This window comes from Pantherophis guttatus, chromosome 1 (assembly GCF_059756535.1).
Source record: "Pantherophis guttatus breed Tessera chromosome 1, ASM5975653v1, whole genome shotgun sequence".
Lineage (NCBI taxonomy): Eukaryota > Metazoa > Chordata > Lepidosauria > Squamata > Colubridae > Pantherophis > Pantherophis guttatus.
Genome location: NC_142063.1, coordinates 190,619,671 through 190,763,849, shown reverse-complemented (window position 1 = coordinate 190,763,849; position 144,179 = coordinate 190,619,671). Strand labels below are relative to the sequence as shown.

General features: G+C 40.1%; 2 protein-coding genes and 1 long non-coding RNA gene across 27 annotated transcripts; 2 read left to right on the top strand and 1 right to left on the bottom strand.

Annotated features, from left to right (window-relative positions):
- Positions 1-15,381: 15,381 nt before the first annotated feature.
- Positions 15,382-59,184, top strand: TFAP2D (transcription factor AP-2 delta). The gene is made up of 7 exons (XM_034432553.2): positions 15,382-15,861; positions 19,072-19,132; positions 36,102-36,267; positions 36,520-36,638; positions 43,318-43,459; positions 48,306-48,419; positions 55,404-59,184. Exons 1-7 carry the CDS (start codon positions 15,397-15,399, stop codon positions 55,621-55,623), a joined length of 1,287 nt encoding a protein of 428 aa, XP_034288444.2. The 5' UTR covers positions 15,382-15,396; the 3' UTR covers positions 55,624-59,184.
- An 11,717-nt stretch (positions 59,185-70,901) lies between these two features.
- On the bottom strand, positions 70,902-76,674 carry LOC117674475 (uncharacterized). Its single transcript, XR_004593873.3, has 3 exons — positions 76,461-76,674; positions 73,576-73,679; positions 70,902-71,665 (listed from the first exon to the last, which is right to left on the bottom strand). It is a non-coding gene; the product is annotated as an uncharacterized LOC117674475 (long non-coding RNA).
- Positions 74,185-138,607, top strand: TFAP2B (transcription factor AP-2 beta). 25 transcript variants are annotated; one of them, XR_015731230.1, is made up of 11 exons: positions 74,959-75,094; positions 76,270-76,531; positions 80,906-81,364; positions 89,137-89,197; positions 105,787-106,006; positions 109,868-109,986; positions 115,503-115,644; positions 129,250-129,509; positions 131,287-131,349; positions 134,161-134,307; positions 138,407-138,607. XR_015731230.1 is itself a non-coding variant. In XM_087882263.1 (10 exons), exons 2-9 carry the CDS (start codon positions 76,451-76,453, stop codon positions 131,325-131,327), a joined length of 1,383 nt encoding a protein of 460 aa, XP_087738389.1. In that variant the 5' UTR covers positions 74,185-74,530; positions 76,395-76,450; the 3' UTR covers positions 131,328-131,349; positions 138,407-138,607. The 25 variants fall into 25 exon arrangements, 13 of the variants coding, with proteins under 13 accessions (XP_087738389.1, XP_087738391.1, XP_087738390.1 ...); XR_015731226.1 differs by lacking the exon at positions 138,407-138,607 and adding an exon at positions 131,973-132,083 and having other exon boundaries at positions 134,161-137,614; XM_087882263.1 differs by lacking the exons at positions 74,959-75,094; positions 134,161-134,307 and adding an exon at positions 74,185-74,530 and having other exon boundaries at positions 76,395-76,531.
- The last annotated feature ends 5,572 nt before the right edge of the window (positions 138,608-144,179 follow it).

Below are 144,179 nucleotides of genomic sequence, written 5' to 3'. Positions count from 1 at the left end.
CTAATCCTTTTAAGTAGTTTAATGCCCAAATGAAGATTTCTTGGGGGTGGATGGGTGGGGGGAGAGAGAAAGCATATGTGGTTTCCGTTAGAGCTTGCCTCCAGGCATAGAATTGAACAGATTGCTTCTCTCTTTCTTTAGCTCTCTTAATTAATATTTCACTGCTTTTGTTTTTTCGCGGGCAAGCACCACGTGGTTGTCTGGTTCTGAATGGACAGCTCCCTGCTGAAGTGGGGCTGACAAACAAGAGGCCATGTGCTGCAGGGCTAGGAGGTTCAATAAAGGAATTGCTCCTGCAGAAGCCCAATGGGGAAGTGGCCTTGTGAGAGGGAGGCGACAAAGGCGTCTTCCAACCACAAGATTTAAAGGCAAATACACCAAGCGGATTTCCATCTCTCTGCCTACCAACCAATTTACTTCTCCATAATCCTCAACCAGGTGTTTTTTTGGAGACAATAAAAGGGGGCAATACTTTCCACACTTCTTGAAATGTTCTCCAAGAAATGAAGTGACTTGATAGTGTCTCAAAAGAAGGCAAGGATGAGCAGATTGAAAAACAAAACAAAACAAAAAAAAAAAAACGGGGGAAAAACCCAGAAGGTTTTGCACACTGACCGTTTGTTTTGCACTAGTAAATTAGAAGTAAAGTTACTTTTCCCTAACCATACCTAATCAACAAAGCAGGAGAAAGTAAAGAGATTGGAGGAAGCTGGTTGTCAAATTAAATTATCCACAGCTTGACTGTTGCAGCATGCTCTGTCTGGGGCTTCTCTTGAAAAGTGCCTGAAAGTTGCAATTGGGGGGAAAGTGCCATATGGCAGTTTGGCTGCTAATTTCTGCAAGGTAAATTGTCTCATGAAGTCTGTTCCAAAAGATACACACTAGTTATCAAAGGTTTGTCAGGCACAATTTAAGGTTATTCATTGGGAAGGTGGGATAGAAATCCAATTCATAATAACAGTTTATTCTCCTGGGAGTTCCTTTTCTCCTTCTCTCTTTGCCCTCTTCCCTTCCTTTCCACAATTCTTTTCTCAAGCTTTGTATTGTTATACAATTCAGCTAGCGGTTTTGTCTTAATTTTAGTGTGTGGGTGTGTATTTGATAGTTCCTTTGAGCAGCTGCAAGAGCAGAATTGTGGTTTATGAATTAAATACATAAATAAAGGAAAATACATACACTCTCTCTCACACACACACATAACAGAAGCATGTGGTTTCATCACTTATCTCCCAGTTCATTAAGTAAACCAAATTTTATATTTGCAAGTACACAAACTTGTGAGCAGTTTTATACTTGCTCTGAATAATTCACAATGACTTACTCCTGAGGAAAGTGTCACAACATTTCCATGGAATGAATGTAGACAAAAATAACACCTGGGTTTCAAGTGCTATGCTGTTGTTTTTGTTTCAAAGTGGGAAACTATGAACAATTTGCATAAGAAAGCATTTGTGTTGGTTGAAATATGAATTGAAACAATCATCTTGAAAATGATCGTGGAGCTTTCTTTAATTTTCATCAATTAGCATAAGCTATTTTTTAAAAATATTTCCTTCATTCTAATTCTGAGCTGTAAGACCACATTCCCATGCACGTTGGACACACCGTGTAAATAAAACATAGTCGTCTGAATAGATACTTCATGCTTATGATAATTTTAGGACTGCACATGTTTATCTAAATTTCCAAGCTTTATTAAAAAGCTGGAGTTATTATTTTAGTGATAAAGCTACAGATTTCCAAATCTGTATTAGATATAGAAATTATTAAAACTGCATGTTACTTTTGTTCTTAAGATATGATCTGAAAGTAATTCTATTGAACCTTAGAATCAAATTGACTTTCCAAAGCAGATCAGTGAATCAAATTGAACACACTCAGATCAATATAATGATTCAGAGTGGTTTTGTGCATATGCAAAAGATCCTTGTTAAAATCTATTTGGAAAATCAAATCACTGCTTCAAATTGACTCAATTTCTAAATCAATCCAAATCAAGTCAACAGTTATGACTAATCCACACATCCTTAAAATTATAAAATCTTCCAAAATATTTACCCAAACTGATTCTTTTTTCCCCTTGGTGGTCACTTCAAGAGGTAGATGAATTGGAATGTCCAAATTAGGAGGCTGGTAAAAACTTTAATGCTGATTATTTGGGTAGGAACTATAGCTGTCTCTAGTTTATAGCTCAGGATTGTAATATATGCAAAATAGATACCCATTTTCCATTTGCCTTCTTTTTTAATTACAAGAAAAGCATTTCTTAATGTCCTATTTCTCTGTGAAATTCCATCTCTATCAGTAATGTAATTTTTTCTCCTATGAAAATATTATACTATATTCCAGGCAAACTACTTCTCTAAGATGGAAGGATGCAACTGCATTCTCAGTTGCCATCTCAAGAGATACCTTTTTAAATGTACCTATAGCAAAGGAATTAGAGATCAAATATTTCTGTTTGTGCGTACGATGTAGCCTGTTCTCACCAGATGGCATGTCCAAGTTTAACTGTCATGTAAAATTACTTCCAAATGATGTGCCTGATCTCCTTAAAAATCAATTCTCAGATATTTATTTTCTATTTCTTCCTTCATTCTAGCACAGAATCTCAAAGACATGTTTGGGACCTCATCTTGATCCCATCTCAAATCAATGGAAAGAATTCTATTTAATATGAGCTTTGGCCAAATCCTTCAAGACTGAGATTTCTAAAGTTTTAAGGTTTTGATCATTCAGCCTTCATTCATGAGAATCCACCAATTGTCAACAAGACTTAAGGCTTAAGGTTATGTACTGATGTTACCTAACTGACTCCATAGTTTGTATTGTCAGCACACCCAATGAGATATTAGTTATTACCAAAGAAAAGTTATTTTTGAAATCCCTCCTTTCTTCCTGTTAAAACAAAAACTCACATTCAGTAATGATCACTTGCTGATTAAAAATGAAATTTCACTACTTATTTTATTGCTGGGTTGCTGAAGATGTGTTTTTTTCCATATCATATTTAATTCTTAATTTTAAGTGGTAATTCTCAGGGAATATCTTGATTTTATTCATGAGTTATGATCAATGGGGAAATTAAAATATGTTTTAAAAACATAAATACATATCCCCTGATGGATTCCACTATCTCTGAAGTAGCTGGTTTCAGTCTGGGGAATGCAGCATATGCATTTTAATAGCAAAAACTCAAGGAAAATATGTGCAATATATCTTGAATTCTTGAGTCAATAAAAGCCTCATGTTTCAAACCATGAATAAATATGTATTCAAATTTTGACAAAAACACCACCTTAATCATAGATTTATTCAAGCTGCTCATACCCATGGGAGAATAATAGCTTAAAAATATTAATAGCATTGCCCTTCATGTAGTGAGCATTTACTGACAAATCCTAGATGTAGAGCAAAGCTACAAAATATGGCAAAATACATCCTTGTATGAAATATTGCAAATGAGTCCTATCAAAATGCAACTATTTATCTGAAAGGAAGACAACCCTGAATTTAAGGTGATCCTCCAAATAAAAGATTGGATAGGAAACATTATAAATACAGACAAACGTTGTATACAATGCCTATCAATTTTATCAATTTAGCTTGGCCAACTTATGTCATACTTGTGTGATCATGTGTCTATTGGACCTATCTACTGTATATACTGTACTTGTTAGAAACCACAGTCCAAAGAGAAGGGAGATGAGGAAGGAGAAGGGAAAGAAGGGAGGGAGGGAGGGAGGGAGGGAGGGAGGAAGGAAGGAAGGAAGGAAGGAAGGAAGGAAGGAAGGAAGGAAGGAAGGAAGGAAGGAAAAATTGACTTTAAAATAAGATAGCTAATTGATAAAATAATTGATCCCCATCTGCATTTGCCAATCAGTCTCTTTCACAAATCCAGATTACTCTTACATATAGAAATACACCAAGACATTATATTCCTTTCTTCCAAGAGAAACAGGAAAAACTACAAAAAAGTGGGAGGAGGGTGGGAACCCAGAGGGAAGGAAGGAGCAGCTGCAATGAGAAAGAAAATAAAGAGAAAGGGGAGAGCAAAACTGGATGGAAATGAGGAGAGAGGAAAAGGTAGTGAGATGGAAAAGGAAAGACAAGAGAGAGAAGCCCTCTCTTTAGGGATTACAAAAAGGGTTAAAATTCGCTAGGAAAGCAACCCTTCCCAAGCAAGGGCTAATCTTCAAGCTAATCTTCAAAGGCATCTAGGCTTTTCATCAACTTTGCACTTATAGCCCAATCCTTTGTTTTAAATAGTTTATCTCTTCTTATCAAGTAATGTAAGATGAGCCCTCCCCCCAAATCCAATTTACAGGTGATTGGGAGGAAAAAAATTACTTATATCAGTTAATATGGCAATATCAAAATGTTCCACATTTATGGGTGACTGTTAATCTCAGACAAATTTGGAAATCATAGCATTCTTTCACCTGTGTACTCCTTCCCTAACTGGATCTTAGCTAATAGATTTATATTTAGGTGAATCTCATTATTCACTGAGGTTCCTTTGACTCCTACCTGCAGTTGCCAACATTTGTGAGTGCCAATGCTGAGCCTTGTCTTCAAATGAATTATTTTAAAGTGATGCCATAATTTTGATGGTGTATAGGCATACCATAGTGCTATGAATTTAATAGGTATAAGGTTTGTTATTACTGGTAGGCATAATTCTCAATAATCTAAAGAATCTGATGTTAATCACAGTTCACAGATGTTTTCTTTCTCAACTACCACAGAGAAATGTAAAAAATGGATCCTTAAAATGCATCTGGAAAATGACATAAGTCTAGATTTTTTTAATGGAACAACAGCTTGTCATCTGGTCTGATATTTTTTAACAGATAAATTTATTATGAAAAGTATGACCAGGTTCTACCTGAGAACTTGGAAGAGTCTGTGTGGAATCTTTTGTTATGACCCTAAGTCAGTTTTTCATTTTTGAGTAACTGGGACATTCTTTCTTTCTTTCTTAGTGAATATTAAATAAGTCAAGATAAAAGCAGGTTCTCCCAAAGGAATTGAAGACCTTTCTAGATGAAGGTCTTTGAGAATTTAAGGACAATGAATCAGCACATCAGCATTCACAGATCAGTTTCCTCTGCTCTTTTTTTTCCTAGGTAAGTATGGATAATGTCAAATTCTTTTATTAGTTGATAATCTTGAATGACACTTTCTCTTCTATAATTGCTTGGTATAATGGATGAAACAGTCATCCATTACTGTGCTTCTTAGAGCATGCCTATGTGATAATTCTGAAAAAGGCTTCCACATTTGATGTATATGGACCAGGGGTGGGTTCTATTTACCTTTACTACCAGTTCACAACGGGAAGTTTCTGCACATGCGCAGATCACTGATGATGACATCAGGGGCGGTGGGCGGGGCGTCCTGCCGGTTTTACTATCAGTTCTTGTGAACCGGTCCGAACCGGGGGCAACCCACCACTGATATGGACCTTCACAAACCTATCTTGAGCAGATCCTTTGCCATTCTTCACTATTCCAAGCCTCAGCTACTGGATAACATCAATCTGTTATCCAAACTGGGCAATGTCAAACTCTTTTATGACTTGATAATTTTGAGTGACACTTCCTTTTCTACAATTGCTTATGGCTTGGCATAATGGCTTTGCTATTCCAAGTCTCATCTTGCAAATTCTGGACTAACCAGAACATTTAACACTGTCATAGAAAAGGCTATATTATGAATTCAAAGGAGTATGATTTAGATTCTGTGAACAGATTATCAGTAGTTTCTTAGAACTGACAATTTAGAATCTTAGGAAAGATTTGGATATTTTTTAAAAAAATCTTATGCTGAAGAAATGGAGTCCTTGGACAACCTAGGCAAAAGATGCCAAGAATCACATGTAAGATGAACCATGAAGATATGTGCACCAATATTTGCTGCAGAAGAAAACAGTTCAGGACCATTAAAAGTGAAGTAATTTGTCGGTAGTTCTAATCGGCTGAAGGAAGGACCTTAAATAATACAGGTTAAGCAAAGCAGTGACATAAGCAAGCAAGTTAAACCAACAATTGCTGTAGATGGAAAGATGAACAAATGCAGTTTTCCCCTCTGGAGCATCAATGTAGCTGCTGTAAAAACATGACAACAGTCCTAACACACTGAGAAGGCAAGGGAAGGTTGAGCAAATGTATACAGGAAGATTTTTGTTTACTTTTCTAACATTATTATACCTGAAAACTATTTCCATCAATCGAATCTGCTATTGCTTTAATGTTGATTCGTATTCAGGAAGAGAGTTGTACTTTAATTGCTATCAATGAACTTTGCTTATGTCAAACCTGCAAGGTAGAGAAGATGCTAACTACAGCCAGCATCAGGCCATACATTCTGGATCGCTCAATATTCCTAAGAACAGCTTTGCTGAGGAGCACTCTAGAAATTCCAGAAGAAGAAGAAGAACTATAACCAGCAGAGTAACAGATGGAGAGATACAGGTTAACTGTTTATTTTTTCACTGATATATTCAGTGTTTTAGAAGCTTAAAATGTATCTTCTTTGACTCATTGCAGTTCCATTCCTCTCAACTACTTTCTTTTTTTCTATATTGCATGGATCTTCTCTGTACACCATGCATAGTCCAGTGCAAAAGGGTCACCTGACAGTGTTCTGCCCCAGCTATGGACCCCAAAGAATACAGCACACACAGTTTGTACAAAACTTAATTTACTAAAATAACTCAGTCTTTATCAAAACAAAGGCTGTTAATAAACTTTCTTAACAGCCTACAAGAAACCAAAGATAAAGTAATCACAATCTTACTAAAGTTGGCAGAAAGCCCAGAAGCAATTTTGCAGAGAATCCAGATGCGAAGTACAGTGAACTAAAGTTGTTCCCTACAAATTGCTTCAGTTGGCGTTCCTCCTTAAATAGGCTAAGGGAGTGGCCAATTAGCCCCAAGCCTTACTCTCGAGGAGACCTCCTCAGGAGCCACTCCTGCCTTTTGGCCGCTCTGCGCGCCCATGCATCAAGAAGTGGCTCCTCCTCTTCGTCCTCTTCACTTAAAGGAGCTTCTGGAGGTTCTGAAGGCCCTGGCTGAATCCCTGCCTCTGGCACCACATCTTCTCCAGCCTCCTCATTGTCTGACTCGAGTGCCAACATCACAGGCTGCTGGTGCAACACCACACCAGCCTCCTCGCTGTCAGAGTCAGCTACAATCTGCACAGGCCGCTGACGGGCCACAACAGATAGTGGATGTTTTCATTTCTATGATGGCTCTAGTTTGATTTTATATGCTGCATTGTTTTGATCTTTTTATGGTCTTACCTTGGCTTTATTGTGCACTATTGTGCAATATTTTTAAAAATATTTTCTCCAGTTATTGACTAGAGTAAGTAAGCCACAAATAGATAAATAAATACTGCCTCAATTGATGATTTGTGTTATTTTTCCCCCATTGAGCGAACTCGTGGGTTCTGTGCATTTTATTTAATTGAAGCAAGATCTTAATTTCATTGTAAAACCTATAAAGTAAATTCCAGATGTGAATAATCATCAATCTCAGCATCACATTCTCCACATCACATTCTCAAAAGAATTTTAATTTTACTGCGCATCATAAGTCATGCATGTCTTTCAGTGAAGTACTGTAATTCATACATTATTCCATTTGTTCATCATACAGCATATGATGTGACATCCCTTTGTGAACAGTCTGTGGAATACTTGACATAGGGCAGAGATGGCAATAGGTGAACCTAAAGAAAAATACTGATTTTTTTCACACACCCATCCAAAGAAGAACAAATGTTATTGCATAGCTATATCATAAATTACAACTATTACTCCTAAATAAGATATTACTGATAGTAAGAATTAGGAGAGAAAATCTCCTTTGCTTTCTTGGAAAAAGGGAGGGGAACAGTCAGCTGGGCAGGAAGAATGATTCAATTGTAAAATATAAAGTTATTTTTCTAGAGTTACAATTAATTTTATTTCTTTTCTCTACTAAACAAACCCCACTTTTTAATATAACTACGAATACATATATTTTCCCTTCCATTCAATTGTATCCTGCCTGGAAAGGATCCTGCAGTTTTCTTGGCAACGATTTTCTGAAGTGGCTTGCAATTGCTTCCTTCCTAGGGCTGAGAGAAAATGACTGGCCCAAAGACGCCCAGCTGGATTTGTGTCTAAGGTGGGACTAGAACTCATGGTCTCTCAATTTTTAGCTTGATACCTTAACCACTACACCAAACTTGCTCTCCAAGTGCATTTAATGGGACACATATTTCATCGAAGATATTTGCTTAAAGAGAGTGCTCATATGTGACAATATTATTGAAATGGTGAAATCTAGAAGGGCCTTAGCACTAGATGGAATAAGTATAGTGCAGAAAATTCAAGGAGAGAGCATATCCCTTCTAGTGCTGGAGATACATCAGGTGTCTTTTCAAAATGAAACCCTGCCAGTTTCATATTATGAAATTCATAACTTGTAATTTTGAAATAGATTGTTTAGTAGATTATCAACAGCCTTGATAAGAAAATTGCAGAACGTATTACCTAAATAATACATCTGGCATAATCTTGTTTTATGAAAGGGCATCATCAAAACTCATATAATGTAAGACTCTTGGGCTTTATAATACCTTTGCTGCTAAACATGAATCAGCAGTTCCAGCATCACAGAAAATAGGAAAAAAACTGTCATGTTGTGACAATTAACTTTTTGGATCAAAGGATGTTGGAGTTTAAATTTCCTATGTAATTTATTTCTTGGATAATAACTCCTCCAATCCCTCTACCTGAGGATTTCCTATCAAGAATATACAACTGTTAATCAAAATGCATTATGAAATGAATCAACCATACCCTTTGTCTCCTTTAATTTTCAGTTTGGCGTACCTAATAAAGCCAGTTGGTGGTATCTGGAAAATATAGGTACCTGAATTTAAACATAATTTGTTGACATACGCAGGCCACATTTTAGGTCCTCTATATCTCTGCATAAGATCTTCCAAAGATCTTTACATAACTTTATAATTCCTGTTTTTAAATGGCTGGTTTTACTTTTTCAAAGCATTGGTTGATGACGCCATTAAAAAAATATAATAGGGGGAAGTCAGTGCACTTGTTTGCCTTCTTTTATTGGAGTTATTTTCTCTTGAGCAGGGTGCTTCGATGTGCTTAGGCCATCACCCTTAGACCTAGCTTTCTTTTCCTAGATCAGGGGTCAGCAACCCGCGGCTCTGGAGCCGCATGTGGCTCTTTCATCCCTCTGCTGTGGCTCCTTGTCGCTGGTTGGCTCCACAATTGATAGGGTTTTCGGTTAGAACAGGTAGAGGAAAAAGGACGCTGCGCTAGGAGGAGACTCTATGGTGGGGGAACTGGATTTCCAGTCGGCTCCAGAATTGAACGGGGGACTTCCGGTTAGGACCTTTGTGGCTCTTTGAGTGCTTAAGATTGCCGACCCCTGTCCTAAATATTGGTCAGGAAGGCTCCCTTGAGGGAGGCTTCATATTTAATTTTTTAATGCCTCCTTCAATCAAGGGAGGGCGCTAGGTTCTCTGTTGAAGGGCATCCTTGGATCCCTCCCCTCTTGACAATTAAAAAGTGGTTTCAGTTTTATTATTCTTGGTCAAGCAGATGGTGGCTGCACTGCTCCAAGTAATTCTGAATGAAATGTCTGGAATCATATTTTAATATCCTGATTTCTGGTCAAGGTATGGTATGGAGCAACATTGATCAGGTGGACATTTTTGTTCAGAGAGTATGAAAGTGGTAGTGTTTTTCTGGCTTGTACTTCTTGATCTTTGGACAGCTTTGATACCATTGAGTATAATGTTCTCCTGAACTGTCTTGTGGAATTGGGGGATGGAGGTGTGATTTTGTAATGGTTCAGCTTCTTCCATGAGGATAGGCTTTTTGATGGAGAGGATCACTGCTCCACAGTCCCTGAACCACAGAACCATAAGATTCCATCCTGTCCCCCATGCTTTTTAATAACTCAGTGAAGCTACTGGAAGTTGTTAGTGTGGATATAGAGTTGTGTGCCATCTGTATGTAGATGACTCTTACATCTACTTCTCTATTCCATCTAAATTACAATAAGTATGGCAATTGTTAAGTGGGTCAGCATGTGACTATGCCTGGTTTTCTATAGCAGTCATTAAATGAACACAGCAGTCATTAAATGAATCCATTTTATCTATGATAAAATGCTATGCTATGATCATTAAGGAAATGCTGCAGTCATTAAATGAATTCATTTTATCCAATGGCCATTTTTGGCTGGAAACGGGAAGTAAACACTGGAAACTGGCAAAAGCACAGAAATCATTTTTAAGAATGTTCATCTAATACATTTAAGTTTGATGCGATTCAGTGTATTGTTTGATACTGCTATTATTTATGGATGGTATAATGTAGTTTGGGGTTGTAATATATTTTTGTAATTTCTGAACTTTTATAAATGTTTTTGATTTATGTTGCTAATCTTCTCAAGGAGTCCAGTGCTTATAAATTTGATGAAGAAACATAATAATCAGAAATGAAGCAATAGTAATATTTTCCCCACTTAGAACGACTACTTAGATCTTCCTTTGATTTCATGTTGATGTTTATTTATTTTATCCTATTTTTATTACTTTATAAATAATTGAAGGTGATGAATATACCTAATACGCCTTCTTCTTCCTATTTTCCACACAACAACAACCCTGTGAGGTGGATTGGGACTGAAAAAGTGACTGGCTCAAAGTCACCCAGTGAGCTTCCATGGCTAAGGTGGGGCTTGAACTCACAGTCTGCTGATTTCTGGGCCAGCACCTCCACCACTACATCAAACTGGTTCTCACATGTTGTTCTGATAAGAAAAAACACACCAATTTCCTTTCCCTCACCAACAACCAACACCTTGCCAAGGTAGCACAAGATTCATACCGGACCCTGCTGCTTCCCTCCTCATTCCTTCGAAATCCTTTCTCAGAGCCTGCCCCGATGAAAGCTGTGAAAACTTTGGGAGAGGTTGCTCTAAAGTAGGCCATTCATTTATTACCACCAATCATGTCCCAGCTTTACAGAACTGCTCCTGTAGCCAGGACAGCACAGAAGGGAATCAATTAGCTAAGTGAAAACTGTGATTCATTTCTTTAGAAAGATGGCTTTGGGGTAGCAAGTGAGAAGCCATTCTACAGTTTTTATTAATTACACTTGGATGTGGACAATTTTTGCACGGGGTGGGGGGTGGGGGAGGAGTGTATGGGTAATTTGGATGATTTCCTTGAAAGGGTACCACCAAGCACATTCAAAGCATGGCGAATGCAGCTGCCATAACAGAATCTTCCTATCCTCCTCAAGAGCCCAGATTATTTGATTCAACCCCTGGTTTCCCGGATTATGGAAAGAGGCCCCTGTTGCTGCTGTTGCTCTGCTGGACCAGAGGAGTTACATTCTCCTCTGGAGGAATCTCTCTTTTGCCAAGGAAGCAGAGGAGGAGATTGGCAAGGTCTGTGCACTTCCTCTGCCTTGTTTTGGCTGCAGGGAAGTGAAAACTGCTAACCAGCCTAAACGAAAACAAGGAAAATTAAAATGTAGCACTTTCTTACTTCCTTTCCAGTTGGCCCTTTCTTCTCCCAGCTCCCTCCGCCCTCGTTTTTCTGGGGGGACAAAGGAAAACTTTCTGTGACAGCAACGATTATTATGGGAATCAAATTGAGAGAAAACTCAACTGCAGGTTGAGGAGCAGATTCTTTTTAGAGCTGCAGAGCACTGAAGACTTTGGGGAACCAGATTTAGAACTCTTTGGTTTCATTTGGTCCAACTCCCAAACCTTTGATCTTAAGGCCATCTTTGGGTTGATCTGGCATATTTCCTTTTCAGTCTAGTTGAGAAGGAAATCGGAGTATGTCCACCTGATCCTAAGCGTTATTTTCACATTTCCATTGGGGAAAAAAGGAAGGAAGTTCCATTGAGATAGACGGGGCTTCTTTCCAAAGGGGAACGGCGAGGCGTCTGGGATTTAAATCCATATACGACAGCACCTCCATTTAGCCAAGGAAGGGTTTAGAAAACTCTATGCAAAGTTCGGAGTTTCGATAAATTCCTACTCAGAGAAAATGCTTAAAAATCCAGACTGTACAGGGACGGGGCTGGAGGAGGAGAGGAGTCATAGGACGCTGCGGTTTGAGTTGGGACCCCTTCAGGTTTCCGAATTGGACTGTTGAATCATTGTCATTATCCTAAGAGGCAGATAGCTTCTTTAAACGTCTGGGCCACCCAGATGTTTAAAAGAGATAATTTGAAACGAGTCAGCGCCAGGTAGAGAGGAGGCCGGGCTGCCGTTTGGACGGGGAGGGAGAGAGAGCGAAGGACCTTTACTCGGGAGCAAGCGGACAGAGGGATTGTCCGCTGGAGAAATGTGCAGAAGAAGGTGGCTCTGCTCGGAGAACACACAACTAGAAGCGTCCTAAAGTAATTGCACGGCAGCCTGGTCGATGCACCGATTTCATCGCCCATCTTTATTAGGCGAAACTCGAACAGCGCCCGAAGGCTGAGAAAACGATCATCGGAGTCTCATTAATAAATAGCTTTTCAAGATCAAAATGTGAGGCGGTCTCATTGTCTCATTTTCTTTCTTACGAACGACTTAAGCGAGAACTCCTTTCGCCAGGATCTTTCTTCGGAGAAGTCTGGCGAAGCTAAAGGGTTTGCTACTGAGTCCTGGAAAGGGCCCGTATGGTAACTCGCCTTGCCCGTTTCCCGACAACGCATTGCCATTCTGGTCGTGTGCCCGGGTCCATTTGTAGAAAGAAAAGCGGCTTGACTGACAGCTCCTGTTAGCCGACGCAAACAGATAGCAAGAAACCCTCCCCTACCTCGGACCTTCAAACAGAGCCCACCTGTCTCTTCGCCCGCGGCTTCTTCCGAAAAACCCTTCGCGGTTTAAATACTTAAAAGCCAAGCAAATTAAATGGCAATTAAAAACCAGTACCACCCGCTCCTTATCGCCACTGCTGGCAGTATCAGCTCGCCGGCAGCAGAAGGGAGATGCCAGGTGCCCACGCGCCTGCCTTCACCCAGGCGCGGCGACAACGCTCAGCGCAGGACCAGGCTGGCAGGCGCCTCGGCGCAGGCAGCGGGGCTGGGGTGCTTCTGCCGGGCCACCTCCCGGAAGGAACTTGGCCGATTGTAGTGAATCAATAGGGGGATTTGGAGGGGGGGCAGCTTTGATTAGCGTTCCACCAAACAATATAAAGTCTGTGGTACTGCCGGTATATTTATCCAGTGGAAAATGATCACCTTTCTCTTACAGATGTTCCACGTTCAATGTTATTTCCACTATATGTGTGAGACTGCATGTGCAGTACATAAATAAAACGCATCGCAACAGCACCCAGGTTTCAGATGAGTTCTTCCTTTGAAACGCTTTCTTAAACAAACAAAATGTGATTTCATTTAGGATGTCCCACATTAAAGAGTTAGCCTGTGGTGGGGGCCTCGTATCGATTCTGTTCTTTAAAACTAAAACAACTCGGCTAATTGGTTTTCTCTAATTTGGGGTGGAGGGGAGAAATTCAATTACATACAAAACAAATTTCCGCCCTGGTCAAAAGTGTGTGTGGGGGGGCGGGGAAGCAAATACAAAGCAAATACAGTGCGCTAAAAAAAGCAACTTACCCATTGAAAAGGATAGTTTAGCTTAAATTCATCTATATTGTTTGATGTAATATCTAGATCTTCCCAATAATATGAATTTTAAAAGGTCGGCGTGGAAGTGCTGAATGTGGGGATCCCACATTTGCCTAAGTACGGGTGAGAAAAAAGCGTTCTGAAAGAGCGAAGGGGAAAATGTATAAAAACGTTGAAAGAACCTCCAGTTCCTTATTAGGCGAAGATACAATATTTATTCCTTGTCTCCTGGGATGAAGCTGCTCTATCTATTGTCCTCCCAGTTCTCAGTGCTGATGCTTAATTTTCAAAACTTCTATATTACCAAGGGACCTACGACATCAGCCAAAGAAATACCCAGCAAGTACAAAATCTGATCCGGGGAGCCGCTTTTGTGCAGAGGGGAAAATTGTTCCTACAGGTTTTTAAAAGGCTTGTATGGCGGAAAAAGGGCTGGCGATCTCGACAAGCAGATTGGGGAACACTTTTGCATTTAGACAGAATATATATGTGTCTCTATTTTTTTCCACATTTGGGGGAAACGGGAGACGACGGCAATTTTTCTAATTTTTTTTTTTTAAAGAAATTATTCTTGGTTTGATGGTGGCTTTGGTTCTTTTCTTTCCTTTTAAATTTGGAGAAGGGATTTAATTTTACGCCTCGTTCGAAGAACGCAAAATGTCAACTACCTTTCCAGGACTCGTCCACGATGCGGAGGTATTTGGTGTGTGTGGGCGCGCGTATGTGTGCGCGTGTGAGTGTGTGTGTGCGTGTATGCTTATGCATGTGTGTGTTCGAATGAGCCTCTATGTGCGCGCGTGTGTACGGCTGGGTTTTCTTCTCTTTCTCTCGCGCACGCTTTCTTTTTTGTGTATGTATGTTAATCCACATTGGACCGTTACATTTAATTATAATCCGGCTTCAGAAAGAACTTGGGGAAGTAAAGGGCGAAAATTCGTTATGACATCTGTCGCCGGGAACAGGCAAGGGGCAAACCGCTGCCGCATCCAAACGGCTGCCCGGACCAAAACAGACTGAGCGGCACGAGAATGTGCTCTGAAATGTTGGCAACGCTGGAAAAAGTAGTCCGAGAGACAGCTGGGAACTTGGGAGCCCAGCAACCCACAACTTCCCTTCAGATTGTCGGAAGGGGAGATTTGGGTATGGGCTTGTTACGGGACGGGACGGAGATCTTTTTAAACCAGACAGGGTAAAGGCGTGTCGAGAGCCTCGATACGGAGCAGTGGAACCTGCGCTCCAAAGTAAGGGGGCCTGCGCCTTTAGCCGAGGACTCAGGATCCGAAAAGGCGCCGGTTTGCTCCTGACACCAGCGGGGAACGGAGCGGCTTTTGTGTTGGGCGATTTCGCCAAAGCAACTACGGCGAACACGGGGAAAGAGCGACTTTTTGGCCAGTCGGTGTTGATTCTCGCTTTCAGGCGCAGGTTTTACTCCCCTCCACCCACCCACCCCAAAAAAAACATATTCACGCTTTGATTTTGTCTCTCTCCTTTAAAAAAACGAAACCAAAGCAAATGGTAGCTCAGAGCTGCCCAGCATCAGCCCAAGGTGTAGGCGAGGGCCAAGGCTAAGAAAACCGGGCTGGGGGCGGGGAGAGCGTTAGACAGGACGGGGTAGTTCGGGCCGCCCCGCTTTTTCCCCATGCCCGGCCTGCCATCCCTGGGTTACCTTTTTCCACCATTCTGCCTTTACAGATACGTCACGATGGATCAAACAGTTACCGTTTGATGCAGCTGGGATGCTTGGAGTCTGTGGCCAACTCCACCGTCGCCTACTCTTCCTCGTCGCCGCTCACCTATTCCGGCACCGGCACTGAATTCGCCACCCCCTATTTCTCTGCCAACCACCAATACGCTCCCCTACACCACCAGTCCTTCCACTACGAGTTCCAACACAGCCACCCGGCGGTTAACCCCGACGCCTACTCCTTGAATTCGCTCCACCACTCTCAGCAATACTACCAGCAGATCCACCATGGAGAACCCGCCGACTTCATCAATTTACACAACGCCCGGGCGCTCAAATCCTCCTGCTTGGACGAGCAGAGGCGCGAACTTGGGTGTTTAGACGCTTACCGCCGGCACGACCTCTCTCTTATGGGCCATGGCACCCAATATGGGATGCATCCAGATCAAAGGCTCCTGCCGGGACCAAGCCTTGGGCTGTCGGCCACGGGAGCGGACGATTTGCAGGTAAACGGCATGCGCTTCCTGGGCGCGCGGAATCGCCCCGATTCTTCTTCACTAACTCTCCCCGACACCTCGCCTTTCCTGCCCTGGATATTCTAGCCCTTGCCCTGCCCACCCAGACTACTACTCCCTCGTCCGCAGCTCTCGGCCCTACAGAGAACCCAGTATAAGAGTCAGACAGGACTCGACCGAATGGCAGCCTTTCCCAGAAGGGGTGTGGGGGAAATCCGCCCTCCTCCAGGGAACGTTAAACACAGGAAAGGTGAATTTCCTACTAAGTCCCGAAATAAGGAAACCGCCAAAGGATACAGAATAAGACCAGAGGTGTTAGTAGGTGAAGTAGCTCTGAAAGTAGTACCGGGTGTGTGACTAGATCTGAACTTCCATCCACTCACGAATCCAGCCGATTTCTTTTGCTTAATCTCTTCCTGGCTTTACGGCGACGGAAATTTGTTTCTATGGGCGCCTTAGACATGTAAGCAATAAAGACCTCCCTACGTTTCGGTTTACCTCTCAGCTGTAACTATCTCGAAACACTCGACTATTTTTGCTTACACAAACCTATTTTTCCGTCGTAAAATGTTATTTCAGTACAGAGAGAGAGAGGGAGGGAGGGAGAGGGAGGGAGGGGGAGAGGGGGAGAGAGAATGAATAATTGTCCCGGCTACATCTGATAAAGTGGATTCTAGTTACCGGGCTTGACACCGTGATCGTTTAAAGTCCTACTTTTCTTGTCACTATTTCCTCCCTCAAACTATACAGATTATACTACTTTAATATTAAATTATTCCTTCTAAAAATGTTTAAAAGTGGTTTTCTATTTTCAGTGAAAAACAGAAAAGAGTTTTTAAGCCGAAAGTGGAAACCGACGGGTTAACTAAATGCTAACTAAATGAGAGCCTCTCACACTCATACACGGCGGAATCTCCAGAAGAATAAAATCCTCAGGGGCCGTAAACTCCTTAAAACCTGACTTTCTGCGCTGAAACTCACTCAATAATTTTCTACGCGTCTGTTGCCCCCTTCCCACCCACCCCCGTTCCGTTTTCAACAAGAGCTTCCCTTATGTTCCTCCTTCTCCCAAATCTGCCATTCACTGTTTAGCTTCACTAAGACCTATTTACTCCCCCTTTTTATAACCACGTCTGCTGCTGATTTTTTAGCTGTACATTTTTTTTTTCTATGCCAAAGCACAAAGCCTTGTATCTTTTTTCAAAAGAAGGGATTAGCGTCGTTTGCAAGGAAACCCACAATGCGTAAATCCTGGGCAAGAAAGCACCATAGTTTATCCAATTTTCGATTTAGTGCCATTCAACTGGTCACTTGTGCAATGTCATCCGACCAAACAACGTTCCCCCGCCAGCCCTTGACCCTCCCTCTCCCGGCTGGAGACAGCAGATTCATTTGGAAGAATCATTTCCATTTTTAAAAAAGTTTTTTTAATTGTTTCTAGCTAAGAAAGGAGGAAATAAGACCAATCTTCTCTCCTTTAAATAGGTATACTTTGTGTGTGTGTGTGTACTCATTGGGTATTTGACCTATGCAAGATTGTTAAAAAGCTCAGTTCAACAAAACGTTTCTCTGATTCTTCAATTATACTTGCAACCTGGCCAACTTTCTAATCAGGATACAGAAATGCTGGTTTCTTTTGATCACGTCATCATGACTACTTCCTTAGTTGCAAATCAGGAATAGAAGTATATAAAGAGAGACAGGACTCCTGTAACTTATTTCTGTAGTTTATAAGCTTATTGGTGCTTTGTTCATTTCACTTCCAGGTTTTATAGGAGCAAATAATCAGATTTATGACCTAAAGTGAAAGGACCACTCTAGAAGAGTGTTACTCTCAAGTCTTTCAGTCTCTTTTTCTTTTTTCATCTCCTCCCCCCTCTTCTTTTCCACTTTCCTCATCAACATATGTCTCATTTCTAATGCAACAAATGTAAATATACTTTCCCCTGCTCAGAATGTTAAGTGAAAGTCCAATAGTTTGGAAGGCTGTTTAAGTCAGCCTAACAGATGCAAGGATTCTTGAAACCACAGTGGACATCTTTCAGTCCCCTAAAAAGATTTTCCATGGGCAACAAAAGAAACTGTCACACCTTTTCCCATCATTGCTTTAATTTATGCTCAGTTGCCCAGTTTTGTCCATATTGATTTCATAATCACTTTAAGGCAGAACATTTAAACTGAAAAGAGGCCTTGGAAAAGGAGGGGTTTTTAGGCCAGCATCAAGATGGTGAAAGGGGGTGGGGGTGGGGTGAAGAAGGACCATAAAGATTGCTTTTGTAAAAGGGTTTTTCCGGGAGTGGTATTACGATTATTATGTACCAACTCTTTCTCCGCATGAACTTAATTCATCACAGACTGCTCTGTAGGTGAAACACCTTTAAAGGCTTACTCCATACTTAAAACCTAATTTGTTTGTGAAGGGAAGTGTGTGTTTTTGTTGAAATTTGCAGTACTGAAAAAGAATTGGGAGATGTAGCTGGACAGAGAATATAAGAACACGCCATGCACACACATAAGGAAAGATTTTGTTTCGGGTTTTTTTTAAAAAAAATCAGAGTTCTCCCTTGAATCTTAAGACAGGCAGTGATGCTCATTTTATGTACTTCTGTGGGCAGTACCTAACCTTTCTTGGTCATTTTCCTGTTCAGCTTAGACTAGAACTATATTGTTTAGTTAGAAGCATCCATTTTTATATGGGTACATCCCTCCAACGTAACTCCATCCTTAGATCTGTCCATTGTCTTTCTCTAATTTGATTCACTGGTGGCAATTTTGTGACACAGAGATGCTACATTTCCAGAGGCCGTGCATATTTTATATGCACAAATAGGCAGAGAGTCACTTTCATTTTTATTGTTTCTTTTTTTCCCCCATGTGCCAAATATCCCTTTGGCAAGTTCTGTCTGTGTCCATGCTACTCGTTTCCTCTTTGTCTGCCTGCCAATCAATCAGTCCGTCAAAGAACTGTCATATTTGAGAACAGAAAAAAGAAGAAGAAAAAGACAAGGCTTATTTGTTTTGGGCACAAGCTGTGCTTTTCTAAGGTGTCTCCTTCCCATCTCACAATTCCAAAGGAGAGTTATTATAGCCTTTGCAAAGACTGCAGCCTCTACTAAAATCCCAACCATTTCAGCCTTGCAGCTACTTATACATTTTACCTGTGTGGATTTTTGAATCTGGTTTTTCTCTTCTTTATTCAAGGGTTCGGTGGAGGCCCAGTGTGGGCTAGTATTGAATGGACAAGGTGGGGTGATAAGGAGAGGTAAGCACTTTTTAATAAATAAATAAATATATATATATATATAGGCATATATCTCCTCTTCCCCTCCCACTAAAAAAAAATAATCAAGTTGTTTGCCTATCACCTGAAATTTGGGGCAAGTTTTGTGGGACAAGCCATGTGTCCAAAATTTAGTTTTAAAAAGCATTTGGGGATCTCAACTGCCTTTTGTATTCCTGTAACACTCTCTCCCCCTCCGCTCCCCATCGGTGGAATCTTGTAAGAAACCTCAGAAATCATACTGAGGGAAGAAGCAGGTTTAAGTGATATGTGCTGTTTGGAGGACTTTTGAATTCAGACATGGCCATACTGAAGTGGAAAATTCAAGAACGAAAGACATGCTCTGTTTGCGACTTAATGGTGATGTTGTTTGAACGTTTTCTCGCCTGCTGGCTCCATTTCACTGTTTGGTAAGTGTCTTGTAGCCTTCCAGTCGTGTTTCTGGCTGGAACAATTTGCACCAGAAAACAGAAAGCCGGGGAAGGAACATGATGACTGTTAGCAATTAAATCAATTCTATTTAAAATCGAAGGCAGTGTTTGCAAATGAAAATACTGGCAGGTGCAGGAAAAGTGCAGCAACTGTAACCAGTTGGGGAGGTTTCACAGTCCAAATTCTATATTCCTCTCATAATGATTTAAGTGTATGGAGATGTATTTGTTTGAATAGGAGGTGCCAGTATATGCTCTTATGTCACCATTATTTTAATAGGCACAAGAGTTACTTTGTCAGGATCGGAATGAAGGTGAAGGAAAATATCATAGCAGAACCTTATTCAACCTCATCATGCTGTGAAATATAATAAATTAATGAATAGACTAAAATGAAAGTAAATGAACAGAAATATATATGTTGCTTTATCGTGTTCTCCATTTGGCTCATGTATACAAATAAGCAAATTCCAGATTTGCTTTTGTAGTCTATATGTTATACATTCAGTTTAATGTCATTGTGGAAGAAATTAGTGGATTGAATTTTAATTTCTAGGAAGAGTGGGTCACAATGAACAAGGGGATTTAATTTAGACATTTAATGTCTAGATATAGATCTACAAAATCATGATTTTCATAAAAATAATATGAACTATGTTATTCTAAAAGAAGCACAAGCTGAGGCTGGCAATGAAATCTCCTTTAAAACCGTCAAACTTCCAGCCTTAATTGGGGAAAGATAAGGGGATAGCTTTTTGGTGCTGAAATGGACAGCGCCTTGATGAGACGTTCTCTATCGAAGACAATTCGTTTGACGGCTTTGGTAACTACGCCTTCAAAGTCGAGGTTGTATGGATCTCTCAGGTCTCTCGGCTTTAGTCCTTGGAACAGTGGGAATCTACAAGGCTTATTCCTGTTATGGCTTTGCATGTTGTATTTCCCTAACTGCAGGCCAATGGAACTATCCATTCTAAATCACAATCTCAATTGTAAATTCCTTCCTTCTTTCCGGCTTTTGATCTTCTGCATCCAAGGTTTTTGTTTTTGTGTTTGGAGTTCCACAAATAATTTTATTTGTGGCGTCCTGCGGTTAAACTACATGAACATTGGAAATCAATAGGAAAAGGGAGTGGCTTAAGAATAAAATACTTTTTCCAAGGGTTAGTTGCAGTTTAGATATGAAAGAAAGGGTCATTTATCTGGCATAAGCCACTTGAAATAATTAAAAACGACTTCTTCATTCTCAGTGAAATAACTATTTCCCACCACAGGAGGGAGGGATTTTGAGTTTCTAGGAATTCAATATATCAGAGATAAACAAATGCTTTTGTCTTTTGGGCTAGATCATTACTGCCAAATGATAAAGAAGTTGTGTTGCCTTCAACTGAGGTGCTGCGCTTGTATCGCCTGACTGCACTCTAATCTCCCATTTGAAGGAGATTTTTCACGTTGAGTCCTTCGGATACTACAGATGCAATTTCTTTAAACTCTTTCCTGGTAATTACTAGAACTACTGATTGCAGGAAAGAAAAACTGTACTCCCTCTTTCTTTCCCTCTCTACTCCCTCTTCCTTTTAAAATGTAACTGAATTATTCAATGATATAAAGAATGATAATGAAGAAATCCTATCTGAAAATAGAAAGCTGTTTCTTGACTAATCTTAAAAAAACTCATGCTCTGGCTCCATGAGCCACTCATCTGCCTTCCTAAGGAAGACAGCGCTGTATGTTTTAAATGTGTGCCTAAAATGCATAATAAATACTGTATATTTTTTAAAAAAACATGATAGAAATAATCATAACATTTAGACTGATCATGAAATTTTTAGTATGGAATCATCCAGATTGTCGCCACTCTGGCCACTAATACTTTAAAACATATAGCTAGGGGGCCATCTTATATTTTGAACTCTTTGTTAGAACTCTCAAAGGCAGGTTAGGATTATTTGAAAGAAGGAAGGTACTGTAGCTTTTAGAAGGCATATGGTAGGAAAGAAAGAAAAGAAGACAACGCTTTCACTTAGAAACCAACAGGAGGAAAAGAGAGGGAGAGAAAAATCTTGTTTGGTTTAAGAAAAACAAGTAATTTGAATTCCCAATTTGGGGGGGGTGGAAGAAGGATACAAAGACTTGGCTTTAGAAACGAATAATTATTAAACAGATGGGGGAACTGACAAGAGTGAAGCATAAGCTACTCATGCGAAATAAAATGGTGGGATATGATAGTGGAGACGATTTTACTCCGGATTTATCTTGGCTCTGGGCTGCTGCACATAGGATTTTCCTGTGTTCTTGGAAACCTACTTTCCAGGGGCCCCAGCACCTCCATCCCACCCAAGAAGCTGCCTCCTGCCCGTCTCTTCCTGTGACTTGACTGGTCCCGACCCCGCAATTCCTGGGTTTTTTTGGCTTGGCCAGTTTGTTGCTTTCAGGAGAGTCGGGACTGGAGGACGTTTTCTTTTTGAAGATTGCAGTGGGGGAGGGGCGATTGGGACGGCAGGGCTTCAATGTTGGCGAGCTAATTACCAGCCAGCGCCAACAGTAGCCACTGATTAGGTGGCCCAGCTCCCACCGCTATCACTTCCAGTTAATGACGTGCAGGATTTCGCCTGGAGCTCAGCTCCTTGCACCATCGCAACCAATAATCTTTACTTTACCTGCTGCGGGCCTATCGATAGCTTCTCTAGCCGCAGGCATCAAGCTTTGATATGGTAATCTTTCTGAGGACCCAAATTCTGCAGAGATCATATTAATGTTGTACATACAGACTGGCACAGCTTTGCTTTAAAAGTTGAATATTCAGATCGGTTGTTTCAAAAGGAATCACTTGCAAAGATACGAATTTCCTATTTACAGAAGATGCCTGAGATTTTTAATCACAGTGGAGGTGTGAAGTGTGTGTGTGTTTGTGTGTGTGTCCGTGTGTGTCCCCTCCAGCCATTCCCCCCTTTCTCTTCTCTTCTCTTATTTAAAAAAAAAACACAAAAAGTAGTCTCAAGAAAGAAAGGGGGGGAGGGGGAGAAAGAAAGAAAGAGAGGGGGGGAAGAGAGAGAGAGAGAGGGGGAGAGAGAGAGAGAAAAGAAAGAAAGAAAGAAAGAAAGAAAGAAAGAAAGAAAGAAAGAAAGAAAGAAAGAAAGAAAGAAAGAAAGGAGGGGAGGGGAGGGGAAGACAGGCCAATGATGATACTTAGCCCTCCTATGTCGTTTTATGAAATGGCAATCTCCCTCCCCACCCCCTCCCTCCCCAAAAAAAGAAAGGGAAAAAAAACCCTGCCTCTTGTTTCACTTTGTGATCGTCTATCTTTCCCTGCCCCAGGCTAATTTCAGCAGCTTAAATACTGCTATCGCCTCTGGGCCAAAAAGAAAAAGAAAAAGGGGACCCGGGCTATCCACACTGTCTCTTTCCCCGATTGCCCTTGGCAACGTGAAATACAAACTACTTTGAATCAAAACATTTTGGAGAAATTAATATGATCTGAACTCTTCCCGTTTTAAGAGATCTTGAGTTTGTCAAATCGCTTAGAGGTGACTGACATGAAAAAGCGGAGGTATTAATGCAGAGCTAGGAACATTGTCAGATCTTATTTGATTAAAAAATATCTTTTAAAAAAAGGCGTAGAAAAGGGCTGCGCATTAGTCACCACAATGCAGTCTATCCAATAAAGCACCTCTTTGGACAGCCCCCTTCCCTGCCTTTGATGTGTTTACTTAAGGCTCAGCCTATTCGGTTTTGATTGTATACCTTTGATCTACAATTTTAATTTGAGGCACTTAATTATGAAAACTAAGCCTAATGGTTATTCGGGATGGCGGGGAGAGGGTGGAAGAGGGGGAGAGGAAAGGGAATTAAGGGATTTTTTTCAGCATGAGGTGGACTACAGCTCCAGGGGGCAATATCTCAGACCAAGCATTTTATCAACATTTTTTTTTTTTTGGCTTATGCGTTCATTCTGATAGGATATAGCGCGACGATGCATCCCATACGCCGTATTGGGAAAAACTCAGCTTTTCCTCTCCGCCGCCCCCTCGGGCGTGTAAAAGAAAGGGTTAAGAAAAGGACGCAAATTGGGCAGGAAGGGGCAGCAGTTCGTGGGTTTTCACTTAAAAGAAATTTGGGCGCAGTTTTCCCTCCAAATCAGGGCTGGAAAGAGAGAGAACAGCTGATGGCAGAGTTGAGGTTCGAAGTGATCCTGCACCTGTTTTCTCGAAAATCTATGCCTAGTTCCTCGCGAGTAAGGCTGGCAGGGCCAATTCGCGCAGGTACACCAACGCCGCCCCTATTGCTTTGTGCTTTTGTTTCTTTCCCCAGATTTCGGAGCCCTTTTACTCTCAAGATACTACACACAAGCTGTGCAGGCCGCCCTTTTATTGCCCGTTTTGTAAAGAATGCTCGCTCTCTCGCTCTCTCTCGCTCTCCCCTCTCTCCCTCCCTCTCTTCCTATCTCTCCCTCTCTCTCGTTGGGTTGCGCGCTTTCTCTTCTTGCCCCATCGCGACCCTTCTTTCCTCCCCTCCCAATTTAGCGCTACACTCAGCAGTTAATCTAAAAGCCACGCGGGAAACAGCTCCGATTCATGGCTGGACTTCCACTGAGGAAGCCTCCGCCACCTTTACTGACGGGGTCCGGAACTCTCTCCTCTCTTGCCGTAGGATCCAGGGCTCAAGGAGGATCGCCGCCCATCTTTTGCTGCGCTACCTGGAAGGTTTAGTTACGACTGGAGTTCGGCGCGAGGCCAGGAGAAAAACAACGCCACGCTTAAACTGTAGCCTTTGTGCCTGTCATCCCAATTCCCTCCCCTCTTTTCAGCTCTTGGCTGCCCGCATCTTGATAATCCCATAATACGTATAATTTGCCCGTACTGTATTGTCCTTAACGCGGCTGCCTCTTTTTCAAGAAGCTATTAATCTGCGTCCCATGAAAAAGCCTAATGCCCTAGGTTAATTAATAGCTCCAGTCGAGCAGATTTCAAATGGACTCACAACAAGGCAGGCGGGGGGGGGCAGAAAAAGAGGAGCGTGCTGGGGAACTGACCGGCTGGTCGGGGGAAGGACGGGGGAAGCCCCTTGCGGAGGGAACGGGTGGCCGGCCGCGACGCCGCTGCTGGGGTTTCCGAGGTGGTTGGGCTGGCAGATCAGGTCGGGTTGGTGGGCCACGTGAGCCTTCTGAGTGGAGGCGGCTGTGACTAGTATTAATTCATTGGATCCCTTGGTAAACAGCGTTTTGAGAGAGGTCTTTCACTTTCGAGCCCAAGGGTACACGGAGCTCTCAACTCTGAAACACCTTATGCATGCAAGTCCATCGGTGGAGGATGGCATCCTGAAGCGAACACAAACGTCTATCAGAATTATAGCCAAAGTGCTTTGATAAATGGCTTTCTGAACAGACAGGAACCACTTCGTTCACATTTGGTGTGAGCTGGTCAAGGAGGAAGCATACTGTATAGTGTGTGTGTGTGTGTGTGTGTGTGTGTGTGGTTATGGGTTCCATAGAAAAAATGGAAAGTAAGATGGATGTTTGTTATCTACAGTATATTCTCTTGTCTGGGAGGAATTCAGAGGAAATGTCCAGGTAAATTTCTGTTAAAATCAGTAAAATAAAATACATAGGGGGGTGGGGGGAAACATATTCAGGGAGTTCACCATGCTCTCTATTTCCACCCCAAAGTACAGGAAACTGTAATTCTAAGAGTGATTGATTTCCATAGGATTGAACCTTCTCTAAATATCGCTTAATAATGTCTTCGAAGTCAATAAAATTTAATTAATGGGAAGACTGCATTTAAAATGGAGGGGTTACAAACTTTATCAAGAGGCAAGGTATGAAGTAATTGATGACACATTCAACCTAATTTGAAGCAGGTAGGATTCACTTTGAAAAAGAAATACACAACATTAAGATAGGCAACATTAAGGTTTAACTCTATGCACCGTTATTCTGATCCAAAGTGCAACTGAGGTGGATGACCCTCTCTGTAGATCAGGTCATATTAGGTAGCAGCAAATACCTGCATATATAAATTTGTACTGTATCGTACTGAAGAGGCACGCTTCCAAAATTCTCATCTGATTTTTTTCCCCCTTCAGATGTAAAAGTTTGGAATTAGATGGAATACCTCTTGTATTTGAGAAAGCTTTTGCTTGTTCAAAAGAGCGTTCCACAATTTTTAACAGGTTCCCAGTCCTTCAGTCCCCACATATCTTTATCTTGGTATGCATTTTCATTGCACGTGTGCATATTGATGAAGCACTGCAAGAAATAATATTCATGGCATTCAACTATGTATGATGTGTACCAGCAGGTCACAGCATAAAAAGAACCTCTGTGCCATCACAAAAAGATCGTATCAAGGCTATTCCAGACAGCATTTCATTCCTGTTTGCCAGTATATAGCTGGAAGGGATATATGATATTACACCGCACAGGCTAAGTCCATTTAAGGTGATCTTTACTTTTTTTTAAAAAGAAAGAATAGGGATATCACAGGCAGAGAAGGAGTCAGAAGGAGACATTTTTTTTACTGATCAGAGCATTGAGTTCTTCCTTATAAAGGAAAATCAAGAGGTCAATCCTTTTTATTTAGAATAGAGATTAGGATTTGTGACCTTCCAGACATTGTTGAATTTGACATTGTTGAATGTTGAGTTTCCAATATCCTTCAGTATTGCCAGAGTTGGTTGAGACTGATGGGAGTTAGAGTTCATCCACCCTTCTCTCTCCCTCTCCCTCTCCCTCTCTCTCTCTCTCTCTCTCTCTCTCTCTCTCTCTCTCTCTCTCTCTCTCTCTCTCTCTCTCACACACACACACACACACACACACACACAGGAATGATCTCAGTCTTTATTGAACTGTTTTGTTATTACACTGATAACCACAATGCTCTTTTTCCTTCTGCTGTCTCTCTGTCCCCTGGACCAAAGGGAGATAACAAAGTGAGAGCAAACATTTTGCTTCTGCAAATCCTGATAACTGGGATAATGCAGGATGCATCTTTGTGCCTGATCAAGGTGATCTGGCATTGAATGGCATCTTTCCATTTCTTGGCAGCCTCCAAGAAGAAGAAACCTTTGCTGATGCTAGAGAAAATTTCAAGGGCCAGAAAATTGCGTGGATTTGAAAGTAATGCTGCTACTGCTGCCCCAGCTATGAATAAAGTTTTGTAATGTCTGTTTATCTGTTTCTGGGTATCCTTATTGGCAGAAAAGAAAGTCTGGCACACGCAATGGTGAATGTAGAAAGCAACGATATCGGAGTAACTTTAATTATAGTAATTCATTTCAAGAATTCATTAATTACAATTATTTATTAGATTTGTATGGTTGCCCAGGATTGTAATCTTAAATGGGTGGCCTTACAAATCTTTTAATTAAAATAAATTAAATGACTGTAATCACTAGGTGAGATTATGTAATTTACATAGCTTAATTTATTCATTGTTTAAGCTAATGTGAATGTGTGTCTTAGAGTCAGCGTTGATCCCTGAAACTGCCTGGACAAATCCATGCAATTTTCTTAGAAATAGTTTGCCACTGCTTCCTTCTTAGGGATGAAAGAGAGGATCTGATCCAAGATCACCCAGTTGGTTTTGTGCCTTAGGTGGGATTAGAACTCATGGACTCCTGGTTTCTAGCCTGGTGTCTTAACCACTACATCAAACTGACTCCTTCCCTTAAACTAGTGCACTAGCAATAGTAGTATCTGACTTTGTTTGCATGAAGAAGTTACCTTTTTCTTTACTTCTCCTCTCTACATATCTATGAACTGGATATAGAGCAGAAGGTAACTCTTGATAACAGAGGACTGGATCTGGGGCTGGACACTGCCTTTCCATCATTGGTACCAAGTAGTATCCAACAGGGATTAATTCTGTCTTGTGGAAGGGTGAGCTGCTCCATTGGGCAGGAGATGATGGCAAATGGTCTCAAAGAGAAAGTTGCTTCTGTCACATTAGTTGCTTAGAAGCTTCCTGCTTAATTCAGACACCTGAGAGCAGATATAATGGACTTTTGATCAAAATGTATGAAAGGGCAGAAGTGTTAGGCAATGGAGAAGGTTGTTGTTGGCTGTTAGGCATTGGTGGAGGTGTTGTGTGAATCCAATCATAGCTGGTGGAGGAATCTGTAGCTGAGCCTACTGCACAATCAAGCAGGGTTTGAAAGTGTTCCACAGAGTGGACTGCAGGATTTGGAAAGGTTAAATCAGATGTCATTGAGGCAAAAGTCCTGGAATTCTAAGAAACTCAAGAAAGAATTCTTGTTCCTTCTTTCATTCTTCTCTATAGACTCAAGGCAAGGCCAAGAAGTGAAAGTGATGAAGCTGCCTAATGGAGTGAGCATATCAAAACTGTGATAAGGAACCCCTATGTGAATCAGGGAAGTAGGGAGGAAAACAATTAAGAAGCTGTAAAAAAACCTCCCCATTGAAATATCTTTATAGAAAAGTCTGTATGCTTTCAAAATAAGGCCACTGTATATATTAGTATTATTAAGAAACTATCATTTACTGGATCTCAAAACACTGTAAGAAGTACCGTAAATGGAATTGTAATTTAGAGAACAATAAAACTATATGTCCCATTCCTTTTTCTGTTTCCTTCCCTCCAACACTTCACAATTCTTCTTGGGAATGTAGGGCTACAAGGTTTGATTAAATATGTGTAAATTTAGTTTTATTTTTGTCTTCCTCCACTGCTTTTTTTAGCATAATCTACTTTGATGAAGGTTTCTAGAGAATTCAAAAATACTACTGGCATTTAGTGATACTATAGTTGGTTATAATAAAGAATTGAATGACCTGGAACCCATGTTAATAGGAAACATCATTAGGAATTTAGAAAATTGAGTTTGGCTATTTAAGAATAGGGAATGAAACAAAAAATGTATTGCAATATAATAAACAAAAGTAGATGCATTAGGGGAAAAAATCCAAAATATTTTAGTAGACAAACAGAAAATTTACAAAATAGCTATAACCTTTTGAATTTCCAAATGGTAGTGGTTACAATTAATTGTCTTTGTCACAATTAAAATCCAGAAGGAGATCAAGAGTTTGGGGAAAAGTTTATGATGAGAATTACTCCATAGGATTGAAGGCACAACTGAATGTTTTTTCTTTCTTTTTTTTTTTTTTAGTTTCTTCCTTGCATGTCTATTTCTTATTTTCTATCTTTGTTCTTTATTTTGTATATTGTCATTTTGTATATTTATTTTGTATATTGTGTTATGTTCAAAATTTCTAATTAAAAAATAAAAAATGCCAAAGGGAAAAATGTGGCAGAAAAAAAAAATACAGCTAGAGTTCAAGCCATGAGTCAGATATGCAAAATGTGCTTATCAGGTACAAAAGTACCATTAGGATCATCAAAGGGTTTTTTTTTTTGTATGTAATATCATAAATTAATAAAAGTGCTATTAACAGAAAAAGATCGAAGTTTTCAGGAAAGAAAGAACAAACAAATAATTGGTTTTCCTATTTCTGAATATATAAAATATATAAAAAAATCATATTTTAATTGGGTGACATATTAAATCCCCATTAGACTGAAAACTATTCAGCTAGGTATTCATTATAGCAACTGCTACTTTAAGATGTGGAACTGAATAAGGCTAAAGAAAATATTAGAGCTAAATGTGAATGTTTTTAAAATGTTATCTAATTTTAGGTTCTATTTAATTGGGCCAAACTATGTTATAATAATAATTTTAATTAGCAATTTTATGATGTTTGTGTATCTATATTTTTCTTGACTGTACACCGTCTTGAGTCCTATGGGAGAAAGGCGGTATAGAAATATAATAAATAAATAAATAAATAAATAAATAAATAAGAGTTGTTTGGCAGACAGCTGGAGCTAGTAAGATTATGATGTAAGTTAGTATTTTCCACTCGTTGTCAGTTGTTGCAAATAGATTGGGCATTGTTGTAGTATTTCAAACACTATAAAATTTGCTCACTCTGCTTAATCAGACAGGAATATAGGACAAAAAAAATGACATGCCCACCTGGGGCAGTTGTGCTTTTGCTGTTAAGGGGGCGGGGAAAGGGGGGGAGAGACAGGGAAATGGTGCACTGTCAATTTTGTAGGGCTAGAACTGCACTTGGAAGCATCTCTGCTCATAACTGCAAAACAGGCCAATGCCAACATCTTCTATATCTTGACATGGAACACATGGTAGTCAAATAAAAAATGTCTGGTTAAGGAAAATGAAAGAAGAGAAACTGAGAATTGGGACTATATACAGAGGGAAAAAGCAATATTCTGAAGGCCATTATGGTAGGCGTGCTCGAAAACTGCTGGTTTTCCCTTCCAGAAGCATTCCCCCCCCTTCATTCAGTGGCTGAGCCCTTCAGATGGAACTCTGCTTGCTGAATAACAGCTGCATGGTACCAGCAATCAAAAAGGCTGCTTAGAACTTCAGATTCCAGTTTACCAACTTAACTGGAGAATTGCCTAAATGGAGAATATTTCCCCTCTATTTCAAGATGTGTCTTTATTCTCACTGGCTGAGATCCAAGGAAATGCACAGCTAGTTCTTCATGCCCAAGGCAGATTTGGCCTTGAGCTTGTCAAATAATAGCAGTAGTGGACATTCCATCAGGGAACTGATGGCTTTCAAAAGAAGTTTGGATCCTACAGCTGGGGGCTGGGGGATGTGTGTGAGAGAGAAAGAGAGAAGTGCAGAATAAGTCATGTGATAGGACAGTCCAAAAGATGACCCATAAGCCCACTAAATTCTGGAAGTGTACCTAGTACAACCTTTGCGATTTCAGCCCTTTATTTTCTTTTTAATCTTCACTACTTGTACCATTTCAAATGATACTGCTTTGTAAGCCAGTTCTGTTTTAAAACTTTGTGCAATTGGTTGTGTTTATGCCAAATAATGAAGCTTTCAATGAAAAAGGTTGGAACAGAATGAGGTTAATAAATGGTACAATTATGAATTCAGTACACATTTGTACAAATAAGGCTGGACTATAGAGAAGAAATATTAATATTTCATTGATTCGTTTCTACTTGTCTATAAAATCTGACTTAGTTTGTCTTTGACATTGCAGTATAAAGAACCATACTGCAAGTAATATTCTACTTTCATGCAAGTATACAAATAAACTGTATTGTGCCTTCAACTAAGTTCATTAAATATTTTTTGACTGAATGAAATCTAGTGTAGGCACAATATAACACTTAAATATTTATTTATTTTGTTTATTTATTAAATTTACATGCCACCTGTATCGCTGTCAAGCGAGCCTAGTTTTCTCTGAAATGCCAATTTCTATTGCAGGTGAGTCAAACACACATTGGCGAGATATGTTTGTTGCATTTACTATTTTAAAGTCATTGGAATGCTATGTTTTACTAACTTGTTGGTTTTACTGGGATATACATTCAACTAACTAGGTCTGGAATTAACATTTGTATCCCTTTGTAAATTCTTACATTTATTAAGAAAACTGGATTTCAGAAATCATTGTTTTTATTTATCACATAATGCAAGAAGTGTTCCGTTTTAGGAAATATCTTTTTGATCATTCTGTGTGGTTGTTTAAGTATCTCTTGAAAGTATATAAGAAGTTTTCTTATGCTGCTTCTCATTATAGAAATTCCTGGAATATTTACAATGACCATGAAGTGATTCTAGAGTAAAACAGGGTAGAAGTAAGTAGAAACTACATATTTATAGACTAAATACTTGAAAACAATCACTTAAGTGGAAATGATAGGGAAAATTAGGTTGGGGAAGGCCAATTCAGGAATTTTCAGGTGTAACTCCTGAAATTTGTCAAATTTGTCCTTTGGGAAAGACATTCCCAAACAAAGAAGTCCCATCTCTTTGTCATGGGCAAGTATAATAGAGAACAGAATCCTTTCCCCTAAAAAAAGACTATATCTGATTGGGAGTCTGTTCTTTAAGGTCCTTCACACTCACTATTATATCTGTTAGAGAGTGTAGCGCCATTATTGTGATAAAGCAAGTTAGGTGAGACCTATATACTAAGGACCAGAGGAGTCCTCCTAGGTATGGCCATTGTTTGGCCTAAAATAATGTCCATGCAATTTTTCAGTGGCAACTCCTATAAAAGAGAAGAGTTAAAACAGCTTCGCCCAGCATGGCCAAAAGCATGAGGAGTGTTGGGATTTGTGGTTTAGCAACCTCTGGAGGCCACCAATTCCCCAGTCCTATGATACTGGCTTGTTGTAGTGCAATAATTGAATGCCTGCTTTGTGTGGAAAAGTGTTTGGTTCCATTCCTTGCATCTTCAGGTAGATCCAAGAACAATTAGAGAATTGCTATCTTCCAGAAGTTAAAATATTGTCGTCAATAAATCAGTGAATATGCTCAGTATAAAATAATAAAAATAATTGATAGTTGATCCTAAAAGCCATCCACCAATGCAATATCTTCACAGTTAGTTTTAAGGCTGCTGGTTTGAAGTATGCCTTGAAACTGTTGAGCAGAATTCTGGAGAGTGTGCGAGCACAGCAGAGCTGAGTATGCAGAGCAGATTTTTGCTCTTCACTAAGGTTTTTGTTTTTTAAAAAAATTGATTTATATGCCGCCCTTCTCCGGAGACTTAGGGCGGCTTACAATGCGTTAAGCAATAGCCTTCATACTTTTGTATATTTATACAAAGTCAGTTTATTGCCCCCATAATCTGGGTCCTCATTTTACCTACCTTAGAAAGGATGGAAGGCTGAGTCAAGTTACATATAGTTCTCAACTTGTGAATGTAATTGGGCTCTGAATTATGGTCTTATTATATTGGGGTTGTGAAATGAGTCAATATGTGATCGGACCCAATTTTATGACATTTTTGTGGCAGTTAAGTGACAGCCACAGTCATCAACTAAATCCATTTTATCCAATGGATAGGGTGTTCTTTTGCCAGAAACCAGAAGTAAATGCCAGAAAACAACAACACAACAAATCATAGTCACATGACCGTGGGATGCTGCAAATGGCTGTAAAGATGAATCAGAGGCCAAGTATCCAAAATGCAATCATGTGACTCTGGCAGTATGACTGTCATAACTTCAAAATCGGATCATAAGTGGCTTTTCGGGGTCTGTCATTATCTTTAAACAATTGCTAAGCGATTGGTCGTAAGTCAAAAACTACCTATATTGAAAATGTGTGAAGAGAGAAAGTTTAGTTTAGATTTTTTTTTTTTATGTAAAGTGTGGGAAATAAATAATATCTTACCCTTTCCTTATGTTTCTGAAGTATATATTAACAGAACAGATGGACTGAAACAGGCAGGTGACTCTGGTGAGGAAGAAGACTGATAATAGAAACTGGATTTTTGCCTTTTTTCCTGATATAAAAAAGACATTATATGGGTACAATAAAGGACATTGTACATGTTAGAAAGTGCTAATATCAGTAAAAACAGATGGGCTTGGAACTTTTTTAAAGGCACCGGGTCAGACCATAAATCTAGCTACAAAGGTCATAGAATAATTTACATGGTTTTCTTTATTCCTGTGGAATAATGCTGAAGTATATAACCAATTACATTGGTTAGTTGGGGATTGTTTTGCATTCTATGGGCCAGGAGTTCAGTAATCATTATAGTTTTTATGCCATGTATCTCCAAACACTTTGGTTCCTTTTTTTAAAGTGAGCATTTTCCCATAACGAAATTGAATAGCTTGAATTATAAAATATTCCATTTGAATATGGAGTTGAAGGTTGGTTGCCATATGTAAAAAGAGCAGCATGTATTGGAAATATAGCATTTGTAAGAATAAGTGGAATCTTATGAAGCAGGGAGGGTGCTATGAAAGTACTATACCTCTTTGTTTGTTGAACCTATTTATGAATAAAGTATAAGGAATGTTTGTGGCGATATTAGAGGTGTGTTGTTTTGAGATATGAAGGTACATGTCACTTTGGATGGAGATGATGCCCTTTGCAGCAAACGTTAGATAGGCAGTATGATGCAATAAGACATATGGATCTGGAAGGTAATATATTGACGCCCAATATAGTTGTGTTGACAGAGAAAAAAAGTGAGCATTTGAAAGATATAGAAAAAACTGGAAAAAATAGATAAAATAACTAAAGTCATACTTCTTGATAAAATGTTTATTGGAAGAATGAAGAAATTTGAAGAGGTGACTATGTTGATAGGCAGACAGTAGAATCAATGTTTGTCAAGAGAAGCAAAAAGATCGTCTGTATAATTGTGCTTCTGCTCACTTTACTATATAACCTGGAGAACTAGACAGGGCGGTAGAAACATTGCTACCGTGTCTTATATTTTTTGAACCCCGAAATAAGCGCTTGGCCTTATTTTGGGGGAGGGCTTATTATTTTGGGGCACGTGGAACAAGATGGGGCTCCTCTTGCCGTCTTACCTGATTTCCAGCTCTGCGTTTAAATATTTTTGGGGAGGGCTTATTTTCAGGGGGAGGCTTATTTTAGCACATGCGCTCAAAAGCCCGATTGGGCTTATTATCAGGGTATGTCTTATTTTCGGGTAAATGTAAATTGAGTACAGTGGTAATGAATTGCTTAAGTATGAATGATACAAAAAGAAGAGATAGGTTGGGAATAAATGTGTGTGAATGAATGTGGTCCAGATAAAATAAATAAATTGTCAAGAGGAAGGGAAGACTGGGAAAGCCAAGAGTGGATGTTGAAGGAATTAAAAAAAAGAAGAATTAAGAAAACAAAAGACACTGTATGAATTGATCAGTTGAATGGAAAGATGGCTTACAGGAATAGAAAGCGATAGAGAGTTATGATTATATATGGAGAGGTATGATGAGTGGTGTTCATGTAGATTGGATTTAGGTAAATTTTCTCTTCTCTTTTGCCTTTAACTTTTTTATCTTATTACTTATAACACTTTTTCTCTGATTTGCATAATATTGCTTATTCCAAAAGGGAATAGCATTATGAATTTATATGAAGCAGTTCAATATCACTTCCTATTTTAAAAAAGTCTCAGATCAGGCTACAATTAAAACATTAGGTTAAAGGAATTAAGATATATATTAAAAAATTTTAAAGGACACAAAAGAAAATAAAGAAAATATATAAGGGGAGTGACATATAACAAGACCCTTTCTGTGGTGATGTCCCAAATGTGGAACTCTTTTTGTGAAGAAATACATAAGTTATTGGTTCCATTAATATGGTGCTGAACCAATCTTTGATTCAACTTTCATGATTAATTAAAAACTATGATAGCAAATGTGGTTTTGGTTTCACTGGTGCTCATTTTATTACTTTTTTTTACTATCCTTCATGGTATTTTTAGTTTTTAATTTGTTTTGTTACCTTTTAATGGAGGATGGTTACCAAATGAAATGAACAAATAAAATAATAATATAATTGCTTCTCTTCTTTTAAATCCGTGATAAGAAACATCCATCAATTGTGTGTTTCTGTGATCTTTCTCATCATATTGGTATTTTAGTATATAACTATTATTATTTACACCTAAGAATTGGGGCAAATATCTGAAGTTAATGATAACAAATTGTATTTCTTTATTTATTAGTTCTATACCCATCACAGTAAAAAAAGACTCTTAGCAGCAATGAGACAGCCCATATAATACATCAAAATAAAATAAAAAAGATAAAATTGATCTGAACAACACCACACACTTCCAAACCAATAAAAAGTGGAATCACTTCATATCTCAAAGGTTTCCTGAAATAAGACAGTTTATTAAAAATGTCAGAATGCCAACAACACTGATTGAATTTTTAAAAGGAGGCTATTCCTGAGTGCAAAGGCATGATAGATAGAGATGGCATAAATAAAGATGGACCTTTAAGCCAGTTTTGACTCCTGGCAACTTCCTGGACAAGATTTTTAGAAGTTGTTTGCCTTTGCCTTCTTCCTAGGGCTGAAAGGGAGAGGTCCCAAGGTCACGCAGGCCCAAGGTCACACAGCTGGCTAAGGCAGAACTGGGATGGATATATAGATTGGTTGTCTGTTTTTAATCTAAAGGGCCATGGATTTGTGTGCCACAACCTTTAAACAGGCATATGGAAATTTAGATCCACGGCTTATGGATCCACACGGGAAGTAAGGGGGAAGCAAATAACACAATGTAGTGACAGCATCCCACAGTTCAGGGGCTTGCACCAGACACTGGGACACAAGAATTATAATGGAATTATAATTATAATTTGGATTATGGCATTATTGTGCATATGACATTATGCAATTTATTGTGGCTATTTCAGTGTGCTAGGCATTTCTTCCCACCCAGCATTTCTACCTTCTTCTGATACCAGCAGTTGTTTTAAATGGAAGCCACATGTGTGGTTTTCCTTTGCAGGGACTCACTGTAAAAGAAATAAAGATCTCCACCACAAATCTAAATTGTATCTCTATTTATGAATTACTTTTGTACTTTTAAAACATCTCAATTCTTCTGCTTATTGAGATGTGCTTTTGAAAGTGATAAAACTGGCAAAGATTTCAGTGTCACCAGTACCATTTCAGCTGACAAACTCTTGGGCTGAACCTTTTACAATGTACTTTAATCTACATTTCAGGTGGTACGTGTGTCGTTAATCCCACGGATCTCTTTTGCTCAGTTCCCGGTCGCTTATCGTTACTCAGCTCCACTTCCAAATACAAAGTGACCATTGCAGAAGTGAAAAGGCGATTGTCTCCACCAGAATGTCTCAATGCCTCTCTTTTGGGAGGGATTTTGAGAAGGTAAGAAACAAAAAACTAAGTGCATGAGGGCATATAAAGATCAGAAGAGGGAAGAAGAGCATCCATATCCTTGCTTATTGTTTCATTTTATTTATTCTTGTAGAAATAAAGTTGTTAAGTTGCAAACTAAGAACATGCAACTCTTAAGCAGAGATCATGGATATTTGTAAATAATCAAATAATCGAAAACAAATGCCAGCAAAGCTAAAGAGAAGATTGTCTTCACCTTCCTCCACATTTCTTTCCTGATAGAGCAAAATCCAAAAATGGAGGGCGGTGTTTAAGAGAGAAATTGGACAGGCTGGGCCTCAATCTGCCTGCTGGAAGGAGAAAAGCAGCCAATGTCACCCTCTTGACATCCTTGGTGGAAGGTAAGATTTGTTCTAACTGTGATGTTAGACTTTTTGGCTTCTGCTCCTGGACTACACTTACATTTCTGAGTAAAAAAGGTAAAGGTTCCCCTCGCACATATGTGCTAGTTGTTCCTGACGCTAGGGGGCGGTGCTCATCTCCGTTTCAAAGCCAAAGAGCCAGCGCTGTCCAAAGACATCTCCGTGGTCATGTGGCCAAAGGCGCACAGAATGCTGTTACCTTTCCACCAAAGTGGTCCCTATTTTTCTACTTGCATTTTTTACATGCTTTTGACTAGAGATTCAAACCACTGAACTGCCGATCTTTCGATCGACAAGCTCAGCATCTCAGCCACTGAGCCACCGCATCCCCTACATTTCGGAGTACTCGGAAACAAATGAGAAGATCTTAAAAATCATTAGACAAAGACTGTAAAATCAGGAATTTAATATAAGTGGCATGATTCCTGAAGATTCCCATGGTAATTCACTTCTAAATTTTATATGAGGTGGAAAAATAATTGGAGAGAGAATGGAGCGGGGGGGGGGATAGAAAGAGAAATTTTAAAAAATTAATAGAGTCATGCTAATATTTATTGTAAATCCTTAGCAGGATGCACTCAATTACAAAAGTTAATTGACAAAATAATTACTGTGGCACATAAATGTTTTTGTTGACACGTCTACATTTATGGTATTAAGAAATATGTAGAAATAAACCAATGATCAGCCTCCAAAATAGGTCTTAAAACACACACAAAATTAACTCTCAGATTATGTTTTAGCAGTTTAAAGAATATTATCCACTTTTATTAGTGGGATTATCAGTTAACCTATGTATGAGAGAGACTGTTTAGGCACCAATATGTTGTTCTTACAAGAGCAATTGAGAAATAAAAAATTCAAAAATGATGTTTTGTCCTAACAATATGGCTAGCTTTTCTTTCAGTAAAATAGCATGCATTTTTTTTCAGTCCCTCACCACAGCCTCAGTTGGGTAAACTGATAAGAAATAAAGTGTTTGTAAACTAGAAATAATGTATAGCATTTTTGCTGCTTTAGTTTTGCAGGAGGATGAGTAAAGAGTAGAAAAGGGAGCTTGTATTTCTCCATCATTGTTTACATTTTCCTCAAAGAGGACAGGAGAATATGAAATACATCTATGGCTTAGGAGAAAGTGTTTTAATATTTCAGCCTTCTCCACAAATCAGATTATGGCTGATGTGGGCTTTTAGGATTTGATTTTTTAAAAAATTCAGTCCACAACTCCAGAATATTTGTAGGCAACAACAGTCTTTTTCTCTTAGCCTCACTTGATAAACTTAACTAAGCACACTGGGGTTCCATTGTGAATTTCTCCTTCCTCTCAATTCTTGATAATACAGAGATGCTATTTGCATTTTATACTGCAAAGCAAGATAATTTTTCAGGTTATTAACTGGCTTTTCTTGGGGTGATAAAATAGTTTGACTTTTATCCTTTATCTTTATCCATCTGCACAGAATAGATCATATATTGCCATCATCATCCTCTGTAGAACGCTAGCATTTTTCTCCACATCAACTATCTTCAGCAAACTTCTTCAGTTTTTCCTTGGTGTAACAAACCTTTAGCACATTGTTTTTATAACTTTAACTATAAATCAATAGCTACATTCATCTGGGTTGCCAGCCACTACTTCCATTCTGGCACAAAGTGATATGGTGGCTATGCTATGGACAAGTTTTTTTTTTTTTAATTTGATTTATATGCCACCCTTCTCCGGAGACTCAGGGTGGCTTACAATGCATTAAGCAATAGCCTTCATACTTTTGTATATTTATACAAAGCCAGCTTATTGCCCCCACAATCTGGGTCCTCATTTTACCTACCTTAGAAAGGATGGAAGGCTGAGTCAACCTTGAGCCTGGTGAGATTTGAACTTACAGTAATTGCAGACAGCTTGATGTTAATAACAGTGCTTTAGTCTGCTGCACCACCAGGCTCAGTACGATGAGCCAGCAAATAGCCATAGCAGCTAGAGGCACATCATATGACTTCCTCCTGGGGAAGATTTATTTTTCTGAGGCCTTCACAATGGTTCATTTGTAGTTCTGCTATAGATAACAATCTCTAGGTCAGTTCCCTATCTAGGCAGGAAATGAGCAATGTGGTGCTGTTTTCCTGAACAACACAAAAGAACAAATTAGTATGATTACAGTGTCAAATACCAGTTTGCCACTCCTCTATTAGGAATATTTCATTCTTTCTAACCAAAGTTGAAGTTTGTGAACTGTGATTGCTGTGAATTTTTGATCCCACATATCCTTTTTCCCTTGGTAAGAACTTTTTGAAAGATAAAAGGTTCAATATACCTCATTTTAAAATTATTGCATTAACACTGCTCTCACCCTCACATCAGAAGCATCAATGCACAGAACAAAAGAAAGGTTCCCTCTTAACACAGGATGCCTACACAAAGCTCTCTTTTAAATCTAGAAATGCCTGTTTACACTTGGGAATTTAGTGAACTTTATTGAGCTGCCTCCTGGTTACACGTAGAGAGGTTTTGCATTGCAGCAGGGATATCCAGCATCAAAATGGTGGATGCAACTGAGTGGTTGATGACCCCCCCCTCCTTTTATGGTGAATCATATGCATTATGGACACAAACATAAAAGAGGCAGGGGTTTGATCACCTAGCTGTATTCACCATTTTGATGCCATTGACTCTATACACAGAACTGAAAATATCCCTGCTTTGATTAAAAATAAGGTACTAATCAGCCATAGAATCTCATGGCTCTGGGGAAGATCTTACTTCCATCTTGGATATTGGAGGTTGTAAGACATCAGGCTAATGGTGTAACCTAAATAAGACATAGACCATCAACAGATACATACCATGTTTTCCTGAAAATAAGACCCTGTCTTATATTTTTTTGAACCTCGAAATAAGCGCTTGGCCTTATTTTCGGGGAGGTCTTATTATTTGGGGGTGCATGGTGCAAGATGGGGCTCCTCTTGCCGCCTTACCTGATTTCCAGCTCTGTGTTTAAATATTATTGGGGAGGGCTTATTTTGGGGGGGAAGCTTATTTTAGCGCATGCGCTCAAAAGCCGATTGGGCTTATTATCAGGGGATGTCTTATTTTCGGGGAAACAGAGTAGAAATAAACCATATTTGTACAGTTTCAAAAGAGGCAATCCAAAATGCTAAGAAGAAGAAAAAAGACCAGAACACATCTTTTCTAGCAACCGACATACAGATAAACAGGGATTAATATTACAAACAGAAAACAATACCCTAATCAAGGAATTGCCAAAGAGAAAACAACACTCCCATCAAAACTAGTAGGGCAAGCTATTGTATATCAAGGGGAAGCAAACCTCACATTCATTCACACCGACTATCTCAGGGGTGTCAAACTCAAGGCCCGCGAGCCGGATTCGGCCCACAGGGTGCTTAGATCTGGCCCATTGGGCCAGCCTGGAAATAGCAAAAGACCAACCCATGGTGTTTCTGCTAGCAAAAATGGTGAGGGGAGCCATGCACAGCCCTCCCAGTGCCTCTTTTTCAGCCTGGACAGCCTCCTGCAGCACCCTGCCGGCCAAAATGGGCCATGGGGAGCACAGGCATCCCCCCATGCCCCACTTTAGCTGGCAGGGTGCTGCAGGAGGCCTTCCAGGGTGCAGAGTGGCTGGCAGAGTGGCTGGCAGAGTGCTGCAGGAGGCATCCGTCCCATCTGCCGTCCGTCCCATCTCCCTCCCTCCCTCCTCCCGGCCAGCCCGCAGAGGACAACTACAATTCTGATCTGGCCCTTGAAGAAATCCAGTTTGACACGCCTGGACTATCTCAAATAATTAGGTAAAGAAACATCTGCAAGCAAGCAAGCTACCAAACAAGTTCAGAAAACACCAAGGAGTCCCAAGTAATACAGTTCAGAAAAGCCCAATTGAAATTCATCTAGATTAATAGTTACAGTAAATTGGCTACTTTAAGACTGGAAAAAATACCATCCTTCAATTGTTCCTCATGCTCTTCTGCAGTAAATAACAATATCATCCAAATATGGTTCATAGCATTTTCCCTGGCCCACAAATATTTGGTATCTGGAGAGTATGTGAAATACAGATACGGTAGTCCTTGTTTAGCAAATTCCTCAAACAGCAACAGTTTGCAATTACAATACACTGGTGATGAAAATATACCTTTGCACCAAATCCTCACATATGTAAGCTTTACTGCTCTGTAAAGCAAAGGAAAGCTGAAGTTCATATGTGCAGTCATGGATTCACATAGTAACTATTTTGCTTAATGACTAAGTTGTGGCTCCCAGTTGTGATTCCTAAATGAGGACTGCCTGTACAGAAGAAGCTTTCACTTTGGGAGAGTCAATGGAGATTCCCAGTCATCTAGGTTATGGTTGTCCCAAAGGTGTTTTTTCCAAGAGGCAACTGGACTTTCTGGTAGAAAGTCTCTTGACAACCAGAAAGTCCAGTTGCCTCTTGAAAAAAGCATCTTTGATTTTACTTTGGGAGTTTCCTTGAAAGAAATTTGTCAATATCCTTTACTTAAATCCAAAGTAAATAAGTATTTTCCATATATGTTTATTAGATTTTCTATTCTTAGGCCAGGCTAACTATCAAACAGTTGCTTGCTTAAGAAGTCTTAGGTCTACACAAAATTTAACTTCTTTTTTGTCTTAGGAACTAAAACTATGTGTGAAGACCATTTTACTAGTCAAGAACAGATTTTTTTCCCCCTTCTTTCTTCAGGGCATCTGTGTAATATGATATGTAATATGATCTCTGTTTCTGTGCTCTACTAATGTAGTAGTGCCTGGCTTATTTGTAAAAATATCAATGAAGACTTCTTAGATCTGCTTTTTGTTGTGAAGATAAGCTGAATTTTACCTATGTCTCAATGCATTCGGTATGAGTGTATGTGACAAGGAGGTTTACAATTGCTCTGCTGAATAATCCAACCTATGAGCTCACAATTCTAGACTTAGCTGTTTTCTTTCAATCCACTGGTTGACATGACAGGCTGTGGTTTCTTCACCCTCAAGTCTATTTTGCAGTTGGCAGGTTCTGCTTTGTGGATTGCATTTTGCATTCCTGGCAGGCAGCAGAAGCTACACTCTATCTGCTACACTCTATTTGTTTCTGGCTTTTATATCATACCTGCATTTTGCATATTTGGCAGTCGTTTTGGGTGTTCCTTGTCACCTAGTTTCTGCAGTTTTTCTCCTTGACTGAGAACTTTATTAGGAACTTTATTAGTCCAACTGTCCTTCACCCCATCTATGACTTTTCTTGATTATCTTCCACACAGCATAACTTAAAAGGGCTGCTTCCTGTGGAAAGCCTGTGACTCTTCTCTATATAAGGAAGGCACACGTTCCAGTGTTTGAATCATCCTGGGCAAGTTTCTTTTACATGTTTTTCAGAGTCTGATTTAATCATTCAGTTAATCCATCTGTCTGTGGGTTCTCCTGCCAGATATCCCCAGTGCTATATATAAATGCCTTAGCAAAACAGATTGGAAGTTTGGGGCTTGATCTGTGAAAATCTCATTAGGTACACCCACTCTACTGAACAGTTTAAGCAACTCATTGGCAATGACTTTTGAGGTAACTGCAGAAGGGAATTGCCGCAGGGCATCTCATAGCATAATCAGAAATTACAAGGCTAGGCTGATTTCCTTTGGCTGACTTTGGCAAGGGACCAGCAATGTCCATAGCAATTCTAGAAAATAGAAAGGGGGACAAAAGGATTTTTTTTCCATCGGTGTCTTGTTTTGTCCTTCCTTGGGGGTCTTCCCTAACTCTATAAGAAAAACCCAATTATTCTCTGCAAATCAGAATGTGCTACTCGCTCATCACCATTTTCAACCACTGCCCTCCTACAACTTATCAAAGTAGGGTCCCTTTTCTTGGAGAGGTCTAATATCTACCTCCCATTTGTGCTTTAAAGACTGAATTTTGTGTCTATTCACCTATCAGTCTTTCTTTATGTGGCTGCTTCTCTGGATCAAAGGTGTGGCTAGGATAGCAATACATTGGAAGAGAATTCTGCTCCTCATTGTTTTTCTTGTTCTTGTAATTATTTATTATAAAACTTCTTTCCAGGCATTATAGCCAACATTTATTCTTCTAGTACTTTGGGCTGAATGCACCCTATCATCTTAAGTAAGATTGCAGGCTATTGAAAACAGAATGAGTTTCATGATACATCAGAGGTGTTTCTGATTAAGATATTGAACGAGGAAGTAATTGTTTCTACTTCTCTAGTTGGAGGGTACAAAACTTACATTATAAATCATATTCTCTTTGGGAGGTGATTGAGGGAGGTTCACTCCCTTCTTTCGACAATTTCCATTAGATCCTTCTCTTAGCTTTTAGCTAGCAGCTTTCATTCCATCCAACTCCAGCACCGGAAGAGCTGAAATGGCAGCAATATTTCAGCTGAGAAGTTAACTCCATTTCTTTCTATTCAGGTGAAACCTCCTAATGTTAAGAACTGCTGCTGATTTTCCTCCTTGCTGTTTATGAATTTTAAAAGGATAAGGAGATGCTGTCTTCTCGTGGGCAGTGATATTCTCGAGTGATTCATCTCAGGCAAAAACCAAGAGTCTTTTTAACTAACCAAGGTTTTAAAAGAGCCTACTTATAAAACATGCTGCTTGTATAATTCACTGGTATTTTGTCTGGTTGCAGGAGAAGCTTTGCATTTGGCCAGGGACTTTGGCTATACGTGTGAAACTGAATTCCCAGCCAAGGCAGTTGGAGAACATCTTGCCAGGCAACACATGGAACAGAAGGAACAAACAGCAAGGAAAAAAATGATCCTAGCGACAAAGTAAGTTATTTAAATGCTACCTTGTTCACATGTGACTCTAGAAGCTAACTGCTTATTTTAACCCTATACTAGGCTTCCAAGCCAAATGGTTTTGAAGTTAGGTGGATTTAACAAGTTAAATACATAAATAATAAAACAATAAAAGCATAGAAGATAATATTTATTTATATTTTGGTACTTTAAGGTATGCACAGACCAGGGGTGAGTCTACTTGCCTTTACTACCAGTTCGCAGTGGGGCCGTGTGCATGTGCTCGCTTTGCTCGTGCGCACGTGCGCACGTGCACTCTTCTGCGCAAGCACAGAAGCTTCTGCGCATGTGCAGAAGCGTTTTGATGACATCGGGGTCGGGTGGAGCCTCCCGCTGGTTTTACTACTGGTTCTATAGAACCGGTGCAAACCGGGGGCAACCCACCACTGGCACAGACCCAGAGGGGATGTTGAGGCCCACAGACATGCACAAAGTAACATTCCTTCATATATATCTTAATATAGTCAAATATGCACCTGTGGTAACTATTCTGACCATAGTTACTAATAAATCCATTTACATTGAACTGATTGAGATTTATTTAGAAAGAACAAGGGATACGCTCTATAAATCATTTCTAATAATATATTGGCAGTCAAAAGAAAACTTTTTGAAAGGTCTATGCGACATTGTCAAATATAGGATGCCAAATCACTTGGCGGGGTACTTTTCCTTATCTTTAAATTGTAGAAATTATTTCCTTTTCTTTCTCTTGATTTTATTTTCATAGGAAAAAAATACAGTTCCATCCAGCATCATACCTCTACTGCAGTAGTGGTTTCCACTTACCTTTGCTACTGGTTCGGAACTGGGAGTGTGCATGAGTGGGGCGCTTCTGCGCATGCGCAGAGTGTCCATGATGACATCCGGGCAGGTGGGCAGAGCCTCCCACCGCCGCCACTACCGGTTTGCCCGAACTGGGGCGAACCGGTAGAAACCCACCACTACTCTACTATTTTGCTAGGCTAATTGGGTGGCAAAGGACAGTTGAGAGAGATTAGACTTTTTTTTCCTCACAAACTTGCTGATAATGCCTAGAAGCATCGACCATCTGATGATTCATAGTCAAGTGATGAATGGATGGTTTTGTGCTCTTATATCATCATTACCCTCTTACAGTTAATTAGAACTTAACCAGAAAGAGTCATCTTTCTTTCTTTCTTTCTTTCTTTCTTTCTTTCTTTCTTTCTTTCTTTCTTTCTTTCTTTCTTTCTTTCTTTCTTTCTTTCTTGGAAAGTTTTATTTAGAAAAAAAATCTGTAAGTGATGTAACAATACAGCTTCAGAAAGTTCCCCATAGATATGTCAATTAGGGACGCAAAGCCTACATAATACAAAAGTTTCAAGCTCAAAAATGGGTTGTGCCACCTTTATCATCCTTCTATTAATACTTATTGATCATTCCAAATGTTTTCTGAGCTTGAGCCTTCTTTTTATTCAGAATATTTCTGGAATACTTGAAACAGTTCCAGTAAAATTGGAGAAGTTGGTTTGAACTTTGAGCAAAGTTTTTTGGGATTCTAACATCATTAATATCAGCATGTTAGATGAACAGATTGTAGATTCTGCAGTTATCAAGAACAGTGAGGGACAAACCAGAGAGTTGAGCTGCTGCCACAGTGATTTGCTCTTGCAATGAAACATAGAAATTAAGTATTCTTTATCTATGGAATTCTTATCTTATTATGTAAATTAAGCATTTATCAAACAGTTTAAGAAATACTGGTAAACTGTGCACAGGTATTCTGGATTTAAGAAGGTATTCTTGGGGGGAAAAACTTTCATACTTACTTTCTGTGGTAATATAATAGCAATAGCAGTAGCACTTAGACTTATATACCACTTCACAGTGCTTTACAGCCTATCTAAGCAGTTTACAGTCAGCATATTGCCCCCAACAATCTGGGTCCTCATTTTACCAACCTCAGAAGAGTGGAAGGCTGAGTCAATCTTGAGCAGGTGAGATTCGAACTGCCAAACTGTTGGCAGCTGGCAGTCAGCAGAAGTAGCCTGCAGTACTGCATTCTAACCACTGCACCACCATGGCTCTTTTAATCAATAATAATCAATCAAATCACCTTAATCATAGATTTGAATCTAGTCTGATTCACAAGTAAATTCTACTGATAATTCTCAGGCCAATTCTAGAGATTATGAAATTGTTCAGTGAGGATTTACTCAAACAAATATGCCCAGGTCTGCTTCATTCCCCCCCCCACCCCAAATTTGTACCAAGTCATGGAACATAGTAGGATGTATTTGATCTCCTAATTCATCATTTTTTATAGTACAGTGGACAAAATACATTGGTTGCATTGAATGAAGTCATGCTGTTGGCATATAAACAGAAGACCCAGATAGTTCCATTGACTGCAACAGGCCTTTAAAGTGGTTTCTTCACAACTCTGTAGTTCATTGTAGAATTATAATCTGATCCACAAACCATTCAAGGTATATGACATAATTCAGATTTAAGTGGTTTTATGGGACTGTGTAGGGTTTAATTTATAAGAATCCAGTCCAATGTGTTTATCAATCAGGCTGCCTACATTATATTGCACTAGTTCTAAGCATGTGATTATAGGCAAGGACAGCCACGTCCACTAAGGCGTGTCTTTGTATTTCTCCGTGGCCACGACTTGAAACCTGGTGACAAGAAGGAGGTTACTGAAAAGAATACATACAGTATCAAAGGGTTTCATAAAAGTAGCAAGCTTTCTGTTTCCTTTGAAAGGGAAACCTCTTTCCTACTTGATGTGTAACCCCTCTTCAAAGAATCCCCTTTGGCTATATCAGCATGCCACGATCCAAAAAAATCACCAAACTGACTTAAAGTGGCAGAAAACAAGCCTCCCCTTCTATTAGGCCACACGCAGACATTACAATCAGAAGTTCTAAAATGCACAAACATACCAGAGGCAAGCTGGCCTTATTATAAAGGGCTCTGTAGCTTCCCAAAGGAACCATAAAAAAACAATTACGCTGCTGTGACCAAACAGAATCTTAAAACATTTACTAAGACAAAAGCAAGCCAATTGGTGCATCTGCATATGTGGCAATGTACCCTTTCAAAGCGAGCCTTTCTGCCAAGAGGTACATAGCTTTGCTTAATCTGCTACCTCTGAAAGAAGGCTGACCCACTCTAGTGGTTTTCATTGCAGCTTTTCAGGCTGTACAGTTCGAATAATACAACCTATGTGCATTCTGCTTTCATTTTTAAGGTAGTACCGGGCCTATCTAGCTTGAATTTTTTAATATATAGCTTAAGAGGTAGTAATGAAAAAGGCAAGGAAAGCCCTTTGCCAGGCATCTATGGGATGCCATCCAAATGTGTCCAGGAGAAGCGGTCCAAGAAGTCTTTGTGGCTTCTGACTGAATAATGTTTCAATTTGATGGTGTGGGTGGTGCATTGTGATAGTTTTTATTTTATTTTTTTATTTTATTTTTGGATTTATATACCGCCCTACTCCCGAAGGACTCCGGGCGGTGAACAGCCAAAAAGATAAAACACACAAATTACAAAATTTAAAAGACAATATAAAAAAACCATTAAATAATTTGGCCCAAAACAAATTAAAACACCTCTAATCTTTTAAAACAAATTTAAAATTTACAATTAAAAGGGAAGTTAGGCCAGGCCAGCCTGTTGAAATAAAAAGGTCTTGAGGGCACGGCGGAAGGTGCGTAAATCCAGGATCCTCCGTACCTCCGGGGGGAGCTCATTCCAGATGGCCCCCACAGAGAAGGCTCTCCCCCTGGGGGCTGCCAGTCAACACTGTTTGGCCGACGGCACCCTGAGGAGCCCCTCTCTATGTGAGCGTACTGGCCGGTGAGAGGCTACTGGTGGCAGAAGGCGGTCCCATAAGTACCCAGGTCCTAAACCATGGAGCGCTCTAAAGGTGGTAACCAAAACCTTGAAGTACACCCGGAAGACCACCAGGAGCCAGTGCAGCTCACGCAGGAGAGATGTCACATGGGAACACCATGTCGCTCCCATAACCACCTGCGCGGCTGCATTCTGAACCAGTTGGAGCCTCCGGGTGCTCCTCAAGGGGAGCCCCATGTAGAGAGCATTACAGTAGTCCAGGCGGGAGGTGACGAGGGCATGAGTGACCCTGAGTAAGGAGTCCTGATCCAGAAAGGGACGCAACTGGCCAATCAGGCAGACCTGATAGAATAGATGTTAGATGATCTTTTCTGGTGCACCCTACCCAGTAACGTACTATGTATGAATGAAGCTTCTCAAGCCATGAGTCCAACTTGGCTTTTATGTAGCAGGTTCAGGAGCAGGGAGTGGGGGGATTGGAGAGGAGGCGAGAAAATGAATGCCTACCGAAAAGTGAATGGAGCCAAGATCATGAATGAGCAATGCCATGACCAGAATTAACTTTTTCTTTTAAATTTACACAATTGATATGATTCCTTCCTGCCTCTTTCATAATGTCTGCCTTCTGGCACATTTTTTTAAAAAATGACAAAACTCAGTGGCCACTTTTGGAAAGGTTCTGAGGGATCTGCCAAAAATTTTAAGGATACAAACTCTTTCTTGATAATCTTAACATTTGGGTCATCCAGTATTTTTTTTTTCTATTGATCACTGACAAAGGAAGAAAGTCAGCTATTCTGCTATGTAAAGAGCATTCATTTGCCTCTAGTGCAATCCATTCTTCTAGTAGAAATTTACATAAAGTGGTAGTAGTTATATATTATATTTGTATAATTGTGCTGAGGGAAGCATGTGTAGTATGAAACTTAAACCATTTATTAAATGAATATGGTAAGTAACCTTAATGAGTATGCATCTATTTTGATTCTAGGCAAATATGTAAAGAATTCCAGGATCTCCTAAGCCAAGACAGGTCACCTTTGGGTTCCTCAAGACCTACTCCAATATTAGATCTGGATATTCAGAGACATTTAACACATTTCAGGTATGACCATCAAAATCTATTGAATGGAATAACTTTATTTAAAAAACAGTTCTGAAGTGTTAAGAGTACTTTCTCTGTGCAGAAGTATTAAATGTGTTGTATATATGGAGATCTTGCCCAAAACCGACGTTTTGGCCCTTCTTGCACATGTCCTCTTCCAAGATAAAGATGAGGAAATGTCAGAATACTCCAGAGACTAGCAATCCAGGAGAAAGCTACATCTTATTGCAAATCTTTTGGTTTACAATGGTTGGGACCAAGAATGCTTTTCAAGCTCCTCTGGTGATCTGCTGCTACTGCTGGAAGATACTCTTTCGGTTTAATAATAAGGTTGTGTTTATGTGTCAAGTCATTCTATTATATTTCTCTTAAATCAGTATTGTCAGTCTCCTTGGTGTTTTTTTTAAAAAAAGTAATTGATTCTTCATTTATCTCAACTGATTAATCAATATGTATTTTTATATAATTTGCATGGATTTTTGATGAAAAATTGTCTAGTTGAGTACACAGGGGTTTTGTTTGTCAGAGAACACAAAGCCCACATCCAGGGAACTTTGCACTCAACTCACACAGGCTAGGATTCCATAGAGAAGCTTTCCTCAATTTGGTACACATTTTTGGAAGCATCCAAAAATGCATGGGATTATGGCACATATGAAGACCACACAATTGAGGAAAGCTACAATAACAGAATAGATTGCTCAAATTATTCATTTAATCCCAGACTGCAGTTATGCTATAAATAAGAGGTCAGGTGCCCTCTAGTGATCCTTGAAAGAACTAAATGTTTCTTGTTCAAAGGAAGTAGAGTTAGTGTCACATCCTAAGGATACATGAAGGGAAAGAATATTAATATTACACTTTCACTGTTGCCTCTAAAAGAGCATTTTATTTCAAATACAATTCCACTTTGATCTAAGTAGAACAATGTGAGGAAAATTGCTTAGTTTTTCCCCCCAGATATCAGTTATATAAATACAATGGAACAGTACCATGGTTGGAACAAATACAAATGAAACATTATCTTATATCTATAATGGAAAGATGGGCTTGATTTTTCTAACAATTATTTTATAAATTCTAGAAGTCGTACAATTTTTAATTTAGTCCACATAGATAGTCTCCCTATCCTATAATAGCATGTACATTTTCCCCCAATTATTATGTTCTATGTTGTCTTCAAAACAAATAGTAATATAAGCACTACTCTTAGAACACCCATATTTTTTCTTGATTTAATTGAATTTCATGTGTTCATGTGCCAATATAATTTTTGACTAAGATCAAGTATAGAACTATAAGAATAATTATGAGCTCCAGTTGCCAAATCTCCCTAATAATCTCTTCATCCTCCTAATATCTTCTTTATAATAATGACACTATTAAAATGCATAATGTTTATAACTTTTGTGGGTCATGTCAACATCCATATAACCCCCAGAACTGCATTTGGGATTAATTTGTGTCTTCAGAGCTGGTTTTGTCTAATGGTTAAGACATTTGAGTTCTACCTTCAGCACAAAGTTTTCCGGGTGACCTTGGGCCAGTCACTCTCTCAGCCTAGGAGTGGGGCACTGGTAAATTTCTTCCAAAAATGCTGCTGAGAAATTTCATAGACTAGTCCATGTAGTTGCAAGAGTCAAGACTGACACAAAAGCACTAAATAAAAAATTAATTAAATAATTTTATATGACTACTGCCAAAGAGAATGTCAAGAGGAAAGGATTCCCATTAGTAGCCATATGTTTATTATGTCTTTACTTCCAACATCAGGGTAAATGCCTGAAAAAAATATGTCTACCCTTTGTTCTCTAAACAAGTAGGCTTTCACAATAACTATTTTTTTTGCAAAGATCTATGTCGCCTGCTATAAACACGAGACTATCTAACCTAAAAACCAAAGTAGAGCCCAACTGGATCAAGTCATTGGCCATTCTGCATCACACCATGGCCCATTAAATGTTTTCAAGGAGCTGATAAGCATTGATAAAGGGATGATAGCCCTTCTCTGCTTTGGTTTCCTAGCAGCTAATATTTAAGGTATGCTCTCTGTAATTCCTTCATTATATTTTCTAGTTTCCCCTTTTGAAGCCATCCTAATTAGTAGCCATTACCAGGGATTGGCATCAGTTTTCAAATTTCTAAATCATATTGTTTACATGCTGACTTCTTTTTTTCAATATTGAAATTGTCTGCCTTTAATCTCAGTGGAAAACCCTAAATCTTGCGGGATTAAAACTTAATTCCATCTATATTGCATTATTTTTCTTACCTTTAGCCCTGGATAATTCATGCATGATTTCATGCACCTGTATCATCTCTCTTTTTACCCATCATTTGTCTAAGCTAAAAGGTACAAGCGCGAGGATGAGCCGTTCCAGCCGCCTCATCATTTAGGTTGCCCCTTTTTTTGTGTCTATGTTGTATCTATCCACTAGATACAGTAAGTTTTATGTTGGTTTAATTGTAATTAATCATAAGCAGGGGTGAAATCCAGCAGGTTCTGACAGGTTTTGGAGAACCAGTAGCAGAAATTTTGAGTAGTTTGGAGAACTGGCAAATACCACCTCTGGCTGGCCCCAGAGTGTGGTGGGAATGAAGATTTTGCAATATCTTTCCCCCAGGAGTGGGGAGGAAATGGGGATTTTGCAGTATCTTTCTCCTGGAGTGGGGTGGGAATGAAGATTTTGCAATATCTTTCCCCCAGGAGTGGGGAGGAAATGGGGATTTTGCAGTATCTTTCTCCCGGAGTGGGGTGGGAATGGAGATTTTGTAGTATCCTTCCCCTGCCACGCCCACCAAGCCACACCCACAGAACCAGTAGTAAAAAAAAATTGGATTTCACCACTGATCATAAGGACTAATTTGAGGACTATTATGTGATGAGTGAAACAATGATGGCCATCCATAAGCATGGCTGGTTAAAAAGGCATTTCTATTTTTAAAAAAAAATCTGAAGGTGTGGATTACTGTAAAGAATGGAGTGGTTTACTGCAGGTCACCATTTTATCAACTCCATGGAATGCTGGTAGTTTCTCTGAAGTTGAAGCCTGAGATGAAACACAACAATTATCTTTTAAGATATTCTGTGGTGTGCAGGTAGACTCTGTTGAAATCACATGGTCCATCCCAGGGGCCAGATGTTTTTCACATGAGCAAGGCGTAGCAAAAAAAAAGAAGTGAGTCTCTTTGAGTATCAGCCACCAGCCACAGTATGTTGTAAATATTTGATAGCAACTTCTGCTGCTAACGATACCCAGACTTGGCCATTGTTGGAAACTGGAGATATACAGATGGCATCCTCCTCTTCTTCTCCCCCTTCTTGGTGGAAAATGAAAGTATTTCCTTTGCAGAAAGACTAAATTGTGTCAGCCTTGAGGGGTAGGGGTGGAAGGGTCGGGTAGGATGTGAGGTACCTTGTGGATGCTGTCAAAGAAGAGTCCAAGTCTTGAGGGCAGTTTGGCTGCTTTGACATACAATGAAAGAATATCATTAAAACATAACAGAGGCCTCCCTTCCATCAAGCTCTGAGAAAACTACCTAATGACTAGAAAAGACTAGCAGTAAAGTTCCCTTTCTCTTTTAAGATCTCTGAAGATTCTTGGCAAATGTGAACAAACTGAGTTCATGATGTTTAGGACTTTCGTTATAATTAATCTCAGTTTTATCCAAGAGGAAGAATAGACTTCTAACCTATGCTGAGAACTTGCTAGACTCATTGAACCCTTTCAGTATAACCAAACTATTGAAATTTAAAAAAAAAAAAATTAATGGCAGTGTGAGGATGAGACACTTACTCTGCCCAGGAAAACTAAATCAGGTGATGATCAGTTTGCTATTTCTATAAAAGGAATGATACTGGCCCAGTATGGATCTGGATATACTGGATCACACAGAATATCAGCCAATATGGCCCATCAACACGGACAATTTCAAAAAATCCTGGCAGCAATTTCCAAAACAATTCTGAATGGAGAAAGTTTAGGGCTCCTAGATTTTGGTTACACAAATCTGGATCATCATTAGAGAGGTGGAAAACACAAATTCTTACTAAGTGTAAATGGTCACCTGCAGTGGTGGGTTTCAAAATTTTTTACCACTGGTTCTGTGGGTGTGGCTTGGTGGGCGTGGCAAGGGAAGGATACTGTAAAATCTCCATTCCCACTCCACTCCGGGGGAAGGGTACTGCAAAATCTCCATTCCCTCCCCAATCCAGGAGAAGGTTATTGCAAAATCCCCATTACTTCCCAATCAGCTGGGACTTGGGAGACAGAGAATAGATAGGGGCGGGGCCAGTCAGAATTTTTACTACCGGTTCTCTGAACTACTCAAAGTTTCCACTACCAGTTCTCCAGAACTGATCAGAACCTGCTGAAACCCACCTCTGGTTACCTGGCAGTTTGTAGCTCTGATCTAGTAGCCTTAAGAATTCCAGTCTAGGAAGTTTTTCCTAGATTCCTCCACAAAGGACTGGCTGCAATGCAGAGTCATGTATTGTTGAATACCATAGGCTTTTTGTTGGCTTGTCAGCTGATTTCCTAAAAAAGAGGCCACAAATCTTCAAGGGAATAGCCATTGGATACTACAAAAATGTTCCATATATTCTCCCTGCAACAATTTATTATTTTACATATTTCTATTCCACCACAATTGAAAAGACTCTTGGGAAACTGCAACATTTGAGGTACCTTCAATCCATTCCCTGGAGATGGCAATGCAGACATCTAGGCAGGGATGCAGCCAATAGGGTTGTCAGCTCTTTTTCAGGGAGAAATAAATAGGCAGATATCTCACCTGGCCATTATGACCATTTTGTGCATCACTGTAACGCATTGTGTGCCTCACTTGTAGAGTACCAAAGCATTTACTCTTTTCATCCTATTGTTTAACATCTACATAAAACCAATGAGGGAAGTCATCCATCAGTTCAATATTATCACTGCACTAATAGCCAGTTGTGCATCACCACTCTGGGCCTTATGGTTGATGCTATGGAAAATTTGCCTGGAGACTGTAACAGTTCTGTCTAGGACAAAATTGACTGACATTGGGTCCAGGTAAGATGGAGCTACTGTTTGTTCATCAAGATTCTCAATCAGCTCCTGCCTGAAGGCATTCAGCTAGCACTGAGGGATTAGATCAATTACTTTAGGTCCTCTTGGAATCAGACCTACTACTGGATAGAAAGGTGGAGGCTATGGCCAGGTGCCAGTTTGTGCCAATAGTCATACCTGAGGCAAAAAGATCTCACAAAAGACCTCTTTTATTGATTGATTTATTTATTGATTTGATTGATTGATTGATTGATTGATTGATTGATTTGATGCCCATCTTGTCTAGAGGTGACTCTGGATGGCTTACAAACATTACTCTATGGTTAAATGAAGAAACTTCATTACTACATGGATGGACTATTGCAGTGCATTCTGCATGAAGCAGGCTTGAAAGCAGCCCATTTATTGGCAGGTGCTCCCTGCAAAGAGCCTATGATGCTATGGGCTTTCCATTGTTTACACTAAATTTCTGGTGCAGTCTAACAAGCTCATTTTGATATATGAAACCCTAGATGGTGTGATGCCTATGTATCTGCTGGACTCCATTCTCTAAGCAGTCTGTCCAGTGTGATTCTCCTGGAAGAAGCTCTTAATTGTACCACATTCTCTGTTGCACCACCTTATGGAATAACTTCCTCTTGGAAGTGAGGTTTGCTCCTTCTCTTACAACATTCAGAACTTAGTTAAGATGAAGATTATTTGGTTTGTTTCTTCATTTAATTATTTATTGCTTTGGTTGCTCCTCCAATGATATTATTATAATCTGTCTCATTACATTAATTTTAGATCATGGTTACCATCAATTAATTAGTTACTTTGGTTTACAAGCTGTTTCAAAGGCAGGCAGGGTCCTCGTGGTGGTGGGGGGTTTATGATGAGCTCAATCATTTGCTTAGAATCAAGTATCATCACTATGCTGATGATAGTTAAATGTACATCTCACTGTCTGACCATCTAAGTGCTCCTGTGAATATGCTTTCCCAGTACCTGGAGGCTGAATGGGGAAGAAGAAGCTTTGGTGGAAAGAAGATTGCCACCCTCTCACAAGATTGGTTGGCTGTGGGTCCTAGGAGCCCCACCTCTAAACCCTGCATCTAGTGCTTTGCCATCTTTAACTCTGGCTGATGTTACACTCCCCCAAATCAGAGTTGGTGCACAGCTGGGGGTTCTTTTGGACTCACAGCTCCTGCCTGAAGACTGTGCAGCTTCTTTGGCCAATACACATTTCACAAATACTTACCCCTTGTGCCCTTTATGTCGAAAATAGAATAGAATAGAATAGAATTCTTTGTTGGCCATGTGTGATTGGACACACAAGGAATTTGTCTTGGTGCATACACTCTCGGTGTACATAAAAGAAAAGATATATTCATCAAGAATCATAAGGTACAACACTTAATGATAGTCATAGGGAAACAGTCAATATAAATCTTAAGGATACCAGCAACAAGGTTACAGTCTTATAAATAAACGAAACACATTCACTTTGAGGGTGGGGATTATTTATTTTGTGGAAACGTACCCTTTATCACTCAAGGAGGCAAGTCCAATTGGTAACCATATGCAATTTAGGCTGAATTTCTTAGAGAGCATGCATTTATGCAGACTTGCGTCCATGGGAGTTCATTGCACCTTCATTTAGAAAAAAACATCTTTGGCATCATATCTGCCTGGATGTGTTAATTTGTGGGGGGGATGTCAATCTTCTTTTTATCAAGAGTAATAAATATTTATAAATAGTAAGTAAATATAATAAATATTTTGGTAGCAAGTATAGATAGATGATAGATGATAGATAGATAGATAGATAGATAGATAGATAGATAGATAGATAGATAGATAGACAGATAGATATAGATATAGATATGCGCACACACACACATATATAGTAAACTCTTCAATATTTCTCTCTTTTTTGCCTGCTTTACAGTTTGATTACTCATGGCTTTGGAACTCCTGCGATTTGTGCCGCCCTCAGCACTTTCCAAACTGTTCTAAGTGAAATGCTGAACTACTTGGAAAAACACACAGCGCACAAAAATGGTGGAGCAGCAGAATCCGGCCAAGGACACAGCAACTCAGAGAAAGTCCCACTGAGGAAAACGTCAGAGGCAGCAGTGAAAGAGGGCAAAACAGAAAAGACAGACTAGCAACATCAGACAGAATCTATTTCCAGAGAACTTTGCTGCTGTTATTTTTTTTTAAAAAAACATATATCTATCTAACTATATCTATACATGCCTGTATATCTCATCGAAGGTGATCTCGCTCCTGTGGACCAAACTGAAGGGGGGAAAAGAAAAAAGTTGTAAAAAAATCTACCAATCTGAACAACTCTACGGACATCAACCATGTGATGAGACTATCCATTTTTAAGTGTTGCTCTTGAAACTGCGATGTGTGTGTCTGTATGTGTGTGGGTGTGTACGCGCGTGCGTGCACACATATTCATTCAATCATTCCAAACATTACATCAATACACATTTTCTTGGCATTTCCAGACTCGAAAATGTCATTCAGAATCACGAAAATACATGATCATGGGATACACTTGTACTAGTGGGAAAAATTGTATCGCACCACCCATCTGATGGATGAAACACGAAAGAACGCCTCTTTTCACTTCTGACATCATATGAAAGACCCCTGACTGAAAGATGAAAAACCTCAGAGCTCTTAAGAGTACAACCATCACGTTGCCAGGACTGATGATTTGAGCCCTGGGAATTTATAAATAATCCTCATCAGAGCTATGTCAAAGTCCACCAAGATCGAGTCCTTCTCATTCAAGGATCAGCCTCAGGATGACATCACAGATTAGAATGAATGAGCCTGGACTTTAATCTATCACCTGTTTATTTCTGCTTAGTAGAAGTCAAATGATACATTCAATGAGTATCTTTCTTATTTGCGTTTCCACTTATTAGCCCATTTTCATCTCAGCAAGAAATGATATACAGTCACGTATTCTGCTGGTTCAAAAGAAGGAAGTGGAGAGGACTATTGTATTATTTTGATATTTCTGGGGAGTTTTGCTTTCTTTTTCATAACAGCTCTGATTCAACACCATATGTTCTCCAGGTGGTGGTGGTAGAGAACAGGTCCAGGTTAGTCTTCCTTGCTCTAGTTCTCTGAGGCATATCTCCAGGAATGCTTGAAAGAATAATAGTATATGCTGAGTGGTTGAAAGTAGGTAGGGTCTGGGCATCGTTGAATAGGCAAGATTCTCCTAGCACAGTCTGCATAAAAAGTGCCCATTGTTGCAGATGTTGTCTTGTCATAGACAAACTAAGGATGTAAAAATAAACTAAGGTGACCATCCTTAGAAGACATACTCATGTATGGGTTCCTGGCTCTCATACTGCCATGGTGATATGAGTGATATGCTTACAGAAGCAGTGAAGAGTTCTTTTTAATCCAGGAGGAAAGTAAAACTTCAAAAAGTAAAATCTGCCCATTCAAGTCACCTAGGAAATTTATATGATAATAATATAGAACTTGGTTGCCATTGCCATTTTTCAAGGTTTTTTTTTTAATATTATATTTATCAGGAAATTAATGCCCAGCTTCCTGTTTGTGGCAGTTTATAACTATCTAATTTAGTCTAGTCTAAAGGCCTGGGGTTTCCTACCTAAGTATTAACCTAAACTGCTCCCATTAACTTTTTGAGATCAGCCAAGATTGGTTAGATTTACTTGTCAGGACTGAGTCACAAATTAGCAGTATAGGTAATCCTCATTTAGCAGATACAATTGGGATCAGCAACTCAATAATTAAGCAAAGCAGTCACTATGTGAAACTGCTACTGTGCTTAAGATCTTACTTCAGTTTTCCTTTGCTTTATAGATCTGTGAAGGTCACAAATGCAAGGACTGGTTGTAAAATTACTTTTTCATCACTGTCATAACTATGGTTGCTGAACAAGGCAGCAATTAAACAAGGACTACCTGCATTGAAATCTCATCTAGTATCCTGGCATAGTTCATTCAAAGCCTTTGATCTGCCTAAGCATATTACTGCCCTATTATATAAAGCAATGATGGGGCCAATATGCTGCCATATAGTGAGCATATCATTTCAATAGGAGACATTTGTCCTCCCTCTCCCCAAAAAAGCAAACACACAATCAAAATTAAAAAGGTACAAAGGTAGTTCCATCAAAGTCAATGATGCTATAGTAGAATCTACACACTAAGCAATAATTCACTAAAATATGACTAAACATATGATTGTTTAAGTATTGTAGTCATGTCCGGTAGGCCATATGAATGTATTATTTGTACCTTTGGATTCAAAAGTGAGTTTAATAAGCTTATCTTTATTAGGTAGAATTTCATGACTCTGGTATGGGTAAGAGGCACAAGTCTCCGGTCTGATCTGTCACTTGTTAGTTTCTGGCAGCAACCAACAAACAATGATAATAAGATCTGTCAATGACTGCTTTTACTGAGATATGTGATTCTACATTCAAGAGTGAGAAGATGTTTTCAGTCAGGACGGCTAGGTCTCTTGAGAGTGTATATTCAACATTCAGAGGTCTATTTGTCATTAAATGATTGCCTATTATTTTAGATGGTAACAATCAAGGCCCTTTTTCTAATTGTGAAATCCTGGTAAAAACTTTATTGCAACTTTTCAGTCCTTTCCTTGTTCAATCCATATTTAAATAGCTCACTTGGTCTTTAATGACTAATTTGGCTCTTTTTGTTGTTGTTGATTAGTAAATAAGCTCAGTATCCAAAGATCTCGTTTCTCTGTTTGACATGCAACCATACTTAGAATGTCCTTCACATATTACATGTTTATAAAATGCATATCTAAAAACTAAATAGTGTGGAAACCACTTGTCTAAGACTAGGAGGTAAGCTGCAGCTGAATATAATATAGCCTGAGGTTTCATATCAAAGAAAAAATTATTCGTTGCTGTCTCATGTGTAGTATGACTGTTTCACCTATAACTTGATGATCTATCAAACACAAAGAGATCTAGTGAATGATCTCGCTCAAACCTCTGTGTAAATATGGCATCCTGTTCATACCTTGCTTTCAAGATTTCCTCACAAGCATGATTGTTTTGTAGAAGCACCTAATCTGATGGTACCCTGTTTTGTTTTGGGTTTTTTTTTTACTTGTATTCTTCTCTACTCTTGATGATTTTAATAAAAGAAAAGGGGAAAACCCCTCTTTGCTCTGGACACTAATCCACCAGAAAGGGATGAGGATTGTTCTCCATCAATTGATCTTCAAAGAGATCATGCCCCAACAGTTGACTTATAAAAGGGCAAGAGAAACTGGCAGCAAGAGATTTCAGGCCAATAGTAATGCTCTGAGAAGTGATTTCCAAACCAATTTTCTATTGACTGGATTGCAGATCAGGAGGCTCAGAAGAACAGGTGGTCTTCCCACATCAGATAAAGCTCTGATTTCAGTTCCAGTTTAAAATGATTGTAATTTAAACCCACGGCTTTCCTTTTGTATGATGGACTCTGTATAGCAATCATTGTACTTGTATTTAAATGTGAGTGAGCACATGGACACAAGCAAGACTTTGTGATTTCCTCTCCCATTTTGATGGGATCCTTTATAATTTGGCAATGAAATGCATAGTTCTTTTTCTGTTTCTTATATGACTTGTCTATTAGACATGACCCTAAGAAAATATGCCCACATTTAAGTGAACATTTCACAGCAATAAAATTAATGCTGATTTATGTACTTGGAAATAATTTCTAAGCAGCAATAACATGTGAACGGCAGAGGTGCTGCCTTTACCACTATCTTTCTGGATAAGAGAAATGCAGGTAGAATTGTGTTGTCTATCAATCAATCTTCCTGCCAGGTTACATTGCTATGTTTTATATAATGGCTGTGTTCACACAACATATGAAACCAGGGTTTGTGAAATCATTTTAGCAGAATTTGCCAAATGCTGTAAATTAGTGTTTTACTAATTTACTAATTCCCCGGGGGGGGGGACATTTTGGTTGGTTTAGCAAGTTATGAGAATCCAAGCAACATAAGGACATGCAGTTCATATTTATTAAGCTGGTATGTGATTTATTTCAATATAACTTAGCAAGACATGTGAATTCAATTACTGTGACTTAGTGAGCAAACATTGCTTCAAAGTAATCAGTGGGATGTGTTAATCTAGCTAGAAAGACTTGCACAACGGTAACAAATAGAATAATGAGAAGTTCTCATCTTATTCTTTTGTATCCAAGAGTTCCACTAAATGTAGTGAGTCTTACTTCCAAGTAACTGTAAAGATAAGGGTAAAGGTTCCCCTCGCACATATGTGCTAGTCGTTCCCGACTCTAGGAGGTGGTGCTCGTCTCCGTTTAAAGCCGAAGAGCCAGTGCTGTCCAAAGATGTCTCTGTGGTCATGTGGCTTGCATGACTAAATGCCAAAGGCACACGGAACACTGTTACCTTCCCACCAAAGGTGGTCCCTATTTTTCTACTTGCATTTTTTACATGCTTTCGAACTGCTAGGTTGGCAGAAGCTGGGACAAGTAACGGAAGCTCACCCCATTACGCAGCACTAGGGATTCGAACCGCTGAACTGCCAACCTTTTGATCGACAAGCTCAGCATCTTAGCGACTAAGCCACCGTGTCTAAGTCTAAGTAACTGTACTTAGTAACTGTACTTAGGCATAAAGGCAAAAGGTCTCTTGACTACTCCCAGCCCTGAAGTCCCTGTTACAGATACCAAAAATAGTAGTCCTGGGAAGACTTGAAAGCTTTCTAAGACATAATATTCCACCTACTGGGTCTGATAACTTTCATGATCAGGAAACCGAGAAGACAAAATAATGAAATTACTTGGGAAGGGGGGGAATATGTGTATTTACAGTACAGTTTGAAGCTATACCTGCAGGCACAACAATAAATTTAACCTCATCACTTAATGGTTGTGTTAACACAACCTACCACATATTGATGCTCAAATTTCTTCTTCTTCTTTTCTTTCCAGTAGTTCAACCCATCTCTCTAAATTACCACTCAGGAAGGTTGACATCCACCCAGAAACAAAAGGTCCATTTGATTCCTAAATATAAACTGGGTCAGAAAGGTCTTTTTGCCCTGTGTAGATACATAGCATCGCAAACTGGTTATGGAAATGATTGTGGAGGGAGAGAAAAGTACTTTAGAGATATTCCAGATGGAAGCAAGGAGGGATGCAGAACCATTTCATGTTCCCTTTTATCCCCTATGCCACTGTTTTTAAGCAAAATGCCATGTCATGGATCCAATTTGCCCTGTTTGCTATTAGTACTGGTGGAACTTTAGCGAAAACGTTATTCTCCTAGGGAAAAAAAACCTAGTAGTTAAATCCTGCTCTTCTTTCTATAAGAAATGAATATTTCAATGAAGATTCCATAAATTTTCGAATGGTCCTTTAGGATTTAATTTAATTTAATTTAATTTATCAAATTTCTATGCCGCCCAACTCCCAAGGGACTCTGGGTGGCTTACAGCAAAAAATAATACAACAAAGAACATAGGAAAATTATTTTAAAAATATTATAAAAACATTTTAAAAACATTAAAAGTCCATCCACCATTCATGGCCAGATCTCGCAAGATTGCAACAGCGAGATCAACAGCCCCAGGCCTGCCAGAAAAGCCAGGTCTTCACCGCTTTCCGGAAGGCCAATAGGGTGGAGTAGTCCGGATCTCTGGAGGTAACTGGTTCCAGAGAGCTGGGGCAGCCACAGAGAAGGCCCTCCTCCGCAGGCCTGCCAGCTGGCATTGTTTAGCTGACAGGGCCCAGAGGAGACCAACTCTGTGGGATCTTACTGGTTGCTGGGAGCTATGTGGTAGAAGGTGGTCTTGAAGATAGCCTAGCCCTGAGCCATGTAGGGCTTTAAAGGTAATAACCAACACCTTGAATTGTGCCTGGATAGGAAGCCAGTGCAGCTCGTGGAGAATTGGTGTAATGTGGGTGTATCTAGGTGCACCCACGACAGCTCACACAGCTGCATTCTGACTAACTGTAGTCTCCGAACACTCTTTAAGGGTAGTTCCATATAGAGCGCATTGTAATAATCTAACTGTGAGGTGACAAGGGCATGTGAGGTGACAAGGGCGTGAGGAGAGCCTCTTCATCCAAGTAGGGTCGCAATTGGTGCACCAGGCAAACCTGTGCAAAGGTCCTCCTAGCTACAGCTGCCAGATGTTGCTCTAATCTTAGCTGTGAGTCTAGGAGGACACCCAAATTGCGAGCTCGTTCTGAGGGGGACAATTTCTCCCCTCCCCCAGAACCAAGGATGGACATTCGACATAGTCTTTAGAAGGCAATACCCACAGCCACTCAGTCTTATCTGGGTTAAGTCTGAGCCTGTGCTCAGTGGGCCAAGTTCCTTCATGGGTGCAGCTGACAAAGGAACATTCCCTTGTGCTTCCAGTCTACCATGGACCACAAAGTCACATTTTTTATGTAATTCCCATACAACTTAGCTGCCCTAAAGATTTAGTAGCTCTTATGAGAAATCTTTTCTGGATATAGTGATCAACTCCTGCACTTGTAAATGCTGACAGTGCAAAATGAAATAAAGAATAACATTTAACATGTATATATGCTTGGGGGGTAGAGCATATCCCACTCTTGTCTGGAACCAGCCAGCATTCCAAGTGCACCCATTGACAAGAATGAGACAGATTTCTAGTTTTTATGATTGCCTTGTTGGCTGGCTGCCTTTCTTTATTCTGAGATGAACTTATGAATGGAATTACTCATACTGATAGCTGAATAGTGAGTGATATATCCCCAACAGAATAACAGTGTTGGAAGGGACCTTGGAGGTCTTCTCATCCAATCCCCTGCTTAAGCAGGAGACCCTATACCATTCCAGACAAATGACTGCCTAATCTCTTCTTAAAAACCTCCAGGGACGGAGCCCCCACAACTTCTAAAGGCAACACTAGTTATTGTTCTTACCATCAGGAAATTTCTCCTTAGTTCTAGGTTGCTTCTCTCCTTGGATAGTTTCCATCCATTGCTTCTTGTTCTGCCTTCAGGTGCTTTGGAAAATAAGTTGACTCCCTCTTCTTTGTGGCAGCCCCTCAAATATTGGAAGACTGCTACCATGTCACCATAGTCCTTCTTGTCTTTAAACTAGACATACCCAATTCCTGCAACTGTTCCTCATATATTGTAGGCTCCAGTCCCCTAAACATCTTTGTTGCTATTCTCTGCACTTCTGCTAGAATCCCAATATCTTTTTTTATATCATAGTGACCAAAACTGGATGCAATATTCCAAGTGTGGTCTTAACAAGGCATTATAAATTGGTACTATCACTTCCCATGTTCTTGATGCTATCTCTCTGTTGATGTAGCCTAGGGCAGCATTGACTTTTTTTGGTGGCTGCAGCACACTGTTGGCTTATATTTAAGTGGTTGTCCATTAGGACTTTAGATTTCATTTCACAGTTATTCACGCTGCTATTATTGCTATTGTAACTCAGCTTGTCTTTATAACAGGGATGCAATGTTATTTTACAATATGCCTCATAACATTGAAAGGGCTCCTCCTTCAACATTTCAAACGAACAGTTCTACTCTGGATAGGCGACAAGGGAGAAAAGCTGGAGGAGCCAACATACTCCATTGAAATTTCAGAAAAGGAGTGATGTTCTCTTTCCAATCTTTGGTGGATTAGAAAACTTTCATAACTTTATTAACTTCCAGTGAACCCTCATCTCAGCAAGATCAAAATCAATTAATCCTAAAACTCCAATTGATGTTATTGATAGTAGATGGTAAATTTACAGTATGTTTGGAAAGTGGCATATCTAGGATCCATGAAACCCAAAAATCATGATATCCCAAGCCTTTAAATTTGATAAAGATCTGGAAGCCTTGAAGAGCATTATTGCTATTTCTCTTGAAATTATAATTAAAACCTTAAAGGGGAAAAAAAAAAGAATCAATCCCCTGATAAACTCATTACAAATTTACAAACTGCATTACATACAGTGCAGGGGCAACTCACCAGAAATAATTTAAAAATAATTAACCAACCTTTAGACGCCGAGCAGTAGAAGCTGTTGTTAAATTACATAGAAGGATGCCTTAAGGAAATCTTCTCACTGCTGGCTGATTTTAAACTTGAAATAATGGATGCTTACAGATTAAGGGCAATAGGCAATCCCTCACAGAGACCTGCCCCTATAATTGTTAAATTTCTAACATCTAGTACTAGAGGTCAGCTCTTAAAACTTTCAAGACAACCCACCAAACTGAAATACCATGGATGAAAAATTGTGATTTACCCAGATCTTTTTTTTCAGTGTTCCAATTACAGCAAGACTTATATTTGGTGTTTATGTTTGCAAGAACTAAGAGAAATTTCTGCATCCATCAATCTTCTGTCTCTCTTGAGGATGAGATCCAAGTGGTCCAAACAAATTCATAGGCTGCTGTGGAAGTTTTATATGCTCTGGATGATGAATAATAGTTTTGTTTCCCTTTCATCTCCTTCTTCTTTTACTATGTGAAAGAATATGGTCTTTACTATGGTCACTCATGACCACTTGGCCAAAAGTGGCACTTGCAAACCATGTGCTAAGCTACATGCACCTTTTAGAGATTTCAGAGTGGTCTTTGATTTAATTTCCCAGCCCAAGCTCCTTCTCTTTATGTATAGATTATATGATAATTCAACTATAAAATTCAACTTCAGCTCCAAGGGACATTATACTAAGCAGATTCCTGTCAATAGTGGAGTCTGGAAGGTATACATTCTGCCACCATCACTGTTTAATTATTATATCAATCCTTTAGTTGCTAGAATAATTGATCTCTCTCATCATCCCCAGAATTTGCACAGAAACAGTTCTCTTATATGCAGAGTTGCTCAGAGTTCATCAGGCCTAAAAAGAACATTGTATACCCTGGCTGTATATTAAAATGCAGTGACGCTAGTAATTAATTATAATAAAGCCAGTGTGTTTGCCCTTTAATTTGATTCTATCATGCAAGTCAAGTGGTTTTAAGCATCTCAGTGTCATATACCATATCACAACCAAACATTGGATTTGATGCATAGGGAACATGAAGTTCCAAAAGCCTGAAGATCTGCCACAGCCAGGCAAACACTTTGTATCACACGTACTTGCACCGCTGTACTTGCACCACTGTACTTGCGGTACACATTCAGTTCCACTTCATGCACAATTAGAACATGGCCAATTAGCTCCATAAACCTCTTTTGACCCCTTGCAAAAGGTCCAGGCTAAGTTTCTTAGGAACATTTTGGAAATTCTATGTTAAACTTGTACATCTCAAGGCTGGCATTAGTAAGATGAATGTAATGCCTAGATGCTTATCTTTACATGCTGGACCAAGTAATTTTTGTCCCAGCATATATAACTTCCTAAGTCCTTACTGATAAGTGTATTTTGTCTTGGGCTAAGACAGTTCACAAGCAACAAAATTATTAGCTTTTTTTAATCTAAAATGTGTGTTAGGGCATGAGCATGTAACAGAGATAATCAAGCAAGGTCTTAAGAACATCCAAATTTAATCAAATATGATATTCCTCCCTAATTTTTTAAGAGTAGCTCCTACAATGTTTCCAGACCTGGGAGATATCTAAGTCAAATTATTATCCCTAAACTCAGGAAGGCTCTAATTGTAGCATGTTTCAATGCATCCCCATGAGTGACTTTAGAGATAAAGGGAGAGATAAGGGCATTCTATTCAAAATATAAACTACACCAGGGGTGGGTTGCCCCCAGTTCAGATCGGTTCGCAAGAACCGGTAGAAAAACAGGCAGGAGGCTCTGCCCACTGACTCGGACGTCATCATAGGTGATCTGCGCGCGCGGGCACAATGCGAACTGGTAGTAAAGGTAAGTAGAACCCACCCCTGAACTACACCCATAGGGAGAATAGTGATATTGGAATTAATAGATATTGGGGAGTAACCCAAATATGCATATGGCAAGGATTGAGTGTGGCAGAGCTGGGCCTGGCTGCTTTAGTGGCAAAGGATATGAGCGACTTACTGGAGCAACGTCCGACTTTCCTTGCCACCTTCCTCATTGACTTTGTTTGTGAAAAACTGGCAGAGAAGGCTGCAATTGGCAATTCTGTGACAGTGGGACACCGCAACTGTCATAAGTGCAAGTCAGTTGTCAAGCACTCATACTGCAATCACATGACTCTGGGAGTGCTGGGAAGGCAGGAACTTCAAGGACCAGTCATAAATACCACTTATTCATTGCCAATGTAACTTTTAACAATTGCTGAACAAGTAGTCATTAAACATGGACTACCTATATCAGGGGTGTCAAACTGGCAGCCTGCATGCCAGGTGCGTCACACGCAGACCGTGTCCACCCCAATTCTGTAAATGGGAAAAATGTCATGAAATGTCACATTACAGCAATGTGACACCATGAGTTTGACACCCATGACCGATATTATCATATGTGCATTAAAATGTTTCAGCCTTAAGATTTAGCTTTTTTATTATTATTTTGGTAAATCAAGTTATGGACTCTACAAAAGGTCCTATCATAATCTCAGTTCATGTTCCAGTGACTCGTAATACTAAAATTTAATAAATCAGTCAATTCCACATGGTACCAGAATATTTCCCTTCTAAGAGATTGTCAATTTGTGGAATATATTAAGAAGGAAATGTATTCTTTTTCTGAAAAATAAACCAGGCACAACCAACTTGTTAACTCTCTGGAATGCATTTAAGGGATCCCTGATGGAGGCACCAAGGGATCCATTATCACTTGTGCCTTAGCAAAGGAGAGACTCTGAGACTATAATCTTATACAGATGGAAAAAATGGTTAAAGATTCTGTTACATGCTAGAAACCCACCGATGAGCCATATCAAGCATTTATAATAGTAAAGTTTAAATTGGGTGTTCCAAAGTACTGAGCCTATATGTTGAATTAAATATTTCTAAAAGTATAAATGCAATTTCAGTAGCTATAACCCAATGGTAAAAAAATCCATCCTTTGGGGCAAATGTAATGTTATCAAAATGAACATTACATCAATCTAAAAAGAGGTTCTTATGTTACTTCCTATTCAATATCTTACACAGATAAGTAAGCTAATGAGAAAAATTTTATGACAAGCTAAATTCACTCAAATACCTTTGGCCAAATCCAGGTTATTTTATGTTGATGGCAGCTTTAATCTTCCAGATTTTCAACTGTATTATAGGGATATTATTGTAATGTCTTTTTCCCCTTTGGAGTTAAACTTGTATTATTTTCGTTTTTGGGAATCATATGAAAAGCAAACATGTAACATTTTTCAAATTTTGGCAACTTTATCGTCCAGGTATATTAAACAGGGATGATCATTTTTACTTTTGAAACCTGACAGGCACTTTTCGTTTATTAATAAGTAGAGGTCACTTTTTGATCCAGAATCACAAAAGAAATTGACATTGTAGAACAAATAGTTGGAAGATGGATTTTATTTTTATTTTATTTTTTTTGTATGTTTGGGCTAAACATTGATCAACATTTTACATTGATTTCTAATGGTTGTTTTAAAGGCTTTTGAGAGATTGCATGTTGAGTACCAATTACCTGCAATATTCATTTAGTAATGCATACAATTGAAACATATACTAATTTAATTAATATGGTTCATCTACTCTAGCAGCCTCCAAATTTTTACCATTGGTAATTTATCGAATCCCTCAATTAATGTTTAAAAAGGAGTGGGCATTACATTTTTTAAAATGTAAGCAAGTTGCAAGAGTTTTTAAAATTTGTATGATTCAGTCTTGTTTGATTTTAAATTGTTACATACTGTACACCAGTACAATTTTTAAAATAAATATTATGGTAAAGAATCTCAGAGTGATGTTGAACTATATTCACAAAACATGGAATTTACTGGGAAAAGAACTTACTTCCCTGATTTTGAGGAATGGATCTAGGATATGAGTTCATTACCTATTTGTGAAAAGTTTTTGTGTTCTGAAAAGGAGGTGAAAAAAAGTGAAATATCTTTCTATATCTTTCTAGATTTAATCATAACTTTCAGGACTGAATTGACTTTATATTGAGATCTGTAGTTATTACATGGGTCCTATATTGGTGTTTTTTTATTTTAGCTTATTTTAATCATTAGATACATTCAGATTTCTTTTCTTTTTGTGAAATGACTTCTTCTTTTGTGTGTGTGTGTTTATTTTTTTTAAAAAAGGTATGAATAAGAGACAGTGGACATCAAGGTCATTTCTAAGAGGATGTCTGCTTTGATAAATGTAGCCTTACATTTTTCATAGGGAAAGATCACATGCCTGGTATCATAAAGATCTCAGATTTCTATTCTAAAATATCATGGGAAGATGCTAACAGTTTGCAGCAGGGGGCAAGGGGAAATGCCCTCCTGGATCCTGATAAATTACTATCAAGTTTCTTCCACACTGTGTGTGTGTGTGTGCGCGCGCACACACACATACACACACATGCATGCAAATTAGTGGTGGGATTCAAAATATTTTACTGTGGTTCTGTGGGTGTGGCTTGGTGGGCATGGCATGGCTTGGTGGGTGTGGCTTGGTAGGCGTGGCAGGGGAAGGATACTGTAAAATCTACATTCCCACCCCACTCCAGGAACTCCCTAGTCCCGATCAGCTGGGACTAGGGAGGCAGAGAATAGATGGGAGCGGGGCCAGTCAGAGGTGGTATTTACCGGTTCTCTGAACTACTCAAAATTTCCGCTACCAGTTCTCCAGAACTGTCCGAACCTGCTGAATACCACCTCTGATGCAAATCATATATGCATATGTATACATATACATATACACATATACATATCCATCCTCTTCAAATCATATTACATTATCTACTTCTGCAGTTGCACCTAATTTCTCCTTCTATGATTTCATGTAATTTTTTTTTTCTATTTCCTTAACCAAAACTGTGATGATATCTTTCCTTAACAACCTCCTTGCACTCAAAATATTATTTAGGAGATTTTCAGTGCCCCCTAGTGGTTAATGTATATTCATGAAATGAAAATACATTCCCATACAGAAGACAAGCATTGTACTACTGAGTCTATGAAAGCTATGAGATGACTACTTTTTTTTAACCAAACAGCAGCAACTGAGAAGCAGTTATTACATTATGCTACAAACAGGGTTGGATTCTTCAGGCGAGGCTGGAGATATTATGGAGATATTCCATATTATAACGTTTCATTTTGTAGATTAAAGCCTCCTTTCCCAGATGCATTGGATTAAATGGGGCACTTCAGTTTACAGTATAAAAAGAAGGCACTCTTTGTGTTGTCAAAAAAGGGTTTGTTTTTATTGCAGCTGAGGGACCTAAGCAAAGACAATCAAAGTACATTGCTTACTATTCAGTGACATATTGTACTATATTTCATTAACACTATACTATACAGTTTTTCTATACAGTTTTCTGGCTGGTTTATTTAAAAATATTAAATGGAGTGGGGGATGAGTCAGGAATACAACTGTGAATGTGTTTGATTGTGCATTTAATTTTAAATCATTCTAAACTTCAAAAAAAAAAAAAAACACAACCAGGGAAGATACTGTACATAACAGGATACAAATAGACAGATGGTTTGGAGTATTATTTGAAGGAGAATAAAATGACAAAACAAACAAGCAAAACTATGTCTTCTGTAAAATGGCATAACCTAAACAGTAAAGTTTAATGTTTTGTTTCAAACCATCAAGAGTCAAGCGATGGCACTAAGTACTCATTATCTGCATCCTAAAATCAATAATTGAGTTTGAAATTTATTTTATTTATTTATTTATTTAATTTGATTTATATGCCGCCCTTCTCCGGAGACTCAGGGCGGCTTACAATGCGTTAAGCAATAGCCTTCATACTTTTGTATATTTATACAAAGTCAGCTTATTGCCCCCACAACTGGGTCCTCATTTTACCTACCTTAGAAAGGATGGAAGGCTGAGTCGACCTTGAGCCTGGTGAGATTTGAACTTGCAGTAATTGCAGACAGCTGGTGTTAATCACAATGCTTTTAGTCTGCTGAGCCACCAGGCCCTGTTGTATGAAATGTTTGTGGCTCCAGTTCCCATGCTCAAAAGATACAATCCCCTCTTCCCTAAACAGATTAAAGGCATCCCCAAAATTTGACCATTTTGACACCAAATTTCAACCATGCAATTTTTGAGAACTTTGGGACAGTTGAGGAACAGCCTAAGTGGGGGAAAGAGCAAATTTCTTCCCACAAATTTCTCATGTCTGGCTTCCATTCCCACTAATAAACCTCTGAATGCTGGTTACTTCTCTCCCCCCACCCTCCAGTTGTCACCTTTGGCCTTCCAACTGTTTGAGGGTGGGGAGATGGCATGTTTCCCATCTCTGAATTAGTCTATAATGTGTAACCTCAGCAATGAAGCTTACTTTCAGCTGATTATGCACAGCATGAAGATAGCAGTAGGAGAAAATAATAGTTCTACCCTATGGATTGGATATTAATTGTGTGTGGTATGTTGTGTATGTGTGTGTATGTGTGCAGGACATTCCTCCTGAAATCCACTGTTATTGAAATTTGGTTGTCTGTAGATGGAGAGAGTCCTTTCTACCATATAGCACAAATGTGATCACGTGTCCAAAGCTAGTTTGGTATAATGTTGAAGGTGCTGACCTAGAAACAGGAGTTCTAGTCCCACTTTAGGTATGAAAACTGGATGAGTGACTTCGGGCCAGACTCTCTCTCTCTCTCTCTCTCTCTCTCTCTCTCTCTCTCTCTCTCTCTCTCTCTCTCTCTCTCTCTATCTCTATCCCTATCTCTATCTCTCTATCTCTCCCTCCCCCCCTTTCTCTCTCTCCCTCCCTCTCTCCCTCCCTCTCCCCCCAATCCACCTCATGGTGGTTGTGGGGAAAATAGGAGAAGGAATATTAAGTAGGTTTGCTGCCTTGAATTAGTAGGCATGTTTGCTGCCATGAGTTATATATGCATTGCTGCCATTCGCTGCAGCCCATTTGCCGCCACAGCTCATTCGCCACAGCCCATTCACCGCGGCCCATTCGCCACAGCCCATTCACCACCACTGCCCATTTGCTGCCACCCATTTTCCGCAGCCCATTCTAGAACAGATGATTGGTGCCACACCAATCCCCTCCCCCCTGCCGCAATATTTGGAGTATAAAATGCAAAGACATTTCCACCCACTTTATTGGGTGGAGGAAGTGCGTCTTATACTCTGAAAAATATGGTAATTGGTCTGTAATTGCCTGGTGCTGCCCCTTTTTGCTGGATCTTCTATTATCAGATATATTTCACTAGATGTTAACCAATCTTCAGTTACATCTCCTTGCAGTGTATTAAACAGCTTGACAATGAGTGTTTGTAGACCAATCAGATGTTTCAACCAAAAACTATGCAGTTCATCTTCTGTGCTGTTTTCACCACCATTTCTGCTGCAAGAATGTTGACATGTTTGCTTTGGTGGTGAAAAGTTGTATGGACAGAAAATCTTGTTCTGGGTTTAGAAAGTGGGAGCAGAATAAGGCAATGCCTTGATTTATGACCTGACTTTCAAATATTGCCCATGGTATCTTCTGAATCAGCTTTTTGGAGGGATTGCTCAATTTTGTGATAGCTTTTTATGTGGTCCCTAGGGGTTGAAAGCCACTTGACGGGACATAATCAGTCAGAAATCTTTTCTTCTATAGAGATAAATATTAAAATGGTTCTAAGGGCTGCACAGCTAATCTTTGGCCTGTGCTTTTGGCCTCTTTTGCTTTTCAATACCTGTTTAGATCTCCTGGGAGGGGGAAAGCTTCACCAGTGACAGGCACTGGATTTTCATTCTACTGAAAACTAATGCCACTGTGTTTGGTATTTCAATTCCATTGTATTCCATGGATGCTCTGAGTTAGCATTTGAAATGTGGTGGATACTTGGACAGGAGTAAACAAATTAAATTTTAATCCTGGTAAGAAGGGGGCATACTGAATAGGAAATTTACAAAGTGGGAATGTTCGCTGTTGGACTGGGGAGTGTACCCCCTTGAAGTGATCAGACTCATAGCTTGAAAGTTCATTTAGATGCTCAGTCATTGATTGGTATGAAGAGTTTGGGCTGGTGGCCCAGGTGCATCTGTTCATGGTATACTTAAACCAGTCTGGTGCTTTAGTTATATCCACCTTGAATTATTTTCCTAGATTTACATGGGACAGCTCCTGAAAAAATAAGACATGACAAAATTTATTTTATACCAACATCAGACCCTGTTCTTAAGACATTTCTAATGCACCCTCTTCTCAATTGTATACAATGAAGTGAGAATATATTCTTGTTCTAATGAATTGCTACCTGAAATAGAAAGAAAACATTCTGGAGTTTGAGGCTATATTTTATACAATCTCACACATATAATCATTAGCCTCAGTATCCCTTTAAAAAAAATGTCTTCTGCTAAAATGATACTTTTTTACATTTTGTATCTGAAAATCAACTTCGCAGATGAATTTTATGCTTCTGTGAAAATCATATGACATATAAAAATATGAGATATAAAGAATATCTCTGAGCTGTTTAAGATTGAGGGACATACAAGTTTAATGAAATAATTGTAGGTGCATTATTCATTTCCATCCAGTGGCAGATTTTTACACTCCTCATATATATGTTCCTGAATAATAGCACGCTGAAATTTCAGTGTCCCTATTTCCTACATTTTCTGGAATTTTTAGTAGTTAAGACGTTCGAAATAAACAATGTTATTTTGAAAATGGGACTGAGGTCAGCACGAATTTAGAAATTTGGTTCTGTTCATTAGGATTAGCTCCAATAACGCTTGCGCCTGCTTCCGTAAAACCAAAATTGGATCATCGTGCTGAAAGGGAATATACCGTTTCTAGACAATAGAAGAATACAATTATCCTGAATCCTCTCGTTAATCTCTAAGAGATTAAAATCGAGTCGCACAGTTTTAAAGAGCAGCGCGGAAAAAAAACGCCTACGACCTCCAGCAGAGGGCGCGAAAAGAAATCGTTTCAAAACCGAGGCCAAATTAAATGCCCGCTTCTCCGGTGACCTCGGCGTTCCCGGGCTGCGTTCGTCGACTCTAAGGGACCCTCTTACTCAAAAGAAAGAATAGAAAACTCCCAGCAGATCTTTGCTGGAACCAAACATCTCACTGCATTGGAAACGGCAAAGGGGGGGGTGAGGGAATCCGTCCGTCCCCCCCCCCCCCAAGTAGAAGGGACAGGACAGGAGGCGGAGGGACTAGCGTTAGAGACGCTTCTGAATTGCGGAGTGGCCACAGGTGTCTTGGGTTAATACAGCTGAATAACGAGCGAACCTTTTGCATACACGAATGTTCTTCAGCCACATCCATGGCTGCAGCTCGAATCACCGTAGCCTCACCTTCTTTCTTTGTCAGATTTCTGTTCCCCAGGAGCGCAAGTCAAACATGCACAGCGCTCCAGCTTCCAATTCCCTCCCCCCCCCGACCCCCACAACAAACCCCACACAAACAAACATTGGCTTCTTCTGTTGCTGAGGATGGGTTTGAATCTAAGCCTTCCCAACCTAGCCGAACACCTTACACCAAAACGTTGTTAAAATACCATGTTCGCTTTCATCTTTCTTCTCATAAAGGAGAGGACAGCTTCCTGTCATCCCTCCGCCCCCCCCCCTCCTCCACCCCGTGCGCGTTTAAAAAAAACTGAAAGGTTGATTTCAACTATTGGCAGCTTGCAAGAGCCCATAGAGGGCGCTGTTGTCCTGTTGAATTACAGGTCTCTCCCCCCCCCAGCCGCCGCCGCCGCCGCCGCCGCCGCCGCCGCTCGTTTCACACTCAAGCTTCCCATTAATAGGAGTTCGAGGATCTGTTGTAGCCCGTAGAAAGCCAGGTCCCCCGACTGTAATTTTTCTGCCGCGCCAAGTTCTCTTGACATATTAAACCTACGCGGCTAAATTGCCTTCAACGGTGTGTTGGCGTTTCCCATATCTTACATCGCATTTTAGAGGCAGTGCATTAAAATATACAGTGCGGTAGGAGTCCCAAGGAACGTGACTCTACGGTCTTAATGTGTTTAAATCCCAGCTTTTATTCGCCTCCACCCCCCCCCCACGCCCCCAATACCTGGAGAAACATTTCACGGGGAGACGAATTTCTCTGGTGTCTTCACCTGAATCGGATCGTACAGTGTTTTCGGGCCTGTCCAACAGCCAATTCAGCTGGAAGACCTGGAGGCGAGTGAAATCACTACCTGTGTCCAGTAAAGCATTTCCTGAGCAATCTTCCCCACGCTCAGTCCGAAGGAAACCCCAATTCATTCAAGGCATTTATTCCCAGGTTCGTGAGCGTAAAATTGCAGGTTGATCCGGGCAGATAAGGGAGAGGATTCAGAACGCATTCCTAAATTAAGACTATGCTTTTTCTATCCTGCCGTGCTGAAGCCTTAAACGCTCCTGTTTCCTTATTCGACCGCACTGCACGTCTGGTTGAGCTGCAGGGGAAGTTCGACCTAACTACTAACTGTCTGCTTCAGTGCAAATTGGGCCTTCTCTCCCCACCCCCGGGCTCTAGAGGAAGGCTGGAAGCCAGAAGCTCGCACGCTTAAGTTTAGCACCTCCGGGGCACAGTTTCGTGTAGGAAAGGCAATAATGTCTTTTGTTGGCCAACCAGCCAATAAGGTTACAAATCCGGTTTACCCTTTGTAGTATTTTTATGCACGTGGGTTTTCCCAACAGGACCAACCTGACCTCACCGCCGCGAGGACAACAGGGATCACTTCCACCTCAACACCCCAAAGGGATCGGCTCCCGTCGCAACCGGAGGAGAAACCGCACTAACGATTCGGAACCGGGAGGAGGGAGGCAGGTGGAGTGGGAGGACCCAGGGTACACAAATCGTTTTCCAGTTTGTCCTCTGCCCGATGGCAAAGCCATGATCCTTAGCTCGAAAACTGGGGAGTCCGTTCCCGGTGCCAAGGGGCGAGTCACACTTATTTGGGGTTGGCCCCATTGAAAGCGGCAGGACTAACTCCCCAGTAAGTAGGAGCTGAAGCGGCCAGAACCCAGACTTGGAGCTCGGGGTGAAGATTTTCACTTATTGTAATACTGCCAGTTTTGGGAAAATGCGCATTCCTACTTGTGTGTGAGGAGGGGAGGGAGAGGGAGGGAGGGAGGGAGGGAGGGAGAGGGAGAGGGAGAGGGAGAGGGAGAGAGAGAGAGAGAGAGAGAGAGAGAGAGAGAGAGAGAGAGAGAGAGAGAGAGAGAGAGAGAGTTACGTGCGTGCATTCTCTTCTTCCTCACCCCCATCCCTCACCAATTAATGCGCTCTGCTTGGAAGCCTGAAATCGTTTCGGCTCGCTCGCTCTCTCTCTCCCTCTGTCCCCAAAGCTGTGTACGGTGTGTTCAGGGCTGCGCCGCTCCCGTCCTAACGCCGCCGCCTCTTCTTCCTCCCACTCCTCCTCCTCCCGCCCAGACCCGCTTATAAGACGAGAAGCTTTGCTGCCGCGGCTCCCTCTTCCCAGCTTTCATCACTTCCGTGCAAAAGGCCAACCTGCCTTGCTCCTCTTATTCCAGCTACCTGCTGGCTGCGAGAGCGTCTGACCTGCTCCCTCCTCCTGCCCTTTCCGACAGCTCCTGCTGGAAAGGTGCATTCTGAGGTTACGGGCACCGGGAGGGGGGAGAGGGAGAGAGAAAAAAAAGTTGGATTTCTCACTGTTATTGGGGTGGGCAAGGACACCTGGACTCTTCGCTGAGCAGCTCAGCCCTTTCCCCTTCCTAGAAGGCGAAAACTCGATGGCTTGCCCACTCGTGTAAAGACCTCTAGAAAGGGTGCGTTTTAAGACAGCTGTTCTCCTCCTAAAGTCACTTTGGAGGCTTTGCGAAATTCGCAGACCTCTCGAAAAGTCCGAGCGGGAAAGGCCTGTTTCCGCACCCAGCCCAGGGTCGTTTTTTTCCCTCCGCAAGGGGCGAAAGCTTACCAGCTTGTCTCGCTGAGAATGGGGCTCGTTTTAAAACGTGCAGTTCGTTAAACGTCCGCTCAAAAAAAAAAAAAAAAAAAAAAACCAGGCAAGTGTGGAAACAAAATAAAACAAAGAGAAACCGCTTCATGAGAGGGAATCTTTGAAATTAGCTTCCCTGGGTTAAATACGGCCGGAGTAGGATGGTCCTAGTCTTTGGACTGCCTTGGTTTTCAACCGAGGAACGAGAGCAAATTGTCTGAAATTGAAAGGAACACGGGGTGTAAACTTGTGCAGCGTTTTCGCCTCTGTGGTCGTTGCTGCCCCTTGTCTTTCCATTTGTCAGTGAATCAGAATTTATAAAACTCTCTTGTTTCTCTCCCACCTCACCAAAAAGAGAGGAAAATGTCTATTTACATCACAAATCTCTGTGTTGTATGTGCCTAGGTGTGCGTGTGTGAGTTTTTTAGTTGTAAATTTCACACATATGAAATACGTGTGTGCGTATTACAGATAATATAAACTTGTTTCTTTAAATTATTTGAAAGAGTGCCTGGATATACTGCACAAACAAATCGATCTGTAGAAGTAAATGTGTGCAATACACACTCCTTGTGGTCAGAAAGTTGAGGTCCACGTTTGCTCCTTTCCTTGAGTGTGTCCCTACATGTATGTATCTGTGTGCAAACATATGCACAAACCGGGATGTTTACCTACAGAAATATCTCCGGCGTTCTTTTTCATAACTGTGTGTGCGCGCGCCTGTGTGTATGAACATATAGCCGTATCAAGGGTGGGTGAGTAATTATATGCATAATCTATGTGTGTTCAATATGTCTATGTGTTCTATATAAACTCCACAGATGGGAATGATTTTTCCTCTCTGTCTGAGGCTTCCTTCTCCAGCCTATTGTTTCAGACAACAGATATAAGTTGCGATGGGAGAGGAACGTCGGATTTGGTGTCTGTCCCCCATTTCCAATTATAGATGGATCATTACAGACAGAGAAGTCCTGAGAATCCAGACATCTGCTCTTCACATGAATGCACTCACCTCCTAGAGGACAGCCCGCCATCATGCTCTGGAAACTGGTGGAAAATGTGAAATACGAAGACATCTACGAGGTCAGTATGGAGAGAAGAGGCACCTTGGCGGGGCAAAGAAGATTTACAGAACCGGGCAAGAGTCTCGGGCAGGCGTGGAGATCTCGGGAAGGCAAACTAGAGAGGGGTCCGAGGCGAGCCGGGCGCTCGACTCCAGGAGTCCTGGCGCAGTTTGCCTGCCTCGTGGAGGGGAAAAGGGAAACGGGGCGGAGGGGGATCAAGCAGGAAGGGATTTCGGAGGCTTCCTTTAACCGTCGCCTTAGATCCAAAGAGGAACTTTCTTTTCTCATTTTTATTTTTATTTTATTTTTTGCTTTCGTTTCCTTCTCCCTCTCAAGAAATGAAAGAGGCAGGCACGCCGCACTCAGCTGGCAGGTAAAGCAGGGATTCCCTGGCACGCCGCGCTCGCTTTAGATCTACCGGAATTCGATTAGACCGCAGCCACCCTTCCTTTTCTGTGTATTTTCACAAAGGCAGCTTCCTGCGGAACCGAAGGGGGCTTGCTTTGCTCGGCTCGCTTTTCTTTGTGAGGCAGCGCGAAGCAGGGCGGAAAGGCACAAGTCCAGACGTGCCCCGGAGATCCCCCCCGCCCGCCAGAAGAGCCCTCGCTATGATCTCGGCTCTTTTCCCTGGGCTTTGCAGGCATCTTCCGCGCCCGAGAGCCGGGCTCGCTTGCATCCCACTATCGGCTCTCTTATCTCGAACCGCTCGTCTAAATTGCCAGGCGCTATCCGGCTTTCTCCGAACCGGGCAACCGTTGCCATCCAGTTCCATTTGCCCTACCTCGAAATAAATCCATTTGCCCCAAGCGCTTAGGTTCCACACCTTAGGTTAGAGACTGTAACGTCTATTCCGGGCTGATGAAAAGAAGAGTTTTCTCTCTAATTTCCAACGTTTGGACTCCGGATAGTTTCGGGGTTTTTTTTTTTTTCTTCCCCAGATCCTTTTCTTTCGGGTGGGCGACCAGCTGGCGCCCTTGGAGAAAGCATCGCGCCCGAGGCAACAGGAGGATTCCAGTCTCCTCCGGCCGGTTAAGTTGACCGTTTCTTTCTGAATGAATCCAAAGTCTGCCGCCGGCTTGCCCCTACCAGTTAATGTTTGAAAGCTTAAACTTGTAGGAGAAGTGAGACTGCCTCGCCACGTCTCCCTCCTCCAAGGCGCTGGGCTGCGGTACTTCGTGTAGCTTGCCTTGCAGCCCCGGGACAGGTCTCCAGATTTCCAAAAGCGCCCTTCAGGACAGGGATCAACGGAGCGCCGGCAACGGTGCTCAGTTCTGTTCCATTTCCTCACTGCAGACTTCCCTCCCCTCCCCTCCCCACCGCTCTCTGTGGTCTTCCCCCTCGGCATCCCACTTCCCATCGGCTCCCTTAAATGCAAGGTTGAAAGTGAGCCGCGTCTCTACCGGAGGGAGGGAAGGTGAGCCAGCGAGGCAAAGATTCATTCTGCCTCTCAATTTCTGCCACCCTTCCAGATCAAAGTATGGGTCCTTCAGCCGGCTAGCGAAGGTTTCTAAGTACGCCGAAGGATTTCCTTTGGTCAACTTCTCGTTCTTTTTCCTCATCCAAATAGTGTTGAACTGTCTTTGGGTGGATCGAAAGATCCTTGCAAATTCTAGAAAGGGGACCGTAATACCAGAAGGACTCTAAAAACCGCTCTCTTTAGAGTTTTCTAACTATGCCATTAATTTACTCTTAAGGCAGGTGTGCATGTGTGTGCGCCCGCCCGGGCGTGTAAACGCACCCACCCACTCCACCCTCGTGTAGTAGGAATCCTTCCGCTTTCCTTGCCTACATGAAATCGGCCAAGCTTTCAAATGCAAGATTAAATAGTGGTAAAGTAATGATAATTTTTCGGAACTCAAACATCCAAGTTTCTCCTGAAACAAGATTTGGGGCTTTGCCGACCGAGAAGGCGTTTAGGAAACAGTGCTCGGTTGAACTTTTAACCGGTTGGTGCGGTTACCAGGGTAGGGCAGCAGCTCTTGTAGCGTGAGAAAGGTTTTCTGTCGCCTCTGGCTTTGCGAGAGAACTATAAGTTTGGTTTTTCTTTGGAACCATTGCATACGTGTTCTGTCCAGGTGACTGCTGGGCGCCTTTTTGGCACAGCAGCTGCCAGAGGCAAAGTAAATGTATCTTGGGCGGGCGCACACTCCGTCAGGTACCCTGGCTGGCTTTCGGCAGCCCGTTGCAAAACCTGGCCAATCTCTATAGCAGGGTTCGGTTGAGTTCCCTTTTTTTCTTTCTTTCTTTTCATAAGCTTAATTGCTTCTGTAAACAAATCGCTTTGGCTGCTTTTAAATGTTTTTTTTTTTAATGACAGGATTGGAGAAGCTCTTATTTGCTTTAAAAATCAGAACAAAAGCACCGAGGGCAATCGATTTTCCTTCGTATTTGGAATCTATAATTAAATGTAAAAAACCCGGGCGTGGGGGGGAGGGAGAAAAGGGAAATATGATTTTCTCCCTCCTTTCTTTTTGCCTCTAGCGTTGCTCCAGATCACTTCCTTGCTTCAGATCAGTAGTGCCTCGTTTACACGTCTTCCCCTGTTCAAATTAATAGAAGTTCTGCCTCTTGCCCGCTCAACTTTTTGTCCCTTCCCTCCCGCTCTCCCCCAGCTCTGCCTCCGCCAGCCCCCTCGTCTGATTACATCTAGTAATTCTCCACTGAATGAACGTCATTTACAATACGAGGGGAGCTCTCGAGCTGCCTGCAAAGCCTTCACGCTCCATTTGGTCTTGCATTCTCCCTTTAAAGTAGTCGTGTAATATTAATAGTCATGAATATCAATTATTATGAGGCGGCGTAGGGAAGGGAAAGGAGAAAGGGGCACTGGAGCAGTCTGAAGCTTGCCTTGGGTTGAAGAGGATTGCTTTTGGAAGCGCAACGGGCGGGGAGGGGGGGGCCAACACGAGGACGCTCCTCGCCGACCGTAGACTCTCTCCATACATATTTTCCTCCAAATTTTGGTTTTGATGGATAGACTCGGAAATACCTCCAGCTGTTCTCCTGGGTGCACCAAGGTCCTTTGCAGATTTTCTTGATACCGCCCCTCTCCTTGTTACTAGAATTATTAATATTAATTTATTATTATTAGTAGTAGTAGTAGTATTCTACTGCTATTTTATTTTTACCTGTTTGAAGATTTTTTAAAACAAATTTCCAGATGTTAGTCCACACCTATTCCGCTATGGTGAGTTGGGTCTGTGTTATGATTTAAAATTGCCCTATTCTCTTTGCCCCTTGGTGCCTTGCCTCGTCTAGACCCTCTCTCATTCCTTCTCTCAGCCTCCCTCCCTCTCTCTCTCTCTCCCTCTCTCTCAACGCCTTTGGCTTGGTAATTTAGCACAATAATTGGAAGACGCTTGCAGCTGCTTCTCCATTTTGCATTGTGTGTTCTTCATTCGAACTGGGGGGGTGGGGAGGGGGATCAGTGAGGGGAAACTTTTTCAGGGAAGGAAGGAGATATTGTTGTTAAGAAAAGGAGCTACATGTTCTGGTGTGTGTGTGTGTGTGTAGGTCTAAAAATGCAGCTTTGTTTCAGTTATAGTATGTATCAGTGTTATAAGAATATTCGTTGACATTTTAATTCTTTTTTTCAGGTCGTTAGGGGTAATCATTAATATATACTCTTTTTATAGTCATTTATAATTTTCTTTCTGTCAGAGACAAATGTAATTTGGGGGAGAGTGTAAAGAGTCCAAGACCAATAAGTTTATTTAGGACCAGACTTATTTGTCCATGCGACCATTTTTTTTTCTTTTGAAGTTGAGTTTCTTTGAGAAACGTTTTGGTTAATGCTATTATTATATCTTCCTTAGAATTATAGCCTCCTGGTCATATGTCCTGCCATCCAAAACCTGAGTGGATGGCCCCTTTGTTGATTTCTTACGTTTTAAAGATTGTTTTTCCCCCTGAAGCAATTGATGGTTTTATATACGTTCATGTTTATTCATATGCTATCAGTATGCTCAAGCAGCATTATATTGTTATTATTGTTGCCATCATTCTTCCTGGTGCAATTTAAGCCTTTTGGTGAACTTTTTTTAAATATATAATAATAATAATCAATTTTATCATCATCCTCAACCTCGTGCTCATTATCCCCCTTGAGCGTTGGGCTTTAAAAGACCATTTAGGTGTGTTACGATTATAGTTGAATGTATGGGGAGAAGATAACAACAAACGGTTATTAATCCCAGGGAAATATTTACATTGACTCGTATGGTGGCACATGGCGACCATCACCGTCACTACATTGGGAGAAATAGGAGCACTTTAGGATGGGCGGTTTTTTTTAAAAAAAAAATCACACAGGATGACTTTTTAAAACGCCTCTCTCTTTCTCTCTGCTTCTTTTGTTTGTATCTCTGTCTGGGGCCTGAACTGCTCCCTCCAGGACCGGCACGATGGAGTCCCCAGCCACAGTTCCCGGCTGTCCCAGTTGGGCTCGGTCTCGCAAGGCCCTTACTCCAGCGCCCCTCCGCTCTCTCACACCCCCTCCTCGGACTTCCAGCCGCCCTACTTCCCGCCGCCCTACCAGCCTCTTCCTTACCACCAGAGCCAGGACCCTTACTCCCACGTCAATGACCCCTACGCCCTGAACCCGCTGCACCAGCCCCAGCAGCATCCCTGGGGGCAGCGACAGCGGCAAGAAGTGGGCTCCGAGGCCGGCTCGCTGCTGCCCCAGCCACGGGCTTCTTTGCCGCAGCTCTCGGGCCTCGACCCGCGACGGGACTACCACTCTGTCCGGCGGCCAGACGTCCTTCTCCATTCGGCTCATCATGGCCTGGACTCCGGCATGGGCGACGCGCTTTCCCTCCACGGCATCGGGCATCCCGGCATGGAGGATGTGCAGGTAAGTCCTCGCGGGAGAGCTGGGAGGCGTTGGGGATGGAGCTCTGGAACCGGTCAGAGTTTCTTGGAACCCCGGGAGCCTTTTGAGGTTAGAAAGCCGCCCTGATACCAGCGCAGGCTAGGTTAGCTGCCACGATCCATCAGTCCGGCGAAGTGGCCTCAAAGGGCTCTTCTGTCCCACGCAACTTTGACGGGCCAGGCTCCGGAGTAGGCCCGGCGTTTGCAAGAGGCGAGTCCGCCGGCCAGTTGCCGGAGGCGCGACTGGGTTCCACTGGAGCTGCTGCGCCGCCTTGTTAAAGACCCAGACCCAGACCCAGTGCAGCGGCAAAGTTTCTGCCTAACCCTAGAAGGCCTGGCCCTGCCACATTTTCCCTAACCACAAAGAACTCATTTCCAAGTAGAAGCGGCTCTCAAAGACGGAGCGAACACCCAGCTGGCCGACTCCGGACTCTCCAGGATGGTCAAAGAAATGGCGAGATCCCAACTCCAACTTTGCTAGTTATTCTAGGCTATTCTCCCCTATCCTCCTAAAACTGGCTTAGAACCGCCGGGCCTTCGATGAAAAAGGCCGGGCAGGAAAATTTACAAAGTCCAGGACTTTGTGTCCCAATCCGTTGCAACACCAGAGGGCCTGGCTCAGTTTTAGTCCGGTTCCCCCCCCCCCCTTTCCAATTTAGATAAACAAGTCTGAAGAACTTGACAGGTTAACCTGACCAAAGAAACTGGCAGTGTTAATGTGGGGTCTTTTGGTGGGGAAGGGAAAGGAAAAGGGTGTCGCCTTCAGCCTATATTGTGTGGCTTCTTCTTAGCTACTGAGGTTCGATGGATTCTGGCCTTGATATTTATCTATCTATTTATCTATCTATCTATCTATCTATCTATCTATCTATCTATCTATCTATCTATCTATCTATCTATCTATCTATCTATCTATCTATCTATCCCGGGCGGCTTTGGTTGCCCGTGGCCGGCTGTGTGTTTGTATATTTGTGTGTGTGTGTGTAAATAACCTTCCAAAACAAAAAACTGGAGCTCTGAAAAGCAGAGAAGAAAACAGTATGGAGAAAACAGGGGCTCACCGCATGTTTTACAGCTCAACCGATAGGAAGTGGGACGCGGGGGGAGCTCGAAGGTTTTGCGTTTCCCCGCAATCGGGGTGGTTTTCTGCTGCGTTTTCCTCTAACCCTTTTCGGATTTCTTCGTGCAATTGCCCGAGGCAAGCTCCTCCGATTTAACAGACATGATCCTGGCTTTTCCCCTAAAGGGTGTCCTCGGCTAGGCAAAACGGAGCCTTCCTTTTTCTATTTCTTAAAACTGCCAGAGTGAATGAACTGAGCTAGATCATAAGAAAAGGCCTTCTTGGGAGAAAGAACCTGACTGTCCACTTTGACCATAGATTAACCCCCTACTCTATCCCAAACCTGGAGTCCCGGAGGGCTCTAATCGAGGATCGATATTATAATAACCAATTATTCCCTTACTTCCCCCATTAGGTGTAAGGGTCTTTGCAAAGGAAGGAAATTTAATTTTGACATACACTTATTATAAAATTTCTGAAACTATGCCTTTGCAGACAAGAAACTGCTTTGCAGGAATTATCGTAGAAAACCAACATGCCCGCTTAGAGATCACCTAAAAGCAGAGAAAGGGAAGGCCCTGCGATATGTTACATTTTCAAGGATGTTTGCCAGATTAAGTGAGATACCTTGTTTTCTCTTCTAATAGTTCTTCTCACCTTTCTAAATCGAGTGTTTGTTTATTTAGAATTTAGCTGAATCGAGATAAGGAGAACCTGGGGTGTCTCCCATATTATAACACACGACTTCATTTGGCTTCTGGGGGTGGGGTGGGGGGGAGAAAGCTGAAAGAAAATATATCTTGTTCCCCTTCACTTAAAGTCGGCTGAATTGGAATGTGTCTGACTGTGACCAAAAGAAATCAGGCAAGTAGAGATGGGAGAAATTAAGGAGAAATACGCATCCCGCGCCACATCATTTTCTGTTCTTCTGAAAGAAAGGCGGATCTTCCGGTGTGTAGATTTCTGCCCTTGCCAAGTGCAGCCCAGGCTTTTGCAGGCTTATTCTAAATAGAATTTAATTGCGTTCCAAGCTACTGGCTTCTAAGCCAAAGGTGCCTAGAGCGGCAGAGCTGAGAGAGTGTCCCGAAAGTTGATCCAACAGGGCCTGTGGGTTGCTGTAATCAAGACCTGGAGGCTGTAAGTTGCAGGGTCTTGGGTCAGTAAGATTGGGTCCTCCACACAACCCCCCACCCCGGTCATACAGTCTCAGTCTCAATCTCTCTCTCTCTCTCTCTCTCTTTGATTTTTAAGAAATTAGATTTCTCTATGAGAAATAGTGGCAAGAAGCTATTTAAGTCATGGATCGGCTCAAAAACTATGTAATCTCGGGAAATGTTAACCCCCCGTTTGAGATCATAGACTAGGATCTTTCCCATCAATTTGGTGGGAGTTGGGTTCCTCTAACAATGACTGGCCTGTAAGGGTAAAACACTGTTGAAAGAGCGGAGAACAAGATTGTCCAAACATTCCTATCCCCTTAAGAGATCCGATTTTAAGTTGTTTTAGACGATTTTTTTTAAAAAAATGTATGTTGGTATTAATGGGTTTGAAGAGACCATTCCATTTATTCTGCTGTAAATACGCTGACTGAAGTGAGACTGACAGGTGCCATAGTTAAACGGATTAAATTTGCTGCATCTAGAGATACCACTATGACCTGTCCATTCTAAGTTGGATTCTTTACAGAGAGTTGCAGAATTCCGTGGGCAGGAATTCACGAATGGTTAACAGTTTCGGTTATTAGGTGGAATTCTTGTCATTTTCAAAATAAAAATTTCACTTTCAAGTTCAGTGAGACTTGTTTCTAAATAGATATAGGCTTGGACTCTTAAAATATATGTATACCTATAGGTAACAAACATTATACCGGGAGCTAGGTATTTCATAATTTCCTTTGTAAATTAAAATTAGAAGGGAGAACATGATCAATAGAACGTTACAACATATACACGTGCGAAGGCCAGGAAGATGCTTGCAATTTTGGCTGGCCTTTAATTAAAATATGAAGGTCAATTTATCTATGATATCGAGTTTGATATACACCCACGCAGAGTGCTGTGTGTGTGTGTGTGTGTGTATGTGTGTGTGTGAGAGAGAGAGATTAAGGTAAATATGTATGAGATTATTATTAGAAACATCGGATAGTTCTCTCAGGTACACATCGCCATTCACAGTTCCGTGTGAGCCCTGCGCTGGTTTTGCTTCGCTTATCGCTTCCGTTGCAAATTTTATTACCTGGAAGAAGATGAAAAGGATGCTTACTCCCCAACGCCACAGTTTTCAGCCCTGGGCCTTGTTGCTTCCCAAGTAGATGGTGTTACAAGTTTGCCAAGCCTGCGTTTCGGCTTCTCTCGTTGTGGGTCAATTTTGTTTCAGAGGCAGGTTCGCCGTCCAATTTGGATGGAGCCTCGAGCAAAATGCTCATTTGCAGCCGCGCTCCTCTTTAGCCTCGAGAAGGGAAGGGTAGCCCCAGGAATTCCCTCTGACAGAAATCCCTTGATGGGGCGTTCTCGTGCACGTGTCTCCCACGGAACTCAAGGAGCCTGCATCAGGTTGCAACCCCACTTTTGCAAATTGATGTGAAAACGAATCCCTTGGCCATGCAAGATGCTCACTTCCGAGCAAGCGTTCAAGAGGAAGCGAAGGGCTAGGGATGTCCCCTCCTCGCGCTCCGTCCCTCCTCTTCACCCTGATTTTATTAAATCGACCGGAGAGAAATGTTTTCAATTGGTGGTGGATCATTAGTGATCTCTCTTCTTCTCCGCTCCAACCTTTCTCCTCGTCTTGCCGCCTCTCCTAACAGGTGTTGAAGAGATAGCCGAATCTTTCCCACTTCAATCCACCGCCCACTTCATCTTGGACTTCAGCTCCCATCTTCCCTAGCCGGAAAGGCCCAGGGAATTCTGGGAGCTGAAGTGCCTCTACAAAGAAATTCTGGAAGTGAATCCTGCAATTAAAGAAACCCAACAATTAAAAGTGTGAGAGGGGGTGTGTGGGAGTTTGTGTTAGGTGGGTGGGTATCCGTGCACGCGCATGCTTCTTTCCACGTTACCGCGCCCAGTCCTAATTAAATCTTTACGATTCTCTCTGTGACTATTAACTGCCAGCATGCTGCGCCAATATCCTGTACAAAAACCCAGCAGGCGGCCGTAATTAGATAGAAAATCAGACAAGACTCTTCTCATTAACTACAACAGCTCAACCACATTGTGGAGTGGGGGAGAGGGGAGTCGGGAAGGAGCGGAGGTCATGTGGAACCCTTGTCCGAAGTTGGCACCACTCATCTGCCTTCCATCTCCGCAAAGATGGAAGGATGTTAGTATAGTGAACCCAAACCCAAATAATGCCAAATTAGTAGATTCGCATTAAATTCTGTCCTGGAAGAAAATGAACAGGCAGTTGAAAACCCATCCTCTTCCTCAAACACTACCGGCATAAAGTAAACCTACCAATGAAGAAAGTGGGATCTTGTTTGGACAACTGTGGGTCTTCGGAGAGCCACTATAGGACTGCTGAGCCACTGAAACTCTTTTTACATTCTTAAAAGCTCACCTGAAACTATAAAAGGGAGGAGGGGGAAGGAGCATGGCAACACTTTATCTTTCATCACTTTATGGGAGCTTCTAACTTCCTCCCAGCGGAGAGGTTGCGGTAGGCAAGGTTTTCCCCCAGATTTAATAGCACTGCAGATGCAAGAACTACTGGTGAGGTTCACCCATCACACTCTGACTGAGTGCTGGGGATGGGATGTAGTGTTCCGGCTGAGTTTAGGGGTCAGTGTAGGATGCGAACCCCATGTGACGAGCAGCTATATAAATGGAAGGAAGTTTATGACACATTCCTTCTGTCATGCCGATGTGCCACTGCCAAGAAAAGCCACAAAGTAAAATGTGGCCCAAGATCACAACCTCTCTGAAGGCAGTGAATCTTCCAGAGGGGGTGCGGGGATGAGTCTTTGTCATTGGAGGTGGAGGAAGGATGCTTGGAATTCTGGTCTGTTCAATCTGTCATGCCTGTTTACAGGTCAATGTGTTTAGGACCAAATTATAAGTGACTGGACCTGGGTGATGCAGAAAACCTTGAATTGGCATGGAGTGGTGGCTGCCAGCCAAATGGAGAGTCAGAAATGTCAGTCGTGGTTTAGGGCACAAGGTGCCTAGAACCATACTTGGCCTTTTAGTGGCTCAGCCCCAAAACTCTGGAATGGGTTGATTTCATAGATATGTTCAGTTTCCAGTTCTATGTTGAATCTTGTTCCTTGACTATCATGCATAATTATTGGGAGTCCTGCTCAAAGCTTTCTCTGAAGCTCTGGAGCAACTGAATGAGCCTAGGCTCTTGGAGAAACAAAGTTAATTCCTTGGATTTCAGCTGTCCTCTTCTGAAATAGGACTGTGGTTACTCAAGACATTTAATTGAACAATGGTTTACTCAACACTATTTTCTGAATTTCTAAGATGCACTGAATTCATTACCATGGTTGGCTTCACACAATGCCTTGATCTAAAATATATTAACCATTTTTGAGATAATGGGCAGTGCGAGACAGCCTATAACTTTTATAAAACAACCACCTAAATTGATGTAAACTTAAGGGAACTTAATATTTAACTTAGGCTGAGAAACAGAAGAGAAAGAGTGTGACCAGATCATGTTCTTGCCATCTATTAGAAAGTGGGGAATGATATACGCTAGTTCCATATGGCCTTTCTATTTGTTCTTCTTTATTACTGAGCCACGATAGCTAATTTGTTTATTTAATGGCAGAGAAAACAGGGAACCTGCTTCTGAAATCAAGACTCTCTGTTGATAAACCGAGGCAGATTCCGGCTGGCTGGGTTCATACAATTGTAACAGGAAATGTTTCTGATACAAATGGGAGGGGCTTAATTGATTGCGGCGGGGGGGGGGAATCCCCTGCTCCTTTCAAGATGCTTCTGTCCACTGTGAGTTGCTACATGTAAGGAGCTGCAATTATCATTCAGGAGAATGTCAAGAGCACAGCCCCATTGCTTACCAGCAGAAGCCCCCTCGTTCCATAGGACTGGTTCCTAAGCCGTTGCACCTTCGTATGGTGCAACGGTTGCATCTGCCAATATAGAAAGGACACCTCCCCAAAAGGATGCTCTTCAGAAATGTTTGAAAGCATTTCATCAAAAGGCATGAGCTTTATTTGAGCTGCACGTCATGAAAGCTAATGACCTTTAATAAAATGTATTGGGCAGAAAAGATGCTGTCACTCTTGATTTTTTTTGCCACCTTACACTAACAAGACTCTCCCCCTACAATGTCCAAAAATGTGAGTCTCCTATCATCCCCACTGACTAGTGATTAATCAGAGTTACCATTCTTTGATTTGCATTCTAAGCATACCAGGTACAGATTTATTAGCCTTTGGTAAATAACAAAGCTCAGGCTACCTAAATCAATATTAAAATTAAGCCTCATTGGAGCTCTAATTCCTTTTTTGTATACATGGCAGTTCCCTGTTGAGGGCCTCTTGCTTCCTTGTCCACAGGTAGCAGCCACGAGGTAGTAAGGAAACTCCTACGTCAAAAGTAAAAGTTGCCCTTATAGGGAGAGTGATAATTATGCCAGTCAGTTACTACTCCTATCCCATCTATTTTTTGTTCCCTCTCAAACTCCAGAAGGGCTGGAGTCCAACTGTACAGAAATAAAAGCTGAAATCACCTCTTTACTCCCACTCCGTGTGGCTGAGTGTCATAATGTATATTTGAGACCTGCCACAATTCGTTTTCTTTGCACTGCCTTCTATGTCATTATAATTTCTCTCCCTCTCCCTCTCCCTCTCTTCTCATCCATTGAAGTCAATTGTCCCACAAAAGGGAGTGTGGCAATAAAATGCTGAAATAACTCTGGAAATAATATTTTATTTGTTCAGTTATCTGCTTTAAATGAAAAAAAAACTTAAATGCTCGATCATGTTAAATACTGAACTGTGTTTGGGGTGGTGCCCCTCCTCCAGGCATAATCCTTGAAGTTGGTGGACTGGAGGGAGTTAGGTAACTTTTATGTAAGTTTGTTGTAATTTGGTTGATTTCAAGATCTAAATCCATTTCCAACATCCATCAGAGACTCAGCGGCATATTTTGTGCAATAAATCTATATTGATCTTTATAAGGAGGAATGCAGAGAGTCCCTTGTTTATTTTCTCCCAGAGCAAAACTCTGTACCTATTTTCTTGGGACAAGCCCTACTGAGCACAGGGAACTCCAATAAAAGCTAGGTCAGAAGGGAAGTGGATAAACAGCAATAAATTCAAGAGTTTTCTTGCCGAGCAAACTTCCACCCACTGCTAATTTCTTGTCGCCCGTCAAAAGTTTAGTTGCAGGTGTCAGTGGGCTGCACATATACCAGAGCCAAAATTGTAAGGCTCGGGGAATACAGGCTGAGCACCATGGATAAGTTATTTGGCCTCTTAAATCATTAGACGGATCACGCCTCACCTTTTCTGTTCACCCCAAATCCCCTAAGAAAAGGAAGCTTCATTTTCATACATGGGGAAAAAGTATATTTCCCCAATTAATTGTTCTTCGTGGAAATAATGAGGGTTCATTAATGAATTTGAGATGGTGTGGGACTTTGTCCAGCTCTATGCGCTTCTTTGTTCTTTTGCTAAGTGCTGGGAAATTTGAATAGTGATTTTTCCCTTCTTTCTCCCGCTCTGTCCTTAGGCAGTAGAAGATGCTAATAACAGCGGCATGAACTTGCTGGACCAGTCGGTCATCAAAAAAGGTATGGGTAACTTTTCAATTGTTGCAGTTTGTTGAGTATTTGTGGGCACTTTACGCAGGTAATTTCAGGCCTACTTGGAAGTAAGCTTTACGAGGGGCTTTCTTCCAGGTAGCGTTGAGGATGGGATTGTGTGCTTTTTATACAGAGAAAGCTATTCAAGGTTCCAGAAAGGAAAGTCCTTGTGTCCGGATTCGATTCAATATTAGCAACATAGCGGTACCATTCTGAAGCACTGTAATCAGGAGCAGGAAGTAGAGGTACTGAACGAAGCGGCCAATTGGCTGGAATCTTGCCCACACTGCTTGTGTGAAGCTTTCTCTCTAGTTCTAGGAAATAACTTCCCCTCTTTGCTCATCGTCATTGTGGGAATTAGCTCAGCATCACCTGCAAGAGACCGAATTCTTGACTTGGGTGCTTTTGGTTTTGCTGGAGCTTCTTTCCAAGCAATATTTAGGGGTTGTGTGAATAGGAGCAGAATCTGCTTCCAAGGAGGATGGATGATTTCCAGGGTGGATGAAAACCTGCCCTGTTGTTTAAGCTTAGCTCCTGGGAAACCGGGGGGGGGGGAGAGGGAGTTTAGCTTTTATTTGAAAGCTGGGGATTCCACCTCTCTTGTGCGCATGTACCTATATCTAGGTAGAAAAGATTTGATCCACCCCCAGAGCATAAGGCTGCCTTTGGTAGTGCAGTAAGGGTATACTCTCTTCTGTATAAGCAGGCAGGAGATGGGCCGGGGAGGGGGGGGTCGTCGGTCTTCCTTGGCGATATGTTGGATTTTTTTTTAGCCGGTCAGTACTTGTGGGCCAGAATGAGGGGACCGAACCTCTCTGTTCAGGAGGAAAAGGCGAGGAGAGGGGGATTCCCCCCGCGCTCCATTTGTCTACACAGGCAATACGTGATTTAGTGTAAGTGTGCGGCTTCGCCCTACTCTAGTAGAGGGAACGTGATCTTAACAAATGTTTGCAATCTCTTGTACAGCTGTAAGCAAAATAATTAACTAATTAAACTAATTAAATGTAATTACAATAACTCATTTTGGGCGTATTGCAGCTGCTTCATGCCCCCTCCTTCCCGTTTTGAATTTCTTTGACAGGCTCGGGGAGAGACACGCCCCCTCCCCGCGCAAAGCTGCTGAAGGAGGGAAGGAGCGAGCTTTAATTAGCAGCGGAAAGGCGCGCTTGAAATTCAGCTGGTCCCTCCGAGAAGGGGGGAAAGCTCATTCCTTGTTATCTCTGTACTTTCCCGCAATAGGAACCACCTTATCCGAACCAATGGGACTTTTCCTCACTTAGAATGCTTGTTTGAGAACAAATCAAGCAGCTCTCGGGATTTGGACCAGTTCGAGTCCTCCACCCCCCCCCCGCCCTTCCGACCCTCGGGTGGAATTAGGACCTGGTCTTGTCTCACGCGTGGGCTCCGCAGGCTGACTTGGATGGCTCCAGAAGCTTGGGATCCGACTGGGTTTAGTCCTGCCCAAAGTCCGCGTAGGCGCAGGCAACTCGCTCTGCTACGGGCCACCTGTCGTAAGATCCCACTGACCTCCCCAGGCTTAAACTTGGGATCTAGTTTTCTCGCCAGTTTTGAAACCAACCTTCCAGGAGAGTTTACATAGAACGCCTGCTTAATAAGAGGCGTTGTTCTGGAAAGGCGAGGCAGAATTTGGAAAATAAATACACCAATTCAGGAACGCTTGACACAAGTAGCTCCATTCTTTTCAGACCCTTAAGGAAATGAGAGTTGGGCAAGAAGCAGAATGGGGAAGAACCAGCGGTGATGTCACCCAGCTGCTGCTTGCTACCCTGATACAGCCTTAAAAAATTGAAACTGATTTCTGCTCATGTACTCAATAATTCAATCTAGATACCGTTGCTTGAACAGAAAGCGCAATCCGAAGTATCTTCCCCCATGAACGCTAAGGGTGTTTAGGATTGGAAAATTGGCCCTTGAGGCATTTTCTTAGAAGTGATTTATAGCATCGCCCTAACTATCGGTGTGGCCACAGAAGCCTGCCTTCATTATTCTGTCGGCCCCGCGATGGGTGGATAACGCTGTAAATCACGAGTGAAGAAATGGCCTTGGTGGAGCTTACTTTGGAATAAATAGTCTAGGAATAGAGTGTTTATCGGACATCTGTTTCGCTGAAAGCCTCTGGGTTTCATTTCCAGGTGAATAAGTTTATTATTCTCGTCTTGAAATGTATTAACTATTCTTTATAATACCTCCTGGGAAGGTAACTCCTTCTCTAGCTTGAGAACTTCCGTCATCCGGACGCTACCTAACCACCTTCCAGGCTCTATTATCCACTAAATCTCGGGTCGTGGGATTTTTAACTTGGTTAACTGAACAGTAATTTGTCCAATGAATTAACTATGTTCAGGTTCGCACGACACATTTGGCTAAAATACCTTGGCTAGTTTACGGTTCTTCTGTTTCGTTGTTTTTGGGCGTTTACTGCAACGAAGTGGAGCCTCCCTGTCGGATTTGCCTCCTGTGGCATTTTTCTCTCCCATCAGCTGAATCCATAGGAAATGGAGTTGACTCCTGTGTTACCCAGACTTCTCCCGGTTTTCCTAGCACAAAAATATTCTTGTGACCAAGATGCGCTAAAGAGATAAATTATGAAATATAAATAACCCATCCCTTAGAGCCTTGTTTTTATGAGCACTGAGGCCTTTAAAACAGGGGTCTCCAACCTTGGCAACTTTAAGCCTGGCGGACTTCAACTCCCAGAATCCCAGCAAAGCTGGCTGGGGAATTCTGGGAGTTGAAGTCCGCTGGGCTTAAAGTTGTCAAGGTTGGAGACCCCTGCTCTAAAAGCAATGGCCATATCTGCCATTTTTTATTGCTTCTTTGGTCTCGGAATGTGTGGCCCTCCTTTCTCTCCCAGATCGCTTTTTCTACATTTTAACAGCCCCGCACTTCCTTTCCTCCTTCAGTTATCCACTTCTTCCCTTGTCTCCCAGATTAAAAAATATACAGCTAACCAGGTTAAAATTCAAGTAGAAGTTTAAGATAGCAACCTGTCCTGTAATCGGAGCAACAATAGTTCATATGTTACATTCTACCAGCCACCACACACCCAAATCTCTCAAGCACAGCTCCATTTCAAGAGGGACAGCTCACTCGTGGCTGTCTTGGCACAAAGTGATTTATTAATCATGGTTAACAAACCTCAGTGGTGGTGTTTAGTACTGTACTGTTTTCATTTAGCGTGCTCATATATCTGAGCCCAGTACAAGATCTATTTTGCCTGACACAACAGCCCTGCGAGGTAGACAGCTGAGAAAATGTGACTGGCCCAAAATCAGTTAAATGGCTGATGTCTCCCCAGTAACAATCTAATATCTTCTACCATCGCCAGCAATAATAATTATTTTGCATGCTTTGCACAATTTGCTAAGTCACAATGAACAACATGGTAAATTTGGTTCCCAAACGTTTAATCGTTGGGTTTTAGTTTAGCCAATGCGGTTTGTAAACCACGGTTTATCAGATTGCGTGAACCCAGCCACCAAGTACGGCAGGACACTTGAGAGAGGGCCTTACGCACGAAGAACAGGCGATCCGGATCGAAATACTAATTTTCTGCATTCTGCTTCCAAATAAAAATTGCCTTTTTCCGTGCCATCCAAAATTCAGCTGTCTAGAAGTTTATTCCTGCCACGCCCTCCTCAGACTTTATAGCAGACGATTAAGCTATAGGGACTCTTTCCTAATAAATCCATGCTAAATGACACTGATTTTTCCGTGTTTTAAGACTTGGTCTTGCGGAGTCCTCTTAGGGCTTCTCTCTCTCTCTCTCTCTCTCTCTCTCTCTCTCTCTCTCTCTCTCTCTCTCTCTCTCTCTCTCTCTAAAAAAAAGGTGGGTTCGTTGACTCTATTTTTTGCATCGCTGCCGGGTTGAGATGCAATATGACGCGGCTGCGCAGCCCTCTCTTCACCACCACCATCCCACGCCCCGTCCCGGCCTGGTGATGTTTGCGATACGGGCTTCCTTGACATTTCTGAAGTAATTTAGTTAAGGGGAAATGAGTTGTTCCCAGTAGAGAGAGCAAACGAATGGAGGGGAGGTAGCCAGCGTGATAAACGGCGCTTTCATTTGGAGATCTCCAGAGCTCGTTTAAGGCTCATTTTCTGTATTAGCCCCCTTTGAGCTATTAAGGCACCAGGCGGCGAGCGTGACTCCTCGGCTCGGGGCGGCCCCGCCAGGAAAGCTCCCGCAGAGCACCTGAGCTGATCCCAGGCCACCGGACTGGAGGAGAAGAGCGGCTGGCTCTGTCTTGGGGGAGGAAGACACCCACCCTTCTCTTAATCTAAAGTGGCGAAGGGGGGTTAATACGATTTGGAGGGGGCTGGTCAATGAGCAATCAATAAAGTAATAATGAGAGGGACGCGCTACATTAGCAGGCTAGAAATCCAACGAGACATTAAAGAATCATTCGGAATTCTCGTCGCTACCGTATTAAGGCGGACGGCTCGGCGAGGGGCTAATGGCTGTCCCCAGAAAGAGAGGCACCCAAACCCCTGAGCCAAAGCTGACCGCGACGGGGGGTGCGGTTCTAGGGCGGCTTCCCCCCTGCCTGAAGAGGGAAGGGTGTGTGTGTGTGTGTGTGTGTGTGTGTGTTTCCTATTGGGTTTAATAGCTTATGCAAATCCCGTCTTGGTGGCCTGTAAAAAAAAATAAAATCATAGCTGGTGGTTTAGATATTGTGTGAACTCAGGCAACCTTGCTTTAGTCGGTAAGCTAAGGAAGCCCCGGCTCGGTGTGATGCCAGACCCCGATCGCAGATATTTTAATTTGCATGGCTTGTGGAACGAAGTTTGCAGAGGTTCTCTCCGAGAGAGAAAAAGGGGTATTTAGTAGCTTCACCCAATCAGAGTGGGGGAAAAAAGAGATTCCTGCCAGCCTTTACGTGACTTGGCTTCACATACCTTCCAATGGTGCTTACTTCTGAGTAAGCATGTTTTCCAGCCCTGCACCCTCATGAGTCGTTAATAAGTAACTAATTCCCTTAAACTAATTGTATGTGTTTAAGGAAGAACTAATCTGAGTTAAGCGGGAGAATTGGCTCTCCACTCAAGCTTTTTTTCTAGCAATTATCTCTGCCAGGTCATGTGCTGCTTCTATCCTGGGATAATTTATCCACCCCCTCCCCTCCCCTTCCCCACTTCCCAGCTCAGGTTCTACATTGATTATATGGAACTGTAGATCGGGATCCCCCTTCACGGAACGGAGTAGGTGGGGCAGCCCTTCCAGTCTTGGACTGGGGCGAGATACTTAGACTGCAGTGCAACCCCATACGGCCTTACAAGGTGCAATAGGATTTTGAGAGGTTCGCTTTGGTGATGCCCCTACACCTGGTCTGTGGGCGAGGAAGAGGTTCAAGGATGGAGGGTGACCCTGAATATTTGCCCTGGCCCAAATGGGTTCCTTCAGGCAGTGCAGGGCTTTGACGCTAGTGGTATATCGTCGTTACTCTCGTAAGCCATAACAATAGGCTGGATGGTTTGATCGTTCTGGATGCGGCAAGGGTGCAATTATTCCCGGCCAAGTGGAGTTATCGCTGGAACTGGCTTTAGGGGGAAATAATGTTATGTGGATGACTGACGTGGGGGTGGGGGGTGGGGGAGGCAGCGAAGCTTTAAAAGAATCCCAGCTACTCATCCCGAAGCCGCGGGCAAATCAACACGCCTGGGGAAACTGAGGGGAGTGGGGGGATGCAGGCCTGAAGAGGCTGGGCAAAGGGAGGGTGAAGATTGTTCGCCCATTCTGACAACACACAACCTGGGGTAGGTCTCCTTTCCTGTGAAGGTCACAGTGTGGGGTGGCAATGATGGAGAGGCTGCACCAACCAGAGGCAGTGAGGGTGGCACAAAGAGGAACATCTGCACACAGGGACCTGTGGGAGAGGTTTTAAAAAAAAGGAAGATGGCAGCCGTAGCTGGGTCAAAACCCCATCCCTCTTGGCCTCCATCCGGGACTGTAAACAATGGTGGGATGTCAGTCACGTGATGGCCACCTTCTTGATGATCAAAGGCCTGGAGACTAAAACATACGATGAACGGTTCCAGGAACCGGGCCTGGCTAGTCCAGTGAAAAGAAGAATTAGGGACGACATGATAGCAGTCTTCCAATATTTGAGGGGCTGTCACCGAGAGGAGGGGATCAAGCTATTTTCCAAAGCACCCGAAGGCCAGACAACGAATAATGTATGGAAATTGATCAAGGAGAGATTCAACCTGGAAATGAGACATTTTCTGACAGTGAGAGCAATCAACCAACGGAACAGAAGTTGCCTTCAGAAGTTGTGAGAGCTTCATCACTGGAGGCTTTCAAGAAGAGACTGGACTGCCATTTGTCAGAAATGGTGTAGAGTCTCCTGCCTGGCCGGGGGGTGGGACTAGATGACCTACAAGGTCCCTTCCAATTCTGTTAATCTGTTAAACTGAGTGTTTTAAGAGGATACGGGATGGGCAGGCTTACCATTCTTCACTCCCCCGGGGTTTTAAAGAAAGCTCCTGAAATTAGCGTTGGAATATGGGACTCGGTAATGACCTCGGCACAAGCGAATGAGAAGCATAGTCCTAGGATGGCATTAACAGCCCGAGGGCGTAATTGCCGCCTGCTGCCAATACGAAGTTTGGCACCTTCCGGGTTAATAAGGAATAGTTAACTCTAAGCTACATTATCTGTGTTGTCAAAATCTGAATGATCGCTAGTGGGCAGCCTAGAGTTCGCGTTTTCTTTAGTTTCACGTAGAGTTCCCGTATTCTGTAGCCCAGATATAATCGGCCTTACTAATAACCATCGTGATCGGAACGGTTTAAGCCTAAAGCTGTTGAGGCGGGAGTTTAGTTAAGCCTGCCTTTTTCGTACTGCAGGTGAATCTGAAAACTCGAGCATTTGATCTTCCATCCACTCCACGCGAAAAGGAGCAGACACAGTTCTAACATGCCAGTTTGAGATACTTATGTCCTCAAAAAAATAAATTGCAGTCTAAATCCTTTAATGGGATTTACTCTGAAAGGAGCTGGTATAGGATTGCTGCTGTGGTTTTTCACGCACATTCCAGGTCGTGGATCCATGTGCGATTTAGGATCGCCCATCCACCACTCGGAAATTCGCCCTGGTTTGGTTGCTTGCCGAAAGTGGCTGAGCTGAGTTTCTTCCAGCTGGTCAGAAGTGCCAAGGGATGAGCGAAGAAGGCTCCTTTTGTGACAGAGGACGGACTCGAGTAAATCTGGAGCTTGCAAGCCCAAGACATCGAATTAAACCATGCACATTTCTGCCTATTACTGCCCTACCACTTCCACCAGGTTTATTAACCAAATTGAATTCTTCAAAATCTAGAATTATAGATAAACTTAGATGTTCCTTGCAGTGTTTGTGGCTGAAGGGGAGGGTGAGAGGAAGCAGCTTTTTAAAAATGGTAGTAGAGATGTGTTGAGAATTTAGAGCATCTTCTACCCTTCCCCACATTGTTCTGTCTGCTGAGAGGACAGATATGTCACGTCAAAGACAGCTGGGGATGCTATGAAGGCGCTCTAAACTACTGGGGCGGGGTGGAAGTGTGGGGGTGGGGGTGTGTGTTAGTGGCCTGAAAGGGTAAGACTAATCAAATATCCGAAATCTTGCTTCTTAACTTTCAATCTTTTCATTTTTATTTTTTTAAAAGCACTTTAAAACTTTTTATTATATTGTAAGCCGCCCAAAATCACTGTCTTTGTGAGGTGGGCGGCATAGAAATTTAATAAATAAATAAATGGGAGGCAATGAAATCGACGGAACCTTAATCTTGCCTACGTATGAGTAAGATTCATATGAGGGAGGGGGTGCTGCTTCAACGAGTGTTTCAAAATATATTTTCTCGGGAGGGGGGGGAATAATGAATCTACATGCCCCAGCGCCAGCCCTATATATACAATCTCTGCCGGATTCCATTCTTGCGGGGAGGGGTGGGAACAAACCCGTGTAGGGAGCTATTTCACTATTGCACCCGTGAAGGGTATTTACTTGGATAGATTAAACGTTCAATGTACGAGTCAAAGAGCAAAGCCAACGCCCCTCCCGCACCACCACCACCACCCCCTCCGCGCCGGAGACACACAGCGATCCTCTGAGGCGCAACTGCTTCCTGGGTTTCTGCTCTGCCATCGGGGGAGCCCCACCAAGAGAGAGGCGTTTTTGCCTTTTCGCCGCCGCCGCCTTCCAACCTAGCTGTAATATATGCGCGGGAAATGGTAAACATGTCAAGGAGCGAAAAGTGCCACGCTGGGTTGTGCTTCATGCTCCATTTCCTTGCTGTATCCCGCTGCTGTCGTTGTAAAGCCGGCCTCGCTCGACGACCAGCTCCCGTTTTCGGGAACAACACTCTCCGTAATTACTAACAAACCAAGCGGCGACTGTGGTTAACTCACTTTCTCACTCTTATGGAGAAGCTCAGAGAAATGGGGGGCTTGGGGGCGGGGGGGGAAAGGCAGCGGAACAAGAACGGGGACGGTCCCTATCGGATGAAGAAATGAAAAGTAGCCATTTTCTTCACAAATTTGCCATTTAGAAAAGGGAACGGAGAGGAGGAGAAGCAGCAGCAAAGCGAGCATTTCCGAAGGGAACGAAAGTTTGAATCTTGAAAGCGGAGGCGGTGAGGATTGATGAGCGGTACAAATGAAGTTATGGGATCCGCCCTCCCTCCCCTCCAGCATGAATTATTTGTAGTATTTGTGGGGGGAAGGGGGAGAGAAAGAGCTGAGGTTGCATCCTGTACAAAGGCCTAATTATCAGGGTGTAAATGTAAGGAACGCCGTGGCTTAGTGGTTAAGACGCTGAGCTTGTTGACCGACAGGTCGGTAGTTCAGCGGTTCGAATCCTACTTGTCCCAGCCTCTGCCAACCTAGCAGTTCGAAACCATAAAAAAATGCAAGTAGAAAAATAGGGACCACCTTTGGTGGGAAGGTAACAGCGTTCCGTGGCGTTTAGTCATGCCGGCCACATGACCACGGAGACGTCTTCGGACAACGCTGGCTCTTCGACTTTGAAACGGAGATGAGTCGGGAACGACTAGAGGGGAACCTTTCCTTTTAAATATTTGTAACGATTTCTTCCACACACAAAAGCCTCTGCTGTGCCTTTTCAAGGGTTGTTGGAGAAAGCATTGAAAAATTCTACAGTTTTGAAGCTGAACACTTCTGAATGCTGTTGCCTTTTTGGTATAATGCAAAGAACAAAGCTTAATAAATCATGGTTTTTTGAGTGGGATTTTAATCTCATGTGTATATGGATGTGTTGTTCTGGAGTGTAATTCTAGGTTTTTAAATTGGGTCTGTAGCGTCAGCTAAATCTAGATGTCTGGAATCTTTACTGCATATTGAAATAAGTAACAAAATAAATGTCCCTTGATCTTAAAAAAACGGCAAGAGAGACATGTAAATTAAAATGAAGCATCAATTACCAAATGAGCCTTGTTTTATAGCTTTATCCTATTATACACACCCCCTTGCTCTGATGTATACACCTAATGTGTGTATCTTGAGTAACTGAAATCACCAAATTGCATTACCTCTGGCAACAGCTTTAATATTAAAATAATTATACAGATCTATAGAATTTGATCCCTCCCTTGTTTCTTCCATGGGAAACTTGCATTTATTTTTTCTTTTAAGAAGCATTAAGTAATGTACAAAAGATGGAATACAGATTAGAGCTTGTATCCCTGGTGCTATGAAGTAGCAGTGGATATGAGGCAGAGACTTGGAGGAACTCTTGGTATATTTGCACAAGTCATCAAGCTGTTTACAAAAGAATTGACGGTTTTTGGGTTTTCCTTTCTCCCAAGGTGCATAAAGCAGGAAGCAGGCAGGCAGTCTCATCTGTCTCTGTGGAAACTATTCAGAAAAGATATATATTTGACAAAAGTTAAATGCAGCCTGTAAATATTCAAAGCCAATAAGCAGTATCTGCAGTACTGAAATTCCCCTTGTCCTCTCAACCCAAAGCCATTAACTGGTTTGGATCATAACCTCTGATTCAGATAACTCCTGATTCAGCCAGGAGTTTGCAGTCCTTCAGTAGAATGGTTTTGGGGGGGGGGCGCTAAGGATACCTATCCTATCTTACACTACCCACATTTTAAAAATGTGAACCAGTTATTTGCTTTGAAACAGCTTGGAACTCCAACTTCTGGAGCTCACACCAGATTTGTTGGAGCATCATATACTGTAACTCTCAAAATTTCATGATGATTTGAGATCAGATGCAGAGCACCACACTGGAGAAGACTGATGTAAAAACAAATAGAAGTTAACTTTTTTTGTTTGCTGCCCTACCAGTAACAGGCATCTGGCTAGATGGGGGAAAGAGAAAATGGGCTGATAGCTGTTAGTCTTGCTATATTTTAATTTTGGCCTGTAGCTTAAGCAGGATGGGATTATTGATTTAACTAGACTGATTCCCTTTATGTGGCTGCAGATAAGCTTGTGCTTTGATAGGAAAACCCACATAGCACAATTATGAGTCAGTCTGGACAGAATCAGGCTGCAGGAGTGTATTTTGTTGTAAATAGCGATCCTATAGTAGAAGTGTGAGTAGCTAAGACTTTCTCCTGATTCTCTTGTAAATCTTGTTGAAGGCAATGGGGCTTTTTCATTAGAAATAGGCAAGGCCTCTTTGAGCTGTCCTCTCCCACAATTGTAGCTAGTAAGGGCAATTAGCAAATCCAGAAGGAGCGGTTTCATAATGATTTCAATGATCAATGCCTATTATGATTTCATAATGATTTCAGTGCCTATTTCAACAATGATTAAATAATCTTGCGATGGGGAAATCCTTTGCTATTAAGCTCGCCTAGCTAGTATGGAGAATGAAGGTAAAGATGGCCTCAGACTGAACTTGGCTTCAGCTACCTACATAGATACAACTGTGCAGGTTTTCTTCACATCAATACAGAAGTAGTTTGCCATTTTGTTCTTCAGATTTTTTATTTTTTTTTAGAAAAATGTTCCATCTAGCCTGCTGGTGTTCTGAATATTTAATCAGATATGACCTTTCACAGTTTCCAAGAACTTTGGCCAGGGCTGCCACAATTCAGAATACACTGGCTAGGGATTAAAACCACAGCAAAAGCCATATTTTAGCAACCACTTTGACAGGTCAGGCACAGGCTACCAATAGTGCTGTTCAGAAAGGGTGCAAGCTCCATGATGTTCAGGTGGTCAATTTAAGCTGTGAAAGAAAGCCAATTTCTGCCAAGTGCATGTTGCCATTTCTGCCATCCCAAGTACAAGTTTTCTGCTGCCTCTGCCAAAAAAGTTTCATAAATCTACATTTTTTATTATTTTTTAAAAAATTATCTCCAAAGATTCATGGAAGTGTGCTATACCTATTACCATGACCTGTTAATTAACCATTTAGTCTCCCCTGATCTGATCTTGGTTCCTATCCCTCTTTCTGTAACACACTGTGGTTACTTCCGTCCTTGATATGTGGGGGCCATTTTACACATTGTATTCCAACTATATGTAGTCAATCTGTTGCCTAATTCCAGAAATCTTTTTAGCCATTCCTTGGCTCCATCAGGATGCATTTGGGCACAAGATCAGAATTGGAGTCCTTGGTCACTCATTGCCACTACCACCTTTGCTTTCCAACATTAGTTGAAGACTGAGTTTTCATGCTATGGATTGTACCTTCAGTGATCCTTCTTCTTTCTGTCTTGCTTCTCCTTCCTTACCAAGGAGTTATCTGGCAGTTGGGCTATTTCTTTCTTTTTTTTTTATTGAAAAAGTTTTATAAATACATTTTCATCCCAATTCCCCCCCCCCCACAGTTGGGCTATTTCTGAACATAGGTTTAGTGCTGCACCCGTGTCCTGAAATAGCCTGACTGGCAGGTAACAGATGCAAAGAAAGGACTGAATTTAGCAGGGGCATTGAGGAAACTCCTATTCATTTCACACTTCTTTCTATGCCTGTTACCTGGTATATTGAAGAATATGGTATTGAGGATGATGGATAAAAATAGCCCAGTTGACAGGAGCAGAGACTGGAGGAGGGATTGCAAGAAGCATTTTGAGAGCTCCCTTGTCCTTCCCAAAACCCTGCCATATGTTGGTGAAACTAGATAAAGCTTACCTGTCTAGCTATTGATGCCTTCATCCTAGAACTTGATTTGAAAGTGAATGCTTGGTGAAGATCAGAGAGGTTGGCCTCAAAATAGTTTAGAATGGAGAATGGATTGGCTGAAGTTTCACCCTAGTAGACTCAAAGTTCATCTGCTTAAGTATGAAATCACAATCAACAGCAATGAAAAAACCAACATCAGAAACATAGCCAGTTTTCTATGAAGAAAGCCCGTTTGGTCATTTGCTTACACTGAACTCAGATTTAGGACATTTCTCTCAGAACTGGGATTTCTGCAATTGTCACAGGCTATATTGAGGGTGTCTGTCATGGTATTAACAACCTCTGCTTAGAGGTTCTAAGTACTGCTATTCCACCCTACTTGCACATGATAGTGTTTAAGTTACTTTGTCTTCTGGTATGAATACCCAGGAGGTGATGATTCTTGTATCCAGATATTTGACTACTCATCTTACAGTACTTTCATTATTTTGTTTATTAAACACATACTTAAGAGTCAATAGTCCCCATTAAATAAGTGGGACTTCCTTCTCACCTTACAAGAAGGCCCATGCTGTACTACTCTTTACTATGAAGATGTTGGAGTAGATTTGGAAATCCTGTTGTAAGCGCTTTTTTCTTTGCTCTGTATAGATTGGGACTCTACCAAAGATACACAAATATACCAGGAACCTGAATACTTCATTATCAATGACTGCAGAAAAAGAAATAAGGAGAATGGAGATATTCAGGGAGCTTTTATGTAAATTAAAGTGATTTGTTGGTTGATCAGCATACTTGCTGTTAAATTATACACAAATCTCCCAAATATGACGGGCTTTTTTTAGATTCAATTGTGAATAAAATTCCTGTCAGAAATAAATTGCTTAAATTTGTTTTTGGTGGGGTTCTTTTTTGAAGAGGAAAGAGAGGGCTACAGAGAACTTTATATCTAAATCATCTTTGAAGAAATAAATTTGTTTTAATGTAATTGTCTTAGCATCCATTGTTCCTGCAAGAAACATGTTGACAAAACCAGATGATCTTAAGGAGTATGAATAGTATATTTTACAATTTCATATATGCCACAAACAATTTTTATTCATTTTGTATAATTAAATTTATTCTCTTTGTTCCCCTTCCCAGTTAAATATATACATAAGAAAGAATGTTTTCAAAGGAGATATATTGGCTTTTTTGGCTTGTTAAATTAAAAAAAAGAAAAAATATTTTAAGGCATATTAAGTCAGTATTCAATGAAAAATGATCTAGCTGGGTCATTCTCTTTCTCAAATTTAAATTACAAGCTCTTTGGGTTATTTTTCTTTTCTTGTTAGTGGAATAATAAACAGCTTACAACAAAATTGTGTTTTTTATCAGTATACATTAACCTTTACAACCTATATCATCAGCAGAGATCCCTATTTAGATAGGATTGTAGTTATTATTATTATTTATTCACATCCTTACTTTTCTCTGGTAGCTCAAGGCACAATAAGTTTTCCCCTAATTTTTTTCCTACAAAAGCAGCCTCTTCTGAGGAGGGTTGATTTGAAAAAGAATGAAATTGCCCAGGGTGCATTATGGTTATTTGTGAACTCAAAATGGCTCCCCTGGTCTAAGAGCAACACTTCAGCTACTATACTGTACTGATTATAGCTTGAGTTTTATACTTTCTTAGTATCATACTTTTTTTTTTTTCAATTGTTCTGAACATTATATTCTAAAGCAAAATACAGGTACCCCCTCAATTTATGACCATTCATTTAATGACTGTTAGAAATTACAATGGAGTTGGAAAATGGTCCTTGCACTTAACAGTCTCTCAGTATACCTGCAGTCATATGATCAAAATTTGGGTCGTCATGTATTTATGAAGGTTGCAGCATCCTATGACATGATTGCTATTTCCTACCTTCCCAGGGGACTTCCGACAAGCAAAGTCAATGAGGGAAGTTGAATTTGCTAAATGACCATATGATTTACTTAACCTCTGCAGCAAAAAGGTTATAAAATTGGGCATGACTCACTTAATGTCTGCATTGTTTAGTGACAGAAGTTGCAATCCAAACTGTGTTTATAAGCTGAGGGCTACTTGTCGTGAACTAAATGGTTATGTTTTTTCTATTTATTACTTGTAATGTTGTAAAAACATTACCCAGATGTAATATAAATAGATACATGTTTGATAAAGATATATATTTAAATCAGGGGTGAAATCCAACAGGTTCTAAGAGGTTCTGGAGAACTGGTAGCAGAAATTTTGAGTAGTTCGGAGAACCGGCTGGCTGGCCCCAGAGTGGGGTGGGAATGGAGATTTTGCAATATCCTTCCCCTGCCATTCCCACCAAGCCACACCTACAGAACCGGTAGGGAAAAAAAATTGAATTTCACCCCTGATTTAAAAGTATAATTAAAAATACAATATAACCAAGGTTAGTTATGGCACTGAAAAAAATATGCCATTGCTGATTTGAAAACTAGCAGTTATGTTATAAGTTGAAAGATGGGGTAAGTTTTGTTCTAACCATTTGCTGAGGAAAGTATCAATAAGTTTGGCCTACAGTATTATTCATGATGCTGAAAAAATGCAAACATTTTTATTAGAATCACCTTTTCTCTGCAATATTCTAATATATGGAATATATTCTAATATGCCTAACAAAAGGGAATGTTAGGGCCACAGTGTACATTACTTTCACTGTTAAGCTACAAAGATTGCTATAAGAAAAACATGCAAGAGGTTAGGGTCCACTAAGATATACAACATAGCATATCTTTTTAATGTTATGGTATGTAACTTAGTCTGTGGGGCATGGACCTATATGTGCACATCTGCTAATTTCACATATGCAAGCATGGAATTCAGAATGCAAAAATAAATCTCTAAATCTGGGGCCAATCAGAACTGTGATTTCCTCTATTTCTCCATGGCAAAATCATAAGAGTTTTCTTTTTTTTCTTGTCAAGTGCTACTGAATTAATTTTATCGGATAGACTAGATGAGAAACATGACCAGATAAGCTAATTCTCCTTTACATTAATGGTATCTTGTAAGTCTGAAAGTAAAATTTCCCCCCATCACTTTATAGCCTGATAATTTAGGGATGGCCCCTCCTGAGAGCCATGCTCTGCCCCCTATGCAGGCTATCTTCTCTCTTATTTGGCTGCTCCCTAGACATTATCTCTTTATTGGTCTCCCAAGATCATTCCCACATACTACTACATTAGCAGAACATGATCACATCTACTTTACCTACATACTGTTCTTCCTGAGCAAAGGGTAAAGTCTTCAATAAAAGTAAGTGCTTTGGTCCCTCATACATAAAGAGAAAATTACTTTGGGGTGGCTTACTTTTCCAAATGTATGTTTTCTGAGGTTATCTATTCTGCTGAGAGAATTAAAAAGCTGAATCAGCATTTCAGGTTTTTTTTTATTACAGGTAGTCCTTGACTTGTGACCACTTGCTTAACAACTGTTCAAAGTTATGAAATCACTGAAAAAATGACTTAGAACGAGTTCTTGCACTTACAACCATTACAATATCTCCACTGTAAAATTCTGGCCTTTGGCCTTTATTTACAATGGTTGCACCATTCTGGGGTCATTTGATCACCATTTGTCACCTTGCCAGGGTAGCTTCCAACAAGCAAAATTAACAGGGGGAGCTGGATTAAAGTGAATCTGGCTGAGTGATTTGCTTAATGATTACAGCAAGAAGGTTGCAAAATAAGGTGTGACTTGCTTAGTAATGGTGATCATAAGTCAAGAACTATCTGTATACTTTAAACCAGGGGTCTGCAACCTTAAACACTCAAAGAGCCATTTGGACCCATTTCCTACAGAAAAGAAAACACCAGGAGCCTCAAACCCTTCCCATACCTGACTATTTCTTGAGCGGCCACAAAACTAGTATATATAATTGAATTAAAGATTCTGTTTTCTTCTGAAAGTTTTCTTTTCTTGGATTTATCCATGATTGGCCTACTGGGGGTTGAAAAGCTCAATAAATCGTATGCTGGTGAGTGTCGCTGGCGGTTGTGACACATATTTTGAGTGACGGAGCCGCAGCAGAGGGGTAAAAGAGCCACATGTGGCTCCAGAGCCACAGGTTGCTGGCCCCTACTTTAAACACGTAAGGAAAATGCTTACACTCACTAATCATTTAACTTCTCAGATGATTTTGTTCTACAATTCTAACCGGTAATTGCTTTTTAATATATTTCTAATTGTAACTATTTCTTTAAATAATGTAATGCATTTATTTTAATGTTGTATGATACCTGAATATGTTTTCATGAGAGGCAACATATAAATAAATGAAACATGAAATGAATGACAGCCACTTCTCTAAAAATAGTTTGAGATCCTTTTTATTAATCAGTAGGAAACTCTTCAGGATGAATGCAATTATGAGCTATGTGGGCTGCCTTGACAAGCTGATCTTGCCCATACTGCTTTCCTCTCTTCCTAGTTCCAGTTCCTCCAAAATCTGTTACTTCTCTGATGATGAACAAAGATGGCTTCCTTGGTGGTGTGTCTGTAAACACAGGTGAAGTGTTTTGTTCGGTACCTGGGAGGCTCTCCTTGCTCAGTTCGACGTCCAAGTACAAAGTCACTGTTGGAGAAGTTCAACGGCGCCTTTCACCTCCTGAGTGCTTAAACGCTTCCCTCCTTGGAGGAGTTCTTAGAAGGTAAGTCATGAGGCAGGCCAATCTGTACTTTCTGATGGGATTAAAACTGCATTAAGATTACTACAAGCAGCCGTTGCGGTTAAGAGTGAATGCATATGAGATATACATAACAGTCTAGAGGTCATTGCCCCTGGCACCCATTATATTATGCCAATCACGTTACATGGTTCATTAATTCTGTAAGACTGGCCACTTTCTTTAAATAATCAAACTAGCTATTTCTGTATGTTAGAGTTCAGATCAATATCAATATCCTGGAGTTTATCTTTTAAAGTATCTTGCAGCTTTAAGAATATTCCAAGATGGAGCTGCCTAGATGTTAAGCAGATATAGGTAACAAATGGCAAAAAAGCTTTTTCACTAATGTCCCACCTTTACTCCTCACCCAGGGTGGCTGAGTTGTGAATGGAGTCTCTTAGGTCAACTGGATGTTTATCTGCCTTAGAAGGAGGTGGATGTGCTTCATTACATTGTTCCTCACTTTAGGGTTGTTCCTGTTTGCATTTCTGAATATTGTTATAAGCTATGCTGCAAATTGTCTGGAAGTTTTAACTGAATGTTACAATTGAATTAGTTTTAAATAATCAATGGTTATGAATTTTATAATTTACCATTTAATTCGGTATATTGCACTAGTGGAGAATGAAGGTGCAGATGAGGTTTCAAATGCATGAAATGTCTTAAGCAATCATTTAGAATTCTGTTCCTCTTCCCAGTATAAATTTATAATATTCATTTCTTTTACATAATTGCTATGAGAATTTATAAATATGATTGGAAACTATGAAGAAGGAAGTTCCTTCTTCATAGTTCCTGATTATTTTTGCACTCCCTTAATTTTAATGATAGCATTATTGGCACAATATTATTATTGGGACTTATAAAATGCAAGTCTTTCATGAAAAGCCCTTGAGTAAACATAGACACAGTATTTGTCTTAAACATCAAAAAGAATGGATAAAATAGGGATGAACAGTTCCACAATGGAAAAGAGCAAACAATGAATTAGGACTAGTACTTCCCAGTTAGTTCAAAAACAACTTATAGATATGTGACCAAGTCAGAAGACCCAAAACCGATGAAGGTATTAAAACAAAAAGGGATTAATAAAAACTCTGAATGGATATTTTTAAACTGGAAAAATGACTATAAAATGTTATTCATTTGTAAGTAACAGTAAAATAATGCACATTAGAGTGAGGAAAATTATTTTTGTATAGAAAATCAGAATAAGTATACAGTCTTGTTTCTGTGGTGAACAATTTAAAGAAAATATAAATTTAATGTGAAAAAGCTGAATTTCAGAGCTAGGCATTCATTGGGAAGGATTCTGAAAATAAAATTTCCAGTATCAGTTCACTGACAATACAACTATATTTGGAAAACTGCATAGTTCTTATCATTCAAGAAACGAAATTGTAATGTTGGAGAAAATAGGGAAAAAAAGGAACCAGAATAAGTGAAGGACCTAATAGCATTATTGTGAAGTATCAACTTAGGTAAAAATTGAGTAAAGCCGATAAAACAGAAATATAAAATTACACATGATAGGGAAGAAATTGATAGAGAGGAATTCTTTTATCTTTCTCAGAATGCCAGAACTTGGGATCATCAATATAGTAGAATGATAGAATATGCAGCAGAAATAAAATGGAGTCGCTTTTCACAATGCCTATGTAGTTGAAGTATGGAATTATCTATCATAGGGTTATTAGCATGGGTGGCTTGAAAAGAGTAGAAAAAGATTTATTTTTTAAATTTTTATCCTGGAAATTTTATTTTTTATTAAACAAACACTATTGCTGCCCAACCCAAACATAGGTGACTCCGGGTGGCTTAGAATATTAAAAAAAAACAAAAACCCATCATATAACAAAACTTCTAAAAATAACGAACACCTACCTTACCTCCCCTGGCAGCAATAATACAGTTAGATTAGCCAGAGAGATTTCCTTCAGTTAGTATACACAACTCTCTTTCCTCCATACCAACAACTCTGCTACATAGGGTGGGCTAAGAGACTGATTGGCCCCAAGTCACTTAGTGAAACTGAATCTCCCTGGTCCTAATCCAGCACCTCAACCACAACACTGTGGCTGTTAGTCATGACAGTAGCTATCTCAAGGATCAACAGCATTGAGAACAATAATAAGAGAAGCCTTTGCTCTTATATGCTGGCTGGAAATTCTCAGTGTGGTATTTGAAGGCATGAGGTCAGAAAAAGATTGTCCTAAAATCAACACATCCAATTTTAGAAAAACTGTAAGGTCTTCCAGAAACAACCAGACTCTAATCACAAATTTCCAAATCTATGTTATCTAGTATACCTGGGGCTGTGCTACTCAACTGTTTGGACCATTTGCAAATCTACATGCTGTGAGCATGAGTATATCTCCCTAGTTTTGCAAGGTTAGGATCATTTCCCCACTAGTGATTTCTAGTATTTTTCTGGCATCACTCAGGCAATATAAAATCTGTCATAACTGCTACATTGGGCCAATGACGGTTGGAACGGGGTGGGGGTGGGGGTTTCATCTGTGGTTCACAAACATTAAGCTCCCTTTACATTCTTAAAAACGATGATGAGGAGCCCAAAGAGTTTTGGTTTATGTGGGTTATATCTATTGATTTTGACTATTAGAAATTAAAACTGGGAAATGTTAACATATTTGACTTTGAGGACCCCTGAGTGAGCCCCCGACCACCCTTTGAGAACCACTGTTCCAGTCTAGAAGATGCTAGTGGAGATCCTGCCTGTAGCTCACAGGCAATGGTCAGCCAAGTCAATGATCACTCTTATCTTCCAAATTGATCAACCACTGACCACCTCACTAGATTTCATTGGATCCCTGCCTTGGAAATGAGTTCTTCACAAAAACAAAATACATTGCTGATGCATCCCTCCCTTTCTCCAGTGGTCCCCTACCTATATTTGTGATTATTTCATTCATTTGCAATGAAAAACAGGCAAACAGAGGGGAAGGGGATGATGATTATTTGAAAATCAGTACACATATGGAACCCTAAACTCCTTGAAAGGCACTTCCTGCTGCCCAAACTTTTCTCTTGATGAAGGCCTAACAGTCATGTTGCCTTTGAATTCCTTCCTCTGACTGGGCCAGGCAGCTGCTATAATAGGATCGCATCTTTTCAGGCTGCGCTAAACCCTCATTTCTGAAGTAGCATTTGTTGCTTTGCATTATTACTGTTGCTGCTTTGAAACTATTATTATACAAAACACTTCTTATGCAAAAGCATGCAAAAAACTTACTGGATTTTGTTATTGCACACCATTAATACATACTTTCACAAATGTGCCCTGTATTGCTGGGGATGATGGCATAATCTCCCTTCCCACACCAGGCCATTCTTCGGCTCCAATCCAGTCTTTTTACTTCTTAGCCTCTTTTGAGTGTTTTGTAAGCAGAATTACAACAGAAACAACCACAAATCACCACCCTTATGGCACGGCTAAATGCTGCTGGTGACGCAGTTTTCCAAGAACAGCCAGTTTGTTCCTGGTAGTAGCAGGGCCAGAGCTAACATAACCCTCCCTCTTCGTTCACTTGCAGCCAGCAAAGCCGAGCGTCGCTGGCGGCCCAAGGAGCAACAGGGGTCCAGGTTACAAAGGGGCCGGGCTAGACTCTTGCCAAGGGCGGCGTTTCTTTCTTTCCCGCCCTGTGGCACCACGAAGCCTCCACTGTGTTCATTGCTTGCATGCCACGCCTGGTGCCCAAAGCCAAGGCTCTGGTGCCTCCCACCCCCCAGCCCCCGTCCTCTTCTCTTTCTCTCTCTCGCTCTCTCTCCCGGGGACATTCGTCGGAGTTTTAAATCCCCGCGTTCCTTTTTTCGTCACTGCAGAGCCAAATCGAAAAACGGGGGGCGATCGTTGCGAGAGCGGCTAGAAAAAATCGGTTTGAATTTACCAGCCGGCAGGCGCAAAGCGGCAAATGTCACTTTACTCACCTCCCTGGTGGAAGGTAAGCAGACTTTCTGTCCATTTCGATTTCTTCTCCCCCCCATCCCCACCCCCAACCTCCTCTGGCGACACTTCTGGGCGAGGAAAGGTTTGACATTTTGTAAAGTTGCATCGAATCGTTGTTGCTGTGGCATGAAAAATCTGCCATGCAGAAAATCAAGGCTCATTACATATCCCAACTGGGGCTGTGTTTAAGATTCAGCAAGATTGGCATTTCCTTTTAAGTAACAGTGTTACATGAATTCTGCAGTTGCCAGCTAAATTTTATTTATGTTTAAATGGTACTTCTAAAATTAAACACTGTTGTTAGTACTTGTTAGGACATACTAAGGAGTAGTTATGATATCTGTCCTCATGGAAGAGGAAGATACTTTAATTAAAACATTTTGAGGAGGGGGGAATAACAGTCCCTCCAAACTAACTTCTCCACCATAATGAAATTTATATACAGCATAGAAAAGGAAGTATTTATAGATTCTCAAATAAATATACATAGAACTAAAGAGTTCTGGAAAATATTTCTTTATTTTTAAATTTATTTGCTATTTATCTCACCAATGGGGTTACTTTAGGCAGCTTAAAACCAGAAATGAAAAGAAATGTAAACACAATACTAGCAAGATAATAAAAGTATGAAATAAACAATGAAAATACAGGAACATGAGATTAAAAGATGAGCCAGGGGAAGCAGGGAATTGAGGGGGGGGGGCAAGGTGGGATTTGCTATCAATCTAGTAGCTACCTCCAGTGTGGTACTCCCCCTTTGGGTCCCCAATAAAACAAGCTGTCATGTAATACTTAGAAAATAAATAAATGTTTATGTCATATGTTTTCTTGGACAACAGAACATTTCATCAGACTAATAGTTAAATACTGAATATACCAGGGGTTAAAGAGGAGTAATAACAAGAGAAGATATAGGGCAGTGAAATAGAGGTTAGATTAGAATAATTTTTTATCAATAGCAACTACTTGCAAAACAACAGAATATATGCAGACTTAGTTAAGGATGTGGACTTAGTTAAGGATGTGGACTTAGTTAACAAAAATCTATGCATAATTAATTCAGTAATTAATTATTAAAGGCAACAACATTTTGTAGTGTTTTTGCAACATAGACACCTTCCTGGAAATTGCAAAAAAAATATTAGGTTGCATACAGAAGCAGAATGTCAAGCACAGAAAATCAGGAGTCCATCAGTTCAAATGAATATATAAGTTTATTGTAAGATAAAGCTCTCTACAAGAATCTGATCTACTAATGGTCAAAGTGAATAGGCATTAGATAAGAGTCAATGGAATTCAGGTGGGCTGAATTGAACTGACCTGAACCAGCAGAAATTGAGAAGTTGTAGAAATCCAAAGCATAGCATGGTTACTCCAGTAATAAATAAAGGGCTTAGCACCACCATAGAGACAAGACTACTTTTAGTAATCTGTTAGGATCTGACTATTGCATAAAGATTTCACGTAATTTCACAATTTTAATTGTGATTTTCAAGCAGTCATTTAATGAGCAATTGTGGTATTTTGGAGCAAATAAAATGCCTGTTAAAAATAAGGTAAAAGTAAAAGAAGCAAAAGTAAAAGAAATTTGATAAACATAAATAGCAATTATGTTGGGAAGAGCTAATGGTTAAAAGGAAACCAGACCGCCAAAGAGCATGATGGCTGGACACTATCAAAGCTGAAATCAGCCAGAAAATAGAAAAACTCAAAGAGCAGAGCAAGATGAGAAGATGTGGAGAGACCCGTCACCTGGCCCATAGAATCACCAAGAGTCAGACATGATTGAATGGATAACATCATCATCATCATTGAATAGCAGTTACTTAGAACTGTTCGTGCTGTGCTGAGGGCCAAAAGCATAGTTTCAATACATTCCTAGCAAATCTTTGTCATTCGAGTCAAACAAATTTCTAAAAAGCTAGCTTTGATTTTATTAAGTGTAATCTCCAGTGTAAACACTTTAAAGTTAATGGGAAAAGATAATTGCTAGTAAATACTATGTTGATATATTTTTACTTTATTTATATCCCACCTTTATTATTTTTAAAAATAACTCAAGGCGGCGAATATACCATACTACATCATTCTCCTATTTTCCTCACAATAACAACCCTGTGAAGGTGAGTTCGTTTGAGTGAGAGGATAACAGAATTGCAGAGTTGGAATGGACCTTGGAGTTCTTCTAATCCAACCCCCTGCTCAAGCAGGAAACCCTATACCATTTCAGACAAATGGTTGTCCAATCTCTTCTTAAAAACTCCCAGTGTTTGAACATCCACAACTTCTGGAGGCAAGTTGTTCCACTGTTTAATTGTTCTCACTGTTAGGAAATTTCTCATTAGTTCTAGGTTGCTACTCTCCTTGATTAATTTCCATCCATTGCTTCTTGTCCTGCCTTTAGGTGCTTTGGATAATAGGTTGGCTCCTTCTTCTTTGTGGCAACCCCTGAGATATTGGAACGCTGCTATCATGTCTCCCCTAGTCCTTCTTTTCATCAAACTAGACATACTCAATTCCAACAACCGTTCTTTATATGTTTTAGCCTCCAGTCCCCTAATCATCTTTGTTGCTCTTCTCTGCACTCTTCCTAGAGTCTCAACTCCAGACTAGAGTGACTGGCACAAGGTCACCCAGCTGGGTTTTATGCCTAAGGCAGAACTGGAACTCACATTCTCCTGGGTTATGACTGATATCTTAACCACTAGAGCAGACTAGCTCTATTATGATTGTTAATATATATTTTATAACAATGTAATTTTTTCATCTGGGCTGACCAGTTTTTTCACTATAAAGCTAAATGTCAGTCCATCTGGCAGAAATTGGTACTTTCCATCAGTACTATTGTACCTGCTTCTAATAGTCCCAAATATTTACAACCTATGTATGAGTTATAGAGAGAAAGTTAACCAAATGATGGAATATGAAAGATGATAGAGATGTTTATCTTTTTCTTTCCCTATGTCAAAGGATTCATCAGAGGTAGTGGAATTCATATGTCTTTTATAAATTTTACTACAATAATTAAATATTCATGACAAATAGAATATTTACTAAGTTACTAAAATATATTTGCTTTTATAGATTAAAATTCAGAGGAGTATATTCTGCTTATTCATTCATTCATTCATTCATTCATTCATTCATTCATTTATTTTATTCAATTTGTATACCGCCCTTCTCCTAGTGGACTCAGGGCGCTGCACAGCCAGAACTAAAACACATACCAATACAAAATTTAAAATTATTAAAAGAATTACATAACTGGCCCAAATTTAAAACAATTCGAATTAAAACCCAATGACAATTTAAAAGCTAAAAACTAAAAAAGACTAAAAAAGGGGGGGAGGGTTCACGCCAGCCTTGCTTGATGGAAAAGTTTTCAGGGCACGGCGAAAGACCTGGAGATCCGATATCCTTCGTATCTCCGGGGGCAAATTGTTCCAGAGGGCAGGAGCTGCCACAGAGAAGGCCCTCTCTGTGGGAGCGTACTCGTCGGTGGGAGGCTATCGGCAGCAGAAGGCGGTCCCGCAAATACCCAGGTCCTATGCCATGGAACGCTTTAAAGGTGGTAACCAACACCTTGAAGCGCACCCAGAAGACCACTGGAAGCCAATGCAGTTCACGCAGGAGAAGTGTCACATGGGAGCGCCCCCTCGCTCCCATAATCCCCCGCGCGGCCACATTCTGCACCAGTTGGAGCCTCCGGGTGCTCCTCAAGGGGAGCCCCATGTAGAGAGCATTGCAGTAGTCCAGGCGGGAAGTGACGAGTGCCTGAGTGACTGTGCGTAAGGAGTCCCGATCCAGAAAGGGATGCAACTGGCTAATCAGGCGAACCTGATAAAAAGCCCCCCTGGCCACGGCCATCATATGCCGTTATCTTCTTCCTTTGAGTTTAAATTGCAATATAGTGTCATAGCTTGACAGAGCAAAGAAATATGAAAATAAGTAGTAATGTAAGTTTTTTAAATTTTATACTTACCTCATCTTTTGTATGTCAAAGTAATTCCTACTAGCAAGAGTAGGACTTTGGAGTAAGTGTGTCTAGGATCATGGCTTTTAGATTAGTTTTGAAGAGTTGGCAGAATATGTGTATTTGCAGTCTACAGAGGCAAAGAGAATGGAATGGAAATAACTTCAGTTGTATTTGTTTATAATTTATCCAGTCCATTGAAATATTTTTTTTTCTAAAAAGATAATGCCAAGTATGTTTCAGATTATACCCTTAATATTTGTGAGAGGAAGATGGCAAGAGGGGAGGAAACAGACAAGAGGCAAAAATAACAAGAGGCCAATGTCAGCAAATTGAGACATGTATTGTATATTTAGACTTCACATGAGTAACCTGGCTGTAAGATTACATTGATCTCTGTATTTGCTTTGGAATTAATCATGGATAAGATGGTTATCAAGTGAACATATACTACACAGGAAGGCTTCTATTCCAGGCATGTGTGTGTGTCTATGTGTGTGTCACTGTGTGTGTTTGTTTGCTTACACAACAGCAGTAAGCCTGTGCTGGCAGAAGTGAGAGGCACCATGTGTTTTCTCCCATTCTGCTTCTGTTCTCTTTCTACTTCCATTTCCAATTAACCTATGGGAGATTAATAAAGGAGGATCAGTAGAGGTTCTGCTTTGTAGCTTCTCACATGCAGACACTGTTCTCTTGGAAGACTGCTAATCATAATCAGGCCATGATTATACATTATAGTCAAGGTGTTCTAATTAACCATCATTTGATCCAAGGTTTGAGTTGAGATGGTATGCTAAGCCAAGCCACAGAATTGTATTATTTAGTAATTCATGTGATCCAGGTCTGTAGTAACTCATTGAAATAGATAAGATAGATAAATGTATCACCAACTTTATTTCTAATCGACGAATAGCATGCATGAATATTCTGTTGTGTGCATTTATGCTGTTCTATTGTTGCATTTCATGGCACCTTGCTTCTAATTATTGAGCTGCTAGGAACTGATGGGGACCAGTGCTTGGAACATGTCCTTTGATTTGTTATATAGTGTATGGCCATACTTGAATGATTCAGAATATGAATTACTTGAATTGTGCTGAAAAAGACAAATGTACAAATATGTACAGTATGTGTTCAGAGACACTATTCCTTTATTTTTCACAAACTCTGCATTTTGAGGCCATATCTTAACTGGAATTGTTGCTGTATGAATATGCCACATTTTATGCACTGATGTTTACTCAGTTTTTTATGTTTACTTGTTATGTCTCCTTCATATAAAACATGTTTTATAATGTCGATATGCCTTGAACATCTCAAGATCTTTCACATTAACTGGGCCTCCTTCATAACTTTTTTTTAAGCTGAGGACTGTACTAGACTTTGAAAGAGTGAGCTAAGGATTGGGACAAAATAAAGTTTTGAGGTATTTTTTTCAAGGTAAAGTTTGGGATAGTAAGCACTACTGTTGGCTTTCAGGTGGATTGCAAATCGTCCTGAGCTGGTTATGATGACCAAAGCTGCTTGTTTTTTCCTAGGAGAAGCTGTACATTTAGCTCGGGATTTTGGATACATCTGTGAAACTGAATTCCCGGCCAAAGCAGTTTCTGAATACCTGAATAGACAGCACACAGACCCTACTGATCTCCACTCCCGAAAGAATATGCTGCTTGCCACTAAGTGAGTAGAAATACAATCCTTGAACATGCTTTCCTTTCAAGGTCCTTTTTTATTTTTTCTTGCATTAGCAATCCATCTGGTTTCATTTCGAGGTTCAATCTAAACGTTTTCTTTTTCATATATCACAAGTAACTAGCCAAATCTATTTCAAACTGAAAAAAGGAGAACAGGAATAAGAAAAATAAACGTGAACAAAGAGAGAAAAGACAGAAAGATTTGTCAAAGAGAAAGTCAGATATAAAAAAGAAAAAGGAGTTCCAGAGTATTTATGAAAAGCTCCAGGAAAGGAGATAGGGTTCCTGTCCTGTGACAGGCTGCAAGCTGAAATGAAATACTACTGAAGAGCATGAAGTAAAAAATTCCTTTTACAAATCAATGTATGCCACTTTGATCCACTCTTAAAAATAAAAGCCCAAACCACAAATAACAAAAATTATGTACCAAAGCAAATGTCCTGTGCTTCTAATTATAGCAATAGCACATAGACTTATATACCACTTCACAGTGCTTTATAGCCCTATCTAAGCGGTTTACAGAGTCAGCATATTGCCCCCAACAGTTTGGATCCTCATTTTACCCACCTCAGAAGAAAAGAAGGCTGAGTCAACCTTGAGCCTAGTGAGATTTGAATTGCCAAATGGCAGTCAGCCAGCAGTCAGCAGAAGTAGCCTGTAGTACTGCACTCTAACCACTGCGCCACTGTGGCTCAATCATATAACACTACCTGCAGCGACGATACTAGCCAATAAGCCTCACCTGCCAACTGAGATTTTGCAGCTATCCATCTGCTTATAAATGTTATAAATCTACAGATGAAGACCTTGCTGCCAGTCAAATAATCTATGATTCCTCCCACCATTATCAAAAAGAAGCTGGAGACCCTTTGCTGAGAATATTGCTTGTAAATCAATCAAATGTGAAGTTTCAAAATATACAGGTCTGAAAGACCAGTTCTAATTTCCTTGAACATGGTCCTAAAAAGCCTAAAAAGATCATTTTTATCAAATGATCAAGATTATGTTAACTGTATAACTAATGGTTAAAGTAATTTAAAAGTTACAATTCCTAAATTGGTAATCGCAACAGAATATGGCACTATTTTCAGGTGTGGGAACCATGAACTGCAGTGGAAGTGTTCAAGCATTTTTATTACTAGTTTTGACACCTGTGGAAACTACTATATTCAGACTTCTTAGAAGTGAAAAGCAATACCTAAAGCCAGAGAAAAAGAAAGCCCTACTAAGATGGGGCTTTTCTGCATGAAGATGTAAACCTATAGAAGCTGACTCTCACTGTATAGGATATTTGCTCTTTCATTTAACAGCACATATTTGTTTAATATTAAACATGGATGTTTAATATTTGAATCCATATGCTCATGATATGTTTATGAAGTCAATCATAGAGAGAAGCTCTTATTAAAGATATGAAATACATTGTCCTTGAGATATGACAACACTGTAGGCTTGACAAATATCGATATAATTATATAATGGCAAAAGTCATCAGAAAATTGGATAATAACTGTCTTGGCAGGGAATTTTATGGCTACATAGCAAAAGAGATATGGTTCACAATTAGACAAGTTGGCTCCAAGAAAATCAGATATATCTTCCTGAATACTTCTTCCCTGATTACAAATTGGACAGTCATCAGCATAAGTGAAATATTTGGTTTGGGGGTTTTCCAATCTCACAACCTCCAACCAAAAGAGAGAGGGGAAAAAGAATATTTATTTATTTATTGGTTCGATTTATATGCCGCCCTTCTCCAGAGACTCAGGCCGGCTTATAATGCATTAAGCAATAGCCTTCATACTTTTGTATATACCTGCTTAGTAAGGCTTTCGGGCCCCCCTAAGCGGTGTTCTTTTTATACAAAGTCAGCTTATTGCCCCCACAATCCGGGTCCTCATTTTACCTACCTCAGAAGGATGGAAGGCTGAGTCAACCTTGAGCCTGGTGAGATTTGAACTTGCAGTAATTGCAGGCAGCTAATTAGCATAGAATATGGCTAAGAACATTCTATCCATCAACTGAAGAGCAGAAATGGAATCAATTTGTTAACAAATAATGTGATCAGTATATGAGAGTTGACAAATAATGTGGTGAATGAATTTGAATCACAAAGTATCATTTGTAGAGCTTAGCACATTTCCACAAATCAGACCACAAATTCAGAGGATTTTGAGATATTGTAGAAGCCAATAACTTCTGTCTCTTCACAATTCATGCATTTTTGAAACCAAAATATTTCCTTCTCACTAGTGAATTCTTTTTTTCAACAAAGAATTTTTATGTTTTCCTCCTTGATTTTCCTTATCCTTCTTTGCATCCTTTGAAGCTGATTTATTAATGGTCTAAATTGGCAAATAAAGCACTAAAATAGCTTTAAGAATGACATTACTATTGCTGACATAGAGAAGCTGACTACACATACACAATAAAACTACAGTATAGAGAAGCCAGTATTTTTGTGATACAACAAAGATGTTAAAAGGAATTCATCTCAGAAAAAAATGTATTTGACAATACAAGGAGCACTACCAATATGTATGTGATCAAAGAGTTATTAATTTTTACTTCAGTGAAGCATTTGCATACTTGTTAATATTAAAAGCACTTCACAAGTGGTACCATTTACCAGGAGTGTTGGCAGGTTCTTCTTTACTGATTGTAATCAAGGGGATGAAGACAACAATCTCTGGGAAGCTTTAATTTGGATTCCTGCACTTAGTGTTGGGTTGGACTCAATCTCCTAAATGATTCATGTGGTTCTGTTTGTAGTTACACAGCTGTTTGCCAGTTCAGTAAAACTAGAAGCAATTCAAACCCTCTGTTTTACCCCAGGTACCTTTTGGATACCCCTCTAGCCCTTTAATCTGTCTTCTATCAATTGCTCAATTCATGTTAATGGCAGTAGCTACTTACTTCATAGCCTCTTAAATCCTAACATCCCCTGATGCCTAATCAAGCATGGGTGCAACCTGTTCAGAGAGCCTAGAATTCCCTCAAGGGACCAGATGTCTGGGGAATTAGAAGATCTGATCATCAGGCATCGAGGCTCTTAGAACAGCTGAAATCACAACTCTTTTAACCTTATCATTCCATACATTCTTGATGTTCTACCTACTATTTCATCATCTCATTTTTCTGTGAAACCAACATCTGTTTTGAACTGAAAGTATCTTCCTTTGCATTTCTGCTGTACTATGCATCAATCTATTTAGGTTGTTGTGCTTATAAAACAAACTTAATTTTGGACTGTCATACACTGGAATGGAATGAGTGGGTTTAAATTTAATTTAAACATACATTTTTAAATGTCAAAAGAATATATTCTTCTCATATAAGAAGAGATCACCTCCAGCCTGGCAGACTTTTTATAAAGTTTTTGGGAAGCAACTTCACTTTGACAACATCAGTAATGCTCAGATGATGACATTCTCCCATTTAATTAACCTTGCATTTTGTGGTATATACAAAAATGTGACAGTGTTCATCAAGATTTTCTGGTAGCAAAGTCTGACAGTACTATTGTTAAGTTGAAATTTTCGGTATTAATTGGAAATTCATCAGCAAAATTCAATCAGTAGAAGTAGACTCTGTTGAGTAGAAAGCAGAAGCTATCTATATCATACTTACATTGTTATTCTTGAAAATGGTCCTAAAGCATCAGTGATCATATGGATTACAAAAGTGGAGCCCAGATGCAAAGATATTGAGAGATCAGAAATGTTTAAGAATACTTTTACAGAGACTTTTAAGAAAATAGTTCATACTAACCAGTCACTGATAGTCCTAAGACATCTAAAGCTAAAGGGTTGGAGGCAAGGACCATAAAATGGGGTTCATCCTTAGGAACAGTGGTTTGTATTCAGCCAGTTTGGACCGGTTCGGGCGAACCAGTAGTGGTGACCTGCGGGTGGGCGTACGCGCTCGTGCGCTCACATTTTCGATGGGTGGCAAACCAGTGGTAACATTATGTGAAATCCACCTCTGGCTAGGAAGGTCTGTTGTCTGGTCCATAATCCATTGATATCACAAAGTGAGAGACATTCAACAGATTGTTCCCTACATATCCTAAATACCCTTGCCAAGATTGCATTTTGGCAATGTATTACATCCATTTAGATATTTTGTTTCATGCTAGATAATGGAGGATGTATAGTAATTTGAGTTTTTTGAACACAATAATGCTTAGATGGCTATGTGACTGTCCTGTGCATAAACAGTTCTAGATGACTCTGGAGTTGATGATCAAACAATAAAGTGGGTCAAAGAGTTCCATTAAAACTATATAATATATAATTACGTGAAGTTTTGTCATAGTCAACAAATGCATTTTACTCATAAGTTCTAGAATGTATGATAGTTATGAAGAAAAAGTGAATATAGACAATATATTCAATCTTCTTTCTTTGTAATACAGTGAAAGCTTGATAGAACAGATTATGCATGCAACAAACCCCATTTTAATTTGCAGTACTTGCATACCTTTATTCTTATGCATATGATGCCAAATACATAATTTGGCATAATTAAATGACGTAATTTGCATTACTTTCATAATGACATCATTAGACAAATGACATATTTGCATGAAATACTCCTTGATTTGAAAGGTTTTCCAAACAATAGAACCAACCATCCAATGAGACTGTTAAAATGAGTTTTCAGTGCTTCTTATTATTTCTTGAAATTGACAAGTGCCTTATTAAATCTCATATACCTCTCTGTGCAAAAATATTCTTCATACTGAAAACATAGTTTTGGATACTTTACAAATTGTCCAGTTGCACGTTAGATTTAAATTCTGTGTCTTTTTATGGAATAATAGAATGTAAGCTATTACAAATTTATTATAGCTTTACAGTTAATATAGTTTTGTAGCATTCACATACCCAATAACTGAAATGTTAAATATATTTTGTTTACTTGATCTTCAGAGAGGTTTACATGTACTGCTCCGTATACGTTTACAGATCACACTTGATTAGTTTCAGAAGTAAGATTGTATTATGTACTTTCAGTCCATGTTCTTAACATGCTACAGTGCATTCATGATGTTGATAAAATACTGTAGTTCTTTTGTTATGAGATCAGACAATTATGAGAATTCACTATTTGAAAGAGAGAATATTTATCCAATCTGGATCTTTGTACGATAGCGAAAATTAGTATCAAACTAAACTGCTGATTTAAGGGGGGCAGGGGGCATCCTGAACAGAATAATTTGCTATGCTAATTTTAGTAGAAAACTAGTAATAAAGAGTTACTGTGAAGATATATTTTGTCTTTGAAAAGGGTCTTTTTGTGTTAGTCCTGGGTCTTATAGTGAATCTGTTAACCAAGATATTTGGTAATGCTATATCACCTGATTTGGTCTTGTGTTGCAGTTTTAAGGGTACTGTTTTTACTGTATTTTTACTGAATTGACATTTATAAACAGTGAGTTTTTAATGTTCCCTCTTAAGAGACTTGCTTTTAATTCTAAAAAAGTGGAGTTCAGATATTATAAATGAAATACATAATAAAATATTACAGATGTCATCACTCTAACAGCTTATAAAGATTAATATTTTTATTTTTCAACATTAATTTCTAGGGCCAAATGCACTAGCGAAAGAGTTCTAGAGAGTCATTGTAGCTCAGATTCTAGATAGAATCAGAAAAAAATAGCGTAGAAGACCAAAATAACAAAACAAAACAAAACAGAAGAGAACCAATTTATTAATGTGATTAAGGTATCATGCAAGAAGCCAGGAGACCAGTTACCAATCATGTTTTAGGCACAAAGGCAGCTGGGTGACCCTGGGCTTGTCACCTATCTTAGCCATAGGAAGAAGGCAATGATAAACCGCTTCTGGAAACCTTGGCAAGAAAACAATAGGGACTAATCCAGGCAGTTGACAGGAGTCAACAAATAAGTAAATGAGTAAATAAAATAAAGGAATAGAACCTAAGTGAGTGTACTCACTTTGTGCACTGTACAAAACAAAGAGGTTTAGCAAATGAAAGTTGGAGCTTGAATAAGAAGAAATGCTCTGAAGAAATTAGGAGAAGATCAGCAGAAATCGTCTTAAGGGCTAGAGTCAGATTTGCTTACCAATTGTCTCATTTAACAACCATTTGACATTACAATGGTGTAAAAAAAAAGCAGCTTTGTGATCAATTCTCACATTTACAACCCTTACATCCAACAACGGTCACATGATTGTCATTTGTGTGCTTTGTGAGTGGCTTGTGAGAAGCAGAGTTAATGAAAAATGTGAAATTAAAATCATAAATCAAAGTCATGTGATGTTTTGCTTAACCACTGCAGTGATTCAGTTAATGACTGAATGGGCAGTGACGGTTATGTGATTTTCTGCTTAGTGATTGCTAAGTCCCAATTGTAGCTGCTAAGTGAAGACTATCTGTAGTCCTTGGCTTATGACTGGTTACTTAGTGACCATTTGAAGTTACAATAGACCCCCCCAAAAAAGGGTATTTATGACCCAGATTTGAACTTGCAACAGCTTCCCCCTGTGTTCATGTAACTGTGTAACTGGCTGACCAATTGGACTCAATGTGTAGTCCTCAATGGAACTGCATCTACATGGAGGGAAGTATGCAGTGAGGTACCCCAAGGCTCTGTTTTAGGCCCAGTACTCTTCAACATCTTCATCAATGACTTGGATGAGGGGATAGATGGGGAACTCATCAAATTTTCAGATGACACCAAGCTGGCAGGAATAGCCAACACTCCAGAAGATAGGCTTAAGATATAAAAGGATCTTGACAGAATTGAACATTAGGCGCTATCTAAAAAGTGAAATTCAATGGTGAAAAAAGTAAGGTTCTACATTTAGGCAAGAAAAACAAAATACACAGGTACAGTATATGTGGTACCTCGCTCAATAGTAGTAACTGTGAGAGGGATCTTGGATTCCTAGTGGACAACCATTTAAACATGACCCAGCAGTGTGCAGCAGCTGCCAAAAAAGCCAACACAGTCCTAGGCTGCATAAACAGAGGGATAGAATCAAGATCACTTGAAGTGTTAATACCACTTTATAATACCTTGGTAAGGCCACACTTGGAATACTGCATTCAGTTTTGGTCGCCACAATGTAAAAAAGATGTGGAGATACTAGAAAGAGTGCAGAGAAGAGCAACAATGATGATTAGGGGATTGGAGGCTTAAACATATGAAGAACAGTTGCAGGAACAGCATATGTTTAGTTTAATGAAAAGAACAACTAGGGGAGACATGATAGCAGTTTTCCAATATCTCAGGGGTTGCCACAAAGAAGAGGGAGTCAAGCTATTCTCCAAAGCACCTGAGCGTAGGACAAGAAGAAATGGGTGGAAACTAAACAAGGAGAGAAGCAACTTAGAACTAAGGAGAAATTTTCTGACCGTTAGAACAATTAATCAGTCGAACAACTTGCCTCCAGAAGTTGTGGATGTTCAAACATTGGAAGTTTTTAAGAAGAGATTGGATAACTATTTGTCTAAAGTGGTGTAGGGTTTCCTGCATAAGCAGGAGGTTGGACTAGAAAACCTCCAAGGTCCTTCCAACTCTCTTATTCTATTCTATTCTATTCTGTTCTATTCATGTGATTGCATTTTGGGTGTTTGGCAACTGGCCTGCACTTATGAGTTTGCAGTATTCCATGGTCATAAGACTGTGAATTATGTTGGGTTTTTTTACCAGAAACTTGTTTCCTGCAAAAAATAAAAAATCCCATTGCGGGCAATGTTTCACTTAATGACTATGAATTTATTTAACAACCATGGTGATTTGGTTAATTACTGCTGCAAAAAATATCATAAGATTGGGTCACTCATGTAATGGCCTACTTAACGACCAGCACAATTTATAGCCAGAATTCCGGGCTGAGTTATGGTCATAAATTGAGGACTACCTGTACTAGAAAAATCTTTGGTTTCAGTTTTATAGTAGATTATCATAATATATATTCCAACACATTCAAAATCTTTAAGTACAGGCTCATCACAATGTTCTAGGCATTATTTTTGTGGACCTATTTAAAGATATTAGGTAGATTACTTGGGGTGCCATGCAGAAAATTACTTCATCTCCACTTTCCTGAAGATGGCTGCTAGAATTTAATAGGGGCCTGCATGTGGTGGCCATGCCTTAGTATCAGGAGCTCTTCTACAATACTGGTGAAATAAAAGCCAGAAAAAATTGTCCCTCCCTCCTTCCTTTCCATAGTTATACTTGGAAGCAAAGCATGTTATTTTCAGGGAAGATAATATGTAGATACACTTAATAAAAGTCTTGTAATATTGGCTGCGGAAATAATAAACATCTAAAACTTGGATTATTCAATGTGTTATTCAAAACTTTCAGGGGGCATGTATTTAGGAAATAAAGTAACAACGATAACTGTTCTTGGCCTGATGGCTGAACTTCTCTATATCTTGTCTAGGAACTGTAGATGCTATGGCTCATGATGTTCAAAATTACAATGACGGCTTAGGACTGGTTCTTGTAGTCCTAAGGAGGCTTAGGACTGGTTCTTGTAGCCTTGTGGCCATTGCAGCATTCCCACAACCATATGATTGTGACTTGGGTGTTTGGCAACCAGTTTGCAATTATGACATTGCAACATCCTGTGATTATAGGATCTCCATTTGCAACCCTCACTTCCACCTTCCAACAAGTAAAGTCTATTTGAAAGCCGGTCGGAGCTTGCAAATGGTGATTATCTGATCTTATATCTAGTGACCGAACAGAATTTGGGGCAACTGGAATTGTTACTGTCAGTCAGTATGGTCACATGACATTAGCAATAGAGCTCCTAGTCCCAATTACCATTATTAACTTACATTGTTAACAATTACCATTGTTAACTACTGAGGACTACCTACACATTTGTCTGTGAATTGATTTAGTTTAAATAATATGCTAAACCAAAACCAAACAAATCAGATATTGGATCAGTGTGGTATGTGAAAAGTGTGATATGTGACTGTGGATTATTGTGTGTTTTTCAACCCCTAATTTCAACCCCTAATTACAGCTTGTTCAATAAAAATGATTCAGCAAGATGTGAACAAAGTTCACATTTTAATTTGGAGTTTCTATAATCATCTACATCACTTCTACAATAATCCCTTAACCACTCCAATATTTTGATTTTTTCTGAATGGTTACATTACTCTGTGTAACTGGTGCTTTGGTTTGTTATTTTTTCCTGATGTACTGAAGAATTATTAAATCAATGACAATTTTGACAATTTTGATAAGATGATAATTTATCCCACAGTGTTACCCTTGTTCTTGAATTATGACTGATGTTACTTAATTAAATGTTTTATTCATATGAATAACTTTCTATTCCATGTACCGTATGTTAAATAGACTTCATTCTTTGTGAACATTATTGCAGTTTCCCCCCTTTTCTGCTTGAGTGTGTTAATTCACTTGGTTTGAGCTGTGAGTAACCTGCCTCATGTATGGATGAGATTAGCACATCCATAGTGAAATTGTGGGATTGTAACTAAGTAGACCTGGCTTGTTTTGTAGTCACTGCAAAATGAGCGAGTCAGAACTGACTTTAACCTTTTCAACACCTGAGGCAAAAAGGTTGAGTAGTCCTATTGTATGGTTGTAGAGAGCATCCTGTTTCTATTACTACTGAGGTAACCTTTGCACCAAAGTTTCTGATCACTGCTGTCTCATCCAGATATGGATGTTGCAAGAAAATATATACTCCTTCCCTGTCCTATACTATTGCTGAACTGAAATGTTACCCTGAGGTAATGAGGCAGGATAATGAGGAAAAGCAAAAAACATGTTCAAATTTAATATTGGGCATATAAATATTCTACAGTGGTTGTTACTTGGACATTGGAACAACCACACAAGCCAGTTTTAACACATTTCAGCATGCCAGGTGCCATCATGGAGGACATATTTCTTGAAACTATAAGAGTTTGAGTCAGAGTCCCATGCAGCTGGGACAAAAATGTATCGCAACTCTACCTTATTACATGGATAAAATATTTCTAAATAAAGTGATGACAAATGTGGCTTTAGCTACTGTGCCATTCTTCCATAACAGTTGAGGTATTGTTAGGTATACTGCTGTCATCCCAAATGTATTGTGTAGACCTAGGAGAATATGCTACCTTCTCTGCCCCATTTTTCCTTAAGAAGGTTGACCTTGGGCCTAATTCCCTTTCACATAAAAAATCTACATTTCAGTAGACTTCCAGGCTTGTAGTTATCGGTTCAAGATGACAAAATAAATTTTAATGCATGTTTCCCAATATTTACAGTTAATCATCCATAGATCTGATGCTTTTACTACAGCAGCTGGGAGCCGGCAGGGGGGAATATTAAATCTGTGGCTATATTTAGATGTTTTTCCCTAGCTCATTGAAACTTTTACAATAGCTTTTCTGTTTATTTGATTTATGCCTCCCCTGCCCATATTGTCTGGTGCTTTATGTCAGACTTAGGCCTTTCGCGGTATGTACTGCCTGTTTCCCCACTTGTTCTATCTTGCAGGCAAGTCCCAAAGAGATCTCATTTATTTTGTGCCTTAGAATGTGGTTCCTTTGTTGACAGCATAATTTAAAGAGATATATGGATGACTGAGAAATCATTTGCCCAAATTTGGCCAGATGTTTTTTAGACATGATTGGAATTACATTGCCCTTGTCTGCAGGGCCAGGCAATATTAATGTCTTAAAACTTCAACTGCTTCCGGACCCCAACTCCTGCCTTTGGTTTTTGAAGATGCAGATATGTTATCATTTGGCATGTAACTTCAACATTTCCATTTTTAATTTTTTACCGTTTTAATACTTCTAACAGTTGAGACCCACAAATAGGATTCTTTAAATTTTCAGTCACCTGCCATCACTTTCAAGGTATCACAACTGAGCCATCATATTGTAATACAGCTTTATTTATAACTTCATTTCATGCCAAATTACTATTTATATACAGTGCCTTCCTGTAAATCATATTGCCCTGTGTAGAAAATGGATGTTGGAATCAATTGCCTTGGTCCATATTTCTAAATGTTTGTATAATGGATGGATTGCATTGGCATGCACCCATCTCACTGGCACATCTGTCATCTCAGCTTCTGGATTGCATCAATTTGTCAATTTTAATCAACTTTCTATAGTCAGCATAAATCGTTGAGTTTAGAAAATGTGACACATTTACCCTACTTATTATTTACTTTGGCACTGCATTTGCCTAATTGAAGTTTTGAACAACATGGAAGGAACTAGAGTGTTACCAGTGGGACGTTAATGAGCAGGCATGACTAACATTCTGTCTGAATTTTTCTATGCATCAGAACTAAGAGCAAGGTCAAAATTATTCCTGATAATTAGTTTTTCATTTAGTACAGAAATTGGGATGAAAATCATTCTAAGGCTAATCAAATAAATTAAAATAAAACAGATTGTAAGGAATTGAATCCAACAGTTGAATGACCTCTGGTGCCTACTACTGGTCTTATTACTTACTTACTTACTTACTTACTTACTTACTTACTTACTTACTTACTTACTTACTTACTTACTCATTCATTCATTCATTCATTCATTTATTATATTTCTCCCTCAAAGAGATAGAACTCATGGTATATGGCCACCCAATTCACACATAGATTACTTGACTGGCTTACAACATTTAAAAATCCACACATAAAAATCTCATCCTACCCATCCATGGCCTCAGCAACACAATCAAATCAACCACTTGATCAGCTCCATCTCCATTCATGGTCCTCAGGCCCACTGACAAAATCAGATTTTTAGGGCCTTTTGGAAAAGCAACAGGTGGAGGCTAAGTTTACCTAGGGGGAAATGATGCTCCATAGAGAATGGGTGGCCATCGAGAAGACCCTTTTTCATGGTCCCACTAGGTGTACATCCCTAATCGATGGGACCCAGAAGATACTCTGCCCTCTTGTCCTGGTGGGCCAGGTGAATATAATAGGGGAGAGGCAGTCCTTCAAACCCCTGGCACCAAGTCTTGTAGTGTTTTAAAAGTGGTAGCCAGCAACCACTGTAGTTCTTTTAAACTGAATGTTTGTTATATGGGTATGTGTGCATGCTGATGTAGTCTGTTTAGGATTGATAGGTAGCTGTACAGCAATATCAATAAAATATGTATGCATATCTGTGATATCCAAGTCCCTCTATGCATTATTGACATCAGTGAGAATTATTAAATAAATTAATAAAATGGAAACAATTGCATTTCTGAGTTATGCATGAATTCAACCTGCATAGCTTTCAGTGTCATATTGTATATGTGTGCATTTAATATATATTTGAGAATATAAAAAGTTCTTTCTGTTTAAAGTTTCTATTTTCATAATAATTCCAAATCCAGAAAGCACACTGGAGGTACAACTTCTGGTATCTCTGGCATTATTGTTTTTCAACTCTCCTTATAAATACTTATTTATTGTTGAGGAAGGCGATACAGGATTCTAATTCTAATATAATAGCCCTGCTAAAATTGATGGTCCAGATATAGGTTGTCATAGAAAGAAAAAAAATACCTGTTAGTTGCAGTTTAAGAATTGGTTTGTTTAATTTTGGGCCAGCAAGTTTGGTGAACTAAGCCACTATAGTTTGCGAACCATGATTTATGGTGAAGAGCCAGTCACTAGTACGTTATTTAACAGTTAAAGAAGCTATGGAACGTATAAACCTAGTCTGCCTTGGCTGATGGAACTAGAAAGCCGACATTGAGTTATGAAACTAAGAATGGCCATTCTGGTTAAATCTTGGAGAGACTAATAGGGCTGTATATTAGCCTGGAAGTTTTTAAAAAAACGGCCCCAAAGAAGGCAATACCAAACCACTTCTATACTGTTTCCAGAAAAATATCTGTATCAAGTTGAGTTCAGCTCAACTTGAAGGAGATTTTACTTTTTTCTTTAAACTTTGTGCAGGTTATGCTGATAAAAGAATTGTAGACAAATGTCCAGCATGCCTCTTTAACCATTCTGCTGACTTGCATAAGCATTGGTTCACTTGAGTAAGTCATCTTGTGTTATCTCTGTGATCTATAGATTACCTGAAATGTCAAACTTCGTAAGGACTTTTCTCCTTATTACATTATTACAGCTACCAGATTTGAGCTGCAGAAAAACAGATGATTACTAGAAAGAGCAGAGATACAGAATGCTCTAACTCTTCACTATTGTTTGATGACTGTCCCGATTTTTACAGTCTAGATCAGGGGTGTCAAATTCATGTTGTCACAGCAACGTCGTGTGATGTATTGGGACTTTTTCCCCCTTTGCTAAACCGGCTGTGCGTGTGGCCAGCGCGTGACACATCTGGCCCGTGGGCCAGGAGTTTGACAGCCCTGGTCTAAATCATTAATTAGCTTTCATTGTTTTGAATGCGAAGGATATTTGAAGTGAGATACTTGGTGACACAAGTACAATTTTTAAAATAATAGAATTCAAAGAAATCTCTTCACCATAATGAAAGAATGCTTTAATTATCAGATTTTGGTAGGTTGTTTTTTCCCCAAAAGTACTGATAGTCATCAGAGTTCTCTAATCCTGACTGATCTAATCCTCTTGTCATCTGCTTTCAGGCAAATGTGTAAAGAATTTACTGATCTTTTGGCCCAAGACCGGACACCCATTGGCAATAGCCGACCAACACCCATCTTGGAGCCAGGGATCCAGAGCTGCTTGACTCACTTCAGTCTCATCACTCATGGCTTTGGCTCCCCAGCCATCTGTGCTGCCCTGACTGCTCTCCAGAATTACCTGACGGAAGCTCTCAAAGGCATGGACAAGATGTTCTTGAACAACAACTCTGCTAACAGGCACACTTCTGGGGAAGGACCAGGTAGTAAAACTGGAGACAAGGAAGAAAAGCACAGAAAATGAAAGAGAGAGAGAAAAAAAAATCAGAAAGCAAGCTAATGAAAATAGGGGGTATAACAGAAAGAAAAGGAGAGATTGAGAGCGATCCTTTGGGAGGAAAAACATTTAATTTTAGCTTTAAAATATTGGATTGGGTTTTGGAAGAATTACGCTAGGTAGGTCACATCTGCAAGTAATTTTAAAAAGAAAATAAGGTCAGAGGCGCACAGTGGAAGAGTGGCTCAGTGGCTATGGCAAAGGAACTTTTGAAGATAACATCCAGGATTTTCCACTTCTGTCATCCCACAATACTTTTTTAAAATAATTTTTGGTGGGGATGAAATTATAACAGATAAAAGCAATCAATAATTTATTGGAAGAATCATTTTGATAATGTTGCTATGTTGGCCGAGGTACACAGTCTGTTTCTGTATTATTACTATTTTTAAAAACCTATCTAAAGTAGAAAGAAAAACCTAAGGGATGGATATATTTTATATTGGACTGTCCCATTCAGAGCAAGTTTCCTGATTTTGTGCAAATTTTTTGCTGTTCTCTCTCTGTGTGGTCTGAATAACTGGGCCTCAAATTGGTCAGTAGCATTTGGCCAAAATATTTCCTAATAGTGGAAAGAAAGGGGGAAATCTGGGTCTGTCCAAACTATGAATCATTAAGAAGAATTGTTAGTAACTACACGCAGAGGTGATGGGTTCAGGCTGTGAAAATGTTAAAATGTAACCAACTACAGTATATGGATGAGTAAGTGGAAGAGCTAATGGATTGCTCTCAGGTGCCTCTGCTTGCTCTGGATACCTACCTAAAGTGTTAATCAAAAGCTGCCCACTTAACATATTTAATCCTGAAACTTGGGGGCTGCAAATAATCATTTTTTTCTATCCATAAGGATGTATATAATTTGTGTATATATGCTCCATTAAGGTATTGGATTGGATCCAGACTTGGTCATATTTGGAGGAGACCCGTTGTAATCAAAATTAGCCATTTCTAACTCTAGACCTACAACTCAGCATGACTAAGTCTGAAACCAAATAACTGACCATGAGAGTAAACCCTTTGTTTCATAATAAAATATGCCTATCATGAAGTAAACATTTTCATGAAGTTGTACCTGTGAAAAAAAAAGTTGCACAGGCATGCAACAACTGTGAAGAACAGGAAAGGGAAAAGGAACGTTTCTTTTTGTGGATAGATATAAAGATCAACATGCCTTTTCTTTTCAACTGCAACTTTTTTCATAACTACTGTTGTACGGAGGGCAAATGTTACTACTGAAATGGCCCTGTGCCTGAAACTGGTAATCTTTATTCCTAGTTTGTTTGATAAAAAAAATTCTAAAATACACATGGAGCTCTCACCTGGAACACTACTTTTTACATTTCTATGAAATAACTTGTCCTATTGAAGGGGAGGGCTCGCAGTGCCTCACAAGAGGCACAAATGAAAGTGTGTGCTACAAAAGTGAAAATCCATGTATGGAAGAGACTCATGTATGCATTGGAGTGCAGTTAGGCCTCCTAGACTGGGAACAGTAATGGTAGAGATAATGTCACAGATAATGGTATCAATCTGTACATTTTTATACTAAAATTTGAGCAATGACTGCCTCTCTTTAAAATGTCTCAGATCACAGACACACTCTTTGTTCTTTTAAAGAAATGTTAATAAGAAGAATGTCTTGATAAGTATGTTAAACCTTCTCAGGAGTATGCACCTTTTTAATTTTCTTCTGTTTCCCAAAGCTTTGCCCGCTTGGCTTATGAGCTTCTTCAAAGAGGACTAGAGCTCCGTACACATTTCATCAGGTACTGAGATGAAAATCCACAATTCTGACACTTTTCCTTTTCAAATCAAAGTCAGTTGTTTTGGAATTCTGCAGGTGTACTTCTTTAAAGAAGCTCAAAGGGAATAGATTAAGGCTTCACTAACTGAGCAAGTGATGCTGATTTAGAGACAAATACTATGTCCTCCAAAATTATATATATATATAAAAGAATTGGGAGGTGGGGCAATAGTGTTTGATGCACAGAGTAAAAGCAGATTTGTTAAATATTACCTTCTCTAAAAGAGGAAATATAAGAATCATGATTCATTATTAAATTAGTATCTAAATTTAAGGAAATCCGTTTCCCCTCGTTATCAAAGGAGTGTTGCAAATTTTGACTTGGAAGACAAATAGTTGTCTTGACCCTGGAGTGGAAGAGGAGGAATTGGCCATTTTCCAATAACTTGCAGTGATTAAGTATAAATTACATTTTTTAAAAAAAAACATATAACTCCTTTTTTGGAGTAGGTAGGAAAAGAAACCATCCTTAAGGGGAAAATGAATGTCACCCTGCATGTTATCACTTTGCAAAGGTTTTGTTGATTTGACAGTGGCTATGGTATTTCATGCATTTTGAAAGATTGTTTCCCTTTGTCACAACAGCTTGTGTCTATGCTTCATTTTGGCCTCACATACTGAATTCATTCTAGAAGATGAGAATAGGATAAAGATGTATTATGCCTGCCACCCTGATCCTAAACACATTATATGGCTGTAAGTTCCATTAATTTTGGTGGAATTTAATTCCACTTAAGGGAACATTGAAGGCTTGGGTCTATGGCTAATCATCCATGCGGAAGTCAATTTTTTATTTGAAATGCAGTTTTCAAATGCTATTTGGGTACTTTCAGCAAGAGATCATTTCACACTATAAACTGGGATCACATAATACAGCAGTGGTTAATGTTTCATTTGAAGCAACTGCACATATCATATGCCAGACAGTTGCATCTTTTGCAGCATTTATACACAAAAGTATCAATGTGCAGATGCTTGAAATATTCTTAATTTATAATTATCAGTACTTTTTCCATATAGGAAGCTATACACCATACGTGCTAAATTATGTATTGTGCATTTAAAAGCTGACCCTGTGGTTCCTAATTCCCAACCAAGCCAATTTAGATGTACTTAAAACTATTCTTTCACACTGAGTGATTTTGGTGTCATGAATTCACCTTTTTGTTTGTTTTTAATGAGACATGTTCCCAAGCTCTTAAATAGGAGTCTATTGTCTATGGACATCTTAAGGCACCATTTTTGAGTATATTTATCTAGGCAGGAAATTTTATCAATCTGTGGAGCTTCCATCTATCTATAATATCTAACTACTAAAATTGCAGTTCTATTGACTTTAATAGGAATTGATTTAATGCCAACCATTAGTTCATTTGTGGGAGAAACTTTGAATTCTGATCTTAATTCATACCTGTCCAATTTCAGTGATGTTTTAGGAGGATGAATGATTGAGCACAGCATTTCTACAATAAGATTGTGATCATGGCTATTGCAAAACTTGAAAAATATTAACTGAGCTTCCATATGACATTAATTCATTTTAATTAGGAATATAGTAAAAACAATAGTTATGAAGTCAACATACTTTTTATTTTGTTGGAGAGTGATATTATCTTAGTGTAGCAGCCATTCTATTCTACTTGAGGAAAAAGATGTTGGTTCATTTTTGCTGCCTTTAGTTCTAGTTTTTTTTAAGCTGCCCAATTTATCAAGGCAATTAACAGGCAATTAACAGTTAATATATTAAATATTGCAGTTTAGTAGGAATTGTCCCTAAGGAAAAAGAAATGTCTTCATCATGAAACACAATAAAGTCAAAACTGCAGTTCCATCTACCCAGGCTGCTACATTTATTTTTCAGAGAATTGAGTATGTGTTTGACTTGATCCTATTAAAGCCAATGGAATTTAAATGTTCTTAATATTGACTGGATTACACAGCATACTTTTAAGATAACTTCCTTTATATGACATACTTAAAAATTGTATCTTGTTTGTATGTCTTGTCCATTCCAGCATCCAGAAAGAAAGAAGAAAGGAAAGACAATGGATCTTTATGTTCATACTATTTTAGAGGACACTTTATGTTATTTAAAGGCAATTCCAGTATTGATTACTTTTCTATTTTCTCTGAATTTAGGCTTTCTTGCTGAATTTTATAAATATAGCAAGTTCCCTATTGCAAAATAAAAATAATTTACTATTCGTCCTGTTGATGTGAACATGAAAGATCCAAATTGAATTAACATTAAAAAGGCCTACTGAGGAAATATTCCATTACTTAAAGTTCAACTGCTTGTGCCTAAGATACAGATTATCATTAAATTAAACAAGACATTGAGGCAGAAGAATTGAAAAGTTGAACAGCTAATCAGGAGATATATTGCTCTTAATGGACCTGTAACTGATATCGATTACTGAATCGCCTGCCTTTTACTTTTAAATGCTGCTAAAGTTTGTTGCATAACAACCCAGAGAAACCTGATTTGCTGTTTTAGAATAAAATTTGAAAGATTATTTGGGTATGGGAAGACCAATTATTATTTAGCTTTAAAGAGCAGGTGTTTGGAGGCATTATTTGATTAGCATGTCCCAATCTCAGCTTGCTGACCCTCAGACTAATTTTGGGTATGCATATGAAAGACAGAAGGAAATAGAAAGAAATGCCAGTGGTTTTAATGGATAGGGTCTTCTGCCCCAATAACTTGTTAACTATTCCAGGAGAATATTCTTTCACAAGGTGTTTTGTTTTGTTTTTTTGGTATCACCAACAGATTCTGTGACCCTGCAGCAGAATGCACAAATGGATTGAGCAGTATTGTCTACACACTGATTGGCATCTTCATATTTTCAGAGATACATTTTGTGCAATCCATCCTTTGCTATGCCAAGCCCTACTCTTCCCCCATCTCTTATTTTTGGTAATTTTATTCCTCATCCCATTTTTTTTTCTTAAAGAGCTTTGTAAATTACTCAAGTATATAAAAAATTGGCTGCCCATGCTACTGTTACATCACAGCTGCAGGACCCAACTTTTTCTTGAAGCAATGTATTAAAGTATTAGTCATCAATTCAGTCTTAAAAGTAATTGATACCATTTAAATCTCATGAATAAACACATGAGATTAATTCATGAGTGAGATAAATTTATGATAAAAATTAATTTATGAATCAATGATACCTTGGTCAAGTAAAAATAAAACAGTATTTCTCACTTTTCTAAACCCTATAAAACCATATAACATTTAAGCACTACCTATATAGTTCCACTACTGATCTATAGAATTATATCATAAAGTCAGTGCACAAAATTTTGTCTTACATAGTACTTTTGTACTGTGTCCCCTTCTTAAAGGACAGTATTGTATTACTGGAGGAAACAGTTTGGGATCCCCGTGGACTGCAGTTGTAGAAAAAATATCTTTGATCAAAACTCTTTAAAATGTCTGAGGAAAACTGAATGTTTTGATTACATGGGGAAAAACATAGAATTGTCGTTTTAATTCATTTAATTTCCCCAGTATTTTTGCAGGATTGGGGGAGAAGGGATTAAGTTCTTGTCGCAGCTAATATCTAAATAGGAAGAAACAAATTTGCAATATCATTAAAAATAGCTCATAATATAATCCTTAGCAGAAGAAACTATTTGAAAATTCCTGTGTATCAAACTGCTGTAAAAGAATCTAATAGGAGAAAACAAGCATTCCTAAATTCAGAGAAAATTCTGTTGAAAAATAATATAGTTTTGAGATTATATACATTTGTGGCAGCTAAAAGGTATCTACTACTGTTGGTTCTCTTGCCATTCATTTCTGTTCTTTGATGAGAATGTGAACTTTCCCCATTCTCTGCATTGTGATGCTTCATCTACTGTGCTTACTGGAATTCTTGTAAGCAGCCATTAAAGGCACAAGATTTTTGACAGAAAAGGAAGATACAAACTGAATAAGAAACCAGTGTTCAGACTTTTCCATTTTTAGGCTCTCTTGATCAGTCAGTGGAGAAGGGTAAATTAAACTGTATTTTAAAGGGTAAATTAAACAGCATTCCACCGAAGACTATGACCTGCAATAGATCACAGTCTTTGGTGGAACAGATCCTCCCAGGCATAGAAATGATGTGAGGCTTTATCAAGAGTTCCCCCAAAGTCACTTGAAATAAAGTAATTGTCTCCCTCTTTAACAATCCAATTGTTAAATCAACCTTATTCTCCATTATTATAGAATTAAGATTGGCTGCTACTTTGTTGTGTCACTTAAAAACTAAATTTGGAACACACTGATAAATACTTTGCCAAACACTGTACCCAGGCTTTTGTGCTTCCTGCACATCTTGTTCTATGCTTGGAAATTGTTCTCCTTTGTTTAAATATTCTGTTGTATATGAATAAATACACATATGGCTGGAGTAGCTTTGTTATAACACCGCACCCCCCCCCCAAATTAAAAGAAAGACCACTGGTAGTTGTTCTGAAGCCAAACAGGCGTGCTACCATGTGTAATTGTTGGGTAATTTGAAATGTCCCTTTACATAGCTCTCCAGTTCTGACAAGTACAGTTAGTATCATCCATAAGTGGCACTGCTGGCAAGAGCTGATAGAGTGGTCAATACCATCTGCAAAGCCACAAGGTATTCTTGCCCAGGAATCTTATTTCTGATAGTTACCAGTCTGTTTTTCAGCTGCATGAAATAAGAAGAATTGATGCTATGAATAGCAGAGGTTCTTGGCACCTGTTGTTTCTTCTGGCTGTCAGCAGCTTCACATTCAACAGGTGCAACTTTTCCTATTACTGTCTTCTGGCCAGTTTTGCAGTAGATAAAGTCTCTGAGCCACATAGTAATAGAATCGCCTTACTGGAAACATTCTGTTTGATTTCTAGAGTAATTTAGAGAGGAAGGTTGCATTAGTCATGAGTATTTAGCATCTGCATCTTAAAAAAAATGGTTTGAAAGGGAATTTCTGAAATTTGTTTTCAATGAAACTTTCTTTCACTTTAGGTTTAGTATATTGGTGGACAAGTATGTGACAATTGCTTACATCAGGCTTCCTTTAAATGAAACCAGCAATTGTGAAAGAAAGGACTGTTTGACTCTTTTCCTCGGGGTGGTTTCTCTTTGAAATGGCCTCCCTTTGCTTTCTGTCCAAGCTCTCTATTGCAACCACTTTGGTACACCTGGGGAAAAACTACATGTTATTGTAAGGCATATCCCATAGACACGGAAGGAAAATGGGAAAGTACAACTTCCCTGTGGCCAGGCTGGCAATCAGTCTGAGTGAAGGAAAGCTCTGAATTCATAGCCTTCTCTTTTCAACTTCGGCTCAATCAATTCATCCAGTTAGCTGACTGAGTTCTCAGCAGTTTTCCAGAGGGAGGGGGCAATACATCACCCTTGAGATAGTAATGGAACTACAATGGCAGCATGACTGGTAGGGAAGGACAATGGAACTGTAGTAATTCAAGACATTTCAAAGGAAATGTATGTGTGTGGAGGGGGAGGAATGAACCATCGCCCAACCCTAAATCCTCCACACACACACACACACACACAAAGCCCTGAATGATCATTGGTGATCTAAAGAATAATTTGGGAAAACAGTGCCTTCTGTTGACAGTTTAAAGGCATCCTCCCATTCCATCCTTGCCCAATTATCTGCTTAAATTTTCATTAAAAGAAAAACTGCCAAAGTGGTAGGGATGACTATCCACTAGTGGAACAAACTAGCTGCTAAATCAATTACAAGCACCTTGCTCTAGAGTTGCTTATTAGACCGAGGTGTGATCCCTGCTCTTCCACTGGATTTACCTTAGAGGCATTTCCATGTATTATTAAAACCTTTGTCTTTCTTTTGCTGAGTGGTAATAGAAGTAATGGAGCAGGGGATTCTTACAAACATATTGTTAAATCAAATATATAGCTGGTTGAAAAAAATCTGGACAATGACTAGATGGCAGCAGAGATACAACAGAGATTTCTTAGCTGTTTCTTCCACATAGTGGATTTTTGTTACCCAGAAAGAGTGTCTTTAAGGGAGTCTCCTCCTTTTTTCAATGATGATGGTGATATGTCTTCAGCACTGAATGCCCCCCCCTTTTTTTGTGGGACAGCTCTGACTAAAATTTTCCACCCTTCTTAAAAGCAACTTATCTGCAGTTAACAAATTAATGCTTTAATTGCACTGATGTATGTTCTCGGCCATATGTTTATTAAAATATATGTGTGAGTGTATGTTTTCCAGTATTGGTATTTGTTTTCTCCAATTTTCTATCTTATGTTTTTTTAAAGAACATTTAAAATGAACAATGATGTGTGCTGAGAAAGAAAACATGGGTGGCTATGAGCCTGGGCCGTGTAACCCCTTGCCACCCACCCGTTCTATGAAACCCATTCTAGGAAAGTTAAACCCTTGTGAGCGTAGAAGGGAATCTGTGCTCCCACCATGAATTTTTAAGAACTGAGGACTCAAAAGAGTAAAGCTATAAGGAGGCAAATTCTTATACAAAAAATAAGACTGGGAAATCAATTACATTCTCTTTTTATGTTATGACAAAACATTTAAAACAGTAAAACTGACTCCTATTCCTGAATAGTCTTTCCATTAACAGTGGAAAAAATATCAATTGTTTTAGGGTCTCTTCCAGAAAAGTAATGGGGTGGGTTAAAAAATGGGAAAGGTATTCAATGATGAGTTTGTATATATTTATTTATGCTTAATTTAATGGGATTGTGTAAATACAGCAAGCAAGTAGTTTGGGGATTATTTATCTGTGACTATACCTCTGTGAATGGGTGGGGAATTTAAATCTTGGGAGGGTTGAGATCAAATAGAGAAAAAGACAAAAAAAAAATAATACAAGCGCTTGATACTAGATAGTACCCAATCTGATTTTTTTTTTCATTCTTTATCGACAAACTGTTATGGTAATGGGTAGAACTTGGTTTCTTGTCCAGTGATGACCTGATTTACATAAATAAGAAGAATAAAAAGATTGTTGTGTTTTGTTGTATTTTCCTCTTCAGATTTTTCCCTCTCTCTTTTTTAACAAAAAACCAAAACAAAACATTGGTGCTGCTTCAGTGCTGAAGATGGATTTACTTCTGCAGCCGAGAAAACAAACAAAAAAGCTTTCCCATTCTGGGCTTCTGGGAAATTCAGGACCTGGTTCTACGGTGAAAACAAAAACAAGCAAAAAAAATAATAATAAACGTTGCTTCTCAGAAGTGTTTGGCCATTTGACTTTGTCTGAACTTGCTGACCGTTTTTCCACCCCCCCAAGCAGCCTCCCCTTTCCTTTTTTTTCCCTGACGAGTTTCTGCTTCCGCACCGCCGCCCAGGTGTGCGAACACCTAAGACGGGGCGGGGGCGCGGATTGTCCGTGCTCCGAATCCCGCAGCCTCGTCGCCTTTTCAGCAAAATTTCAGCAAAAATTGACAGGCAGACGCAGCCGGCTCCTTTTGTTAACCGCTCTGAGAGTTGTCAGTCTCTCGCTGCCGAAAGCGCAGATTGTCCCTCGAGTCTTTATTTCGTGTAAGGGAGGGCTTGCTCCACCACCCCCTCCAAGTTTTAAGTGCGACCCGGTCCACCTCCCCAAATGGCTACATGGTTGAGCCTATGAACGGCACGATGGGGGAAAAAACAACACACCACAGAGTGGGAATATTAACGGAGTTGGGTTAAAGACAGGCATTTTGACTGCATTGGATTTTTGCCCCATCTCTGGGAATGGATTTGACGCCTGTCACTTACATCCAGTTGGGGCGCTCGACGGGACCGCCTTGACAAGCCTTGTGTGTTGCCTGAGCTCCGGCAAGGAAACAAAACCTCCGGCCGAAGGGCTTGTGGAGGCGATTGGGGCTGAGGGGTGGGGAAGGGAAGGTAAGAACCCGAATTTAACCCTGCTTACCTTCTGCAGAGCCCAGCTTTGAATCGAAGCGGGTGACGCAAGAGTAATTCCAACTGAGTTCGATCAGTTTTATTCCCAAAATTGGAATCGTTTGGAATTTTTTTTTTTCAGTAGACGGGAATAGGATTGAGCACCTTGTTAGAGCAATCCTTTATTGCGAATGGCGTTGAATTCTCTGGAATTGACTCCAGCGCCACGAGGCTACAAAAGCCTTCGTTTTTTGCTTTCCCTTGGAGTTAAATAAAAGATTTGAGTCGTATTGTCGGCTGCCTTTAGATTAACTCGGCAATATCACCGAGTGATACTGTAAGATATTTTCTCACAACGGAAATGGCCCCTATAAAGTGAAATAAATCCTTACTCATTTTTAAACATCTTTCGAGGGGAGGGCATATGAATCTCACGAGTAAATAAAATTATTGTTAAATGGACATGATCCACCAATAAGAAGGAGGTCCCAATGTATTATTTTCCACTGAAATTAATAGTGCGGGCGTATGGGCGTGAATAAGGTCGTACTCTGCTCATTTGAAAAGAAAAGGGGGAAAAAAACCCCAGTTCAGCCCTAGGATTGTAGTTTGGCGGTTCAATCAGATTGTGCAGAGGGTTAAGCCCAAGAGACCAAGCCCAGTAAACTGCCGCATCGGGATGTCTGCCAAAGAAAGCCTTTTGCATTTCAAGGCGAGGGTAAGTTGAGGGCAAAGACTGAAGGAAGCTTTCCGTTTTCATTTCAACGAAGATGTTCATCTTAATCCTCCTCCCGGTTTCGCGGTTTACCTTTTTATTGCTCAGTGTCCCAAATATCGGAGTGGGGGGGGGGAAGGAATTCCTCAAGTTTTATTTGGAAGTGCATCATAGGACTCACGTCATCTACTTTGATGTTCTTGGAAATGCATTTTGTAACTGAAGTTTATTAAAAGGCCCTATGAAAATATGACCAAACGAAGGCCAAATATTTGGAATAACAAATTTGCATTGTGTACACATACCGTTTCAATTCTAAACAAAATAATATGCAAATATTTAAATGCCTACATTTTTTATTGTTCTAATGGGAGGGGAGCGGGGAAGAAACCAGAACATTTCACTACTTTTCAATGAACTGTTATTCCTGTTGCAAATGAATTTTCTGCAAAAGTTCCTGGTGCATCTATGCAATCTTTGCCAAACCTGCTTCCCTGAGATATTCAGTTATAACTCCTTCCTATCATTCTTGCCCAGCATGGCCTATGATTAAGGATGATGGAAGATGTAGTCCATCAATCTGTATGCCAAAATCCAGTCATTCACCCTTCCTTCCTTCCTTCCTTCCTTCCTTCCTTCCTTCCTTCCTTCCTTCCTTCCTTCCTTCCTTCCTTCCTTCCTTCCTTCCTTCCTTCCTTCCTTTGAATAATTCCAAGCCCAGTGTTCCAAATCAACTTGTTCCAAACTGGAGCCTCCAGCTGCCATGGACTACAACTCTCACAATCCCAACTCAACAATCCCTTCACAGAATTGCCAGCATGGTTGGTGGGCACCAAGATAATGGCATGTTGGAACGCTTTTCTTGAGGTGTAAAGTTTTGTAGACTTGATGCTTTCTTAAATGGGTTAGTTAATGAAAACGAATCCTGTGTAGAACTTCATAGAAAGAAGATTGCTTTTGTGACTGAGAAAAAATTCTTTTAAGCTTGCAGCACAATAGCACCTCCTACTAGGCAGGGAGAAAATGTCTCTTTCCCATGCAAGTTTTGCCACTGTAGCAAGTAGAACAGGAAAAACAGAATCAAAAGTACACCAAAGAACGAAATATTTTTTATCCAGAGTTAATTGCCCCTTAGAATGCGATCCTCGGCATAGTGAGGTCATAAAGTATACATTAGGGATTTATGGTGTTATTTGACAATCGTGTGGCAATATAAAACCGCCTTTATTCTTGAAAGAGTGTAGGGCTATTTGGGTGAGTCTAGAAAAGGCTTCAAATCAATAAAGGGGGAATGGCCATAACACCAAAGCAAGCAGTAGAGACTGCAGTGTGGATTGTTGAAACCTTAAAACAGGTGGCAGCAAACAACTGAATGAGGCTCATCTCCATCTCTCTAAGCTGGACCCAATTACTATTTGAATGGGAGATCACAAGATACCCCAGGGCTATAGATTATACTGTGAAGTTGACATAAAAAACTCAGAAGGCAATGAGAAACCACATCAGTATTGCTGCCAAGGGCCATGTTGCCAGGAGCTGAGTTCCAATCAGCGGAGATTTTACTTTTACTGGAAAAGTTGACGTAAATGAGGCAAAGGCAGTTTAGATGTTTGAATAAGTAAAATACAGTCTTGACTTCTTATGACAGAATTGGGTCAAGAGTTCACAATCTAAAAAAGACTCTGCTCTTAAGCTTTTCTAGTAACTATTCAGCTTTTGTATTTACAGTAAATGCCCTCCTATGTGGTGGTAGTAGAAGAACTCTAATCTAGCCAAATTTAATCTTGATTTAAGTGGAATAAGGACTGGTTTCCAAGGAGAACTTGGCCAGAATTATCTTTAGTTAAATTGGAGAACAACTATATAAAGAGAATTAGAATAAAACTTTGAGTTACATGTGGTGCCCTCAGTGTTACAATTTTAAACACATTTATCCAGAAATTAGTTTATTTCTGAATAGGCATATACGCTAAACCGTTATTTTCTCTGTTTGAAGTGGCAATTTGGTCATTAAAGCTTTGCCTTAATGTATATAGCTATAAGCAGCATTTTGTTCCTTGAAAACCTCAGGGAGAACTCTCCTCTAGGCTTAACTTGAACTTAGCTTTGTAAGAACTGCCAGTTTGAAATAATTAGGAATTCTGCTTTCATTCTTTGAGAAAATACTTATTTCCTACGATGTACATTCCATTGGAATCAATGACATTTACTGCTTTGTCGATCTGTTTGCAATGAAGACAAAAGATTGAAAGCTTGGATTCACCAAGTGTTTATTTTATCACTGACTTTAGTGGAGCAATCCTCTATTCCTCCTACCCCAATCACAGGCAAATGTGTGCTGTAACATATAATTTATATTTGAGTAGTCCCACTCAGTTCTATCTGACATGTCTTACAATATGTGCCTCTGGTACATAGCCTTATATTTATTACTATTATAAAAGACTTATCTGAAGAACTGTATCAATCAATTAAGCACTCATAATTTCCATTGTTTTAAATAAGGGAAAAGATGATGTGGCTTAATTATTCCACTTCAGAAAAATGTTAATGTCTTATTTTCATTAGAAAAACATGATCAAATGAATTTTATTACTGATTTTAAATAGTTCAGTTAAACTATACCTTTTCTGAGATAATGAAAAAATGTTGAATAGAGACTGCAGAGCTATGCAGATTTATTTGGAAATAAACATAATTATTGTTGCTGGGATTTGTATGATGATTAAATTGGAACAGTATATTAAAGAGGCTGAAATTAGGCTTAAACTTTAAAAATGTGTGCCTCTCAGCTCCATCCATTAAAATTCACCTTTACCAACAAGTTTTCCCTTCCCTTAGAACAGTCCATTAACAATACGTGGAGACTACAAATAAACTGCAAGCTATAACACCTTTTAGATTATTTCTAGCTCTATATATCAGTTATTACCTTGGGGGAGAGGGAGGGGGGAGGGAGGGAGAGAGGAGAGGGAGGGAGGGAGGGAGGGAGAGAGAGAGAGGGAGGGAGGGAGGGAGGGAGAGAAAAGAATGCAGAGATTTCTCACCACCACATAAAATGATCTCAAACCAGCACCCTCCAGATATTTTGGATTATAACTCCCATAATTCACAGCCATAATGGTCTCAGCTACAGATACGTACAGAGGTATTGGTACAGGCAACTATCATGAAGTTTATAAATGGTGGTGAAATCCAGTTCAACTCTAATTTCCTTTGCAAGATAGAAGGGAAGGTGCACTTTTCATTTTCATCCTGCTGAAACTGATTTCAAGGATTAGCATACTCTTTTAGCTGCTTCCCCCAATGGTCTCTCCTGGATATTTATTGGGGCCGGGTATCTTCTTAAAAACGGATTGTCCAATTTAAACCTGCAAGACTTGGCACAGTGCCAATAGAAATGCCTGCAAATTTAGATAGCAACTTTTATGGAACCCAGTGGGATTTTACTTCCGTGACAATATAGAAGGTGGGAGAGAAGCAGCAGGGAAAAGGAAAACTGAACGAAACTCCAGACAAGAAGATACCTGAACTTGCCTGCATCTCATTTTACAATTATAGACTAAAAGAGGCAGTGGTTCGTTTTAAGAACTACTGCCTCTAATATGCAGACTTCTGCATCTCTCTGCAAAATGCTCTTTCTCCTGATTAGAGATATGGCATTATTCCTGGAAGTTTTGTTCTGACCCCTGCACGATTGCTAGAAATTTCCAGTGGAATTAAGTCCTTGGTAAGAGGGTGACTGGATTCTATACCCAGGTACAAATCAATGGGACATACTTAGAGAGGTCTGGTGCTGTTAAGTATGACTACAGTAGACTGGCCTTCAACTCTCCTAAATCTTAATCATCATGCCCAAAGCAAAGGCAAGCAATCTTAGATCCAGGGCCCCACACAGCTTAAACCAAAATCATGTTTCTTAGGGACATATAAATACCCTTACTTTGACCTATTTTATACAATCATCTTCCCACACATCCATTCCCTGTGCCTTAAGTATAACTATCCCACCCCACCTCTTCAATTTGCCCATTGCTGAAGATCCTGGAGAATTTTGTTAGTTTGGTAAATAATGGTTTCTCTAGCCTAATCTTAGCAGGTGCAGGTATCACTTAAGCCTATTTGCAGTCTAAGCAGTGTGTTTAAAACTGGGTGATGTCATAAAACTGACCTAATCTTCAAGAGCTCTTATTGAAGAATCCTCC

What these genes read in the sequence shown, in the direction of transcription:
- TFAP2D (XM_034432553.2), top strand. Translation starts at nt 15,397, where the DNA reads ATGCAGCTGGGATGCTTGGAGTCTGTGGCCAACTCCACCGTCGCCTAC. An exon ending in AGGTGGGGTGATAAGGAGAG is followed by an intron (nt 19,133 to 36,101) that starts GTAAGCACTTTT and finishes TCTACATTTCAG; the next exon opens with GTGGTACGTGTGTCGTTAAT. An exon ending in AAAATGATCCTAGCGACAAA is followed by an intron (nt 43,460 to 48,305) that starts GTAAGTTATTTA and finishes TTTTGATTCTAG; the next exon opens with GCAAATATGTAAAGAATTCC.
- TFAP2B (XM_087882263.1), top strand. Translation starts at nt 76,451, where the DNA reads ATGCACTCACCTCCTAGAGGACAGCCCGCCATCATGCTCTGGAAACTG. An exon ending in CCAGTCGGTCATCAAAAAAG is followed by an intron (nt 89,198 to 105,786) that starts GTATGGGTAACT and finishes CTCTCTTCCTAG; the next exon opens with TTCCAGTTCCTCCAAAATCT. An exon ending in CACTTCTGGGGAAGGACCAG is followed by an intron (nt 129,510 to 131,286) that starts GTAGTAAAACTG and finishes TGTTTCCCAAAG; the next exon opens with CTTTGCCCGCTTGGCTTATG.